Source organism: Schistocerca americana, chromosome X (assembly GCF_021461395.2).
Source record: "Schistocerca americana isolate TAMUIC-IGC-003095 chromosome X, iqSchAmer2.1, whole genome shotgun sequence".
Classification (NCBI taxonomy): domain Eukaryota; kingdom Metazoa; phylum Arthropoda; class Insecta; order Orthoptera; family Acrididae; genus Schistocerca; species Schistocerca americana.
In genome coordinates, this window is record NC_060130.1 from 882451590 (window position 1) to 882595768 (window position 144179).

Consider the following 144179-nt stretch of genomic DNA (forward strand, 5'->3'; position numbering starts at 1 on the left):
CAATGAAGACCCTGAGGCATGACTTTCTGTGGCTCGAGAACATCAGGCTTTAAACTGCTTTGGAAACTCCTTCTGAAATTGAGGCACAACATAACTCTGGTTGAGAGCATAAGGCATTTTTCGCTCCTCAAAACCCTTCACTCAGTGAGCTTATGTGATGCCATGACCATAAACAAAGCAAACGGCCAGATGCTGTGTGGTGTGGGCACAGGTCTTAGGGTCAGCCAGTTGCTGTTCGCATGGTCAGCTCTACATAGCTCTCTCCTCTGTCAGTGAAGCAAACAATTTCTTTGTTCGTGGCCCCACTCATACTACTCCAAATTTCATATACAAAGAAGCTTTACAAATCAAAAATAAATTCCATGCATTTGAAGTCTTGAGCACAGCTATAAATAAATACCTGGACAACACTGGGTTTCTCAGCTAGTTCACAAATAAGATTTGAAACTGAGCCTATAAATTTTAAATTTCTGACTCAAGGAAGATGGTCACATATGCACATTTCAACTGACTTTAAATCTCAGTTTATGAGCTATATGCCTTAACCACCATTGCAGTAAAATGAGTATCTGCAACAGCAGTATCCTGTTAGCCATGTGGTACAATGTTTTCTCCACATATGGTGGGTACTGTAATAGTCACTTCAAATATTGCTGCAGAACCAATATATTTAAGTCAGATATTTTCTCTTTCTGTAATCAAGCTGCAAAATGACCGAATGGAATTCGGTAACAAAATCATAGAAAAAAATCTTTTGTGTTATTATTGCTGCTGTTGCATAAACTGAATATCATCTTTTGGAAACCATCAACCTTTCACTTAACTGTAATGAAATTCATATATTGTTAGTATATTGTTCTTATTATAATTTCATTATTTTTTCCATATGCTGGAGCCACCTCACATTGGTTGTCTAACAGCAGAAATAGCTGCCAGTGAACTGCTAGACTGTTGCCAGTTTTACAAAAAGCTGTCAACAGAAATGAGCCTCCTCAATTTGTAGCCAACTTACCATTGCCTCTAGTGTTGGAAATTAAGTGTACATTATGGTATAAAAGGAATGTGTTCCACATAATGAGACATATTTGAGAAGCAGGGGCTATCAGCTTATATTTAAATACTGCCACCCCGGAACAAAGTAGAATGAATGCAGTGCTCTCTACCAACTGTTTACAATGTCACAGAAGTCATTGTTTAGATTCAATGGTTATTTGACACAGGGTGAAAGCAAAAAACAATGGCTTCAAAAATTGTTGTTCAAACAAGTTGTGAAATACGGGTGGCAATCTGATTTTTGCATGCAAAAGAAACTACAGACCAAATTCATCTGAAGTTCTGACTACTTTATAGGTCTACAATAATGAATGAAGAAAAGATAAGACATAGGAACTAAGACTTAAAAAGTGGTGGTAAAAATGTGGATCATGAATAGCAGAGTGACAGGTTCAGTATCTAGACCGATGAAATCATTCAACACGTGAGCCAAATACTGCAGTTTGATTGATGAGTCACAATTGGTGCTCTGCCTGATGAGTATCCTTGTGTTGCACACACTCCTGTTTATTTGACTGTCAAGGGACTGCCTCAGATATTGCAAATTGTGTGCAGGATTAGTACCAAAAATGTTTAACCGACACAAAGGTCAAAGCATATCATGAGGGCAGGTGTTTTTGGAACACTATTGACAAGATGGAGATGATTTGTTTTCCACACAGTTGTGGGTAACAATATATGGATATCCTAAACCATTGCATAGTTGAAACAACAGGCAATGGAGTGGTGCCATTAAGCTTCACCAAAGCCGAAAAACTTAAAGTAATCCGCATACTCAAGAAATTATGGATAGTGTTTTTGGGATGAAAAGGACACTTCTTTGGTTGATTTCATATAACATGGGTTAATAGTTGTTGACACATATTGCCAAGTGCTCACAAAGTTGAGATGTGCCATCAAAGATTGATGGTGTGAGAAACTGCCATCTGAGATAGGCCTTCTCCTTGATGTGTGTGCACACACTGTCCATATAATGGTAAAGATCCGGCATTTATGTTGGGGACTTTTCAAACAACCACTCTACAGTTCTGATCCACATCCAGCAATTACTAGCTCTTCTTGCACTTGGAACAATTGTTTGAAGATGATGAGGATCTCAAGATGGATATTGTCAACTGGTTCAATTTCCAGGCAAAGAACTTCTATGCAGAGGAGATGAAGAAGCTAGTAGAGCATTACAAAAAGTGCTTAGAAGTGGACAGTGTTTACATGGAGAAGTAGAGAAGATTTGTGGGAAATTAAAGCAAGCAACAAACACCAAACACTTTTTCTAATGAATACACATATTTTTATGAGCAAACAGCCCTTACTTCTGAATTTGCCTCATATTATTGTGGAAGATGTCAGACACAGTGGACTGTCAAAAGAAAGGAATGTGTGTCATAAGGAAAAATCAGGGAATCAAAATGGGAGTTGAACCTGCACTCCAATCAGCAGAAATTAATGATGTTATCCATTTAACTGAAAAGACCACCATCAGTAGCTATGCAGAGTATTTTTCGACAGTGACACTATATTCTGTTTACAGTTTTTTTTAAAGAATATACAGGTCTAGAATAGTGACAGGACCAGTTTTCCATAATATTCCAAGTAATTTTTCCTCTTTAGAGCGGCCTCAGAATAAACTGAAAATGAAATGAGGTGACTTTAACCTTTGGAGATGACTAGTGACCTTGATATCAAAATAAATTGTGCAATTCACAGTCTTGGAAACATTTTAATTTTACTATATTGGAACAGATGACAAGTTTTGGAATTCCAGCAACTTGCACATCCTTGATGTCCTCACCTTATAAGATATGCTTCTAAAATATGATCAGTTCTGTAATTTATAAAGTGAAAATGTGACATGCTTCATTTTGTTGTGGCAGTATCATACAGGACTTCACCTCTGGCCATAATTTCCTGTGGCGAGTTTTGGTGTTATTAAGTGTACATGGTCACTCAACCACAGATAGTCCATCTACAAAGGTTATGTTGGATTATGATTTTATTGCCATCTTTTAGTTGTTGTTGTTGTCTTCAGTCTGAATACTGGTTTGTTGCAGCTCTCCATGCTACCCTATACTGTCCGAGGTTCTTCATCCCCAATAACTACTGCAACATACATCCTTCTTAAACTGCTTACTGGGTCTCCCTCTACGATTTTTACTCCCCAAACTTTTGTCCAATTCTAAACTGGTGATCCCTTGATGTCACAGAATGTGTCCTATCAACCAATCCTATCCTTTGGTCATGTTGTGCTACAAATTTCTTTTCTCATCAACTCCATTCAGTACCTCCTTAGTTACATGATTGACCCATCTAATCTTCAACATTCATCTGCAGCACCACATTTCAAAAGCTTCTATCTCTTTTTGTCTAAAGTGTTTATCGAACATGTTTCATTTCCATACATGGATGCACTCCAGACAAATACCTTTGGAAAAGTCTTTCTAACACTTAAATCTATATTCAATGGTAACACATTTCTCTTCTTCAGGAATACTTTACGCGTCCCATTTCCTAATCTAATCCTATTAGCATCATCTGATTTAATTCAACTACTCTCCTTTATCCATTTCGCTTTTGTTGATGTTTACTGTATTTACTCGAATCAAAGCCGCACTCGAATCTAAGACGCACCTGAAAAATGAGACTCGAAATCAAGGGAAAAATAATTTCCAGAAACTAAGCTGCACCTGAAATTTGAGACTCGAAATTCAAGGGGAGAGAAATGTTTTAGACCGCACCTCCAAATTGAAACAAAGTTGGTCCATTGTAACATGATACACAACTGAAGTCGGAGGGATGAAGATACAGCTACAGTAGTTTGGCTCGAGTCATAAGTTTAACAGTTAAGCTTTACCGAGCAGCCATTGCTATGTGTCAGGCGCTCCGTCCGTATTTATACGGGCACCCTTCCTTTTTGACGTGCTTTGTCTGGTTAGAATCGGTTGCTTTTTTTGATCTGATAAGTGCCGTTTTCTTTGTTATAGGTTTTTACATCACTCTAAGCGGAAAATGCATTATTGTACTGTGTCATGCATTGTTTGTTTACGACCTGTTGCTGCTCGCGGCACGGCTTGCTTTTGTGCGTGCTACTGCGGCTTACAATTTAAAAAAAGAGGACTTGTCTAATAAGCGAAACAATGGCAAGAGACTGCTATTTGTTGATACCAACACTGCTGCTTTCTTTGATAATGAGCAACAAGCACCGAATAATAGACTGCGTATTATAGATGATGTTCTGAACGAGAGTTTAGAGAAAAATTTTCTCCATTTGAAAATCTTTGGAGACGCCTCTTTAGTACATTACATTCTGCACAGAAATCAGATTCATCTTAGATTTAAAAATCTAGTCAATTGCCATGCTCCATTTCTGACTGTATCACTATTCAGCATAAGAATAATATAAATATAAACATGACTTGATATGTATATTCTTCTGCTTTTGCTGTTGTCTCGCTCTAGTTTCGTAGTTTATTAGGCAGGCAGGATTTAAATGAGATAGCAGCAAACACAAAAGAATACATGGCATAATGTTTACATTCTTCTACCCTTTCTTTTAATTTATTTACTGACACAGAGGTTTGGTGTGTCAGTACTTATCTTTGTGCCTGGAAAGCATGCCTGTATAGTGCTACATATATTCGATGGCAGAAGTTAGTTGTAGTGGCACCTACCAACATTTTTCAGAACTTCCGCTTACTTTGCACTCGATTCTAAGCCACAGGCGGTTTTCTGCATTACAAAAACCAGAAAAAAAGTGCGGCTTAGATTCGAGTAAATACGTATTACATCCTCCTTTCACGGCACTATCCATTCCATTTAACTGCTTTCCCAAGTCCTTTGCTCTCCCTGAGAGAATTATAAAGTCAGCAGGAAACCTCAAAGTTTTTATTTCTTCTCCCTAAAATTTAATTGCTACTCCACATTTTTCTTTGGTTTCTTTTACTGTTTGTTCAATGTACAGATTGAAAACACTGAGGATAGGCTAAAACCCTTGTAGCGGTTCCACCTGCTTTTTTTTCTTTGTTTGTTGATTGTCCTTGGTGTTGACGTACTGTGTTGTTACACTGGCTGAAAAATGGGATCTGCAATTTGGATGCTGACTACGGTAAATAATGTAGCTGACAGATGCACAGTTCCTTTTCACTGACTTCTACTTTCACTTTGCACTATCCCCCAGTAACACACAGTTATATATGTATAGCCAGTGCATTACTGTTTAAACTTTCCATAAGCCTCATTAATAGTTTGCAGGCGAACCTCCACATACTGCTACAATAGTTTACTGTTGAACATCTACGAGCAGTAAAAACATAACCACATAATTCACACAGTTCTTGAAGAATAAATAGGTTCATATGGAAAGCAGACACTGTCATTGTTTTTACACACAGTCTAATTGTTTAACACTTATTCTACAGTTAACTTGAAGCATTGTTGTCATTCTAACCAACACAGGTTTCTCATCTGAAACTCAGCTGTGGACTGTCTCATGACCAAAAATGAGGCCCTTATATATCTTCACAATAATAGGTACTGAAACTACACATTGTTTAAAGTTAAATTTACAGAAATTGCAATTAAAAGTTAACTCATTAAATTAACTGAATACATCAAAAGATTCATTTCTTTTAACAGTCTCTCCTACTACAGGGGTTAAGCTGAACTGTTTAAATCATGAAGACAACAAATATAGTTACACAAACAATACTTTTGATAAAACTGTTAATTACTTTGGAATTAATTCAGGGCTGGATTTGCTAATATGTTTTTGAAGAGAGCCAAATAGATACTTTAAGATTACTCGCATTTTGTCTTCCAAATGTTACATTACATAATTGATATTTGTTTATACGTCAACAATAGAATTTAAGTCACAAAACAATTACTGATTTTTCCTATAATGAAAGATACTAACTAGGAATAGTCAAAATTAGATCTGGTGTTATATTCTTTAAGACTAAGGGCCAACATTTCTCTTTTATGAAAATGCAATTTTATTCACTTATGTTAATGGTAACTAGTTAAAAGTGGAAAAATGAATTTAAGTAGGCAGATGGCAAAAAAAGAGGGTAATTAAAATTATCCCAGCTTGCTTTGTCACAACCTGTCTCATTGTCTTCTCAACTACTGCTTCCCTTTCATGCCCCTTGACTATTATAACTGCAGTCTGGTTTCTGGACAAGCTGTAAACAGCCTTTTGCTCCCTGTATTTTATTCCTGTTACCTTCAGAATTTCAAAGAGAGCATTCCAGTCCAATTTTAGTATAAAAGGAAAAACTTGAACACTTACATGAACAATTACCAATAAAAGCATTAATGAAACAAATATACTGTGGTAATAAGAGAAATAATCCAGTGCTTGAATCTCGAAAACAGCAAAATGTGTGTCTCTACCTCTTTAAAAAAGAAGTAGCGTGATGTCAGTGATTCATGTTTTATGCTTGTTAACAAAAGAAAGCAAAATGAAATCTAGCTTAGCATTTGCCTAGGCAAGTTGGAAAAATCTCAAAATGATTAATGTCAAATTTACATGTGTTCAACTAGATGTGCGTACCAGTTTGACAATGAAACCATGTAACACCTTCGCAACGTCAAGAAAAGTTGATATATACGAACAAACTGAAAAGTGGATGGAGACACAACAGTCTATGACAGGTCACTCACATAACAGCCACAGTGAATAGTCCACGTGCTCCAGAGAATAATAAGAAAGATGATAAAAAAAAGAAAGAAATGCAACAACCTCGAGACTTTGACTAAGTGAAACCCCTCTTTTACACAATTCCAGGAACTTGCAAAAAAATTGTGTGAATTGTGGGAAAATGTAAAAGACGGAAATAATATTTTAAGTGGTAAAAGTCACATATAGGACCCCCCCCCCCCCATCCGCAGTACATTTCCGTAATTTATGTATATTATATGTACATAATATGCATGAAAATATTCATTGCAGATTTGTTTAATATCTAATAAATGTATTCTGAATTTGGTACTATGTTCAGCTGCTGATGTGACATTTCCCACCACTTTAACACAACAAGCTGCACTAAGAGTGACTCATTTTGGTGAGAAGCAGATGGCAGTAAACCATGAAACCACCATATTTAAGTGTTTGCAAAGCTAAAGCACTGTATTTGGCAATTTTCATATTTATATTTTCATACTACAAAAATATGCACTGCAAGTGTTACATTGGATTAAAGATCTCTCTAAAATGCATCCATTTGTCCTGCTACAATGTTGAGGAAAGTTACACCACTGGCTGTTTTAAATTTTATAATGGAAAGTGTGAAATATTGCAAAGAGCTTTAAATATGGTGTGCAAACATAGAGATTAGGCTGCACTACTGATCAGTCTGTCACCACATCCTTTAATTCATATTCACATTCATTGGCTTCACAAACTCACAACCAAATTGTCACGTTCAAAACTAAGATACACCTTGGGCTACATTACAGATCAGTCTGCCACCACTACCAAGATTCTGGAGGCTGTGGGTGGGTGGGTTACCAAATCTCTCTTTACCCTCTTACGTTGATGCTTTATAAAAGATAAATAAGCCATTTTGTTTATCACAGTGACTTTTAATTTGAATGGTCTGACATAAATGTGGCATAATGAAAAAACAGGTTCAGCAGTCCCTACTTTTTAAGGAAAAAAATCTGAAATTGTAGATTGCTTTAATTTTTTGGTAAATTGTTACAATTTTCAGTTCATAAACACAATGAACAGCTCTGACATCTACATCTGCAGCAAAAATCAATTTTTTATTGTCCTCACTGCCGCATTTACATTTCTGATAGAAGGATCCCTATCACAATTGCTGTCACTGTCACTTTTTGTACTATCATCCTTTTCCTCTATATGAAAGTCCATAATATGTTAAACAGACATACTTTCAACAGTGACAAGATTGTCATCAATGTGTTGGAAATCTTGCACTGGATACTCCAACTGCAGCTTTCCCATGATGAAGCACGTAGTGTTTCAGTGTCACATTTATTACTCACATCTGGTATGTCATATCCATTTCCTTCATCTCCTTGGATGAAACCTGCTTATCGAAAGCCATTAGAGATGGTGGACTACTTAACCTCTGTCCATGACTTGGCACTATAGTGTGAAACATCAAAAACTGACACTTTAAATGAGGCTGGGTCACAGTCGGTGAGGGGCGAGGGGAAGGTAGCGTCAGCTGCTTCCTGCAGTGCTGACATCATTACCAGCGACTATTTGTGGAGTTATACTCCGCGTCTATGGGTAAGCTACCGTTGGCAGCGCTTGCAGACAAATGAATATTAAAATACAAACGAAGAGGCTGGCTGTGTGAGCACGCACAGCCAACATGAAAATAAAATGCTTACCTTGTGAGTCTGGAACTGAAGCATGCGTGGAATCCACGCTTGAAAGATAATCGTTCATGTAGGAATGTTTATCTCGTACACATTATTGAAAAAATTACACTAAATGTCAATTTGAGGATTGTCCTAATTAAATTTTTTAAAAAATACACATATATATTTATGAATAAACATCAACGGATTTGGTGAATCTTCAGAGATTTCCGTTTAAAAACATAATTTGTTCCACCTTTTTCCCTGTCAGGCGATTTCTTCTGTCAGTTATAAGGTGTCCTGCCTTCGAGAACACTCTTTCACACGGCGTGGAGGTTGCGACAATACACAGTCGTATTTTTGCAAGTTCAAAGAGCGAGGGGTATACTGACAGTCGTTCAGACCACCACTGAAGTGGATTGCCTTGTCTCTGTAGCAGGGGCTCTTGTAAATATTTGTCCACTTCCACTATTGCAGCAGCTCTCGGGTGTGGATTACTCTGCAGCCTGGAAAACACTTCATCAAATTCGAGCCAGAGACTGGAAGTTGATTCAGTGGTTGGAACTGAGATTGTTGCAGTAGCAGTGGATGTGTTCGTCACAAATTTCTCACAGTGGCTGATCAGGTTTAATTTCACCTTCTCAGCAGAATTTTTATCAGAAAAACCATGTAATTTGAACCGGGGATCCAATGCAGTTGCTTCCGTGAAAATGGAATTTCCCTCTATATTTCTAAATCGTCGTTTTATGTCTTCAACTAACTTTTCGGCCATCTGTTGGATGTCTACATGAATTTCAGTGTTATTAACAAACCGGCAACACCATTTTTTCAACGAGCGACTAAGTAGCATAACTTTAGAAGCAGTGACAACATTTTCACTTGACATTTCCTCAGTGCAGTCTTTGAAAACTTTCAACAGGTCACAGGCTTGTGTTACACTTGCAATGTCCTCTGCAGTCAGATTTGGAAGATCTGGATAATTCAGAGTGATAACTGTCATTAGGGAATTCTTAACCTCGATTATTCTTAGCAGGATATCATAGGTTGAATTCCATCTTGTAACAGTGTCCTGTTTTAGTGTCAGAACTGGCTCTTTTAACTGTTCCTGCATCTTTTTCAGTTTCGTGCAGGCATGCGAACTTATTTTAAAAAATTCAACTTTTTTTTTTACTTTATTCAGAATGGGTTGAATGTGCGGATGCCCATTCTGAACAATTAAATTGAATGTGTGCGCAAAGCAGGGGATGTGTTTCCAGGCTGTGAGTCTTATAGCTGCCACAATGTTAGCAGCATTGTTGCTGACAACACAGACGACTTTTTCTTGAATGCCCCATTCCCTTGTGACACGTAGCAGTTCTTCCGAGAGTTTTTCTGACGTGTGCCTTTCGTCGTATTTAAAGCACTCTAGGAGGGAAGACGCCAGCTCTAGGTCTTTAACGTAGTGTGCTGTCACCGACAAATAACTCTCATTTGTAGTTGAGGTCCACCCATCCATTGTCAGCACAACCGCTTCCGCAGAATTAATTTTGGCTCTCACAATTTCTTTCATCATGGCGTACTTTTGCTGTAGCAGCGTATTGGAAATGGTCTTCCGAGATGGCATTCTATAAGCACCATTCAGTTTGCCTAAAAACTTTGGAAATGTTTACTTTCCACTATGTTGAAGGGCAAATAATCCTTTACAACAGTCTGCAGAAGTGCGAAATCTATCTCCTGATTTCTTTTGTTAGAAAGAGGTTTCGGAAAATACATGGGTAATGTTCCGTGATATGGAGGTCTGCTTTCTGATACTGAAGTGGTACTGTTATTTTCTGGCACCAACTGCTGTTCGCTTCTGGCATTTGCTGATGTTAGTTCCGGATTGTGCGGGTTTTTTATCCAAGAAATATCGGAAAATGCAAGAGCAGGGGGCGCTAAGCGTCTGACTGACAATGGCACTGTTGGATGCAGCACTCGAACATGACGCGCTAGATTAAATGTATTTCCTCCTTTATATGAAATACACTTAGAACAATAATTGCACTTTGCTTTCCCATCACCTAAATCGGCGAAGAAACCCCAAATTTCACTACTTTTACGCGATCGCGAGTTGCTAGCCATTGTATAAGAGTGAACAGACACAAAAACTGCTTTCCAAAGAAAATAAAGAGGGATTTTACCTGAAATCGTACCAATGACTACAGGTGACAGTTTACGTTTTGAATTTGGAGGGTTAATATTCTCAACAAAAATAAAATCTACAGGAAAACTTCTGAATAATTACTTAACGTAGGTATATAGACTTTGTAACAGTGGTAAACATACTCATTCTATTTTGGTTTAAATTTTAAAAGGAACAAAATTGGACTGCATTTCGTTGGTAGCCCTAGTTTTCAGTCCATGAATACAACAAATAAGGTTTCACTTGGCGGATAAAGTCTTTTTTGGGCGCTTCATGAGAAAATGTCGAGCAAGATTAAATGTAATCCCTTCTTTATATGTGACAGATTTCTCTGTTTATCTTTCCTTTGTCCCCTTCGACCATGCTCTATTTAACTCTCAGACACTGTAAGAGCGTAAAGACGACAATTCACTATCGTTTAAATTCAATATATGAGAGGATCTTTCATCCTCTCTCCAAAAATTGTTTTCCAAAGAGCTTTCCCAAACAAAACTGATGTGGCACACTGATGATGATCAATACAGAGGATCTGCCAGGTTCAAGGAGATGAGGGAGACCTGAAGAAGGGAGGGAGGGGAAGAGAAGGGGGACGGGAATGGGGGGCGCGCGGAAGAGGGCCAGGTAGGGAGGGATGTGGGAAGGAGAGAGGCAAGTATGGGGTGCTGGGTCTCAGGGGGGGGGGGGGATGGAAGAAAATCCGCTCTGGGAGATGGAGGAAAGAGGAGAAGGGGGCCTTGGGGAGGGGGGGGGGGGCGGAACAAGGCCGGGTTATAGTTGGAAGGAAGGGTATATGTCACGGCGAAGTTCGTCATCCGGGAGGGGGAGGCGTTGGGAATTGCCCTGATGAAGGAGATGGAGGGTGTGGAGGTGGAGAGAGGGAGGGATACAGCGATAGAGGCGCGGCAACGGGCGGGGGGTGGAGAGGAAGGAGGAAACCAGAGGGGGGGGGGGGATCAACCCTGCGAGTAATGTAAAGGATGCGGAGATGTTGGAGGAACAAGAGGAGGTGGGGGAAGGGGATCAGTTCATACAGGAGCCGTGTGGGGGAAGGAAGGCGGATACGGAAGGCAAGGCATGGCGCTCAAGGATTTGGAGGGCCTTGTAAAAGCGGGTGGGGGTGGAGATCCAGGCGACGCTGGCATAACAGAGGATAGGACGGATGAGGGATTTGTAGGTGTGGAGGATGGTAGAAGGATGCAATCCCCATGTCCGGCCGGACAGGAGTTTCAGCAGGCGGAGGCGGGAATGGGCTTTCTGCTGGATGGTCAGGAGATGAGGGGTCCAGGTGAGGTGTCGGTCAAGGGTGAGGCCAAGGTATTTCAGGGTGGGGGTGAGTTGGATAGGACGACCATAAAGGGTGAGGTAGAAATCATGGAGGTCGCTGCCTATGATGATTGCCTGGGTTTTGGAGGGGTTGAGACGGAGGAGCCACTGGTTACACCAAGTGGTGAACTGGTTAAGGTGGGTTTGGAGGGCACGGTGAGACCGTTGAAGGGTAGGATAGAGAGCCAGGAAGGCGGTGTCATCAGCATATTGGAGAAGGTGGACTGGTGGGGGTGGCTTGGGCATATCAGCTGTATACAAGAGATAAAGGAGAGGGGAGAGGACAGAACCCTGGGGGACGCCAGCCGTGGGATAAAAGATACGGGAGTTGGTGTTGCGGAGGGTGACATAGGAAGGACGGTGCGAGAGGAAGGAAGCGACCAGACGGACAAAATTGATAGGCAGGGCATAGGTTTGGAGTTTAAAGAGGAGACCGGGATGCCATACATGGTCATAGGCATTTTGGAGGTCAAGGGAAACAAAAATGGCGGAGCGACGGGAGTTGAGCTGGAGGGACAGAAGGTGAACAAGGTTGAGGAGTTGGTCGTCAGCAGAGAAGGAGGGTCAGAAGCCACACTGGGTAAGGGGGAGGAGGTGGTGTTGAGCAAGGTGCCGATGGATACGGTGGGAGAGGATGGATTCAAAGACCTTACTGAAGACGGAGGTGAGGCAGATGGGACGATAGGAAGAGGCGGCAGAGGGGGGTTTTTTGGGTTTGAGGAATAGGAGGACGCGGGAGGTCTTCCACAGGTCAGGGTAGAAGCCAGTAGAGGGGATGACATTATAGAGATGGGCGAGGACAGTTAGGAAGGAATAGGGGCTTTCTCGAAGGTGACGGTAGGTGACACAGTCGTGACCAGGGGCCGTGTTGCGTTTGGACTGGAGGAGAAGTTTAATGTCTTGTGCTGTGATGGGAGTGTTGACGTCAGAGGGGGGCAACTGCCCCAAGTACTGGAGTCTAGGAGCAAGTGGAGCGACTGAGGTACCAGCACGTTCCATGACGGTGGGGAAAAGAGAATAATCAAAGTGGGGATCATCGGGGATGGAGAAGACCTCGGAAAGGTGGGAAGCGAAGTGGTTGGCCTTACTGAGGTTGTCTGGAAGGGGGCGATCGTTATGCAGAAGGGGGTAGTGGGGAGCGGAAAGGGAACCAGTAGGACGATGGAAGGCGGACCAGTACTTGGAGGAGTTGATAGGGAGGGTGGCATTGAGTCATGTGCAGGTCTGGCGCCAGTCTCGGCGTTTCGTTGCTGTAATAAGGTTCCGTACGTGTCGCTGTATTTGCCGGTGGCGTTGGAGTGTATCCCTGTCACGAGTGCGGAGGAAGGAGCGATAGAGGCGGCGGGATTCACGGAGGAGGAGGACAGCCCGCGGAGGGAGAGTGTGGCAGTGTGGGTGGATGGTTTTAGTAGGAACATGGGCCTCCACGGCGTCAGTAATTACCGTCTGAAGGAAGGACGAGGCGCGGATGATGTCGTCAGGATGGCGATAGGTAAGAGGGTGGCTTTCGACCTGGGTGGAGATGGAGTCCCGGTAGGCATCCCAGTTGGCACGGCGATAGTCATGGACGACCTTGGGAGGGGGTGCAGGTTGCGGAGCCGGAGGGGGGCGGTTTGCAGACGTTATGGTGAAAAGGACAGGGAGGTGATCGCTACCGGTGGGGTCAAGGACGGCGACAGTGATACGCCCAAGGAGGTTGGCGGAGGCAATGACAACATCGGGGGTGGTGTTACTTTCGGGTCGGGTGTGCTGGGGAATGGGAACAAGGTCACCCTGGATTGTCGAGAGGAACTGACGCCACCGCCGAAGGGCAGCAGGAGTGCGGCTATGGATGTTGAGGTCGGCGGCAATCACATAGGTGGAGAAGGTGTGGTCAATGTGTGAGATGAAGTCATAAGGAAGAGGAGCAGTGGAGCGGACATAGATGGTGGCACAGGTAATGGTGTGAATCCGATTTTATTTTTATTTTTTTTTTTTACTTTATTGTTATTTTAAAACCTGTACAACTCTGGTAGGCTGGCAGCGGCACACTACGCTGCTCTTCAGCCATAGAGTTTTACAAAAGTATAAAAAGTGGTGATTGACAATGAACAAAGTGACGGGCAAAAGAGAGAGGTCACAGAGACACAAAAAACACGGAGTCATTCACATGTGACGATAACAACACTGAAAACACGTTGGCACGGCGCACAAAACACTGATGAGTCCGACGGCACAAGTGAACGTAGGAGTGGGACGGCGGACACCAAAAACACTATACGACGTCACACACACGAGACACAGAAGGCGACGATCTCCGGCGCGCAAATGTTCACTATGCGTGTGCGTGTCCGGGGACCTGCCAAGAGAGGAGGTGGAGCAAGGGGAGTGGGAGAGCGAGAGGGGAGAGCAGAGATGCCACGGGCAGGGGAGATAGGGGGAGGGAGGAAGGGGGAGGGGAGGCCCGGGGGGAAGAGTGGTGGAGGGAGGGGACAGGGAGATGGAAAAATGAAGGGAAGAGGAGAGAAGGGAGGGAGGGTGCCGAAAGGAAAGGACACGGGAAGTGGGTGGTGGGGCAGGGTCAAAGTTGATAGGAGGGGTAGATGGAGGGGAGGAGGACATCATCAGGGAGGGGGAGCTGGCGGAAGCCACCTTGGGAGAGAGTAAGGAGGGTGGAGGGATGGAGACCGGGCGGGACGTGGGAATACAGGCACGGCAGCGGGCGGGGATGGGAGAGGATCGGGGATACGAGCGGGTGAGGAGGATCAAGTTTACGGGAGGTTTACAGGATCCGTATCCTTTCAAGGAAAAGGAGGAGGTGGGGGAAGGGGATGAGATCATACAGGATCCGCGTGGGGGAGGGGAGACGGATGCGATAGGCGAGGCGGAGAGCATGGCGTTCAAGGATTTGGAGGGATTTATAAAAGGCAGGGAGGGGGCGCAGATCCAGGCTGGAGGGGCATAACAAAGGATAGGGCGGATGAGGGATTTATAGGTGTGGAGGACTGTGGAAGGGTCCAGACCCCACGTACGGCCGGAAAGGAACTTGAGGAGACGGAGTCGGGAATGTGCCTTGGCTTGGATTGTACGGAGATGGGGAGTCCAGGAGAGGCGACGGTCGAGGGTGACGCCAAGGTACTTAAGGGTGGGAGTGAGGGCGATGGGACGGCCATAGACGGTGAGATAGAAATCAAGGAGGCGGAAGGAAGGGGTGGTTTTGCCTACAATGATCGCCTGCTGAATCCGATTTTTTTTTTTTTTTCATTTATTGAATTTCAATTCCTCCCGAAGGGGGCGGGCTGGCAGCAGCTTAGTATGCCGCTCTTCAGCCGACAGATTTTGTGACAAAGATCAAGAGAACAAATAATAAAAAACAGGCGATAAAATCGGAGACAGAGAGTAACAAGGCGAAAAGAAATCGTGGAACTTAAAACAACAACACAGGGATGATGACGCTAATAAAAATACATACGAAGCAGACAGGGAAAACAATAGACAATTAAAAAAACACGGCGACAGTCTGGATTCTGTTCGCAAAGGACATAAAATTCACACCTAGCGACAGCATGGTTTCTGTTCGCAACACGAGAAAGACAAACAACACTGAATAGTCACTGGAACACTGCACTAAAAAGCTGGCAAATGTGACACCACAGTCGAGAGCAGGTGGGGGGAAACTGGACAGAAGATGGGAAAACAAAAAAGGGGGGAAAGGAGAGTAAAAGCGAAGAGGGGAGCCGGGAAAGGAGCTGAAGGAGGATGAGGACCCAGAAGAGGGGTGGGGGGCAGATGCGGCAGGGAGTGGGGTAGGCAGAGGAGGGGAATACAAAAGGAGTGGGGGGGAGAAGGGAGGTAGGGAGAGGTTTAGTGGGGAGAAAACAGGACGGAAGGGGGGGGAAGAGGGAGCCCAGGGAAAGGATAGAGGAAAGGAGGGGGATTGAGGATCAGAGTTGATAGGAAGGATAAATGGAGGGAGAGAGGGCATCATCCGGGAGGGGGAGTTGACGGAAGCCACCTTGGGAAAGGAGATGGAGGGTGTAGAGATGGAGGGTAGGGGGGACACAACGGTGAAGACGTGGCAGGGGGCAGGGATGGGAGAGGAGAGGAGCAACCAGGGGGTGAGGGGTTCAAGACGGCGGGAGGTGTAGAGGATGCTGATATGTTCGAGGAATAGGAGCAGATGGGGGAAAGGAATGAGATCATAGAGGATCCGCATGGGGGACGGGAGGCGGATACGGAAGGCGAGGCGGAGTGCATGACGCTCAAGGATCTGGTGGGACTGATAGAATTTGGGGGGGGGGGCAGATATCCAGGCAGGACTGGCATAACAGAGGATGGGACGGATGAAGGATTTGTAGGTGTGGAGGATGGTAGAGGGGTGCAACCCCCATGTCCGGCCAGAGAGGAGTTTGAGGAGTCGGAGGCGGTTGTGGGCTTTGGATTGGATGGAACGGAGAAGAGGTATCCGGGTGAGGTGACAGTCAATAGTGAGGCCAAGGTAGGTGAGGGTGGGGGTGAGGCGGACAGGACACGCGTAGACAGTAAGGGAGAAATCCAAGAGCCGGAAGGAGCGAGTGGTACGACCTACGATGATTGCCTGGGTCTTGGAAGGATTGAGTTTCAGGAGCCATTGGTTACACCATGCAGCAGAAAGGTCAAGGTGATTCTGGAGAAGGCGTTGGGACCGTTGGAGGGTAGGAGCGAGGGCGAGGAATGCGGTGTCATCAGCATATTGCAAGAGGTGTACTGGAGGGGGGGGTTGGGGCATATCTGCCGTGTACGGGAGGTAGAGGAGAGGGGAGAGGACAGAGCCCTGGGGCACACCGGCAGAGGGGTAGAAGGTGTGGGAATTGGCATGATGGACGGTAACATAGGAGGGGCGGTGGGAGAGGAAGGAGGCCACCAGACGGGTGTAGTTGATAGGAAGGGCGTAGGTTTGGAGTTTAAACAGGAGACCGGGATGCCAGACACGGTCGTAGGCCTTTTCGAGGTCAAGTGAGACAAAAATGGCGGAGCGACAGGAGTTAAGCTGGAGGGAGAGGAGATGACTGAGGCGGAGGAGTTGGTCATCAGCAGAGAAGGAAGGTCGAAAGCCACATTGGGTGTTTGGGAGGAGGTGGTTTTGGTGGAGGTGGAGATGGATGCGCCGGGAAAGGATGGATTCCAAGAGCTTGCTGAACACCGGTGTGAGACAGATAGGACGATAGGAAGAGGCATCAGATGGAGGCTTATTGGGTTTGGTGAACATCAGGATACGGGAGGTTTTCCACAGGTCGGGATAGAAGCCAGTGGCAAGGATGACATTGTAGAGGGTGGCAAGGAGGGAAAGGAAGGAGGGAGGGCAGTGTTTGAGGTGGCGGTAGGTAACGCAGTCGTGGCCGGGAGCAGTGTTGCGTTTAGTGCGGAGTGTGAGTCTGATGTCCTGTGTAGTGATGGGAGTGTTAAGTGCAGAAGGTGGGGTGTGGCCCAAGTACTGGAAACTAGGAGCAAGGGGAGGAACAGAGGTATTCGTATGGTCCATGACATCAGGGAAGAGGGAATAATCAAAGTGGGGATCATCTGGGATGGAAAAAACATCAGAGAGGTGGGAGGCAAAGTGGTTGGCCTTACTGAGGTTGTCAGGAAAGGGACGGTCATTAAGGAGGAGAGGGTACTGGGGGGTGGGGCGGTTCCTAGTAAGGCGGTGGAAAGCAGACCAATACTTGGAAGAGTTGATGGGGAGCGTGGTGTTGAGTTGCGTACATGTCTGGCGCCAGGCTCGGCATTTCTTCGCAACAACCAGGTTGCGGATGTGTCGCTGTAATTGCCGGTGGCGGGTAAGTGTATCCCGGTCACGAGTGCGGAGAAAAGAGCGGTAGAGGCGGCGGGACTCTCGAAGGAGAAGGACGGCCTGTGGAGGCAGGGCGGGGCGGTGAGGGTGGATGGCTTTGGTGGGGATATGGGTGGCGACGGCGTCAGACAATGTCTGGTGCAGGAAGGCAGCAGCACGAGCGATGTCATCAGGAGACTGGAGGGTAAGGTCGTGGCCGTCAACCTGGGTGTGAATGGAATCCCGGTAGGCATCCCAGTTGGCACGGGAGTAATCATGGACAAGTTTAGGAGGGACGTCAGGGCGAGGAGCATGGCGGGGATGGCGACCGGTAGAGATAGTGAGGAGGACAGGAGCATGGTCACTGCCAATGAGGTCAAGGACATCCGCGGTGATGCGCCCAAGGAGGTTAGGAGAGGCAAGGACCACATCAGGAGTGGTGTTGGATTTGGGCCGGGTGTGCTGAGGCAGGGGACCCAGGTCTCCCTGGAGAGTGGTGAGAAACTGTTGCCACCACTGGAGGTCGGCAGGATCACGGCTGTGGATATTGAGGTCGGCGGCAATCACGTAGGTGGAGAAGGTGCGGTCAATGTGGGCCAGGAAATCGTACGGGATGGGGGTGCGAGGGCGGACATAAATGGTGGCACAGGTGATGGTAAGGGTGGGGAAGAGGAGGCTGAGGGTGAGATGCTCGGCAGGATTGTTAAGGAGAGGTTGGGGCCGGACAGGGAGGTGCTTGAGGTGGCCTATAGCAACTCCGCCACGTGCGAGAGGGTATGGGTTATCGGTGCGGTGTAGAGTGTAAGGAGCCGTGGAGACGGAGAGATGGGGTTGAAGGAAGGTTTCATTTAGGACGAAGGCATCCACGCGGTGCTGACGTAGGGTGTGGAGGAAGAGGAGTTTGTGGGTGGGCAGGGAGCGAATGTTGTGGTACAGGATACGGTACGGTTGTTGTACCATGGGAGTGGAGAGTTAGACAAGGGTGGTGAGGGGGGTGAAGGTGAAGTGGGCCTGGTTGTGGGAGTATGTGGCATAGGTGGTAAGATGGAAGATGGAATGGGCAGCGAGGGCGATTTGGGAAAGAGTGTGTGAGCGCTGGAAGGGGTGGATGTTTTGGAGCACAATGGTGGTGAAACGGATGATGTCCTCAGCAGTAGGGGGGGGGGGGGGCGGAGCGAGTTGTTGGGGTGGATGGGGTCATCAACAGGACGGACAGGAACGGTGAGCTCAGGGGTTACTGGTGGAGGTTTTGCTTTACACTTCGAGGAGTAGGTAGGATGTGGTTCGTTGCAAGTGTTGCAGGAGGGGGGAGAGGTGAGGTTGGGGCAATGCTTGAGGAAGTGGGAAGCTTTGCAGTGGGGACAAGTAGGGGGGTTCCTGCAGGCAGAGGTAATGTGGTCATTGTAGGTGAGACAGCGTTGGCAGCGGTAGGATTGGACGGGAGAACGGGAGGGGTCCACCATATGGCGCTGATTGTAGATGAGGGCTCCATCGGTGAGGAGGCGCTCAATGTAGGAGGAGGATTCGGTGAATATCCGCATGAGAAAAGTCGGCCCGGCATCATTGAAGACGCGACGGGCCGAGCGGAGTTCAATGTCGGGCAGGGAGTTGAGTTCCGCCAACACCTCAGCCTCCGTGATCACGGGGCTAAGCTTCGTGATCACAGCGGTGAAGGTTGGCGGACGCCGGGGAGGTTGAGGCTGACGGGGAGAGGACGTGTTGTGGTAGGGGGTAAGGGTTGCACGTTGGCCAAATTGGATACGGGGGATGCGGGAGAGGAGATCGGTGTGGAGGGAAGCACTGGGGGATTTGATGAGGACCGAGTCCTTGCGAGGAATCAGTTGGGAGATGGGAGCATTGGGGTAATATTTCCGGATGGCAAGGGTGAGGGAGCGGGCATCAAGGAATTGAGGGTCAGGATTAGAGAGGACAAAGGTGTGGGTGGCAGGCGGGGCGGGGGCGGGGGTCGGAGCCGCGTCCATGGGGGTGGGTGGGTCACGGGGGTTGGGGATTTTTTTGGAGGAGACTGCGGGGGAAGGGCCAACATTCGGGCGCTTTGAAGGTTTCGTGGGCACGACCGGGTGGAGAGGGGGCAGGGTTACGGGTTGCAGGGGGAGATGGCGGGGGGCAGGACCACCCTGAGCAGCGGATGACGCAGACGGAGGGGGCGTGGGTGTCACTGAGACTGTGGAACGTCGAGCAGAGATCCGTGCTGGCTTGGAGCCTGTCGGAGGCGGTGCGGGGAGCGGCGGAAAGTCAGTAGCTGTCGATGGGGCGACAGTGATAGGGGAGGAGGAGTTGGGGGTGGTTACAGCCGAAAGTGGTGCAGGGGTGGGGTGGACAGGGAGAGAAGGAAGGACGGGAAGTGGGGTGGAGGAGGAGCTCCATGAGATGGTGGTTGGAGCAGCGGAGGGAGAGGTGAAAATGATAGTGGTGGTGGTGGTGGGTTGGGTCATGGCGGCGGCGCGCGAGAAGGGCGGCGGCGGCGACCAGACGGCGGCGGCGGCGACCGGCAGGCGGCGGCGGCGGCGGCGGCGGCGGCGAGCACCGGCAGGCGGCAGGCGGCAGGCGACGGCGGCGAGCACCGGCAGGCGACGGCGGCGGCGAGCCCCGGCAGGCGGCGACGGCGGCGGCGGTGGCGGCGGTGGCGGCGAGGGCCGGAAGGCGGTGACCAAATGGCGGCGCAGACGGCGGCGGCGGCGGCGGCGGCGAGCACCGGCAGGCGGCGACCAGGCGGCGGCGACCAGGCGGCGGCGAGGAGGGCCGGACGGCGAGCAGTATGGACGGCAAGCGGACGACACGGCAAGGAAACGGCGGGAAGCTTCCACGTCGAAGGTGCACCCTGAGAGTAGCCCAGGCAGTGAAACTCTTCGATGAAGAAGAGAGGGAATCCAACCCTCGAATGTTGCTGAATACGATTTTTTTTTTCTTTATTGTGATTTCATGCCCCTGCCCCATATGGGCAGGGGAGGGCTGTCAGCAGCACAATCCGCCGCTCTTCAGCCGAGTGACATGACAACAAAAACAAGAATAAAATAATACATACATAAGGAGGTAAAAAAAAAGGGGAACATAAAACAGAGTAAGGGGAGAAAATGGTGGTGTCTCTGCGCTCCCTCCTGCCCTGTCTTCCCTTTTCCTCTCCCGCCCCATGTGTCTCCTGCCCCTTCGTGAACCCACGGTTGCCCCTCCTATCTTCATCCCGCCGCTTCCCCAGCTGCCCCATGCTCTCCCCTCCTTTTCCATCCTCTCTGACGTTTCCCTCGGCAGGTCCCGCCTGGTAATTTTATTCTTCGTCGTGAGTGCTCCCAGTGGGTTTTAAGTGTGTTGTTTCGGAGTGTTTTTAATACTGTGGCCAACTTTAACCTGTGCATGTGCATCCAGTGTCTTCTATGTGTTTTATGAATCGCCAACTGTGTTTTTTTTAACTTTCTGGTGACTTTTTTAACTGTCCCCAATGAAGGTCTACATGTCAGTGTATTTTTACCTCCATTTTCTCCCCTTACACTGTTTTATGTTCCCCTTTTTTACCTCCTTATGTATGTATTATTTTATTCTTGTTTTAGTTGTCATGTCACTCGGCTGAAGAGCGGCGAATTGTGCTGCTGACAGCCCTCCCCTGCCCATATGGGGCAGGGGCATGAAATCACAATAAAGAAAGAAAAAAATTGAAACTACGATACGTTTCTGTTACTTCATTTTACTGATTCACGGTGTTCTACATCATCGACGACAATTCACTAACGTTTAAATTCCATATATGAGAGGATCTTTTGTCCTCACACTCAGACTTATTTTACTATGTACTCAGCAAATTATTATAAACTGCATTACAGAGCAGGGGTAGAAGAGTGTGTCGGGGAGAAACCGTTGTGTGTTTTAATACTGATGCAACCCTCGAGTTCGCAAGTGCAATAAAATGTTGCTTCGGCATTGAAACTACAATACGTTTCTGTTACTTCGTTTTACTGATACACGGTGTTCTACACCATCGACTAGTGGTGGGGAGCTCGTGAATGAGTCGTTCAAATGAACACTTCACTCCAGTAAAGTGTAGTTTAAACCACTCAATTTCAATGAACTGGTACTTCAAACTCTTCACAGATAGCACACTCCACACTTTTTTCTAGTTCACTCACTCTCTTCCCCTCTCCCTCCCCCAGTACATCGGCGCTACGTCACTCATTCTACCTTGGTCCCTTCACTTCAGTCCTCCCTCTACTGTCGACTTCGACGAATCGCGCGGTGTTTCTGGGGAACGATAGGGTTAGGAGGGGTACAGTCGATGAGGGGCGAGGGGAAGGTAGCGTCAGCTGCTTCCTGCAGTGCTGACATCATTACCAGCGACTATTTGTGGAGTTATACTTCGCGTCTACGGGTAAGCTACCGTTGGCAGCACTTGCAGACAAATGAATATTAAAATACAAACGAAGAGGCTGGCTGTGTGAGCACGCACAGCCAACATGAAAATAAAATGCTTACCTTTGAGTCTGGAACTGAAGCATGCGTGGAATCCACGCTTGAAAGATAATCGTTCATGTAGGAATGTTTATCTCGTACACATTACACTAAATGTCAATCTGAGGATTGTCCTAATTAAATTTTTTAAAAAATACACATATATATTTATGAATAAACATCAACGGATTTGGTGAATCTTCAGAGATTTCCGTTTTAAAACATAATTTGTTCCACATTTTTCCCTGTCAGGCGATTTCTTCTGTCAGTTATAAGGTGTCCTGCCTTCGAGAACAATCTTTCACATGGCGTGGAGGTTGCGACAATACACAGTCGTATTTTTGCAAGTTCAAAGAGCGAGGGGTATACTGACAGTCGTTCAGACCACCACTGAAGTGGATTGCCTTGTCTCTGTAGCAGGGCCTCTTGTAAATATTTGTCCACTTCCACTATTGCAGCAGCTCTCGGGTGTGGATTACTCTGCAGCCTGGAAAACACTTCATCAAATTCGAGCCAGAGACTGGAAGTTGATTCAGTGGTTGGAACTGAGATTGTTGCAGTAGCAGTGGATGTGTTCGTCACAAATTTCTCACAGTGCCTGATCAGGTTTAATTTCACCTTCTCAGCAGAATTTTTATCAGAAAAACCATGTAATTTGAACCGGGGATCCAATGCAGTTGCTTCCGTGAAAATGGAATTTTCCTCTATATTTCTAAATCGTCGTTTTATGTCTTCAACTAACTTTTCGGCCATCTGTTGCATGTCTACATGAATTTCAGTGTTATTAACAAACCGGCAACACCATTTTTTCAACGAGCGACTAAGTAGCGTAACTTTAGAAGCAGTGACAACATTTTCACTTGACATTTCCTCAGTGCAGTCTTTGAAAACTTTCAACAGGTCACAGGCTTGTGTTACACTTGCAATGTCCTCTGCAGTCAGATTTGGAAGATCTGGATAATTCAGAGTGATAACTGTCATTAGGGAATTCTTAACCTCGATTATTCTTAGCAGGATATCATAGGTTGAATTCCATCTTGTAACAGTGTCCTGTTTTAGTGTCAGAACTGGCTCTTTTAACTGTTCCTGCATCTTTTTCAGTTTCGTGCAGGCATGCGAACTTCTTTTAAAAAATTCAACATTTTTTTTTACTTTATTCAGAATGGGTTGAATGTGCGGAAGCCCATACTGAACAATTAAATTGAGTGTGTGCGCAAAGCAGGGGATGTGTTTCCAGGCTGTGAGTCTTATAGCTGCCACAATGTTAGCAGCATTGTTGCTGACAACACAGACGACTTTTTCTTGAATGCCCCATTCCCTTGTGACACGTAGCAGTTCTTCCGAGAGTTTTTCTGATGTGTGCCTTTCGTCGTATTTAAAGCACTCTAGGAGGGAAGACGCCAGCTCCAGGTCTTTAACGTAGTGTGCTGTCACCGACAAATAACTTTCATTTGTAGTTGAGGTCCACCCATCCATTGTCAGCACAACCGCATACGCTGAATTAATTTTGGCTCTCACAATTTCTTTCATCATGGCGTACTTTTGCTGTAGCAGCGTATTGGAAATGGTCTTCCGAGATGGCATTCTATAAGCACCATTCAGTTTGCCTAAAAACTTTGGAAATGTTTACTTTCCACTATGTTGAAGGGCAAATAATCCTTTACAACAGTCTGCAGAAGTGCGAAATCTATCTCCTGATTTCTTTTGTTAGAAAGAGGTTTCGGAAAATACATGGGTAATGTTCCGTGATATGGAGGTCTGCTTTCTGATACTGAAGTGGTACTGTTATTTTCTGGCACCAACTGCTGTTCGCTTCTGGCATTTGCTGATGTTAGTTCCGGATTGTGCGGGTTTTTTATCCAAGAAATATCGGAAAATGCAAGAGCAGGGGGCGCTAAGCGTCTGACTGACAATGGCACTGTTGGATGCAGCACTCGAACATGACGCGCTAGATTAAATGTATTTCTTCCTTTATATGAAATACACTTAGAACAATAATTGCACTTTGCTTTCCCATCACCTAAATCGGCGAAGAAACCCCAAATTTCACTACTTTTACGCGATCGCGAGTTGCTAGCCATTGTATAAGAGTGAACAGACACAAAAACTGCTTTCCAAAGAAAATAAAGAGGGATTTTACCTGAAATCGTACCAATGACTACAGGTGACAGTTTACGTTTTGAATTTGGAGGGTTAATATTCTCAACAAAAATAAAATCTACAGGAAAACTTCTGAATAATTACTTAACGTAGGTATATAGACTTTGTAACAGTGGTAAACATACTCATTCTATTTTGGTTTAAATTTTAAAAGGAACAAAATTGGACTGCATTTCGTTGGTAGCCCTAGTTTTCAGTCCATGAATACAACAAATAAGGTTTCACTTGGCGGATAAAGTCTTTTTTGGGCGCTTCATGAGAAAATGTCGAGCAAGATTAAATGTAATCCCTTCTTTATATGTGACAGATTTCTCTGTTTATCTTTCCTTTGTCCCCTTCGACCATGCTCTATTTAACTCTCAGACACTGTAAGAGCGACGACAATTCACTATCGTTTAAATTCAATATATGAGAGGATCTTTCATCCTCTCTCCGAAAATTGTTTTCCAAAGAGCTTACTCAAACAAAACGTTCGGGTTTAGCTGAATGCCACATTTACGTCCCATTCAACTGCTGAATCCTATTTGACGAAAGTGGTACTTGAATGGCGTATTTGTACGTACCCATTGTGAGAACACTTATATTTTTGCCAATTTTGAGGAAAATCATCTACTTTTACGTGTTACGGGTGTAACTTTAAGTAAATTTAATTTGTTTTTAACAGTATAACAATCCTTCGTTTCTGAAATTGATATCCAGAAGTCAAATAGCGCAGTTCAGGGTGACAGCTGTCGGCAGGTAAGTTAACCGCCAACCTACTCTACCACATGATCGGCAGACGTTTGAAGCTGACATCTGTCGGCAGCTAAGTGTACCGCCAACATGTTTTACCTCATAATCAGCAGATGGCAGTGTGAACACTTGTTGCATGATGTCTGCTGCTTTAAACGTGTTCCATTGCGATCAGTGCCGGACAAAGTATCACATTCAGACTTATTTTAATATGTACGCATCAAATTATTATAAATTGCATTACAGAGCAGGAGGAGAAGAGTGTGTCGGAGAGAAACCGTTGTGTGTTTTAATACTGATGCAACCCTCGAGTTTGCAAGTGCAATAAAATGTTGCATCGGCATTGAAACTACAATACGTTTCTGTTACTTCGTTTCACTGATTCACGGTGTTCTACACCATCGACTAGTGATGGGGAGCTCGTGAATGAGTCGTTCAAATGAACGCTTCACTCCAGTGAAGTGTGAATTAACCACTCAATTTCAATGAACTGGTACTTCAAACTCTTCACAGATAGCACACTCCACACTTGCTGACGTTGCTCCTGCTTTGTTATTGTTAGAAAGTAGCGTTTTAATTACAATTTTACCCGTCGATAGTACAAGGGAAGTAGAAGATTTAACAGTCGTCGCATGTGCAGCATTCATTTTACTACAAAAAGCTGGTCATCAGAAAAGAAGAAGAAATGACGCCGATGGACGACCTCTCTTTTAAAAAGTAGGGAGCAGTGTGGTGGGTCAGAGTAATGTCTACCTTAAAGCTGAATTGGAATATGGACTACTTCATATATATATATATATATATATATATATATATATATATATATATATATATATTTTCCAAATGAAGGCTATAGATTTCTAGTTGTTATTGAATTGTGTATGCCCTGAAATTCCCAGAGATAACGCTTCCTTTAGGGAAGCTCTACCTGCAGCAGAAAGATAATAGTCACTCCCAATGTTGCTTATTTCCACAGTCTAACGTAACAGTCGCGATACTCATTGCTGTAAAAGTTGTAAAAGTTGTTATCGTTTGACAGATGAAGCGACACTAGCGCTCCAAGCGGCGAATAAGGTGAACATCAGACGCGTCTTAAGAATAATGTTTGTTTTGCTTCCATTTCCTCCGTAATTGACGAAATTAGTAGTATCAGAAGGCATATGTATTTCTAAAAATGATTTTAAAATAAGCGCAAGTATGGAGAAAAACCATGAATCGTGTGGCTAGCTACAACACATTCGTGAAGAAACATTCCCGCTTCGTCTCGTATAGTTTCATTGACTTCAGACAGGTGGCAGCGCTGTACGGAGCTGTTAAAATGGCGTCTGTAACGGATGTGCGTTGCAAACAATGGGCAGTGATCGAGATTCTTTTGGCGGAAAACCAAGGCATCTCAGATATTCATAGGCGCTTGCAGAATGTCTACGGTGATCTGGCAGTGGACAAAAGCACGGTGAGTCGTTGGGCAAAGCATGTGTCATCATCGCCGCAAGGTCAAGCAAGACTGTCTGATCTCGTGCCGGCCGTGCACAGCTGTGACTCCTGCAATGGCGGAGCGTGCGAACACACTCGTTCGAGATGATCGACGGATCACCATCAAACAACTCGGTGCTCAACTTGACATCTCTGTTGGTAGTGCTCTCACAATTGTTCACCAGTTGGAATATTCAAAGGTTTGTTCCCACTGGGTCCCTCGTTGTCTAACCGAACACCATAAAGAGCAAAGGAGAACCATCTGTGCGGAACTGCTTGCTCGTCATGTGGCTGAGGGTGACAATTTCTTGTCAAAGATTGTTACAGGCGATGAAACATGGGTTCATCACTTCGAACCTGAAACAAAACGGCAATCAATGGAGTGGCGCCACACCCACTCCCCTACCAAGAAAAAGTTTAAAGCCATACCCTCAGCCGGTAAAGTCATGGTTACAGTCTTCTGGGACGCTGAAGGGGTTATTCTGTTCAATGTCCTTCCCCATGGTCAAACGATCAACTCTGAAGTGTTTTGTGCTACTCTTCAGAAATTGAAGAAACGACTTCAGCGTGTTCGTAGGCACAAAAATCTGAACGAACTTCTCCTTCTTCATGACAACGCAAGACCTCACACAAGTCTTCGCACCCGAGAGGAGCTCACAAAACTTCAGTGGATTGGTCTTCCTCATGCACCCTACAGCCCCGATCTCGCACCGTCAGATTTCCATATGTTTGGCCCAATGAAGGACGCAATCCGCGGGAGGCACTACGCGGATGATGAAGAAGTTATTGATGCAGTACGACGTTGGCTCCGACATCGACCAGTGGAATGGTACCGTGCAGGCATACAGGCCCTCATTTCAAGGTGGCGTAAGGCCGTAGCATTGAATGGAGATTACGTTGAAAAATAGTGTTGTGTAGCTAAAAGATTGGGGAATAACCTGGTGTATTACAATGCTGAATAAAACAACCCCTGTTTCAGAAAAAAAAGTGTTGCATTACTTATTGAACTGCCCTCGTACCTTTCAGGATCCTTAGGAAACGTAAAAAAAGACAGTTATGGTGTCTTCTTCCTGTTGTTGCTGCAATTTATTGTGCTACAAACTGTCCCGCTTGTAAAAACCATTGTAGAAAGCAAAATAAACAACCACTATTCGCTTTCACGAACGCACCGAACTCACAGTTTAATTTACTGGCCGTCTGGCGCGCTGCTGGCGCGGTAGGCAACAAAATCGAGGCGAAGTGTCGCGACTGTTATGTTAGACTGTGTTTATTTCTGCTTATCGTCAATAAAGACAGCTCTTTCTTTTTCACTTTCTAATAGCTGTGTTATGTCCGTCCAAGCGTCTCGCCTTTTCAGTTTGTTCTTATAATCGCAGTTCGTAGGGGGCCATAAACATTCCCGTTCACGATAAAACTTTAGCTTTAATGCTCTCTACATATTCCACTCTATGCTCCAGTATATTCCTTTCAATCCTTGCCACCCTCTACAATGTCATCCTTGCCACTGGCTTCTATCCCGACCTGTGGAAAACCTCCCGTATCCTGATGTTCTCCAAACCCAACAGGCCTCCATCTGATGCCTCTTCCTATCGTCCTATCTGTCTCACATCTGTGTTCAGCAAGCTCTTGGAATCCATCCTTTCCCGGCGCATCCATCACCACCTCCACCGCAACCACTTCCTCCCAAACACCTAATGAGGCTTTCGACCTTCCTTCTCTGCTGATGACCAACTCCTCCCCCTCACTCATCTCCTCTCCCACCAGCTTAACTCCCGTCGCTCCGCCATTTTTGTCTCCCTTGACCTCGAAAAGGCCTACGACCGTGTCTGGCATCCCGGTCTCCCGTTTAAACTCCAAACCTACGCCCTTCCTATCAACTACATCCGTCTGGTGGCCTCCTTCCTCTCCCACTGCCCCTCCTATGTTACCATCCATAATGCCAATTCCCACACCTTCTACCCCTCTGCAGGTGTGCCCCAGGGCTCTGTCCTCTCCCCTCTCCTCTACCTCCTGTACACGGCAGATATGCCCCAACCCCCCCTCCTCCAGTATACCTCTTGCAATATGCTGATGACACTGCATTCCTCGCCCTCGCTCCTACCCTCCACCGGTCCCAACGCCTTCTCCAGAATCACCTTGACCTTTTTGCTGCATGGTGTAACCAGTGGCTCCTGAAACTCAACCCTTCCAAAACCCAGGCCATCATCGTAGGTCGTACCACTCGCTCCTTCCGGCTCCTGGATTTCTCCCTTACTGTCTGCGCCCGTCCTGTCCACCTTACCCCCACCCTCACCTACCTTGGCCTCACCATTGACCGTCTCCTCACCTGGATTCCTCATCTCCGCTCCATCCAATCCAAAGCCCACAACCGCCTCCGACTCCTCAAACTCCTCTCTGGCCAGACATGGGGGTTGCACCCCTCTACAATCCTCCACACCTACAAATCCTTAATCTGTCCCATTCTATGTTATGCCAGTCCTGCCTGGATATTTGCCCCCCTCCCCAAATTCTATAAGTCCCTCCAGATCCTTGAGCGTCATGCACTCCGCCTCGCCTTCCGTATATGCCTCCCATCCCCCATGCAGATCCTCTATGATCTCATTCCTTTCCCCCATCTGCTCCTATTCCTCGAACATATCAGCATCCTCTACACCTCCTGCCGACTTGAACCCCCTCACCCCCTGGTTGCTCCTCTCCTCTCCGATCCCCGCCCCCTGTCACGTCTTCACCGTTGTGTCCCCCCTACCCTCCATCTCTACACCCTACATCTCCTTTCCCAAGGTGGCTTCCATCAACTCCCCCTCCCGGATGATGCCCTCTCTCCCTCCATTTATCCCTCCTATCAACTCTGATCCTCACTCCCCCTCCTTTCCTCTGTCCTTTTCCCAGGCTCCCTCTCTCCCCCTTCCATCCTCTTTCTTCCCCCCCTCCCCCCTCTCTGCCCACTTCTCTCCCTCGAGTCCTTTTACATTTCCCTCCTCTGCCTCCTCTCATTCCCTCTCGCGTCTGCCCTTCTCCCCCTTTATTAGTCCTCTCCCTCCTTGGTTCCCCCCCCCCCCTCTTTTCGTTTTTTCCTCTCCTCCCTCCTTGTTTTTCCCCCTTCTCCGAGTCCCCCCCCCCCCCATCTGCCTTTTGATTGGGAGTGCCATATTTGTGCAGTGTTTTACGGTGTGTTTTTCCAGTGAGTGTTCCGTGTTGTGTCTTTTGGGAAGTGTAGCGAACAGCCATCATACTGTCGCTGGGTGTGATTTTTTATCTCTTGCGAACAGAAACCAGACTGTCGCCATGTTTTTTTAATTGTGTGTCTACTATGTTACTTGTCTAATTCCTGTGTATTTTATCAACATTGCCTACCCCTTTTGCTTTCTGTTTTAATTTTCCGCATTTTTACGCCATTTTACACTTTAAATCACCATTTTATCGCCTGTTTTTCCTTGTTTCTTTCTTCTTCCTTTTTTTAAACAAAAGTCTGTAGGCTGTAGAGCAGCGTAGTAAGCTGCTGCCAGCCCGCCCCCTTTGGGGGGAATTGAAAATCAATAAAGAAAAAAAAAAAAAACTCCAATATACACAATACATGCACACCCTTAGCGAGAGCACGCATTGCCTGCAGGGGAGACAGCGACTGTTGAAATTCAGTTTTTCTGGATAGCCACAAGTCGCGCTCAGTATGTTTTATTGAATGGTTGCGCTCTTTGATTTAATTAGTGTAATTTAATCAGTAAATTCCAGAATTTCTGGTGATGCTCGTGTTAAATTAAAGAACGAAATCGGTCAATAAAACATACCAAGTGCGACTTGTGTGTGCCCTGAAAAATTTAAGTACACACCTGTTGCAAGGACACGACTAATCGCCTACGAACATTCGACCGGGCGTCCACACCAGGAAGGAGTCCCAACGGCAACCAACCGTCAACGCATTGATGTTACCGCCATTAGATCGAAACGCAAACAAGGCCAACAGCGGCTCCAATTTGCCGCCCGTACACACTAACTAGGGAAACTCTCCATCACACTTATCTCAGATTTAGTGGTAACATGACCCAGCGGAAAACCCGTCAAAAACTAAACACAGATCAAGCACGAAAAACAAGTAGAAGGCATACTGAACTGTGAAAAAAGAAGCAAAATCGAAACACTGAACGGCCCAAGCATTTTCCATAAAAATGTGTAGCATTGAACATATTATACACTCCTGGAAATTGAAATAAGAACACCATGAATTCATTGTCCCAGGAAGGGGAAACTTTATTGACACATTCCTGGGGTCAGATACATCACATGATCACACTGACAGAACCACAGGCACAAAGACACAGGCAACAGAGCATGCACAATGTCGGCACTAGTACAGTGTATATCCACCTTTCGCAGCAATGCAGGCTGCTATTCTCCCATGGAGACGATCGTAGAGATGCTGGATGTAGTCCTGTGGAACGGCTTGCCATGCCATTTCCACCTGGCGCCTCAGTTGGACCAGCGTTCGTGCTGGACGTGCAGACCGCGTGAGACGACGCTTCATCCAGTCCCAAACATGCTCAATGGGGGACAGATCCGGAGATCTTGCTGGCCAGGGTAGTTGACTTACACCTTCTAGAGCACGTTGGGTGGCACGGGATACATGCGGACGTGCATTGTCCTGTTGGAACAGCAGGTTCCCTTGCCGGTCTAGGAATGGTAGAACGATGGGTTCGATGACGGTTTGGATGTACTGTGCACTATTCAGTGTCCCCTCGACGATCACCAGTGGTGTACGGCCAGTGTAGGAGATCGCTTCCCACACCATGATGCTGGGTGTTGGCCCTATGTGCCTCGGTCGTATGCAGTCCTGATTGTGGCGCTCACCTGCACGGCGCCAAACACGCATACGGCCATCATTGGCACCAAGGCAGAAGCGACTCTCATCGCTGAAGACGACACATCTCCATTCGTCCCTCCATTCACGCCTGTCGCGACGCCACTGGAGGTGGGCTGCAAGATGTTGGGGCGTGAGCGGAAAACGGCCTAACGGTGTGTGGGACCGTAACCCAGCTTCATGGAGACGGTTGCGAATGGTCCTCGCCGATACCCCAGGAGCAACAGTGTCCCTAATTTGCTGGGAAGTGGCGGTGCGGTCCCCTACGGCACTGCGTAGGATCCTACGGTCTTGGCGTGCATCCGTGCTTCGCTGCGGTCCGGTCCCAGGTCGACGGGCACCTGCACCTTCCGCCGACCACTGGCGACAACATCGATGTACTGTGGAGACCTCATGCCCCACGTGTTGAGCAATTCGGCGGTACGTCCACCCTGCCTCCCGCATGCCCACTATACGCCCTTGCTCAAAGTCTGTCAACTGCACATACGGTTCACGTCCACGCTGTCGCGGCATGCTACCAGTGTTAAATACTGCGATGGAGCTCCATATGCCACGGCAAACTGGCTGACACTGACGGCGGCGGTGCACAAATGCTGGGCTGCTAGCGCCATTCGACGGCCAACACCGCGGTTGCTGGTGTGTCCGCTGTGCCGTGCGTGTGATCATTGCTTGTACAGCCCTCTCGCAGTGTCCGGAGTAAGTATGGTGGGTCTGACACACCGGTGTCAATGTGTTCATTTTTCCATTTCCGGGAGTGTATTTTATAGCCATGGCATGTGGACACGGTGTTGGATTGCGAAGGTGGAGAGCCATGTTTCAATCTACCTCGTGCCCTTTTTTTCACAAAATTATGAAATGTGCGTCTGGTCACTGATGTGTCTGTTCTCTGTATCCAAATCTGTGTCGTGGTGTAACGTCCGTTTGCAACAGCGGGATGTAAGGGAGTTACCTCCAAATGTACGTACCTCCTATTTGTTCTACAGAAGTACCATGCGTTATGACTCTTGCGTTCCGTTTTGGAAGTTTTTGGTCTTGAACTCCTTTTTTGCTACTTAGTTCACACCCGTTTATTTGTTGTTTCCATTCCTGAGAGAGATCTATGCGGCGTATCGCCTGCTCTCATTATTCATCGCATTTACTTGCGATGGTATGTATTCTTACTACATGACTTATATTCTACACTGAAGAGCCTAACTGGTACACCTGCCTAATATCGTGTAGGGCCCCCGCGAGCACGCAGAAGTGCCGCAACACGACGTGGCATAGACTCCACTAACATCTGAAGAAGTGCCGGAGGGAACTGACACCATGAATCCTGCAGGACTGCCCATCAATCCGTAAGAGTACGAGGGGTGGAGATATCTTCAGAACAGCGCGTTGCAAGGCGACCCAGATATGGTCAACAATGTTCATGTCTGGGGAGTTTGGTGGCCAGCGGAAGAGTTTAAACTCAGAAGAGTGTTCCTGGAGACATGCTGTAGCAATTCTGGACGTGTGGGGTGTCGCATTGTCCTGCTGGAATTGTCCAAGTCCGTCGGAATGCACAATGGACATGAATGGAAGCGGGTGATCAGACAGGGTGCTTACGTACATGTCGCCTGCCAGAGTCGTATCCAGACGTATCAGAGGTCCCACATCACTCCATCTGCACACGCCCCTCGCCATTACAGAGCCTCCACCAGCTTGAACAGTCCCCTGCTGACATGCAGAGTTCATGGGTTCGTGAGGTTGTCTCCACACCCGTATACGTCCATTCGCTCGATACAATTTGAAACGAGACTAGTCCGACCAGGCAACATGATTCCAGTCGTCAACAGTCCAACGTCGGAGATGATGGGCCCAGTCGAGACGTCAGGCTTTGTGTCATGCAGTCATCAAGAGTATGCAAGTGGGCATTCGGCTCCGAAAGCCCATATCGGCGATGTTCCGTAAATGGTTCGCACACTGACACTTGCTGATGGCTCAGCATTGAAATCTGCAGCAATTTGCGGAAGGGTTGCACTTCTGTCACATTGAACGATTCTCTTCAGTAGTCGTTGGTCCTGTTCTTGCAGAATCTTTATCCGGCTGCAGCAATGTCAGAGATTTGATATTTTACTGGGATTCCTGATATTCACGGTACGCATTTGAAAAGGTCGTACGGGAAAATCTCCACTTCATCGCTACCTCGGAGATGCTGTGTCTCATCGCTCGTGCTCCAACTATAGCACAACGTTGAAACTCACTTAAATCTTGATAACCTGTCATTGTAGCAGCGGTAACCGATTTAACAATTGCGCCAGACACTTGTCTTATGTATAGGCGTTGCCGACCGCAGCGCCGTATTCTGTCTGTTTACACATCTCTGTACTTGAATACGCATGGCTATACCAGTTTCTTTGGCCTTTTAGTGTATATTCTTACCACATGAATCATATTGTATAACCAATGTATAGTATGATAACTGACAAAACTACAGAAGGAGAACAGAGCCTGACTGGGAGGAAAGTTGATAATTTTGTGGAAAAAAATGGGGCACAAGGGAGATTTGAGCACAGATCTCCAGTATCACAGTCCAACGGTGACCAACAACCACGACGCCATGATACTTGCTATTCGCTTGATGCTGCACATCTTGAGCTTGGATCGATCATTGTTTCGATTTTGCTTCTTTTTCACAGGTCGGTAGACCTTCTTCCTGTTTTCATGCTTGATGTTTGTTCAGTTTTTGACGGGCTATCCTCTGAGCCATTTGACCATTAAATCTGAGCGGGTACAATGGGCAGTGTTCCTTGTAAGCAAATCTCGCGCAAGGAAGCAGTTGGCAATCGTTGGCAGTGTTCCGAGCTTCGGCAGCCCTGGAGGAAAGTAGTGGAAAGAGGAGAAATCGAACCAGCCGGACGCCTTGGGAGGACGACGTGGATCAGTTGAGAGGAGCAGCGAACAGCCTCGGCGCTGCAGTTGCGCAGTATAGCGCCATACCTAGTGGCGTGCGAAGAGGGGCATAGGAAGCATAGATTCAGAAGGGCATAGCATGCCACAGATTATTTTTCCAGGTAGCTTAATATCTTCATCACATTTCACTCGAAAATAGAATTGTTCAATCCAGTATTCATCATCATTTGGAAACTGCAATGAAAGTACTCCTGCAAATTTTTAAATGTGTCGAAAGTAAATGTCAACCGAGTAATGTTAACAAAACTTTGCGTTTTACTGATGTAAAGGACCATTTGCAAAAATTGTCAGCTCGGTATAGTCACTTGAAACTGGCATTTGAGAAAAAAGCTGTTTGGTCGCATATTTTTAGTAGAAATTCTGCACCTGGCACACAGAAAGGAAATCTCGAAACTGTTCAAATGGTTCAAATGGCTCTGAGCACTATGCGACTTAACTTCTGAGGTCATCAGTCGCCTAGAACTTAGAACTAATTAAACCTAACTAACCTAAGGACATCACACACATCCATGCCCGAGGCAGGATTCGAACCTGTGACCGTAGCGGTCACGTGGTTCCAGACTGCAGCGCCTAGAACCGCACGGCCACTCTGGCCGGCCTCGAAACTGTGTTTATAGGTCAGATTCAATAATCCTTACTAATAAACTAAAGGTATTGGGACAACTTCAGACACACTGATGCAGTTCTTCAATTATATTTGTGATTGGTTGAGAACATGGTGGATACTATGTATTCAATCATTAATTTTAACAACTGAATTTCTGAAGGTAATTCCCTACTTACGTCGAGTTTAACGTGGACTCCGTACGACGTTGCTACTAGGCGTCAATTTTCGCATTTAAAAAGAAATATACTCTCAGTAGTTTCGAACATAGTACCTGTGTCCCCAAGGAACATCATTCAACTGAGCCACTGTGACGTGGTTCCGAGCGCGTCCAAATTTACTGTTGACAGTGCAGATTGTGAGCTCTTTTTTTCTAAAAGTTGGCAGGTTCGCATTTTCAAAGAAAATAAAGACATCAATAGCTTCCAAAATAGCAGTGAATATACCAATTGAGGATATAATGAGCTGTTCCTTTAATTTATCTGCAAAAACGACTACTGCAGTTTAGCGTCTCGAACGATTACAAAAGTCGATTCGCCGCCAATGTCGTCTTCGATATAGGGTGTACACGTCATAACGACGTCACGCGTGACTTCGCGTGCAATAAGACTCATCAGTGCGAGAAGGTAAGTAAATTGCCAAATTGACAGTGTAGCAATGGTGGCGTGTTCCGTGTGTGTGGCTCCCATAGTAACCGGTAGTGTCTCCCTGCGCATAAAGTTTTCAGTGAAAAGATGTGCTACTAAATACACGAAATGGCTGGTGTTTCTTTCTTGAATATCCTTCCAGCAATACTGAGTTTTTCAAATCCTTTCATGTTGTCAAATCTTGTCTTAAATGTTTGCTTAATATGCAACTATTACACTAAGTAAGGGTGCTTGGAAAGCACCAGACTAATGCCTTTGCACATAAACAGAAATACTTTACTGCTAGTGTGAACTGTTTCTGATGTTTGCTAATTTCATCAGTATCTGCTTTTGAATTTTTATATATGTGTTTAATGTGTTTTTAAAACAATATTCCAAGAGATTTGGAAATGGACTGAATCTAAATACGATTGTAAAATTTATGGTATTTCTTAAAGAGTTTATGTACTTTATGTCATGTATAAACAAACAGTGTAAGAATTATCAGTTGGTAGGGGTTGATGCGATGTGTGTGCTCTTGCAAGATATTGTCTGTAATTCAAACGACTGATATGAAAACGAGGTGGCTGTTGCAATCCATTATTATATTTCTATTTCTGGAATATTTCCATTACGTTGCCGGACAATTCTGTTGTTTTCTTCTTCTTTTCATTAAGGTGGAGGATTCTCCTTATATTTCCGAAAATCCTTAATTCTTGCAGATTTCGGAAACATGTAGTGAGAAGATGTAAGGGTGCAGATATCGATACTATCCTGAACTAATGGTATCTACCTTTATGCATCTTTGAGCCAGCGAGTTAGAGTCACTGTCAGGAAGCACCATCTTATTAGAAGAGTACAGCTTGGCGCCCACCGTCCGGTTTGGCGCTAAAGTAGTGAGGCAGTCAGTCGAGCCTGAGTAAGCCTGCAGGGTAGGTGGAAGGTGCTCACGTTACGCGCGTAAATGTGAATTAGCTTTGTGAACAGATTAATTGGTGACATGATATCGCTTCAGGGTTAAGTGAGTTATTTGGAGTCCCGCCTGAGCCTTCTTAAAGAGACAATCGCGAGACTTCGCCGATTTCAGTTTTAACCATCTCAAAACGTATGGAATATTAGTACAACAGAAACCAGCCAATGTTGCAAATGTTACTTTTTTATTTACTTGATGATGAGTTCCGGCGCGGGACCCATTTTCAAATCATCCAGGTAGTCAAACTTGATTTTCCAAAAATACAATGCATGCAGATAACAATTATCTGTATGCACTGTGACTGTTCATATGCACTTCGTGGCAATAAGGAAGCGTCCGATTCCACGCGTCTGCTTTGCCCCTTGACGTCACCAATATGGCGGAAATTACCATTCTCAACGTTTGCAAAATGGCACCTACGACGTCATTACATAAACGACAACAAACACGAAAATGCATATAAAACCAAGACAATCATCTCTCTCCAAAAATACAATCAGACTAACGAGACCAGCGCGGGAAATTGGGAGTTTTTGGGTGGCGACAAACTAAATATAAACACATACAGACACACCACGATCACAAACCACACAAAACGACGACATAAAAACACCACAACATTCCCAAGGTCTGCTACACTTACAATATCGGCAGGAATCGGTCACTTCCCTTCACCTACATAGCTCAACCGCAATTGTCGATACCACAAAATAAAAACCAATACCTAAAGCAACCTATATAGGTCAACAGCAACTGACGATACCAAAACACGTCAGCAGCAACTCACGATACCAAAACACACAAGGCTACGACCACACATTGGAATCGAACACTTTCCTTGATCTATATAGGTCAACAACAGCTCACAATACCAAAATACACATAGCTACGACAACAAATTGCAGTCGGTCACTTCCCATGACGTATGCAGCTCAAATCCAACTGATGATACCAAAAAAATTGGAATCCAGTACTTCCCTTTAAGATACATAAATCAAACACAAGTGCCGATACCAAAACATCAACCACCAACAGATGCAGTAAATAACACCGACCCAACAACACATAAAAACCCCATCGAACATCATAGCACGCGAACAATAGACCCAAAAAACGACTACTTACCATAAAAAAGTTCCGGCGCCACACACTACACCCAACTCGCATATTCTGCTTGCATACGCCGCATTTCACTATCTCCGTCACAAGCTCAAAAAGTTACAGAAACTTAATGTCGGACAACATGTCGTGCCCCATTTCAGCCCGCAGACGCGCACTATTAATCTTAGAAGCCATATCCATATCTAACAAAAGAAGCCACAAATTGAATTAAACGACTTACCGTGTGACAAACAGCAAACCAGTAACATCAAACGACACCGCAATAACATAAACGCAACGGAAACTTAATTCTTAACTCACTGAAACTAATTTCCGTTCTTCTATAACAGTCACGACCGATAAATGTACACTGCAAGCTGCTACACCTAAATGAACAAAATACACCACCAGAGGACACCACCAACAGCAAGAAGACGACATCTACAAACATAGCACACTCATAAACTAAACTCCGCACCGTCATGACGTCACACAACACAACACCCTTACGTCACGGCCCAAAGCCGACGGGTAGTATCGGACGCCTCCGTTGACCCCACTTTGAAAATGGATCTCATCTCGAAACTAGTCATCAAGTAAATAAATAAAAAAAGTGAAATTTACGACTTTGGCTGGTTTCAGTTGTACTGATTAATGGAAGTTGCTGACCTGCAATTATTCCAGCATGCTGGAAGTTCGTAAATATGGAATATTGTACTATCGCTTTCACCGGCGGACCACAAGCCATCCACAAAATCCTTTACCGAGAGAATAACAAGAAAGGAATTGTTGTAATTCCTTCCTGAGAAGATTCAGGTAACAGTTATAAGGGCTTCTATCTGTTCCATTTATGTATGCAGCATGGAAGAATGACTGACTGAATGCGTCCGTGCGTGACGCAGTTAATCTAGTCTTTTCATCACGATCCCTATGGGAGCAATAGGTAGGGGCTTGTGATGTATTCCCAGAGAAATATTTTATAGCCTGTTCTTGAAACTTTGTAAGTAGGCTTTCGCGGAATAGTTTGCATCTGTTTTCAAGTGTCTGCCAGGTCAGTTACTTCAGAGTTTCTGTGACACTCTCCCAAGAGTCAAATAAACCTGTGACCATTGATGCTGCCCTTTTCTGTATAAATTCAGTATCCACTGTTAGTCCCGTTTGTTACAGGTCCCATTCTTTTGAGCAATATTCTGGACTGGGTCGCATGAGTGATTTGTAAGGTATATCCTTTGTAGACTGATTGCATTTCCCTGGTATTCTACAATTAAAGCGAAGTCTGCCACTTGCTTTATCTGCGGGTGAGCTATATTTGATGATTTCGTTTTATATTGCTTCAAATTATTACGTCGAGGTATTTGTATGAGTTGACTGATCCAACCATAACTTGTTGATACCGCAGTCATAGAATACTATGTCTTTTCATTTTGTGAAGAGCACAATTTTACATTTTTGAATACTTAAAGCAAGTTGTTAGTATTTGCATCACTTTGGAATATCATTATAATCTGACTGACTATTTGTGCAGTTTTTTTTCAGACGGTACTTCATTATAGATAACTGCATCATCTGTGAAAAGACTGAGGTTAGTAGTAATATTGTCTGCAAGATCGTTATTACACGACATGAATGGAAAGGGCCCCAATGCAATGTCCTGGACGACGCTCGAATTTACTGCTGCATCTGTTGTTGACTCTCCACCCAACATGACGCACTGTGCCCTCCCTACAAATAAATCATCAAGCCAGTCACAAATTTAGCTTGATACCCCTTACAATCTTACATTTGATAAATAAGCATGAATAGAAAAAATGAGCATGGTACAATATGCTTTAAACAAGCACGTTCCAAGCACGGTCTTAAGGGATGGGAAAGACCTACCATATATTGTCTGTAAGATCGTTAATACACAACATGAAAAGCAATGGCCCCAATGCAATCCCCTGGGGCGCATTCGAAGTTATTGTTACATCCGTCGTTGACTCTCCATCCAACATAACATGCTCCCTACCAAGAAACCAATTCACTAACAATGGAACCTCCCCATCGCACCCCCCTCAGATTTAGTTATAACTTGGCACAGTGGATAGGCCTTGATAAACCGAACACAGATCAATTGAGAAAACAGGAAGAAGTTGTGTGAAACTGTGAAAAAATAAGCAAAATATACAAACTGAGTAGTCCATGGGCTACATAGGCAACATCAAGGAGCACGCGAGCTCAGGGACGCCGTGGTCTCGTGGTAGCGTGAGCAGCTGCAGAGGGAGAGGTCCTTGGTTCAAGTCTTCGCACAAGCGAAGATTTTACTTTCATTATTTTTGAATAGTTATATCTGTCCGTTCGTTCATTGACGTCTCTGTTCACTGTAATAAGTTTAGTATCTGTGTTTTGCGACCGCATCGCAAAACCGTGCGATTAGTACACGAAAGGACGTGCTTCTGCAATCGGAACCGAAAACATTTGATCGAAAGGTCATAGGTCAACCGATTCCTCCACAGGAAAACACATCTGATATATTCTATAGGACATTGGTGACGGCATGTGCGTCACATGACAGGAATATGTTGTCGACCCCTAGATCAGTACGATTCTGGTGCCTTGTCAGCTCATACATTTGAGCGGCCAGCTACTTGTCAGGTTGAGTTCCTTGCTTGTGATCGCCCCATTACGCACCGACAGCGTGCGTTAGCCGTGCCAACTAAACAACGTTCCACGCCGCATAAGGAGTTTGCTAAACAGACAGCTATACAGGGTAACAAAATTAAGTCTTGCCCTAGGTGTTACGGCACAAACGCCAAGACTGCCCCTCCTGATAAGCTTAGTGTTACGCTTGTGGTAGGAAAGGACATGTACAATCCGTATTTGCAATGGAACAAACATAAGAATTCAGACTACTCACAAAACTCTTGCCACAAGGCCTATGTCATTAATGCAGTATACTCCAAGACTGCAACTAGCAAGCATGCATTTCGTTAGTGATACGCCAGTCAAAAAATGGTTCAAATGGCTCTGAGCACTATGGGACTTAACTTCTGAGGTCATCAGCCCCCTAGAACTTAGAACTACTTAAACCTAACTAACCTAAGGACATCACACACATCCATGCCCGAGGCAGGATTCGAACCTGCGACCGTGATACGCCAGTCAAACGAACTTTTTGTTCATTTACTCATTTGTGGCAAATTTCAATTGGACATGGGTGCCTCTGTCACATTGCTAAATCGTCACACATATGAACTGTTAGGCTCCCCAGGCCTGTCTAAAACCAGCTCGCAACTGACGGCTTGTAATGGACAAAACCTTCCCGTTCTCAGAACATGTAATTTGCCTGCTATGTATCGCTCGCATACGCAAACAGTGCCTTTTACAGAGCTAAAATCACGCAAGTGTGAGAACATATTTGGTCTTGATTCATTTAATTTGTTTGGCTTTAACATTCAGGACAATGTTTAGTCAGTATCCACATGCGGTGCAAAAGACAGTGTAGCTAGCTTGCTAAAAGGATTCCCAGAACTCTTTTCTGAAGGTTTAGGCAGAGCTAACAATTTTGTTGTCCATATTACTATGAAACACAATGATCAGCCGAAATTTTGCCGGGCCAGAACTGTTCCCATCGCATTACGGGACAAAGTCGCTGCTGAACTGAAAAGAATAGCAAGATTGTGGGGTTATTGCGCTCATACAAGCTAGTCAATGGGCAAGTCCACTGGGTTTGCTCCCCAAACCTTCAGGTCGCATTCACCTCTGTGTTGACTTCAAGTCTACAGTCAACCCACAAACTGTTATTGATACTTATCCATTGCCACACCCAGAAGATCTCATGGACAAATTAGGCGCTGGACGCTACTTTTCAAAAACTGATTTGCGTGACGCATATCTTCAGATACCACTCGATGAAGAATCTCAAAAAGTGTGTCTAGTAAATACTCATTTGGACTTGTTTAAATATTTGCATTTGCCTTTTGGCAGTGCTTGCACACCCGCCATTTTCCCAATGATATTTGGAACAGCTGACTGCACAAGTGCCAAACTGTTCAAACTTGGACGATATTGTAGTAGCAGGTCGGACACCTGAAGAACATATTGCAAATTTATGTGCTTTGTTTCGTGTGTTATCTGATGCCTGACTGAAGTGTAGACTGGACAAGTGCGATTTTTCTAAACCTAAGTTGCAGTATCTTGCTCATGTCATAAACAGTCAAAGTATACATCCTTTTCAGTTGCATTGTTAGCCATACAAGACTTGCCAGTTCCTTGCAATGTCACAGAATTGCAGTCAGTCTTAGGGAAAATGAACAATTATATTCGGTTCATACCAAATGCTGCACAAATCATAGCTCCACGCTTGCGCGACAAGAATGTCCCCTTTGTTTGGACAGATGAGTGCCAAGTAGCTTTTCAAAAACTTAAAGATACATTGTTCAGTGATCGATGCTTAGTTCACTTTGATCCTGACAAACCCGTTGTATTGCAAGCTGACGCTTCCTCTTAAGGAATCGGTGCAGTGCTTTCGCACAGAATTGGTGATAAAAACATGCCTATTGCTTTCCCATCAAAAGTGTTGTCCAAAGCTCGACGTAACTATTCACAAATTGAAAAAGAGGCTTTGGCTATTGTGTATGGTGTCATCAAATTCCACCACTATTTGTACGGCAGAAAATTCTAGTTAGTAACGGATCACAAGGCTTTGCAGTCCTTGTTTCATCCAACGAAACCGGTTCCTGTACAAACTGTCCAAAAAGTGCAAAGACGGGCTTTCTTCTTGTCTCAATACCAGTGTGATATTGTGTATCGTCCGACAGCTCAACATACTAATGCGGGCGCACTTTCACATCTTTTGATTGGCCCTGTCTTTGACGCTTCTGCTGCATCTTGATGTCACATCGATGCTCAGGATTCTGAATTGCTTCGGTCGTTTCCGCTGAAGTATAAGAAAATTGCACGGGCCACGGACGCTGATTCAGATTTGAACATTTTGCTCAATTATAATCGCACATCTTGGCCTCACTCGTTGAATAGCATAAAAAGCTCTGTGGTGCGACGATACTTTGTACGTCAGCACAGCCTCGCTGAACAGAAAGGTATGAATCTTGTTCAAAATGATAGTGGACAGTCATGTGTGTTGATCCCTAAAGCTTTGCAAAAAGAAGTGTTGCAGTTACTCCACCAAGGACACTGGGGGATTGTTTGTAAGAAACAGTTGGTGCGTCGACACTGTACTTGGGAGGGTATGGACGTCCAAATAGAACAGATTACGTCACAGTGTCACGCATGTGCGGAAAATCAGTCCGCTCTGCCACAAAAATTCTCTGCTTCACCTAAGTGGCAATCGCCATGGTAACATGTGCACACAGACTTTGTGGGACCTTTTTGGAACACACGCTGGTTGACTGTGGTTGACTCATATAGCAAGTTTCCTTTTTCTGTCTCAACGAACTCGACAACGTCACGTAGCACAGTTCAGGTGTTATCATCGATTTTTTTTTTTTTTTTTTTTTTTTTTTGCCTAGAACGTTTACCTGAAGTAATAGTGACAGGCAACGGCCCTCAGATCAGGTGCAATGAATTTGAAACATCCTGTGAACGCAATGGCATACAGCATCTCACTAATGCACCATTCCATCCACAGTGAAACGGTGATGCGGATCGTTTTGTTAGATCCTTCAAGCAGCAGATGACCAAACTTCGCTCCGCTCACACTAGGGATCAAGCATTGCAACTGTTTCTTGCCTCATATGGTTCGTACCCACGAGATGGACCATCGCCAGTGGAATTGCTTCACGGCCGCCACCATCGGATACTGCTCCACCCTCCTCAGCATCTGAAGGAAGGTCGCAAGTATTGCTTCGCGCCGCATGATATTGTCTTTCACAGGGTTTTTAGCGGTAGCAGACGGTGGGCGCGAGGTGATATCGTCCGTCGACTTGGTGCTTACAAGTATCTTCTTTCAGGTCCCGATGGCTTGCAGTGCTGCCATCAAAATAAACTTCGCCTCTGTCGTATACATGATGGTCTTTCAGTCCATCTTCCTCCAGATTCACAGGTCCAGAGGACAGCGCGGCCACAGCAGGTGCCAGAGGGTGTCATCACGACACCGAGGGACGACCACATTGAGATGGGGTATTCTCCTCCTCTGCGTCCTCTCGTCCTACCAATGGAGCCGGACCCACCCACACCGCAGCAGTTGCCGCCATCTTCATCTGCTTCATGGCAGCAGAAGGTGAACGCGTACCCTTCTGGTCGTTTTCCGGGGGACATTTCCGCCAGAGCACAGGACAGATGGCGGGGTATGGCCGGAAGCTTGACCCCTGAGCCACAGCTTCTGGCCCAACGATGTGTCCACACTCCTGCCTCCCCCACCGTGGTCGCACTCCCTACACAACGATGGACCATCGCTTTGGGGGGAAAGAATGTTCTGGCGTAACCACAAGCGCCGGAACGAAGAGGAAGAATGCAAGACCATAGAAGGTGGTGAGGCGACGTCAGCCAATTGCCCACTCACAAAGACCGGCCGTGCCAGGGCCGACCTCTGCGAGAAGCAAATATAAGCGCTGCTCCTGCCAGCCTCAGGCTGACATTAGTGGAGTATTAGCTTCGCCTCGCAGAGAGTGCTATGAGAACAGTTATCAGTGATCCACAAACTGTGTGTCAAACTTGCAGGAACATTGCATATAGCCAGGGACTCTGAATTATATTGCCTGTCGCCCATCGCTTGTGACAACATGTAGTACATTCAAGTTAAGTATTGTCAAATCTGCTGTTTAGAAAAAAAAACTACTAATGTTATTTGCTTGAATTGTGGTATAGCATTCCGAGAATGCAGCATCCCTTAGGCACCCGATACGAGATGAGTGGGCAAGACCCAACGGTTTTGGTCTTATGTAAAAACAGTAAGCGGTTGAAAACCATCTATTCAGTCACTTAGTGACAATACTGGCGACGAAACGTAATATAACAGACAGAAGGCTGAAATACTTAATTTGGTCTTTCAAAATTTTCACAGTGGGAGATTGTAATACGGGCCATCATACTAAGGCCTATATTGCTGACGTCAGTCTTTGGTTGAATTATGGAACATGTTTTATGCCCAAGAATTATGAAGTTTTTGCAGAACAAAAATCTCCTATATAGGAATCAAGAGAAGTGTGCAAACAAAGATTTTGTGAAACTCAGTTCGCTCTGTTCCTCCACGAGATACATAGTGCTGCGACATTTGCGACTGGTTTCAAGACTTCCTTGCAGATAGATCTCGACACGTCACTCTTAACGGAAAAAATCGACAGATGTACAAGCATTTTTGGTAGTACCCCAAGGACGTGTGATAGGACCGTTATTATTTACGATGCGTGTAAATGATCTATTAAAAAGTGTTTGAAGCTTTTTAAGACCGTTCACAGGTGATGCAGTTGTCGACAAGAATTTAGCAACGCCAGTAGACAGTACCGATTTGTAGAATGACCTATAGATGATTGACAAATGACTCTGAATGTAAATAAATGTAACATATTTTGCATATATAGGAAAATAAATCCACTGCTGTAAAACTACACTATTGATGACAACTTGCTGGAAAAAGTATCTACAGTAACATATCTAGGGGTAAATATCCAGGGCAACTTTAAGTGGAATGACCACATAAAACAAATAGTAGGATCCTGATGCCAGAGTGATATTCATAGGAAGAATCTATGTAACTCATCCACGAAGGGATGCGCTAGTTTGACTGATTGTAGAGTACTGTTTATCAGTTTGGGATACTTTTCAGATAGGAATGATAGAAGTGATAGAGAAGCTCCAACGAAGACTGGTGGGTTTATCATGGGATTGTCTAGTCGGCGGATGCTCAACAAACTCCAGTGCAGACATTAAAAGAGAGGTGGTGTGCATCATGGAGAGGTTTACGAGTGAAATTTCGAGACAATACTCTCTGAGAAGAGTCGGACAACATACAATGAGGTGACGAAAGTCATGGACACCTCCTAATATCGTTTTGGGCCTCCCTTTGCCCAGCGTAGGACAGCAACTCGACATGGCATGGACTCAACACGTCGTTGATAGTCCCCTGTAGAAATACTGAGCCATCCTGCCTCTATTGTCATCCACAATGCGATAGCGTTGCCGGTGAGAGATTTAGTGCACAAATTGATCTCTCGATTATGTCACAAAAATGTTCGATGGGATTCATGTCAGGCGATCTGGGTGGCCAAACCATTCACTTAAAATTGTCCAGCATGATGTTCAAACCAATTGCAAACAACTGTGGGCTGGTGACATGGTGGATTGTCATCCATAAAAATTCCCACCATTGTTTGGGAACACGACGTCCATGAATGGCTGCAAATGGTATCCAAGTAGTTGAACAGAACCATTTCCAGTCAATAGTCAGTTCATCTGGATCAGAGGACGCAGTCGATTCCATGTAAACACAGCCCACACCATTATGGAGCCACTACCAGCTTGCGCAGTGCCTTGCTGACAACTTGGGTCCATGGCTTTGTGGGGTCTGTGCCACACTCGAACTCTACAATGAGTTCTTACCAACTGAAATCAGGACTTATCTGACCAGGCCAGGGTTTTCCAGTCGAATAGGGTCCAACATATATATAGTCACAAGCCTAGGAGAGGCGCTACAGCCGATGTCGTGCTATTACCAAAGGCACTCACATCAATCAACTGCTGCCATACCCCATTAACGCCAAATTTCGCTGCACTGTCCTAAAGGATGCGATCGTCATTTGCCCCATGTTGATTTTTGTTGTTATTGGCGCAGTGTTGATTGTCTGTTTACACTGACAACTCTAGGCAAATGCCGCTACTCTGTCATTAAGTGAAGGCTGTCGGCCACTGCATTGTCTGTGGTGAAGGGCAATACCTGAAATTTGGTATTCTTGATTCATTCTTGAAACTGTGTATCTCAGAATATTGAATTTGTTAATGAATGTCCCATGTGTCTAGCTCCAACCACCATTTCACGTTCAGAGTCTATTTGTTCCTGTCGTGTGGTCATAGTCATGTCGATAACAATTCACTTGAAGCACTTGAGTACAAATGACAGCTCTGTCAATGCACTACCCTTTAATGCTTCCTGTACACGATACTACTGCCATCTCCATGCAGCTGTCCCATGACTTTAGTCACCTCAGAGTATTACTTCCACTCACATACATGTCACAAATGACCACGAGGAGAAAATTTGAAAAACTAGAGCTAATAATACAGGGGCTTACTGACAATCATTCTTCCCACATGCCATTTGCAAGTGAAATAGGGAAGGAGGCATCACAAGTACCCTCCACCACACACTGTTTTGTGCTGGAGTATGATGTAGATGTGCTATGGAGTCAAATACGTTTCTGAAATATACTGCATTTACTTGACTGCTTTGATAAGTGGGTTTCAGCATGTCATGTTGGAAAAGTGCGAGTTGGGTTTCACATGATTGATGTTTTCGGAATCTATGCTGGTTGGCATGGAGGCAGCCATTCTGTTTGAGGTACCTCACTATGTTCTAAGAATCTAAAGCAAATGGATGATAAGGATACTAGATGGTACCATCACTTTAACTACTACTCTTGTAGACAGGTGTGACCTGCGCTATCTTCCAACTACTGGGCAGAGTTTTTTTGTTCGAGGGACCTATACTAGATTATAGTTAAAAGAGGAGCTAGATCAGGCACAAATTTGATAGAGGATCCGATAGGGATTCCATTGGGGCCTGGAGCTTTGTTCAATTTTAGCGATTTCAGCTGTTTATCAACACTACTGATACTAACATCTATATCATTTATCTTTGCAGATGAGCGAGAACTAAATTAGGGCAGTACCTATTGATTTTCATTTGCGAAGGAGCATTTGAAATGTGAGTTTCTGCTTTTGCTTTGCTAACCTCTATTTCAATCCCCGTTTCATCCATGAGTATCTAGACATTAACTTTCATACTACTAACAGCATTTACACATGACCAAAATTTCGTGGGGTTTTGTGACAGATAATAATAAGCTACAGTAGTTGTTCAAGGTTTCACACATTGCCTCTAGAGTGCCAAACATGTATCATTCAGCATCTCCTTATCTCTAACCCTATGGTCGGTTTTATATCTATTGTATAGTAGTCTGTTTCTTTACAGAGACTGTATGCCATGGAGGGTCTCTCACATCGTGAACTATTCTGCTGGGTGCATATCTATCAAATGTACAGTGAACTACTCTTGTAAACCTGTACCATGTTCCTCTTACATGCTCCTCTCTGGAGCTAAATGTTTCAAGTTATTACTGAGGTACTACATTACTGCATGCCCCTTTTATCTAGTTTATTGAAAATATAACCCTTCTACTTGTGTTAGTTGCCCTGTGTACTTTAGTAATTATTGTAGCTACAGTTGCCTCATGGCCACTAGTACCAGTTTCTATGTAGACATCCTCAAAGGGTTCAGGTCTATTTGTTGCTGTTAGATATTTCCATCATAAGTGGACTTTCGAGAAATCTGTTCTAGGTAGTTCTCAGAGAATCCATTTTATAGTGTTTTGCAGGATGTCTTGTCACAGCCACAATTGAAGTCTCCTCAATAACAATATGATTGGGAAACTTATGTACTACTGAAATTTGTTTTTTTTTCTAAAGTTTTTGGATACATTTGGAGGTGCATCTGGAGGTCATTAGAAGGATCCAATTATGAGTTTATGCCCACTTGAGTGTAAACAAATCATCAGATGCTTTCCGTACTGTTTCTATGGTCAAAAGTATGTTTTTGAAATTATTTATTGTCTGGGAAAAGAAATACAGTCATTGTCAAAATTACACTTCTTTGTCTTTGGCTATCTACCCACTGCAGCCACATATCTATTATTAATGCAACATGGCACTCTTTTTGTAGTAGGCCTCTTGCAAGACGAGTTTTTAGGTTTCTTGTTTTTTCATTGCTTCTTTTTTATCTTGGCGATGTTTACTATGTGACTCGATAGTTACCTATATTACTCAACTGGAAAGCAGATTTCCATGAATAATTACAGTTATTACAGGCAGTTTTTCCATTAATATCACTTCCGTGAACTGACATATATCCTATGTACCAGTGTAAGTCATATTCCTCCATCAAAAAAAATGGCTCTGAGCACTATGGGACTCAACTGCTGAGGTCATTAGTCCCCTAGAACTTAGAGCCAGTTAAACCTAACTAATCTAAGGACATCACAAACATCCATGCCCGAGGCAGGATTCGAACCTGCGACCGTAGCCGTCTTGCGGTTCCAGACTGCAGCGCCTTTAACCGCACAGCCACTTCGGCCGGCTTCCTCCATCAACTTTGTTCCCTCATTGCCACTACTCCCACATACTGCGAGAGAGAACCTACGGTAGTAGTGTTCTGAAACTAAGAGTGGAATCAACAGTATCAATGAAAATTTGAAAAGCAGCAAATCTGGCTCTGAGTCTCTTCGGACACAAATTTTCATTAGTAATAACATATGCAGTTCTTTTTAGCTTTATCCATTATTAGTGGTAGCAGCTGTGTATGAGGTTAATGGCAATTTTAATATTCAATACAACCAAACCTTTGAGCTACAAAAATATTAAAAATGATGTCTCTCATCTTCAGGTTTACAGTTCAGTACAACTAAGACTCCATGACTACGTTACCCTGCATACTGTTGTGGGGCAGATACATAAGTCTCACACCTGAACATTGCAGATGTAAACCAATTGAATGATGTCACAATCATATTTGGTGACCTCATGAGCAGGTCTTATGTGCTATTCTGCCAAGCCATAGTGCATCATACCACTCTATCAGTTCTGGCTCAAAGCAGACACAGGGACTGGGTGATTTATACTGTCCTGGCATTCAGCTTGCACACAGGGATCATATCAGTGTTAAGAGAATTTTAGCAATGGAGTGGTCGCAGCATTAAATTTTATTCATGAAAATGGATTTTATACACCCTAACCACATAAAGTGTATGTTTTATTTATTTATTTTCTGATTGAAACAGACATTTGTATTCAATATATGAAACTTTTTTGATGAAGTGAATCTTGATATGGAATCTGATTCAGTCTAATCAGGTGAACGTTCTTGTCTTGTTCCCAGCTTTTGTGAAGGACTGGGACTTTAAAAAAAATAACCCCAAGTTTTATGCTCCATGAAATGCACATTGATATTTCAAAGCTTGTTACCACTTGCAGAGAGTGGCTGCAGGGTGTATATGGGGACAAGGAAAAAAAATTCCCGGATTTCTCCCGGATATCCCGTTTAAAAAATATGCTTTTTCTCGGGCGAAAATACACTTTTTCTGTCCTAAGTGACAGAAGGTTTTCCATAGATTTTCCCTCGGAACTGTAAAACTTACCAATCCTTTGAATGGTTAACGTGTTATACAATAGCTTAGAACTTCCCGCAAAAAAAGGAAAAGACGGGGCAAAGAAGTCTTGGAGAGACTTAAAAAAAAAAAAGAAGGAGAGAAATTTTGGAAAGACCTTTGATTTGCAGCAACATATACGCTGCATATTTTCGTATTACGAAACTATAAATTCGAATTGCATCAAACACTGCGCGTTAGTTTCCGGAGCGTTGAAACCGAGGTTGCGATGTCCTTTTGTAAGCGAGTCATATCTCAAGCCACGAGATCTCGTCAGCCGATGACAGCAGCTATTCAGAGCATAGGACACGTGTTATAGTCAGCCAATAGCAAGATCACTGGTTACATAGCACGAACACGCAAGAGGAAAAGTTAACGGTTTACATTAATGTACACAGTACCGTATATCTACAAGAAAAGCTAAGCTTTCACATACATTAGTCTCTAAGATTAACACGCTATAACAGACGCTACGCTTTCACATGTAATATTGCAAATTGGCTTTTTCCAGATTCACAATGAAGTCGGTCCCATCTGATATTAAGCTTTTCAGTGTGGTTTTTGGGATGAATATTTTCTTGGAGTACCAGTACTCTAGGATCTCATTTTTGGTTCTTTATTATGGCATAATGCCATATATGGCAGAAGATGATAACGTGCACTTGAAATTCAGCGAACAGTTGGAACTAGCCAATGCTGTTGAATGAAACACTTCGTTTCAAATAAAATGATTGCCTCGGCGGAAAGATTAATAAAGCCAAATTTCTTTAGCAAACTTGAAAAAATAACTTCACTGTTCTGCAAGGCGATTAATGCTTGACTGCTACTAACTTGGAAATAAAATAAAATCAGAAAACTGAAATTAATAATATATTTTTGCCCTCCGTACTTATGTGGATTTATTTTAATTCACTTGACAGCTCCCGGCCACAGAAATCCGTTTTGTTTTCATTTGACGTGGGAGCTGCACACGAAGAGAAGCAGCGAAGTCACTGAACGTAAAATCGGGTCACGTGGAGGTTAGCCCCCTCCCCACTACAACTCAGACAACTCTGTGCAAGCGTGAATCTGCCAGCTAGGGCGCGAGAAAAATTTTTCTCGTTTGCATCTGGCTGCTTGCTGCTACTACCGATACAGCCAAACTTCAAGTAGCAGGAGAAGGTACTGCTCATACGTGAGTCAAATGCGCATGCGCAACAGACCGCTGGTAATTGGTCAAACGAACCTTATGTGAACAGTTGTGACGTCATGCTCATAGCAAGCAGTTTATTGTTACAAAGAATTACAGTCTGCGCCCTAAGACCATTGACATATTTTTGCTATTTGCAGACGCTTGTGCGTGCACGGTTTTTTGTTGTTGTAAATTGCATATTTCCTTTGCCACTAAGGTTTTATTTTTTTCCCTCTTATGCATGTTTTATTGCTGCAGTATCATTCTCCACTAGCAGAATACAATAACATTCTTTGCTAGAGAATCAATTCTGCAGTCAAAATTACAAACATTTAACTGAAAGCTAAAACAATGAAAAATTCCCGGAATTCCGAAAAATTCCCGGGTTTTTCCCGGTTTTCTCCCGGATGAAAAAATTCCCGGTTGTCCTGGGTCGTATGCACCCTGGGCTGTGGCAGTTTCAGATTTCCCCATAATACACAATATATGATATGCTAGAACTGAAGGAAAAATGGTAGGCTTCAGCCTGTATAAAGGCAGAACTACCACAGCATCATCAAGGTCCACGAACACTGGTCCCAGTAAGTCTACCTAGGTCATTAGCCTCAGGTTACTGACACAAGGCAAAGAGATAAAATATCAAATTCTACAGGGCAACTAGTTTTTGTATGTAGTACGTTTAATATTCATCCCAGAATTTCACAAATAAGACTATGTTGTTATTTGAAATGTATGCCACCAGAAATTCTATCAATGTAACATCAAAATGTTAAATAAATATCTTTTACTAAGTGATTTCCTGTGAGTATTCAATTTCTCAAATGCCTGTTGCTGCAAATATGTGATATACCTGATTATATCTGAGAGGTACAACACATCTTACATTTGACCTTATGTACTCTGTAATATTTCATTACTGATTACAAAATATGATTTTTGATTTTTCTTTCTGGTAGCAATTTATTCAGGTATTAATGGGCTGTTTCCAGAACTCAGGAAAAACACTTGTGGTCAAGGAGTGTTTGAAGATATCTGTTATAGTGGACAGTCATGGGTCAATAATAATATTCATCATTTCTACTGTGATGCCATCACGTCCTGTAGATGCTGGTCTGACATGCATGACAGTATTGCAAGAAACATGCTTCAGATAGAATTTCTAATGTGGTTCAATTGTGACTGTAGGTAACATGAAGTACTGCTTCAGTTCAACTGCGACAGTGGGATCAGCTGCAGCTTTTACTTTGCCTGTACCAAGACCATGCAGGTTTTTCCACAGGACAGCTGGGCTATTTCTGTTCTTGATTAATGTATGGGAATACACTATTGCTTGTAAGCAATATGATTTTCAGATGCGGGACTTAGTTTGTATGACCAATATGCAGGACCTCTGAGAATCAAAAGCTGGTTTAGTTATTCAGTTAACCAAGGTGCATGTTTCTTTCTTATTTTTCTGTTCGTCAGGGGAGCCTACTTGTCACATAGTTGAGTAAGTTTGTAAGTAGACCCATGGATTTTTTTTTTATGACTGAGAAAGGAATAGAGGATGTCCCCCAAACTATTTATTGTACCTTACTTGCAAGAACAGACGAATTAATGAGTCTGAAATCTCTAAAACTAAATTCCTCCCAAACAGGCCATGAAGGCCCAAGGTACTGACCAGCCCCCAAGTCATCCTCAGCTCATAGGCATCACTGGATGCGGATATGGATGATGATGATGATGATGATTGGTTTGTAGGGCACTCACCTGCTAAATTATCAGAGCCCATACAAATTCCCAACCTTTGCTCAGTCCAATCTTACCACTTTCATGAATGATAAGGACAACACGAACATCCAGTCATCTCGAGGCAGGTGAAAATCCCTGACTCTGGCGAGAATTGAACCCCAGACCCACGCTGCTCTCCCAGCAGTATGTCAGTTTGAGAGACTGGAACCGCTACTGCTCAATCAAGTAGCTCCTCTGTTTGCCTCACAGTCTGAATTCTTGGTAAGTAGTAAATTGCAGTTTCTTTCTGGACATTCTAGAGAGTATGTCATGGCTGGACATGCCAGGTGCAGATATTTGAGACATATAAATTACTCAGCTTGGGGATTTCATTGCAAATGTATCTATGAGAGCATGACTACTGTTCGTATGATGGATAGGAACAGGCTGAAGTAGCGACACATTTTAAGAAGCAAGCATTGGCTTAAATTTCATACTGAAAGGACTATTGTATAGAAAATTTGTTAGTGCCAACAGGTATAATTCTATGCTCATGCTTCAGTTTGAGACTTGAAAGACCAGTTTTGAACTTTAGGAAGTTTGTAGAGGACATGCATTAGGCACTTTCTATTAAGGGATTTGATCTCTATGAACATATATTCCACTTGCTTATTTTCATTATTGTTGGATGTGTAACACAGTACGTGATAAATCAAGGCATATGTAAACCCCTACTCCACCTCCTCATCTTTCGTGCCTAACAAAGATGTAACCATCTAGATTTATTGAACTTGTGGGAATACTTGGTTTGAGCCAGGTGTCCGACAGAAGTATTAGATGGCTGTCTATGTCTTGAAATATGTAATGGAACTTGTCAAGATGATTTGCCAGAGACTGGACATTTGGGTGTGTAATATGGAGCTTAGTGTGCTCACTTGCAAAGCTTGCAAGGATGCCACTGTAGGGCTGGGCTGGGCTAGTGAGGGTGCGGGGACACTGCATCGCGGGGCACTCTGCAAAAGGGGAACAGAGGTTCCCAGAAGTGAAAGGAGCATGTCTATTAAGGGAGAGGGGAGGCCAAGGTCAGTAGACTTTGGCAGTGGTCATTAAACAGCTGACTGGTATCAGGAACAGAACCTCACTAAACAGAGCAAGAATAATCTGTATGCAACAGTATGGTAAAGACGATAAACAAAATAAAAACAAAGTGTACACTTTGAATGGTTCGAGTGATGAGTAACAACAGTGATATGATAATAAGCTGCTAAATAGAACAGAAATAAGACAGTAAAATTAATCAGCTGAGTTAGAGCCCTGTCAGAAAAGTGAAGTAATGGTGAAATGATGAATTATATTGCTATAGGAAGTATGAAAATTGAACAGAAACTTTATAATTAGTAGTAAAAGTGAACCTAAACAGTCAATGATAACTGTTTAGGGAAAGTATTACAAAAAAATTTTCTTTACAAAATACACAAAAGTAAACACACACACTTTAGGCATGTCTTTTAGCCTCTAAGGCACAGGCATTCAAGAGTTCATTGGCAATGCAGACTGAGCTTTATATACTAATTATTATGTTAACATCTGGTTTCCTTGTCAGTGAAAACGTAGACAAAACTACGTGTTTTTATTAGCAGAAAAAACTTAGAGCAAAAATAGTTACAAAAAGTATATAAAACAACAATGAATCAAAAATTGAAGTTTCCAGTATGTTATATCTATGTAATTTTATTTACATATTATGATTTTGTATCAAATAAAAATGTTTTTGGTGAAGTTAACATTTTCATAAAAGAAAGATGATTTACCTAATGAATAATAAATTACAGTTTGCAACAATGCAAATAGAATTTCAAGATTTTGTAAGTACACATGGTATTTGTTGTTACTTGAGCAACTTAAATTATCAAGCTTACATTATTTTTGGCAACAATTTCTCTTCAAAACTATGTTCCCATTTACCATTCTCTATTTTTAAAGTGAAACTTACAGGATGACTATTTTTCTGGGATTTTATTTCACAAGTTGTAGCTTACAAAAATGTTCTCATTAGTTTCAAATAAGAAAAATATAATAGCTGAAAATGCTCCAGTGTATCAAATTCTTCCACAAAACCCATACATTGCATATTGTAAAATTAAGATGGCAACAAATACTTCACTAGTAAAAGTGAGATCAAACAGTCCACTTTTTCTAACTGGTCGAAATCTTGGTTCCTTACAAACTCTGATCGTACAGCTTCAGCTTTACCTCTGCCAGTACCTCTCCTCTACTTCCCAAACTTCACAGAAGCTCTCCTGCATACCATTTTGAATGAGCACTTAAGGAAGTAAGAGTTTCAAAAGTTGGGGGGAGGGACTGGAAGTAGTGAAGCTTTGAAGGACAGACTGTGAGTCATGCTCAGATAACTCAACTGGTAAGAACACTGCCTGTAAAAGGAGAGTTTTTGGATTGAGTTCCAGTCTCGTACAGGACTTGAATCTGCCTGGAAGTTACAAAAGGCTCTGAGCACTATGGGACTTAACTTCTGAGGTCATCAGTCCTGGAAGTTACAGGTCTAGTCTTACCATCAGACTGCTTTCGTTAGTTAGATACACGTGTATGTCTAGTAGCAGTGTTCCCCTTCATACCATCACTCTCTCCAATCTTTCACACTTCCTAAATGTAATATGGATCCACATCCACTTTTCTGACCGAAGCTGGTATGAGGGCACCTACACTCCTTGTCAGCAGATTTTCATGTCAATATCATTGTTAACAATGGCAGTACATACCTGAATGAAAACTGAATGACTGTGTCATTAACTTCTTCATAATCTACCCCAAGTGAATCATTAATATAATGATCTTGCCTTCTGCTACCATTTACTCATTAACAGTATGCCTTGGAATTTGCGTATATAACAATCTCCAACAGTGATAAAAAATGTACACAGTATCTATGTCAATACAGTTAAATGCACTGCTGTTTTCCAGATGTCAATACTCTCAGTCTACGATTTGAAAAAAAGTCTCTTCCAAAAGAAATGTAGTCACATCACCACTATGTTAAACAGAAAGAAGTGTACAATGAGTGCAGCGAAATACCTGTAATGTTATGACTAGGTCACTTATACTTCCAAGTTACAACAGAGCAGATTGAAACATTCTCAGGTGAATCATTGCGGCAAACTTTTAAAATATTTGGACTTCAGACCGATTTGTTATCATCAGGTAAGTTGTGGACTGATGCCAGCAGGCTAGCGCAGTTACGAACCAGCATTCTGTCGAAGGTTCATATTCCAGCTCTTGGATCCTAACTGTTTCTATATATGTATTGTTGGTTGAAATTTGCTTTTTTACTCTCATTTTCTGGTATTAAGTTTATTTTTAATTTTTTTTTTTTAAGGAGACCGTGGTCAGCATCACAATCTTTACTGATACTGTCTGTAAATCCTAAACTTATGTGCTGCTCATGTCCAGTGCAATGTTTTTCCACAATTCAGACAGTTTACCATGTGTATGACAGACTGCATTGGCAAGAGATGTAGTAAAATTCTGACTTGCAGAAGCCCAAATCAGTTTTTACATTGCCCTCAAACAATCTAAAGCAGAATATGAGTTCACTGTATCATTTTCCTTAATACAGTCGATCCTAACAGGACACCAGTATATGGAAGAAAGGCTGTTGTTTCTCTGCAAAGGTTAAACAAAGAAATGAACATATTATGCTGGGGGTGTTGGATGGAGTTGTAATGGGCACAGTATTGTCCGCAGGCAGTGAATCTAGGTATGTAGATATTGCAGGTTTGTTGTGCAATACGAATATCTCCCCCCCTGAGATGTTTATTAAGAGCTGGGTGTTCTTTGTTACCAGAATTAATAAAGAGGTTATTCATTTCATCGTGTGTGATACTGGTCATATCATATGCAGTTCTGTTAGTATTACCAAGATGATTTGATAATGTTCCAAGCAGCCTTGCATTTGTTTTGTGATTGCTGCATACAATTATCATTTTCCATCTGTCTCTGTTTTATAATTTCTGATCTGTACGTCTTCTATAGTTGAAAGTACTGAAGTACATCTTCTTCACTGTTCTTTGATCTGTTATAAAGATTAGTGACGTGTTCTTAATTTTTTGAGGTCAGGTGTGTACCATTGATGTAAACTTCTATGATCACTTTTGATTGGTTTCCCCTTGTATCTTTTTAATATTTTGAATGCACTTATTACATGTAGTGGAAACAAGATTGACAAAGGACATTTTTTAGCTTTAATTAATCCTGCCTAGTCCACCTTTTCCATCAAACACAACATCTGGAGGAGAATGCAAACACTCATATTGGTCATCCCCCAATAGTACTTCTCTGAAAGAGCTGCCTGGTGCCATGACTTCTTGTAGCATGGTACCTGGCCTGGGAGACTACCTAAAGCAAATAGAGAGTCAAGGGAAATTCCGTAACCCCAAATGAATGTAGTAGGCACAACTTAAGTATGTCCTGTGTAACTCCCCTACAGTCCTCTTTATGCAGATTAGGAAATCCCAACACATCAGGTGCAAGACTCAAAGTAAGCAACTCTATCTGACAAGGCTCTGGGAAACTCAAATGCCGGATTTTGCATTGCAGGACTGTCTATCAGGTAAGACTCAAAAAGCAAATAAAACTCCTGCCCCTACTAAAATGTGAATCTCATAACTATTCCTCTGAACCTTCATCGTAACATGTTCAGAAAAGATATGCTATGAACATTCAAATATTTACTGAAACAAAAAGCAAATTAACTTACAGTATGGTGGTATGACCACCTCTTGCACTTAACACTAAACATTATTTTCAACTGACTCTTCTTGATTAATTTAATATCTTGTTCACAAGCAGTGATATTCATATAAATTTCTGAATAATTGAAAACAGTATCACTCAACATATTTCATCATACAGACTCCTAAGTCACTTGTACAACTTATTATTGAAATTTAATCAGTTTGACACAACAAATTAAGTAAGGTAAACTGTTTACAGAAGTATTTAGGTAATTACAACCAAACAGTGCACATTAAATTTAAGTAGAATCCAACAATTAATAAACAAGTTTTAATTAGAGCTTTTCTTGTACTTCCTGCTATAAGTACGACACCATTTTTCTTTGGAATATTTTGAGTGTACACTTAATTTTAAATTTCTCACTATTTCTGCATGTTACATAAATTACATGACTTTCAAGTGATGGTGGCTCTACCAAACAAACTCAAGTTCAAATTACAGTTATACCTAATTAACAAATGAAAATAAAACAAAATAATGTACTGGACAATATGTCATTTCATTGCCTGAAAGCACATCAGTTTTGTTTGACAAAAATTATCAGTAGATGACTTCTAAATGTGACACTTTACAATGTGAGCATTGTCCAAACCACTAATATTTTTGGAATTAGATTTTTTTCTTTTTCTTAAAAGCTGATGTCCAATGACAAAACAGTGGAAATATATCACAGAACTGCTGCTAAATTCTCATGTTTCTTCCCTACAACAGAAATGAACCATAAAGATTAAAAAAATTTACGTAAAAAGCATACAAAGTACTAAAAATTCTAAATGCAATGCAGCAAAACAGGTCAACTATCAAAAACCTGAGATGTTGAGAGGCATAAATGTTTCCCTTATCATTTGTAAAATATAACAATGAAACAGAAGACAAATATGTCGAATAATAGTTTAAACATTGAAAAGCTACAGAGAACATAAAACATTCATGGAACTAGGAAGACTATATAATGTAATACTGAACATAATAAACATGGCCCCACACACACTTGTATTTATAAAACCATGTTCACTGTGCAAGAGCTACTATTTCAGTTTATCTCAAATAGTGATAAACTCACATACGGTACACAATCCTACTTGCTGTCTCATTTGGGGATCCAGAGGGTAAATGCCTGTCCACAGAACTCTAAAGTTTGATCTCTGGTCATTTCTAGAAACACCTCCCAACAATATGAAGGCTAATACAATGTGGCATTAAGAGCAACAATTCACTTCATGCTTATTTTACTTTGAGTTGCTGTCTAAAGCTACATACAACATAGAAAAATAGTAGGGAATCTGCTAGTATTATTGTGTGGTTGTAGAAGGATGATTTGCTAGTATTTACTATGTGCTATAAAAACAGAGATGAAGTCACATAAATCATTTACTCACTTATGATATTTAACTAACTAATGTATAAAATTTCCTTGCCCAACATTTAAAACACAACATATGCTAAAATAAAAATGTAAATAAAGACCATAAAATATTCTGCTTTATGTATTTACATAAGTACAGTTTTCCTAAAAGACTAAAGAGGTCCACATTAAGTAAACTTAACGCCTGGTATACTTTGCCAGCCACACCAGCATGCACATTTTTTGAAATATAATGACAGCAACACAAAAATCAAACACATTTGACATGAGAGGGAAAAATTTATTTGGATAAGGAACTATTGAAAATTCTGGTTTGTTTTGCAGAAAGGAAAGGAAAGGAAACGCTGAAAAATAAAAATAACAGCAGAAATAGACAAATAATGAACTTCTGATATGTGTAGTTTTTCTCGGCTCACAAGGGGTATTTTTTCCTCTAGGCACAATAATAACATAGATGAGAAAAACATGGGGAGATGTGCTGATATAGAAGCATTTAGAGACATAATATACCGTATAAGAATATTTGGAATAGCACTTATAAGAGCTTTAATTTAAAAAACAGAGAATACATAAATGACAACTTTCAGTACAATCAACCCTATTTTGGACTTGGTTACCAGCTTTATGACATTACAGAATTCCACAATTACATGAACATGTAAATTCCTGAACATAATTATGACTCTTATTCCATATTTCATTATCTCTGCATTTATACGATGCAGAACTGGGCTTGTTCATGTCTCTTGTTGGACTTAAGAGGCTCAAAACAGCCATTTATTTCAAATTTTGTGCCACTGACAGTAAATTAAGTCATACTCACAGAATTTCATCATACAGTCCCAGGAAAGCTTCTGTGAAGTTTGGAAGTTAGGAGACGAGGTACTGGTGGAATTAAAGCTGTGAGGATGGGGTGTGAGTCGTGCTTGGGTAGCTCAGTCGGTAGAGCACTTGCCCGCGAAAGGCAAAGGTCCCGAGTTCGAGTCTCGGTCCGGCACACAGTTTTAATTTGCCAGGAAGTTTCATATCAGCGCACACTGCACTGTAGAGTGAAAATTTCATTCTAGAAACATCCCCAGGCTGTGGCTAAGCCGTGTCTCCGCAATATCCTTTCTTCCAGGAGTGCTAGTTCTGCAAGGTTCGCAGGAGAGCTTCTGTCAAGTTTGGAAGGTAGGAGATGAGGTACTGGCAGAATTAAAGCTGTGAGGACGGGGTGTAAGTCATGCTTGGGTAGCTCAGTCAGTAGAGCACTTGCCCGCGTAAGGCAAAGGTCCCGAGTTCGAGTCTCGGTCCGGTACACAGTTTTAATCTGCCAGGAAGCTTCAAAACAAGACTTGTTCAGGCAACATCTGGTAAGCAAACAAAATGACTTTTGCATAAAAAATTTAAGCAATTTATCCAGCAATTTATTATGCAGAAACAGGCCCCTTGTCAGTAATGGCTGATGCAGTGCGCCTCAATTGTCCTACTCACCAATAATGCTGGATGTTACTGAAAAACTCTTCATGCTTTTGTGAAAGACCAATGAGAAAAAGTGTATGGCACTGTCAATTACAAGTACTTCAAATGAATAAGAGCACTACTCCCAGAGTAAAAAAACAGCTGTGTGTGCAGTTGGCATCACACTCACCAACTGCCCAAACAGCAGTAAATAGACTCAGAAACAAACTGGGTGATAAGTAGTGAAAATTTGTTAGTAAATCAAGTAAATATTATGCTGAAAGAGAAAATTATTAATACATCCTCAAAGTATTCTTTATTACAACAACAATTTACTATCCATTATGGAACACTGCAAGACAAAGTCAAAGAAAAAACCCTAACACTGGAGCACGAACTGAGCTCTTTCACCAAACATATCATATGGCTAATCAGCTGTAAGGGGGAGGGGCGGAGGGGGAAGCTTTACACATGTCCAAATCAAATATCCCAGTAGGTTCCTTGACCACTGAACTGTTTAGTACATCTGGAAATCACTTGTCAATATTCAAAGAAAAGATAAGTTCACAATGAATCAGGTAGCTAACGATTACCAAACGTAACAAAACTAAATCAGGTATCTCTTCTGTCCTACTCTCTGCAAGTGCAACACAGTTTAAGATAACACACTGATGGTAACATGGAGGTCGTCACAACAAAAATGACTGTTCCAGAAACAAATGACAGCAGAGATCGCGAAGTACATCCAGAGTGTAGCAAAGTCCTCTTAAGTGTATACAACAATCCAGAGAGCAATCCAAATCATGAATGTATATCAGCCAAGGTAAAAAGTCTACTATTCCATGGCACATGACTATAGGTTTCAGTGACTAAGTGAGAGACAGGTCAGCAATAGCCAGGCTGCAGTGTGTGCTGGTTAACACTTGTCAGAGGGTGGCAGCATCTTACATGCTTGCCATTCATGTGGGTGAAATTCATGGCTGCTTTCTGGAGCCCAAGTATATGTGACATGTTCTTCCTATCGATACTCAGGCCAGGTGGGGTATCTGAATCACACCGGATACTAAAGTATCAAATTCTGAAAATGAAAATTGTCTATGAGGATTATAGTGCAAATATTACAGTCTGTTGCAGATAATAATATATTATTGTAAGAGATTAATAATACAATCCAGAGGAGAAGGATTTTTTTATAAATCCTTTTTATGAATTTAAGTTGGAGTGAACAAAATGAACAGTGAGAGGAAAAGTTTAGTGACACAAAGAACAGTATCAATTCCACAATTTTAGTTAGTTTTATAAACACAAAGTCTTTGGAAATCCGTTTTGAAAACATGTAGAGATTTTACGCAAATCCCTAAACTGATACATACAGACCCGGCAATGCACATATGCATATGAAGTATGCACCACATTACTGCATTGCTCAACATATAAAGCTTGAAAATCACTGTACTATGCATACCATAGAGTACTTTTTATTGTATGTGTATTCAGGTTTCTTTTTGTCCCATTCCTAAGTGGGGGATGGAAAGACTGACTTTTTGTAAACCAGTCTCTACATGACAGAAACATAAGAGGGCAGAATGATATTAACACATCTTAAACAGGTTTTGGTATGCTCCTTCTAAGTGTTGACCAGCACAGATTATTAGCACACACATGAAATTTATCAATTGAAGACATGAAGTTTATAAATGAGGCCACAATCATGTTTGGCACTTTATTCATAAATTATTTACTGGCGATGGTAACTGGTTTTGATCCAAATGTGACCATCTTCAGACCATGTTACACCATTATGGCCTGCGTTGGTGAATGGAGCAGGTATCGTGGATCCACAATACCTGCTACGTGCACCACCTGCCTTCATGGCGTAATATGAATTATTCATAAATGTTCATCTTGATTGCACATTATTATAGAGCCTACAATGACCAGTTTCAGGTTGCTGACATCATCAGATCATTAAAATTATACTGTCATGAGTATCAGTGTCACATAATTTGCACATGCAGGTACGTGAGCACTTGCAACTCATAAATAATGTTGTTTCATGTTCTATGATAAAGATAAATTTACATTCTTTGACATTTAGAGCTAGAGTCAATTTCTGCAATAGAGTGATCTTTTCGGGGTGGGGTGGGGGTGGGGTGGGGGAAGGGGTTTTGTAAGCGGGATGTTTAGATGGCACTTCCAAATGCAACGATGAGCCAAAACATTCTGACCACTTGCTTAATAGCATGTTGATCTACTTTTGGATGCAATACAGCAGTGATTATGCATGGTATGGATTTGAAAAGTCCTTGGTAGGTTTTTGGAGGTATGCAGCACTTGATGTCTACACACATCATGCAATTCCAGTAAATTACAGACCAGTGGTTTGTGTACAAGGATCTGGTACTCGATAGTATCCGGGATATGTTCCATAGGGTTCAAGTCAGGTGAAATTGGTGGACAAAACCTCAATGCGTGTTCACTATCTTGCTCCTCAAACCAATGTAGCATATGTCTGGCCTTGTGATATCAACAATTATACTGATGGAAGACGTCATTGCCATTGGAGAAGCCATCATGCATGAAGGGATGTAGATGGTCCACAATAATGTCTACATAGTCTACAGCCTTCATGATGAAACCAATTAGTACTGCAGGTTCCATGGGAGCCCAAATGAATGTCCCCCATAGTGAAATATTGCCACCTTTGGCCTCTATACATGGCTCTGTATATTGCCAGCACTCGTTCACACAGATGACAGTGTATCCATACACAACTGTCAACCTGGAGAAACAATAATGTGATTCATCTTATCAAGCGACACATTTCCACTGATTCATGGTCTCATCTTGATGCTCTCATGCCTACTGTAATCTTAACTGGCAATACCAATGGGTCAACATGGGAAAATGTAGGGGGTCATCTGCTGTGGAGCCCCATGTTCAAGAATGTGCACTGAATGGTGTGCTCGTGTGCTCTAAAACATTTGCGCTTGCACCAGCATTGTATTCTGTCTTCAGATTTGCAACAGAGCACCATATACCCTGTTTTACAGAGTGGGCAAGCCCCTGATCTCCATGCCTCAGCACAGAACGAGGTGGTCAGAGGCCTGCACATCCTGTGATGAGGTGTGGACGACCAACATCTCGTTACATAATTGTAGTTTCACTATCAACAACTTCCTGTGCATGTTCGCAACAGTAGCAAACTAACAGCTGACAAGCTTTGCCATTACTGAGATGCTCATTCAAAGCTGTTGGGCCATAAAAATTTAGTCTTTGTCAAAGTCGCTTATGTCAGAGGATTTCACCATTTGTCACCATATCATCACAACAAAGATTGCCCATTCATCTCTGCTCCACTTACATAATTTTCTTACCACGTTATGTGCTCGAAACACCAACAGGTGGCATTCACTCTCCCGTTGCGCAGCGGTCACAATAGACTGACTCACCACAGCATCTAATCAAAATAAGTAATAAGAGCTCTTGGAATCTATTCATTTGCAATAAAAGTCAAGGTCAAGGTCACTGGGAAAGAAATTGGCATGCCATTTCAAAGGAAACATGTTGGCATTTACTTGGGGCAATTTGGGGAAATCACCAAAAACCTAAATCTGAATGGCTGGAAACAGATTTGAACCATCATCCTCCCAAATGCAAGTTGTGTGTGCTAACCATTGCGCCACTTCACTCAGTCTTTTCTGAAAGTATTTGTCTGGAGGATAGCCTTGCACTGAAGAGAATAATGGACAATCAACATTTCAGACAAGAGAACAGAAGCTTTTGAAATGTGATGCTACAGAAAGATGCTGAAGAATAACTGGTAAATCAAATAACGAACGAGAATAGAGAGAAACTGGACCAACCACAGTATAATTTAAATTTACTGCAGGATCCTTCAATTGTCTTCTTATAGAAGCTGAGATTGAATGAGAAGCTACATCAGACTGATGATACAACAGTGGAAGTAGTATATAAGACAATTGTGAGAGCTACTCATGATGCTGCCTTTGAAAGTCTTGGAGTACCTGAGAACATGTCTGGCAAATTTGAAATGATTGGTGGGATGATTACACCGCTGCAAAAGTGAAGGAGTATATGGAGGCCTATAACAGATGGCTTACAAGCAATAAGACTGATTATAGAAGCAGGCATGTAACACTGACATGAGGGGCAAAGAAAGCAGTAATCAGACAAAAAAATGCTGTGTGGGACTTTAAATGTATAGAAATTAATAACTGCACAGGAAGTTAAAAGTACAAATAAGTAAAGAAGATGATAAGACAGCTATGAATAAAGGACAGAACTAGTATAAACTTACAGCTGATGAGTATAGATAGAGGGAAGACATACTACAAAGAACTGTTTAAGAAGATTGATCCAAATTTCATGATATATGCGCCTTTGCAGGCAATGTACATGACACAGAAATCCAGGAGATAACAACACTGGAAGTACAGGATACAGTTAAACAATTCAAAAATGACAAAGCACCAGGTTCTGGAGCTGTATATATGGAGTTATTGAAGACTAGGCCGAACATGTTGTTTGAACATCTTGCAAAGCTATTTAATCTCTGTCTTAGTGGAGAGGAAATCCCTATCAAGTTTAAAGAAGGGTTCATCACAAATGTATTTAAAAAGGGAAGCATCAATGATTGCTTTACTGAGGCATCACAGTTCTCAATTCTATACAGACTCTATATGGTAATACCCTTAAACCTAGAAGTAAGAAAGAAACTGTGGAAGTAGAAGAAAAGAGTGGCTTTCAGGCATGAAGGTTTTGTATCAATAATATCTGTGCCATTAGACAGGTGACTGGCGAGCAACTGGCCCGTGACTTGGAGAGAGATGGTTTTTACAGACTTGCAGAAGGCCTACAACAACGTACCATTTTGTAGAATGTGGGAAGCAAGGAACAACCAGAACATTCATAAATGTTATGTACAATGCTTTAGAAAGCTTACTTGTTGTGTTAAGGTTGGGAAGTTACTCTCACAGAAACTTAAGGTTAGCAAGAGTTGCTGCTTAGTTCCTACCCTCTTTAAAATACAGGGTGTACATAAAGTCCAGGAACACTTTCAATTATTTTTTGCACAAGAAATAAACATTGTACAGATGTCATACAGATTGCATTTTGAAAAGAAACTCTGAAAGTTTTTTTTACAAACATTCGATATGCAAACCATGAGTGATTCGGCACACGTCAATAAGATAACCGAATTCATGCCATAGCCATGCCGGCATGGCATCGTCGACTGTGACAGTCGCTTCCTGTATTCTCCCCTGGAGCTCTGCTACATCACGTGGTAGAGGCAGTACATACACCAGATCTTTAATGTGTCCCCACAGAAAAAAGTCACACAGAGTGAGATCTGGTGATCGGGGAGGCCATTTCGTGAAACAGCTGTCCCCTTCTGTAGCATGGCCGATACATTGATGCGGCAGCTCCATGTTCAGGTACCCATGAACTTCACATGCAGGACTTTCACAGTGTCACTGGAACCATTTCGAGTTCACAGGATGCACAACACACCGATTTCTTTGGACTCCTTATGAATGTCCCTCCACATTCACTTCACTCACACTGGGACGTCCACTTCTCTTTGCCGGGCACAAGCAACCTGACGTAATGAATTTGTTGTGCCAGTGGTAAATGGCCTTCCTTGTTGGTGGCTTCTTACCATACTTGGTTCTCAATATCTGATGAACAGCTGTAGCATACTTTTTTTTGTCGAACTCCAACACACAGAAAGCTCGATCCACACCTGAACTCGCCATGTTTCCGCCAACAGTAAAATTTGGAGGCAATGGTGTTATGGTGTAGTCGCTCATTATTGGCAAATTACCAAACTAGTCTGTGGCAGTATACATGAAAAAAAAAAACCTTTCAGGGTTTCTTTTCAAAATGACATATGTATGCTATATGTATAATGTTTGGTTCTTGTGCAATAGATAATTGAAAGTGTTCCCGGTCTTTATGTACTCCCTGTATTTTTGAAAATTGGATAAGAAAGTGCAAAAACATGGGAATTGAGTAGGTGATGACATCCTTTTCTCCCCATATTTCGCCGACAATCATGTCACTTTTGCTAAGGAAGATGAGGATGTGTCATACATGTTAAGAAAGCTTAAAGAAGAATATGAGCAGTGCGGCATGAAAATTAAATTTACAAAGACAGAATACTTCGTTGTCGGAGGTACAGGAAGGTATCTTGTTATGGATGATGGATCCACAGTAAAGTTTAGTCAATCATATAAATAATTATGGACAATCATTTTGGATAAAGGTGGAATCAATAAAGAAATAAAGCATAGAATAGGAAAGGGAAAGGTGTGAATTAAGCTGCTAAACTCTATTATTTGGAATCAAATTTTTTTTTACTTTATTGTTATTTTAAAGCCAGTACAATAGGCAGGCTGTCAGCAGCACACTACGCTGCTCTTCAGCCATAGAATAAACAAGCAGCAAAAACAGGAGAAGACACAGAAGTTACAGAAAGGTGGGCAATAAAACAGGAGACACATAGAGACAAACACGGAGCCGTTCACACTCGTCGATAATCCACACTGCTAACTGATGAGACGACGCACAAACACTGAAGATGACAATGGCACTGGTGAACGAGGGAGTGTGACGATGAACATTGAACACTAAACACGACGGCACACACGAAACACTGATGGCGGTGATCTCTGGCGCGCGAATGTCCACGTAGCGTGTGCGAGTCCGGGGACCTGCCAAGGGGGGAAACAGGGGTGAGGTGGGGGAGAGGGGAGAAAAGGGATGCCAATGGTGGAGGAGATGGGGGCAGGAGGAGAGGGACAGCGGAGGGGAGGCCCGGGGGAGGAGGGGGGGAAAAGGGGGAGGGAGGGAAAAATGGAGAGAAGGGAGGGAGGGTGCCCAGAGGAGCAAGCACAGGAGGAGGGCGGGAGGATCAAAGTTGGTAAGAGGGGTAGATGGAGGGGAGGAGGGCATCATCAGGGAGGGGGAGCTGGCGGAAGCCACCTTGGGAGAGGGTAAGGAGGGTGGAGAGATGGAGACCGGGCGGGACGTGGGAATACAGGCGCGGCAGCGGGCGGGGATGGGAGAGGATCGAGGATACGAGCGGGTGAGGAGGATCAAGTTTACGGGAGGTGTACAGGATCCGTATCCTTTCAAGGAAAAGGAGGAGGTGGGGGAAGGGGATGAGATCATACAGGATCCGCGTGGGGGAGGGGAGACGGATGCGATAGGCGAGGCGGAGAGCATGGCGTTCAAGGATTTGGAGGGATTTATAAAAGGTAGGGGGAGCGGAGATCCATGCTGGATGGGCATAACAAAGGATAGGGCGGATGAGGGATTTATAGGTGTGGAGGATGGTAGAGGGGTCCAGACCCCACGTACGGCCGGAAAGGAGCTTGAGGAGATGGAGGCGGGAACGTGCCTTGGCTTGGATTGTCTGGAGATGGGGAGTCCAGGAGAGGCGACAGTCAAGGGTGACGCCAAGGTAATTAAGGGTGGGAGTGAGGGCAATGGGACGGCCATAGACGGTGAGATAGAAATCAAGGAGGCGGAAGGAAGGGGTGGTTTTGCCTACAATGATCGCCTGGGTTTTGGAAGGATTGACCTTGAGCAGCCACTGGTTGCACCAAGCGGTGAACCGGTCAAGATGGGATTGGAGAAGGCGTTGGGAGCGTTGCAGGGTGGGGGCAAGGGCAAGGAAGGCGGTGTCATCGGCAAACTGGAGAAGGTGGACGGGCGGGGGGGGACGGCGGTGGCATGTCCGCCGTGTACAACAGATACAGAAGGGGGGAGAGGACGGAGCCTTGGGGCACACCGGCGGAGGGGAAAATGGTGTAGTAATCGGTGTTATGGATGGTGACATAGGAAGGACGGCGGGAGAGAAAGGACGGACGTAGTTAATGGGAAGGGCGAAGGTTTGGAGCTTGAAGAGGAGACCGGAATGCCATACACGGTCATAAGCACGTTCGAGGTCAAGGGAGAGGAAGATTGCGGAGCGACGGGAATTAAGCTGTTCGGAAAGGAGATGAGTGAGGTGAAGGAGAAGATCGTCGGAAGAGAAGGATGGCCGAAAGCCACACTGGGTGACGGGAAGGAGGCAGTGCTGGCGGAGATGCTGGTGGATGCGGCGGGTGAGGATAGATTCCAGGATCTTGCTGAAGACCGAGGTAAGGCTGATGGGACGGTAGGAGGAGACGGCGGATGGCGGTTTGCCAGGTTTAAGGAACATGAGGATACGGGAGGTTTACCACAGTTCGGGGTAGTAACCGCTGGATGGGACTACATTGTAGAGCCTGGCCAGGGTGGAGAGGAAAGAGACAGGAGCTTCACGAAGGTGACAGTAGATGGCACGATCGTGACCAAGAGCGGTGTTGCGTTTTGTGCGGAGTGTATCAATGAGATCCTGTGTAGTGATAGGGGCACTGAGTTCCGTGTGTGTAACGTTGTCCAAGTACTGGAAAGCAGGAGCGAGGGGAGGGACAGAGGTGTCAGTTCGATCGCGGATATCCGGGAAGATGGAGTAATCGAACTGGGGATCGTCGGGGATGGAGAAAACATTGGAGAGGTAGGAGGCAAAGTGATTGGCCTTACTAAGGGTGTCGGGGAAGGGGTGCTCATCGTGGAGAAGAGGATAGTAGGGGGAGGGTTTAGTTCCGGTAAGGCGACGGAAGGCCGACCAGAACTTGGACGAGTTGATTGGTAGGGTTGCATTTAAACGGGTGCATGTCTGTCACCAATCCCGGCATTTCTTAGCCGTGAGCAAATTATGAATGTGTCGCTGGAGTTGCCGGTGGCGTCGTAGTGTGTCCGGGTCACGCGTGCGGAGGAAAGCACGGTAGAGACGACGGGATTCACGGAGGAGAAGAACGGGCTGTGGGGGTAGGGTGGACGGTGGGGGTGGATGGCGACAGTAGGGTCGTGGGCCTCCACGGCCTCAGACAAGGTCTGCTGGAGAAAGGAGGCGGCTTGGGTGACATCGTCTGGGTGGTGGTAGGTGAAGTGGTGGCTATCGACCTGGGTGGAAAGGGTATCCCGGTAGGCATTCCAGTCGGCACGGGAGTAGTCGTGGACATACTTAGGGGGAGGGTCAGTACGAGGGTCGGGGCGAGGGCGACGACCGTCTGAAACGGTGAGGAGGACAGGGAGATGGTCGCTACCAATAGCCTCCAGGACATCCACCGTTATGCGGCCAAGGAGGTTGGGGGAGGAGAGGATAACATCAGGAGTGGAGTTGGATTCGGGACGGGTGTGCTGGGGGATGGGGATGAGGTCGCCTTGAAGGGAGGAGAGGAACCGATGCCACCGCCGTAACTGGGCGGCGGAATGACTATGGATGTTGAGGTCGGCGGCGATCACGTACGAGGAGAAGGTATGGTCAATGTGGGAGAGGAAGTCGAAGGGAATAGGGGCGTTAGGGCGGACATAGATGGTGGCGCAGGTAACGGTAAGGCCGGGCAAGCAGAGACTAAGGATCAGGTGTTCGGTGGGGTCAGGAAGGAGAGGTTGGAGCCGAACGGGGATCCAACGGTGGTGACCAATGGCAACTCCGCCACGCGCAACCTGGAGGGGATTATCGGAGCGGTGGAGGAGATAGGGGGAGGTGTGGATAGAGTGGTGGGGTTGGAGGAAGGTTTCATTAAGGAGGAAGGCATCCACACGGTGGGTAGCAAGGGTGTGCATGAAGAGGTGGTTGTTGGCGGGAAGGGAGCGGATGTTGTTGAAAAGGATACGTTGCTGTCGCGCCATGATAGGGATTTAAATGAGGGTGTCAAGACGGGAGAAGGTGAAATGGGCCTGGTTGTTGGAGTAGGTGGCGTACATTTTGAGGTGGAAAACGGATCGGGCGGCGAGGGAGATCTGTTGGAGGGTGTGGGGGCGCTGAAAGGGATGAACATTCTGGAGGACGATGGTGAGGAACCTGATGATGTCCTCAGCAGTGGGGGGGGGACGAAGGGAATTGCCAGGAGGGGTGGGGGCGTCCAGAGGACGGACAGGTACGGTGAGTTCAGGAGTGGTTGGAGGGGGTCGGGCTTTACACTTTTGGGAGTAGGTGGGATGGGGGAGATTGCAGGTATTACAGGAGGGAGGGGATTGGAGGTTAGGGCACTGTCGGAGGAAGTGCGCTTGCCGACAATGCGGGCAGGTGGGGGCCTCGTGGCACTCAGCTGTGGGGTGCGCATTATAGCGCAGACACCTCTGGCAGCGCAGGGATTGAGGAGGGGAACGGGAGGGGTCGACCTTGTACCGCTGGTGGAAGAGGAGGGCACCCTCCTTCAGGAGACGGTCAATGGAGGGGGCGTCCTCAGAGAAAACCCGCATGAGGCGGGTGGGGCCGGCCGAGTTGAAAATGCGGCGGACCGCCCGCACCTCCAGCGTGGGATGGGCCTTGAGCTCCACCAACACCTCCTCCTCCGTGGTCGACGGACTGAGCCGCATGATCACGGCGGTGAGGGTTGGCGGGCGTCGCGGGGGTTGGGGTTGGCGTGTAGGAGATGGAGAAGGAGCAGGGGTAAGTGAGGCGTTGGGACCAAAACGGGAGATGGGGAGACGGCAGAGGATGTCAGTATGGAGGGTTGGGCTGGGGGAGGAGATGAGAACAGAATCCCGTCTGGGAGTAAGAACAGAGATGGGGGCACCAGGGAAATGTTGGCGGAGTAGGAGGGAGAGGTTCCGGGCCTCGAGAAAGGAAGGATCGGGATGGGACACGAGATACTTGTATAAACCGGGGGGGGGGGGGAGGAGGAGGAGGAGGAGGAGGAGGCGGGAGCAGGGCCAGGCTGCGAGACATCCATGGCACCCTGGGGGGGGGAAGGAGGTCGGGGCGGGGCCTTTTTGGGAGCGGAGGAGGTGGGGGTGCCACTAGGGCGTTTGACGGCGGCAGAAGGGCAGGTGGTGACATGAGGGACGGGAGCGATTGGGAGGTGGCGGGAAGGGACAGGTCCCGGCGTGGACGCAGCAGTCGGCGCCGGAGATGGTGACGGTGACGGTGAAGGCGGCGGTGACTGCGACGATGATGACGGTGGTGGCGGTGATGGCGAAGGCGACGGGGAGATCTGGGCGTGGACAGTGGCCCGACGGGCCACCACCCTAGCCAGAGCTGCAGGGACAGGCTGGGGGAGTGGGGGGAAAGGATCAGAACGAGATGAAGAAGGGGGAGAGGGGGCGACAAACAGCGAGGGCGAAGGGAGAGTGAGGAGAGGTGGGATGGAAGGAGGGGGGTGGGATTGGGCACACCAAGTTATAGTAGTGGAAGCGGCGGAAGGTGAAGTATAGACGATGGCGGTGGTGGTAGTGGTGGCGGTGGTGGTGGTGGCGGAAATGACGACAGGAAGAAAAAACGCACAGCACTAAAAGGAAAAGACACAAACCGGGAACAGGCGAAGACGCAGACGGACGAAGACCAGGGTCGGACGACCAGGGCGGACGGCGACGGCGGCGGCGAGCACCGGCTGGCGGCGACGGCGGTGGCGAGCACCGGCTGGCGGCGACGGCGACGGCGACGGCGGCGGCGACGGCGGCGGCGACGGCGGCGGCGACGGCGGCGGCGACGGCGAGCACCGGCTGGCGGCGACAGCGGCGGGCGGCGGCGATCACCGGCGGGCGGCGGCGGCGGCGAACAGACGGACGGACAGCAGGCAGTAGCGGAGACGGACAGCGAGCAGGCAGGCGGACGGACGGACGGACGGACGGACGGACGGACGAACGGACGAACAGCTACAACAGTAAGCGGCGGGCAGACAGACAGAAGGACAGACACAACCGTCGAAGACGGAGATTACAACCTGAGAGTAGACCAGGCGTTGCAACCTGACGTCGTCGACTGAGGGGATCCAACCCTCTGATGTTGGAATCAAACACCACCAAATAATTTGAAAAGCGGGATATACAAAACTATAGTTGAGAACATTGCTTTCTATGGTGCTCAACTGTGGAAAGTTTCCAGGATAAATGAGAAGAAATTACAAGAAATGGAAGTGGAGTTTTGGTGATGAAGTTGTGAAGCACACTATGTGATCAAAAGTATCCGGACACCCACAAAAACATAAGTTTTTCATATTAGGTGCATTGTGCTGCCACCTACTGCCAGGTACTCCATATCAGTGATGTCAGTAGTCATTAGACTTAATGAGAGAGCTGAATGGGGCGCTCCGCGGAACTCACAGACTTCGAACGTCGTCACGCGTGATTGGGTGTCACTTGTGTCATACATCTGTATGTGAGATTTCCACACCCCTAAGCATCCCTAGGTCGTTTCCAATGTGATATTGAAGTGGAAATGAGAAGGGACATGTACAGCACAAAAGCGTACAGGCTGACATCATCTGTTGACTGACAGAGACCGCCGACAGTTGAAAGCGGTCACAATGTGTAATAGGCAGACATCTATCCAGACCATTCACACAGGAATTTCTAACTGAATCAGGATCCTATGACAGTTAGGCAGGAGATGAGAAAACTTGGATTTCATGGTTGAGTGGCTGGTCATAAGGCACACATCATGCTGGCAAATGCCAAACAACACCTCACTTGGCGTAAGGAGCATAAACATTGGATGACTGAACAGTGGAAAAGCATTGTGTGGAGTGACAAATGACAGTACACAATGTGGCGATCTGACAGCAGGGTGTGGGTTGGCGAATGCTCGGTGAATGTCATCTGCCAGTGTGTGTAGTGCCAACAGTAAAATTTGGAGGCAGTGGTGTTATGATGTAGTTGCATTTTCCATGGAGGGGGCTTCCACCCCTTGTTGTTTTGTGTGGCACTATCACAGCACAGGCCTACATTGATGTTGTAAGTACCTTCCTGCTTCCCACTGTTGAAGAGCAATTCGAGGATGGCAATTGCACCTTTCAACACGATCGAGTACCTGTTCATAATGCACGGCCTGTGGGGGAGTGGTTACACGACCATAGCATCCCTGTAATGGACTGGCCTGCACAGAGTCCAGACCTGAATCCTATTGAACACCATTGGGATGTTTTAGAATGCCGACTTTGTGCCAAGCCTCACTGACCAACATTGACACCCTCTCCTCAGTGCAGAATTCCATGAAGAATGGGCTGTCATTCCCCAAGAAACCTTCCAGCACCTGATTGAATGTATGCCTGCGACAGTGGAAGCTGTCATCAAGGCTAAGGGTGGGCCAACAGCATATTGAATTCCAGAATTACCGATGGAGGGTGCCATGAACTTTTAAGTCATTTTCAGACAGGTGTCCGGATACTTCTGCTCACATAGTGTAACAAGAAGTGGCAAAATAAGAAATGAAGTGTTACCAGAACAGATCAGAGTTACAACGGATATTGTAGAGACAAGTGAAAATAAATGGTTAACATGGTATGGACATCTTAGAAGGATGCCCAAGGAATGATGGCCATCTAAAATATGGCACTGGAGACCTCCATGACGAAAGTAATGCCCACTTTACTCTTTACTCTCAGTCTGCATTTGGCTCTGTCTGGTTCTGTCTCAGGTTTGTTTTTCTGGCAGTGTTAGTTATACGTGAACAGTGATTCACAGCAGTAGGGGTATGGTTACTGAACTTTGTGAATGGGTTCACTGAACAAAATAAAAGAGTGCACGCAGATACTGTGCTCAGCTGTTCCTGCAGTGATGGTAACCAAATTTTAAAGTTTTTGCATCTTCATGTAGATGCCTATGAGAAACTTGAGTTTTGTATTGTACATTTTAGTGAATACATACTGTAGGCTTTTTTAATCTTATGAAGTTATTTCTGCAGAAACAAAAGTAAATGGTGTGACAAACAAAGTACATCATAATTACATTATTACTCAGTAATGAGCTATCAAACATTGTGGGTCCCTTATGAAAAAATGCTCAGAAAATATCCCTTAACAACTTACAAAATTTTGTTAGTAAAGTTGGGTTCATCATGTACAATTACAATGCTGAGCAATATAGGGTGTAGTTCCACGGGAGTGGTATTTAGTGTTTCCAGTCTCTGCCCAATGGAATTGTGGGTAATCATGGTTAAGGGCAAAGCTAATAACACACACAAATTTGGTATAGTACAAACTGCTAAGAACACATACAAATCTGGTACAGTACGAACTTACAGATAGTTGTGAGTGATAACAGGCTGCTGGTTCTGTGGATTTGTTCTGTTGTCTCTATACAATTATTATTATTTCTTTTTCCTGTCTCAGACGTTATGTCTGGTTAAAAATGGAAAGTGACGCAGACTTTGATCAAGTGTGACTTCCTTTTAACTGTACGGTATATGTTACATTGTATTTAGGAACTTTCGGGTTATTGAACACGTATCAATAATTACGGATTTCTGTAGTTGTATGTATACGTTTGGATGTAGCTGTATTGCGTTGATGTACTGGTGGATACTGTGTGGTATGACTCCTGTAGTTGATAGTATAATTGGTATAATGTCAACTTTATCCTGATGCCACATGTCCTTGACTTCCTCAGCCAGTTGGATGTATTTTTCAATTTTTTCTCCTGTTTTCTTCTGTATGTTTGTTGTATCGGATATGGATATTTCGATTAGTTGTGTTAATTTCTTCTTTTTATTGGTGAGTATGATGTCAGGTTTGTTGTGTGGTGTTGTTTTATCTGTTATAATGGTTCTGTTCCAGTATAATTTGTATTCATCATTCTCCAGTACATTTTGTGGTGCATACTTGTATGTGGGAACGTGTTGTTTTATTAGTTTATGTTTTATGGCAAGTTGTTGATGTATTATTTTTGCTACATTGTCATGTCTTCTGGGGTATTCTGTATTTGCTAGTATTGTACATCCACTTGTGATGTGATCTACTGTTTCTATTTGTTGTTTGCAAAGTCTGCATTTATCTGTTGTGGTATTGGGATCTTTAATAATATGCTTGCTGTAATATCTGGTGTTTATTGTTTGATCCTGTATTGCAATCATGAATCCTTCCGTCTCACTGTATATATTGCCTTTTCTTAGCCATGTGTTGGATGCGTCTTGATCAATGTCTGGCTGTGTTAGATGATACTGGTGCTTGCCATGTAGTGTTTTCTTTTTCCAATTTACTTTCTTCGTATCTGTTGATGTTATGTGATCCAAAGGGTTGTAGAAGTGGTTATGAAATTGCAGTGGTGTAGCTGATGTATTTATATGAGTGATTGCTTTGTGTATTTTGCTAGTTTCTGCTCGTTCTATAAAGAATTTTCTTAAATTGTCTACCTGTCCATAATGTAGGTTTTTTATGTCGATGAATCCCCTTCCTCCTTCCTTTCTGCTTAATGTGAATCTTTCTGTTGCTGAATGTATGTGATGTATTCTATATTTGTGGCATTGTGAACGTGCAAGCGTATTGAGTGCTTCTAGGTCTGTGTTACTCCATTTCACTACTCCAAATGAGTAGGTCAATATTGGTACAGCATAGGTATTTATAGTTTTTGTCTTGTTTCTTGCTGTAAATTCTGTTTTCAGTATTTTTGTTAGTCTTTGTCTATATTTTTCTTTTAGTTCTCGTTTAATATTTCTATTATCTATTCCTATTTTTTGTCTGTATCCTATATATTTATAGCAATGATCACACGCACGGCACAGCGGACACACCAGGAACCGCGGTGTTGGCCGTCGAATGGCGCTAGCTGCGCAGCATTTGTGCACCGCCGCCGTCTGTGTCAGCCAGTTTGCCGTGGCATACGGAGCTCCATCGCAGTCTTTAACGCTGGTAGCATGCCGTGACAGCGTGGACGTGAACCGTATGTGCAGTTGACGGACTTTGAGCGAGGGCGTATAGTGGGCATGCGGGAGGCCGGATGGACGTACCGTCGAATTGCTCAACACGTGGGGCGTGAGGTCTCCACAGTACATCGATGTTGTCGCCAGTGGTCGGCGGAAGGTGCACGTGCCCGTCGACCTGGGACCGGGCCGCAGCGACGCACGGATGCACGCCAAGACCGTAGGATCCTACGCAGTGCCGTAGGGGACCGCACCGCCACTTCCCAGCAAATTAGGGACACTGTTGCTCCTGGGGTATCGGCGAGGACCATTCGCAACCGTCTCCATGAAGCTGGGCTACGGTCCCACACACCGTTAGGCCGTCTTCCACTCACGCCCCAACATCGTGCAGCCCACCTCCAGTGGTGTCGCGACAGGCATGAATGGAGGGACGAATGGAGACGTGTCGTCTTCAGCGATGAGAGTCACTTCTGCCTTGGTGCCAATGATGGTCGTATGCGTGTTTGGCGCCGTGCAGGTGAGCGCCACAATCAGGACTGCATACGACCGAGGCAGACAGGGCCAACACCCGGCATCATGGTGTGGGGAGCGATCTCCTACACTGGCCGTACACCACTGGTGATCGTTGAGGGGACACTGAATAGTGCACGGTATATCCAAACCGTCATCGAACCCATCGTTCTACCATTCCTAGACCGGCAAGGGAACTTGCTGTTCCAACAGGGCAATGCACGTCCGCATGTATCCCGTGCCACCCAACGTGCTCTAGAAGGTGTAAGTCAACTACCCTGGCCAGCAGCAAGATCTCTGGATCTGTCCCCCATTGAGCATGTTTGGGACTGGATGAAGCGTCGTCTCACGCGGTCTGCACGTCCAGCACGAACGCTGGTCCAACTGAGGCGCCAGGTGGAAATGGCATGGCAAGCCGTTCCACAGGACTACATCCAGCATCTCTACGATCGTCTCCATGGGAGAATAGCAGCCTGCATTGCTGCGAAAGGTGGATATACACTGTACTAGTGCCGACATTGTGCATGCTCTGTTGCCTGTGTCTATGTGCCTGTGGTTCTGTCAGTGTGATCATGTGATGTATCTGACCCCAGGAATGTGTCAATAAAGTTTCCCCTTCCTGGGACAATGAATTCACGGTGTTCTTATTTCAATTTCCAGGAGTGTATTTCTATTATCTATTCCTATTTTTTGTCTGTATCCTATATATTTATAGGCATATGTAATCTTCTTGTTTAATGTGTTTTCCCTTGACTTTGCTATTTTTCTTACATTTGTCTGTTCCAAAAGCCATATTTATATCATTGCTGAATACTTCTGTTATCTTTAGTAATTGGTTGAGTTGTTGATTTGTTGCTGCCAGTAGTTTTAGATCATCCATGTATAGCAAATGTGTGATTTTGTGTGGGTATGTTCCAGTAATATTATAGCCATAATTTGTATTATTTAGCATGTTGGATAGTGGGTTCAGACAAGACAGAAAGAGAAAGGCCTTAATGAGTCTCCTTGGTATATTCCACGCTTAATCTGTATTGGCTGTGATGTGATATTATCTGAATTTGTTTGGATATTAAGTGTGTTTTTCCAGTTTTTCATTACTATGTTTAGGAACTGTATCAATTTAGGATCTACTTTGTATATTTCCAATATCTGTAGTAACCATGACTGGGGTACACTATCAAAAGCTTTTTGGTAATCAATGTATGCATAGTGTAGCGACCTTTGTTTAGTTTTAGCTTGATATGTCACCTCTTTATCTATTATCAGTTGCTCTTTACATCCTCGTGCTCCTTTGCAGCAGCCTTTTTGTTCTTCATTTATAATTTTGTTCTGTGTTGTATGTGTCATTAATTTCTGTGTAATGACTGAAGTTAATATTTTGTAGATTGTTGGTAGGCATGTTATGGGGCGATATTTAGCTGGGTTTGCTGTGTCTGCTTGATCTTTTGGTTTCAGATAGGTTATTCCATGTGTAAATGTATCAGGGAATGTGTATGGGTCTGCAATGTAACTGTTAAATAATTTAGTTAGATGTGAATGTGTTGAGGTGAACTTCTTTAGCCAGAAATTTGCTATTTTATCATTTCCAGGGGCTTTCCAATTGTGCGTAGAATTAATTGCTCGGGTGACTTCATGTTGCAAAATTATCACTTCAGGCATTTGTGGTATCATCTTGTATGAGTCTGTTTCTGCTTGTATCCACCGTGCATGTCTGTTATGTTGTACCGGGTTTGACCATATGTTGCTCCAGAAGTGTTCCATGTCTGTTATGTTTGATGGATTGTCTATTTTAATGTGTGTGTTATCTACTGTTTCGTAAAATCTCTTTTGGTTTGTGTTGAATGTTTGGTTTTGTTTCATTCTATTTTCACTTTTTTTGTATCTTCTAAGTCGTTTGGCCAATGCTTGTAATTTCTGCTTCTTTTCATCTAATTGCTCAATCACTTCTTGTTGTGAGGTTTAACCTAACCTTTTTCGTTTTTTTTTCTGACATTTCATTTCTTATAAATTGTGTTAGCTGTCCGATGTCTTTCCTCAGTTTTTCTATTCTGATCTGTAGACTGTGTTGCCATGCTGGTTTTGTGGGTTTCTTCTGTGTGTTGGTTGGTTCTGATCTCTGCCTAGTGTGTATATTTAGTGTAGTGAGTGCTCCTATATAAACCAGTAGTTGTAACTCTTCCATAGTTGTTTTTTCATTTATTTTGTTGTGTATGATTGTGTTGATAGTTTTTATTGTTGTTTCGACTTGTGGGTTATTGGGTGGTCTATGCAAGAATGGTCTAATGTCTGTATTTGTGTCTTTATATTCTATATATGTCAGCTGAAATTTTTTCTTCTATATCTAACATGAGTGTCACTTCGTGCTCTATTTGTGCTTGTTCTGGTGGCTGTCTTTAGATTTTGTTTTCCTCTGGTTGTTTAATTGACGTGTTTTGTTCTTTGTTTGTTTTCTCTGGGATGTTTGAGTCCACTACTGTATTTTCTTCTTCTTCTAATTGCACATTATTTTGTTCCAGTATTTGTTGTACTTGTTATTTGATGTTTTCTAATTCTGACTGGGGTATCCTGTTATTTTTTATTATTACACGGATCTGATCAGCTAGTCATTGTTCTGTTAAAAATTATTATTCCGGGTATCTGGTAATAAATGTTGTGTGTACTTGTGATCTGTATCCAGTTGTGTTGGTTCCTAGGTTTGTTGCTTGGTAATAACAGAACATGAGGTGTTGATTAACTTCATCTGACAATCTCATCCTCTGTCTTTGTTTTCCTTCTAGGGTGGTTGCAGGAAGCATATCCTGCAAAACACCTCTATTTGGATTTAAATCATTTTCCAGTTGGCTAGCAGTGTCGTTACCATCGTGGGCTGGCATAGGGTTCAAGCGTCGTCCCCGACCATGACGGCGCTTGTCCGAGGCTTCTTTAGTTCTGTCCTGAACCAAGTAATCACACTAAAAGGGGGGTTAGCCCTATTAGTGGTTTGTTCTTTTCGTCGCCTTTTACAACTGGCAGAACATACCGGAGGCCTATTCTTTTCCCAGGCCTCCACGGGAATTATTATTATTATTATTACTTCTTTAAGTCAGGGTAACACGTCCTTTCTATCAGTCAATGAAAATTACACACAGTATTTGACTTGGATTTGTCTGACTTGAAGACCCTGTCAAGTTTAACCAGAAGCAGAATTCTGTTTTCAACTAATATTTATCTGGTGTCAGTTTTGGACAAGTGTTAAAATATTAGATTTTATAATATAGTCAGACTTAAAAATGCTTTATGGTTTTGTGAGAGATTTGACAATAGAAGTCTGAAGACTAGACATTGCCCTTCTGGTAGCCATTTTTAGATCTGTCTGCAGTTGTACATTTTACTTTACATGGCTTGTGCAAAAGGCATTATTTTATGGTATATCTTCATAATACTGTTTGTATACCTGTGGGATGGGGGATCTACTTAACTGTTTTGCTAGGTGTATATTTCTGTAGAGTCTCATCAAATTTTACTTCATCCCAAGTTCCTTTACATTACTGACATGGTTAAAATCTCTTCTGATAGTAATATCTCGCCTGTGGAAACTATACATTATTGTACTGAGGTTTTCCTTCAAGTTATCCATTACTTGTGAAGGTGTGTCTTGTGACTGGTTGAAATATTCAATTAAAACTACTAGTTTTTTTTATTAAAGTTAATTTTGCTCCATTATTATTATTATTATTATTATTATTATTATTAAACAGTGGCATGTGATTCATATGAAAAGGTTCCGATGTGATTATAGCCACATGACAAGACTTAACAGACGCTGAATGTGGAATGGTAGTTGGAGTTAGGTGCATGGGACATTCCATTTTGGAAATCGTTAGAGACTTCAATAGTCTGAAATCCGCAGAATCAAGACTGTGTCAAGACTTCCAAATTTCATGCATTACCTATCACCACAGACAACGCAGTGGCCGATGGGCTTCACTTCACGACCATGAGCAGCAAGATATGTGTAGAGCTGTCAGTGTCAACAGATGAGCCACACTGTGTGAAATAAACACAGAAATCAATGTGGGATGCATGAAGAATGTATCCGTTAGGGCAGAACGGCCAAATTTGGCGTTAATGGGCTACGGCAGCAGACTGCCTTTGCTAAGGCAGCAGACTGATGCAAGTGCCTTTGCTAACAGCACATCGCCTGCAGTGCCTCTCCTGGGCTCATTACCATATTGGTTGGACCCAAGATGACTGGAAAGCCATAGCCTGGTCAGATGAGTCCCGAGTGCAGTTGGTACGAACTGATGGCAGGGTTCAAGTGTGGTGCAGACCCCATGAAGCTGTTGTTGTTGTTGTTGTGGTCTTCAGTCCTGAGACTGGTTTGATGCAGCTCTCCATGCTACTCTATCCTGTACAAGCTTCTTCATCTCCCAGTACCTACTGCAACCTACATCCTTCTGAATCTGCTTAGTGTATTGATCTCTTGGTCTCCCTCTACGATTTTTACCCTCCACGCTGCCCTCCAATGCTAAATTTGTGATCCCTTGATGCCTCAAAACCTGTCCTACCAACCGATCCCTTCTTCTAGTCAAGTTGTGCCACAAACGTCTCTTCTCCCCAATCCTATTCAATACCTCCTCATTAGTTACGTGATCTACCCACCTTATCTTCAGCATTCTTCTGTAGCACCACATTTCGAAAGCTTCTATTCTCTTCTTGTCTAAACTATTTATCGTCCATGTTTCACTTCCATACACGGCTACACTCCATACAAATACTTTCAGAAATGACTTCCTCACACTTAAATCTATACTCGAAGCTATGGACCCAATTTGTCAGCCAGACACTGTGCAAGCTGGTGGTGGCTCCATAATTGGCTATGTTTACATGGAATGAACCAATCATTGACTGGAAATGGTTATTTTCATCTACTTGGAGACCATTTGCAGCCATTCAGAGACTTCATGTTCCCAAACAATGATGGAATTTTTATGGATGACAATGCGCCATGTCACCGGCCCACAACTGTGTGCGATTGGTTTGAAGAAAATTCTGAACAATCTGAGAAAATGGTTTGGTCACCCAGATCACCCGATTTAAATCCCATCAAACATTTATGGGACATCATCGAGGGATCAGTTCTGTGCACAAAATCCTGCACTAGCTGCACTTTGGCTACAAAGGCAGGATGGCTCAATATTACTGCAGCGGACTTCCAGTAACTTTGTGAGTCCAGGCGATGTTGAGTTGCTGCACTACATTGGGCAAAAGGACGACCAACACAATATTTGGGTGTACCCCATGACTTTTATCACCTCAGTGTATGCTATTGTGTATGTCAGTGATCTAGCAGTAAATGGAATGTAGTATTAAACTTTCAAACCCAGTTTTTGAGACTGTTCATTCTTTAATGTTTTTGTGATGCAGTAGATCTGTTTGGAGTATCTCAATAAAGCAAGGATATAATTTACTTAACTTTTCGGCATGCTAACACTTCTGTCCAAAAACATTTTTGCAGCAAAGGAAATAACTAGCTATCCATCTCGAGACAAGTTATGCACTAGAGCTGTTTGGAACATCCATCGACAATTTCATGCTCTTTGCATCACAGTAAATGCCTCTGATTCCTGCGTTTCTGTTGAGTGATTGTCTATGGAAAATCTGTACTATAAACAGAATGAAGACTGTGTGTAGTGGAACACATGCAATAGAAATGATAATACATCATTAACGTTTGAGGTGTATGATTGAGTCCTTAAAGAAGTGGTATACCAGTGTTTCAAAAGTGGTATACCAGTATTTTCCCAGAACTGGAAATTACCTCATGTGGAAATATCCAAGAACTTAGTGGCTGCTAATACCACCAATGTGACAACTTCCTATACAGGGCATGGCAGGAGAGATCTTAAAGTATAAAATCAGTTGTCAGATTCAACTTTACCTGAAATTCTAATGAATTACAGATTAACCATTATTAGCTTATATTGTAAATAACTGCGAAAGAAGCTTACCGCAAATGTCACAATGCAGTGAGATGTTGTGCAATTTTTATGTTGAAACAGACTGTGTTCAAGTGCAATTTTGCATCATATATGAGTACCAGTTTAGATCATCTGTGCCAGTGAGGAAACATGGTGGCAGGAGAAAATGTATATTTCAACCTAATTAAAAATTATCTGATGCCACACCGTAATCAATCAAAATGCACATTAAAAAAGAAACAAACAAAGAGACAGGTAATTACATCAATTGTTGCAGATATGAGCTAATTTCCACATTTTTTACTGCTTAATCTACTGAAAAGAAGTGATATAAATCAGCCTATTAATTGCTTTTGTAATTTTTTATCACACCTTGTTTGTAATTGTCAAAGGAAATCAAAATTCTTGTCACTGATGTTATCGTAAGACTTTATTTTAGCAAACTAGTTTTTACACATGAATCTTCATCTATACTCCACACAATCACTTTGAAGCACATGGCAGTAGGTACTTTTCATTGTATTGTACATTAAGGTTTCTTCCTGTTTCATTCGTAGATAGAGCATGGGAGGAATGCCTGCTTGTAAACTTCTGTACGAGCTGATAGTTATTTAATTTCGTCTGCATAATATCTTAGGGAAGTTTCAGAACATTCATAATTTCTACTCTGAAAGATGGTAGGTGAAGTTTTCTATGCATGGTTAGTAAGAGACCTTTCTTTTTCAAGCGTTTGTCAGTTATGATTTTTCAACAATTGTGTTACACACTCTTCCCAGTCAAATGAGTTGACACAAGGTATAGCAATGTGCAATCAGATAAAAATACGTATTTTAGATTAAAGAAACACACTTGGTTTTGGCAAAGCAGATACCTATGACTATGCCTAGCAGATACTGAATTGAGGTAGCCAGAAGACTTATGAATCATACTGGAAATTGAATGTTACAGTAGGAAAATACTTAGTATAGCACTTAGCTATTCTACTAGTTACTGTACCCAGTAACATGCAGCTAAGAAGAGTCCTCAAACTATAAAAACGAAGAACTTTTCATCTGTCTGCATTATTTCAACAGTTAAATTGACACAACAGTTGATGAAATCCACAGGACACTCAACATTCACAGTAGTTAGGAATTTATTCAGTATGTCATTAGTGGACTAACTGAAATTAATATTAGCATTCCCAATCTAAATCTACATCTACACTCCACAAGCCTCCTTAAGATGTGTGGCTGAGGGTACTTTGTGTACCAGTGTCACTTCCCCCTTTTCCTGTTTCTGTTGCGTACAGTTTGTGGGAAGATAAATTGGTGGTATGCCTCCGTGTGGACTTGAATCTCTCCAATTTTATCTTGATGGATTTTTCACGATATATACATAGGAGACAGCAATATGCTGACTGACTCTTCTAAGAATATATGCTCTCAGTACTTTAACAGCAGACAATACTGTGATGCAAAAAGCCTCACTTGCAGCATCTGCCACTGAAGTTGGCTGAGCATCTCCATGATGTTTCCACACTTGCTAAATGAATATGTAATGAAACATACTGCTCTTCTTTGATTGTGGTAATGGTCATGATGATGATGATGATGATGATGATGAATGGTTTTTGGGGCGCTCAACTGCGCGGTCATTAGTCCCCGTACAAAGTCCCAATTTTTACACAGTCTGATCTAGCCACTGTCATGAAAGATGATGATGATGATGAAATGATGAGGACAACACAAGGACCCAGTTCCTGGGCAGAGAAAATCCCCAACCCAGCTGGGAATCGAACCCGGGACCCCGTGATTCAGAGGCAGCAACACTAGCCGCTAGACCACAAACTGCAGGTGCCCTTCTTTGGGTCTCCTCTGTTTCCTCTATCAGTCCAATCTGGTACGGGTTGCATATTGATGCTACTTCCTTTGTTGATGGACATTTCCTGAGGATTTTTCCAGTGACTCTCATTCTGGCATCTACCCTATGTGTGATTAATTTTATCGTCACTTCCACTTCAAATTGCTCTGTAGCACTCTCCTAGGCTTTTAATGGAACTAATTGCTTCCAGTCACTGTTCTCCAGTTTTGTAATCACACAATAAAGGATCTTTCTGTCTATGTATTCACAATATGTTACATTTGTTGATGTCAAGGACCAATTTTCTACCATCGTGACTTTTTACACAAGAGTGTCATCTGTGAAAAGCCTCATGGAACTTCCAATTATATACTAGGTCATTTATATATATTGTGAAAAGCAGTGGTCCTATAACACTGCTTTAGGGCACATCCAAAGTGCTTTTAGGTCTGAAGACTTCTCTCATTCGGAATGACATGATGTGTTCTGTTAGTTAAAACCCCTTCAACCCAATAACACACCAGGTCTGATATTCCATATGCTCGTATTTTGTTCATTTGGCAACAGTGTGGAACAGTATTAAATGCCTTCCAGAAGTTGAGGAACACGGCATCTACCTGGACATCTGTGTCTACTGTTTTCTGGGTCTCTTGGATGAACAAAGCAACTTGGGTTTCACTCGATCATTTTTGGAACCCATGTTGGTTCCTATAGAGGAGACTTTGGTTCCCAGAAATTTCACTTGTAGATGGAGTATGTTAGCAGTCAGTTCTAAGAATTACACCTCCTTGATAATTCTATGTAAATGTTCTGATAATCTACAAGACATTATTAATGTGAAACTATCAGAAACTAAATTAAGAATAAACTGAGCCTGCTGTGGGTAGCTGTATAGAAACCACAGGCCTTGTTCAGTTTGGTAAACCACCACCTCTTAGTTTATGATGTAGGTTGCCATCAATGCATCTGAACATTATGTCTAGCCAGCTTTAGCCTCTTTTGTTATTTTGACACTCTTTCTTTTTTATGTTTGACTATCCCTCATCTCTGAGGACTGGACAACAATGGGCTATTCTTAGCAGCACAAGACTTCTGGATCTGCTCAATTAAAATAGGTTGGCTATGGGAAGACATTCTCCCTGTTGTCAATGTAGTCAAGATATGGCAACATCCCACAAAAATTTAGAAACCCAATTGTCATTTCCTGTAGCGAACCTGATTTACCCAGACAAATTCATTTGAAATTTTGTTTGTTAACAATCTGTACTAATAATAAAACTGTAAAACAGTCATGTCTAACTGTCTGAACACACTTGTTTCCAAAACTATTAACTATACAAATTTTCATGGGGTAACTTGAATGTAGCTTCGGGCACTTAGGCTTTAGTTCTATCAAAATCAGATCACAGAAAAAAAAGATATTGTAATTTAAAATTTTATCCAAAACCATCACATCTGTCCATTTGAACATGCCAATTTCTGAAACTACTCGTCAAATTTTCATGAGTTTTTCACAGGTGACTTGAGCATAGCTTGGGCAACATATAGGCTTTCTTTCATCAAAATCAGATCACAGAAAAACAAAAGATATCATAATTTAACATTTTACATACAATTGTTGACTCAGCTTAGTAGTACAGATGTTTAATCATCATTGATGGCACTGTTAGTTTTTTTTAACTTAGTGACAGACGCATTGTTGGAAGTTTATGTCAGTGATAGACTTAAGCACTGCAATCTGATCTTTATGAATAAAAACTAACAGAGAATTTACTCTGTTAGGATATATAGATTTACTGATTTGGCTTTGTGAATTAAAAACTCAATGATATTGCCTTGTTTTCTTTGGTAGTTTTATTTGTATTTGACATCTTTCTTAGAGAGGGCTTTTTACTGCCCCGGGTAGCTGAGTGGTCAGTGTGACAGACTGTCAATGCTCACGGCCCGGGTTCGATTCCCGGCTGGGTGTTGTGTTGTCCTAATCATCATCATTTTATCCCCATCGATGCGCAAGTCGCCAAAGCGGCATCAAATCGAAAGACTTGCACCTGGAGAACGGTCTACCCAACGGGAGGCCCTAGTCACATGACATTTACATTTACCACAGTGGTAGAAGCATTTTCCGAAGTTTACGTCAGTGGCAGAATTAAGCACTGCAGTCTTATCTTTATGAATACAAACAAATATTGAATTTACTTGTCTAGGATGTACGGATTTACTGATTTCACTTTATATATTAAAAACTTGATGACACTGCTTTGTTTTGTTTGATAGGTTTTATTTATATTTTTTGCTAGAAAAAAATGAATTTATTAACTTTGCTCTGTGATTTGGGTGCCTACTCATTACATTTTCATTGCTACAAAAAAATGCCTAGAAAACAGTCAAGTCTCTCTGAATGCCTCAGAACAGCTAAAAGACTGAGGACTATTTGGTCTCAAGAACTCAATGAAGACCCTGAGGCATGACTTTCTGTGGCTCGAGAACATCAGGCTTTAAACTGCTTTGGAAACTCCTTCTGAAATTGAGGCACAACATAACTCTGGTTGAGAGCATAAGGCATTTTTCGCTCCTCAAAACCCTTCACTCAGTGAGCTTATGTGATGCCATGACCATAAACAAAGCAAACGGCCAGATGCTGTGTGGTGTGGGCACAGGTTTTAGGGTCAGCCAGTTGCTGTTCGCAAGGTCAGCTCTACATAGCTCTCTCCTCTGTCAGTGAAGCAAACAATTTCTTTGTTCGTGGCCCCACTCATACTACTCCAAATTTCATATACAAAGAAGCTTTACAAATCAAAAATAAATTCCATGCATTTGAAGTCTTGAGCACAGCTATAAATAAATACCTGGACAACACTGGGTTTCTCAGCTAGTTCACAAATAAGATTTGAAACTGAGCCTATAAATTTTAAATTCCTGACTCAAGGAAGATGGTCACATATGCACATTTCAACTGACTTTAAATCTCAGTTTATGAGCTATCTGCCTTAACCACCATTACAGTAAAATGAGTATCTGCAACAGCAGTATCCTGTTAGCCATGTGGTACAATGTTTTCTCCACATATGGTGGGTACTGTAATAGTCACTTCAAATATTGCTGCAGAACCAATATATTTAAGTCAGATATTTTCTCTTTCTGTAATCAAGCTGCAAAACGACCGAATGGAATTCAGTAACGAAATCATAGAAAAAAATCTTTTGTGTTATTATTGCTGCTGTTGCATAAACTGAATATCATCTTTTGGAAACCATCAACCTTTCACTTAACTGTAATGAAATTCATATATTGTTAGTATATTGTTCTTATTATAATTTCATTATTTTTTCCATATGCTGGAGCCACCTCACATTGGTTGTCTAACAGCAGAAATAGCTGCCAGTGAACTGCTAGACTGTTGCCAGTTTTACAAAAAGCTGTCAACAGAAATGAGCCTCCTCAATTTGTAGCCAACTTACCATTGCCTCTAGTGTTGGAAATTAAGTGTACATTATGGTATAAAAGGAATGTGTTCCACATAATGAGACATATTTGAGAAGCAGGGGCTATCAGCTTATATTTAAATACTGCCACCCCGGAACAAAGTAGAATGAATGCAGTGCTCTCTACCAACTGTTTACAATGTCACAGAAGTCATTGTTTAGATTCAATGGTTATTTGACACAGGGTGAAAGCAAAAAACAACGGCTTCAAAAATTGTTGTTCAAACAAGTTGTGAAATACGGGTGGCAATCTGATTTTTGCATGCAAAAGAAACTACAGACCAAATTCATCCAAAGTTCTGACCACTTTATAGGTCTACAATAATGAATGAAGAAAAGATAAGACAAAGGAACTAAGACTTAAAAAGTGGTGGTAAAAATGTGGATCATGAATAGCAGAGTGACAGGTTCAGTATCTAGACCGATGAAATCATTCAACACGTGAGCCAAATACTGCAGTTTGATTGATGAGTCACAATTGGTGCTCTGCCTGATGAGTATCCTTGTGTTGCACACACTCCTGTTTACGAGACTATCAAGGGACTGCCTCAGATATTGCAAATTGTGTGCAGGATTAGTACCAAAAATGTTTAACCGACACAAAGGTCAAAGCATATCATGAGGGCAGGTGTTTTTGGAACACTATTGACAAGATGGAGATGATTTGTTTTCCACACAGTTGTGGGTAACAATATATGGATATCCTAAACCATTGCATAGTTGAAACAACAGGCAATGGAGTGGTGCCATTAAGCTTCACCAAAGCCAAAAAACTTAAAGTAATCCGCATACTCAAGAAATTATGGATAGTGTTTTTGGGATGAAAAGGACACTTCTTTGGTTGATTTCATATAACATGGGTTAATAGTTGTTGACACATATTGCCAAGTGCTCACAAAGTTGAGATGTGCCATCAAAGATTGATGGTGTGGGAAACTGCCATCTGAGATAGGCCTTCTCCTTGATGTGTGTGCACACACTGTCCATATAATGGTAAAAATCCGGCATTTATGTTGGGGACTTTTCAAACAACCACTCTACAGTTCTGATCCACATCCAGCAATTACTAGCTCTTCTTGCACTTGGAACAATTGTTTGAAGATGATGAGGATCTCAAGATGGATATTGTCAACTGGTTCAATTTCCACGCAAAGAACTTCTATGCAGAGGAGATGAAGAAGCTAGTAGAGCATTACAAAAAGTGCTTAGAAGTGGACAGTGTTTACATGGAGAAGTAGAGAAGATTTGTGGGAAATTAAAGCAAGCAACAAACACCAAACACTTTTTCTAATGAATACACATATTTTTATGAGCAAACAGCCCTTACTTCTGAATTTGCCTCATATTATTGTGGAAGATGTCAGACACAGTGGACTGTCAAAAGAAAGGAATGTGTGTCATAAGGAAAAATCAGGGAATCAAAATGGGAGTTGAAGCTGCACTCCAATCAGCAGAAATTAATGATGTTATCCATTTAACTGAAAAGACCGCCATCAGTAGCTATGCAGAGTATTTTTCGACAGTGACACTATATTCTGTTTACAGTTTTTTTTTAAAGAATATACAGGTCTAGAATAGTGACAGGACCAGTTTTCCATAATATTCCAAGTAATTTTTCCTCTTTAGAGTGGCCTCAGAATAAACTGAAAATGAAATGAGGTGACTTTAACCTTTGGAGATGACTAGTGACCTTGATATCAAAATAAATTGTGCAATTCACAGTCTTGGAAACATTTTAATTTTACTATATTTGAACAGATGACAAGTTTTGGAATTCCAGCAACTTGCACATCCTTGATGTCCTCACCTTATAAGATATGCTTCTAAAATATGATCAGTTCTATAATTTATAAAGTGAAAATGTGACATGCTTCATTTTGTTGTGGCAGTATCATACAGGACTTCACCTCTGGCCATAATTTCCTGTGGCGAGTTTTGGTGTTATTAAGTGTACATGGTCACTCAACCACAGATAGTACATCTATAAAGGTTATGTTGGATTATGATTTTATTGCCATCTTTTAGTTGTTGTTGTTGTCTTCAGTCTGAATACTGGTTTGTTGCAGCTCTCCATGCTACCCTATACTGTCCGAGGTTCTTCATCCCCAATAACTACTGCAACATACATCCTTCTTAAACTGCTTACTGGGTCTCCCTCTACGATTTTTACTTCCCCAACTTTTGTCCAATTCTAAACTGGTGATCCCTTGATGTCACAGAATGTGTCCTATCAACCAATCCTATCCTTTGGTCAAGTTGTGCTACAAATTTCTTTTCTCATCAACTCCATTCAGTACCTCCTTAGTTACATGATTGACCCATCTAATCTTCAACATTCATCTGCAGCACCACATTTCAAAAGCTTCTATCTCTTTTTGTCTAAAGTGTTTATCGAACATGTTTCATTTCCATACATGGATGCACTCCAGACAAATACCTTTGGAAAAGTCTTTCTAACACTTAAATCTATATTCAATGTTAACACATTTCTCTTCTTCAGGACTGCTTTTCTCACCACTGCCAGTCTATCTTTTATATCCTCTCTACTTCTGACATCATCAGTTACTTTGCTGCACAGGTAGCAAAACTCATCTACTACTTTAAGCGTCCCATTTCCTAATCTAATCCTATTAGCATCATCTGATTTAATTCAACTACTCTCCTTTATCCATTTCGCTTTTGTTGATGTTTACCGTATTTACTCGAATCAAAGCCGCACTCGAATCTAAGACGCACCTGAAAAATGAGACTCGAAATCAAGGGAAAAATAATTTCCAGAAACTAAGCTGCACCTGAAATTTGAGACTCGAAATTCAAGGGGAGAGAAATGTTTTAGACCGCACCTCCAAACTGAAACAAAGTTGGTCCATTGTAACATGATACACAACTGAAGTCGGAGGGATGAAGATACAGCTACAGTAGTTTGGCTCGAGTCATAAGTTTAACAGTTAAGCTTTACCAAGCAGCCATTGCTATGTGTCAGGCGCTCCGTCCATATTTATACGGGTACCCTTCCTTTTTGACGTGCTTCGTCTGGTTGGAATCGGTTGCTTATTTTGATCTGATAAGTGCCGTTTTCTTTGTTATAGGTTTTTACATCACTCTAAGCGGAAAATGCATTATTGTACTGTGTCATGCATTGTTTGTTTACGACCTGTCGCTGCTCGCGGTACGGCTTGCTTTTGTGCGTGCTACTGCGGCTTACAATTAAAAAAAAAGAGGACTTGTCTAATAAGCGAAACAATGGCAAGAGACTGCTATTTGTTGATACCAACACTGCTGCTTTCTTTGATAATGAGCAACAAGCACCGAATAATAGACTGCGTATTATAGATGATGTTCTGAACGAGAGTTTAGAGAAAATTTTTCTCCATTTGAAAATCTATGGAGACGCCTCTTTAGTACATTACATTCTGCACAGAAATCAGATTCATCTTAGATTTAAAAATCTAGTCCATTGCCATGCTTCATTTCTGACTGTATCACTATTCAGCATAAGAATAATATAAATATAAACATGACTTGATATGTATATTCTTCTGCTTTTGCTGTTGTCTCGCTCTAGTTTCGTAGTTTATTAGGCAGGCAGGATTTAAATGAGATAGCAGCAAACACAAAAGAATACATTGCATAATGTTTACATTCTTCTACCCTTTCTTTTAATTTATTTACTGACACAGAGGTTTGGTGTGTCAGTACTTATCTTTGTGCCTGGAAAGCATGCCTGTATAGTGCTACATATATTCGATGGCAGAAGTTAGTTGTAGTGGCACCTACCAACATTTTTCAGAACTTCCGCTTACTTTGCACTCGATTCTAAGCCACAGGCGGTTTTCTGCATTACAAAAACCAGAAAAAAAGTGCGGCTTAGATTCGAGTAAATACATATTACATCCTCCTTTCACGGCACTATCCATTCCATTTAACTGCTTTCCCAAGTCCTTTGCTCTCCCTAAGAGAATTATAAAGTCAGCAGGAAACCTCAAAGTTTTTATTTCTTCTCTCTAAAATTTAATTGCTACTCCACATTTTTCTTTGGTTTCTTTTACTGTTTGATCAATGTACAGATTGAAAACACTGAGGATAGGCTAAAACCCTTGTAGCGGTTCCACCTGCTTTTTTTCTTTGTTTGTTGATTGTCCTTGGTGTTGACGTACTATGTTGTTACACTGGCTGAAAAATGGGATCTGCAATTTGGATGCTGACTACGGTAAATAATGTAGCTGACAGATGCACAGTTCCTTTTCACTGACTTTTACTTTCACTTTGCACTATCCCCCAGTAACACACAGTTATATATGTATAGCCAGTGCATTACTGTTTAAACTTTCCATAAGCCTCATTAATAGTTTGCAGGCGAACCTCCACATACTGCTACAATAGTTTACTGTTGAACATCTACGAGCAGTAAAAACATAACCACACAATTCACACAGTTCTTGAAGAATAAATAGGTTCATATGGAAAGCAGACACTGTCATTGTTTTTACACACAGTCTAATTGTTTAACACTTATTCTACAGTTAACTTGAAGCATTGTTGTCATTCTAACCAACACAGGTTTCTCATCTGAAACTCAGCTGTGGACTGGCTTATGACCAAAAATGAGGCCCTTATATATCATCACAATAATAGGTACTGAAACTACACATTGTTTAAAGTTAAATTTACAGAAATTGCAATTAAAACTTAACTCATTAAATTAACTGAATACATCAAAAGATTCATTTCTTTTAACAGTTTCTCCTACTACAGGGGTTAAGCTGAACTGTTTAAATCATGAAGACAACAAATATAGTTACACAATCAATACTTTTGATAAAACTGTTAATTACTTTGGAATTAATTCAGGGCTGGATTTGCTAATATGTTTTTGAAGAGAGCCAAATAGATACTTTAAGATTACTCGCATTTTGTCTTCCAAATGTTACATTACATAATTGATATTTGTTTATACGTCAACAATAGAATTTAAGTCACAAAACAATTACTGATTTTTCCTATAATGAAAGATACTAACTAGGAATAGTCAAAATTAGATCTGGGGTTATATTCTTTAAGACTAAGGGCCAACATTTCTCTTTTATGAAAATGCAATTTTATTCGCTTATGTTAATGGTAACTAGTTAAAAGTGGAAAAATGAATTTAAGTGGGCAGATGGCAAAAAAAGAGGGTAATTAAAATTATCCCAGCTTGCTTTGTCACAACCTGACTCATTGTCTTCTCAACTACTGCTTCCCTTTCATGCCCCTTGACTATTATAACTGCAGTCTGGTTTCTGGACAAGCTGTAAACAGCCTTTTGCTCCCTGTATTTTATTCCTGTTACCTTCAGAATTTCAAAGAGAGCATTCCAGTCCAATTTTAGTATAAAAGGAAAAACTTGAACACTTACATGAACAATTACCAATAAAAGCATTAATGAAACAAATATACTGTGGTAATAAGAGAAATAATCCAGTGCTTGAATCTCGAAAACAGCAAAATGTGTGTCTCTACCTCTTTAAAAAAGAAGTAGCGTGATGTCAGTGATTCATGTTTTATGCTTGTTAACAAAAGAAAGCAAAATGAAATCTAGCTTAGCATTTGCCTAGGCAAGTTGGAAAAATCTCAAAATGATTAATGTCAAATTTACATGTGTTCAACTAGATGTGCGTACCAGTTTGACAATGAAACCATGTAACACCTTCGCAACGTAAAGAAAAGTTGATATATACGAAAAAACTGAAAAAGGGATGGAGACACAACAGTCTATGACAGGTCACTCACATAACAGCCACAGTGAATAGTCCACGTGCTCCAGAGGATAATAAGAAAGATGATAAAAAAAAGAAAGAAATGCAACAACCTCGAGACTTTGACTAAGTGAAACCCCTCTTTTACACAATTCCAGGAACTTGCAAAAAAATTGTGTGAATTGTGGGAAAATGTAAAAGACGGAAATAATATTTTAAGTGGTAAAAGTCACATATAGGACCCCCCCCCCCCCCCCATCCGCAGTACATTTCCGTAGTTTATGTATATTATATGTACATAATATGCATGAAAATATTCATTGCAGATTTGTTTAATATCTAATAAATGTATTCTGAATTTGGTACTATGTTCAGCTGCTGATGTGACATTTCCCACCACTTCAACACAACAAGCTGTACTAAGAGTGACTCATTTTGCTGAGAAGCAGATGGCAGTAAACCATGAAACCACCATATTTAAGTGTTTGCAAAGCTAAAGCACTGTATTTGGCAATTTTCATATTTATATTTTCATACTACAAAAATATGCACTGCAAGTGTTACATTGGATTAAAGATCTCTCTAAAATGCATCCATTTGTCCTGCTACAATGTTGAGGAAAGTGACACCACTGGCTGTTTTAAATTTTATAATGGAAAGTGTGAAATATTGCAAAGAGCTTTAAATATGGTGTGCAAACATAGAGATTAGGCTGCACTACTGATCAGTCTGTCACCACAACCTTTAATTCATATTCACATTCATTGGCTTCACAAACTCACAACCAAATTGTCACGTTCAAAACTAAGATACACCTTGGGCTACATTACAGATCAGTCTGCCACCACTACCAAGATTCTGGGGGCTGTGGGTGGGTGGGTTACCAAATCTCTCTTTACCCTCTTACGTTGATGCTTTATAAAAGATAAATAAGCCATTTTGTTTATCACACTGACTTTTAATTTGAATGGTCTTACATAAATGTGGCATAATGAAAAAACAGGTTCAGCAGTCCCTACCTTTTAAGGAAAAAAATCTGAAATTGTAGATTGCTTTAATTTTTTGGTAAATTGTTACAATTTTCAGTTCATAAACACAATGAACAGCTCTGACATCTACATCTGCAGCAAAAATCAATTTTTTATTGTCCTCACTGCCGCATTTACATTTCTGATAGAAGGATCCCTATCACAATCGCTGTCACTGTCACTTTTTGCACTATCATCCTTTTCCTCTATACCGTTGGCAGCGCTTGCAGACAAATGAATATTAAAATACAAACGAAGAGGCTGGCTGTGTGAGCACGCACAGCCAACATGAAAATAAAATGCTTACCTTGTGAGTCTGGAACTGAAGCATGCGTGGAATCCACGCTTGAAAGATAATCGTTCATGTAGGAATGTTTATCTCGTACACATTATTGAAAAAATTACACTAAATGTCAATCTGAGGATTGTCCTAATTAAATTTTTTAAAAAATACACATATATATTTATGAATAAACATCAACGGATTTGGTGAATCTTCAGAGATTTCCGTTTAAAAACATAATTTGTTCCACCTTTTTCCCTGTCAGGCGATTTCTTCTGTCAGTTATAAGGTGTCCTGCCTTCGAGAACACTCTTTCACACGGCGTGGAGGTTGCGACAATACACAGTCGTATTTTTGCAAGTTCAAAGAGCGAGGGGTATACTGACAGTCGTTCAGACCACCACTGAAGTGGATTGCCTTGTCTCTGTAGCAGGGGCTCTTGTAAATATTTGTCCACTTCCACTATTGCAGCAGCTCTCGGGTGTGGATTACTCTGCAGCCTGGAAAACACTTCATCAAATTCGAGCCAGAGACTGGAAGTTGATTCAGTGGTTGGAACTGAGATTGTTGCAGTAGCAGTGGATGTGTTCGTCACAAATTTCTCACAGTGCCTGTTCAGGTTTAATTTCACCTTCTCAGCAGAATTTTTATCAGAAAAACCATGTAATTTGAACCGGGGATCCAATGCAGTTGCTTCCGCGAAAATAGAATTTTCCTCTATATTTCTAAATCGTCGTTTTATGTCTTCAACTAACTTTTCGGCCATCTGTTGCACGTCTACATGAATTTCAGTGTTATTAACAAACCTGCAACACCATTTTTTCAACGAGCGACTAAGTAGCATAACATTAGAAGCAGTGACAACATTTTCACTTGACATTTCCTCAGTGCAGTCTTTGAAAACTTTCAACAGGTCACAGGCTTGTGTTACACTTGCAATGTCCTCTGCAGTCAGATTTGGAAGATCTGGATAATTCAGAGTGATAACTGTCATTAGGGAATTCTTAACCTCGATTATTCTTAGCAGGATATCATAGGTTGAATTCCATCTTGTAACAGTGTCCTGTTTTAGTGTCAGAACTGGCTCTTTTAACTGTTCCTGCATCTTTTTCAGTTTCGTGCAGGCATGCGAACTTCTTTTAAAAAATTCAACATTTTTTCTACTTTATTCAGAATGGGTTGAATGGGCGGAAGCCCATTCTGAACAATTAAATTGAGTGTGTGCGCAAAGCAGGGGATGTGTTTCCAGGCTGTGAGTCTTATAGCTGCCACAATGTTAGCAGCATTGGTGCTGACAACACAGACGACTTTTTCTTGAATGCCCCATTACCTTGTGACACGTAGCAGTTCTTCCGAGAGTTTTTCTGACGTGTGCCTTTCGTCGTATTTAAAGCACTCTAGGAGGGAAGACGCCAGCTCCAGGTCTTTAACGTAGTGTGCTGTCACCGACAAATAACTCTCATTTGTAGTTGAGGTCCACCCATCCATTGTCAGCACAACCGCTTCCGCAGAATTAATTTTGGCTCTCACAATTTCTTTCATCATGGCGTACTTTTGCTGTAGCAGCGTATTGGAAATGGTCTTCCGAGATGGCATTCTACAAGCACCATTCAGTTTGCCTAAAAACTTTGGAAATGTTTACTTTCCACTATGTTGAAGGGCAAATAATCCTTTACAACAGTCTGCAGAAGTGTGAAATCTATCTCCTGATTTCTTTTGTTAGAAAGAGGTTTCGGAAAATACATGGGTAATGTTCCGTGATATGGAGGTCTGCTTTCTGATACTGAAGTGGTACTGTTATTTTCTGGCACCAACTGCTGTTCGCTTCTGGCATTTGCTGATGTTAGTTCCGGATTGTGCGGGTTTTTTATCCAAGAAATATCGGAAAATGCAAGAGCAGGGGGCGCTAAGCGTCTGACTGACAATGGCACTGTTGGATGCAGCACTCGAACATGACGCGCTAGATTAAATGTATTTCCTCCTTTATATGAAATACACTTAGAACAATAATTGCACTTTGCTTTCCCATCACCTAAATCGGCGAAGAAACCCCAAATTTCACTACTTTTACGCGATCGCGAGTTGCTAGCCATTGTATAAGAGTGAACAGACACAAAAACTGCTTTCCAAAGAAAATAAAGAGGGATTTTACCTGAAATCGTACCAATGACTACAGGTGACAGTTTACGTTTTGAATTTGGAGGGTTATTATTCTCAACAAAAATAAAATCTACAGGAAAACTTCTGAATAATTACTTAACGTAGGTATATAGACTTTGTAACAGTGGTAAACATACTCATTCTATTTTGGTTTAAATTTTAAAAGGAACAAAATTGGACTGCATTTCGTTGGCAGCCCTAGTTTTCAGTCCATGAATACAACAAATAAGGTTTCACTTGGCGGATAAAGACTTTTTTGGGCGCTTCATGAGAAAATGTCGAGCAAGATTAAATGTAATCCCTTCTTTATATGTGACAGATTTCTCTGTTTATCTTTCCTTTGTCCCCTTCGACCATGCTCTATTTAACTCTCAGACACTGTAAGAGCGTAAAGACGACAATTCACTATCGTTTAAATTCAATATATGAGAGGATCTTTCATCCTCTCTCCAAAAATTGTTTTCCAAATAGCTTTCCCAAACAAAACGTTCGGGTTTAGCTGAAAGCCACCAGTAGGTCCCATTCAACCGCTGAATCCGATTTGACGAAAGTGGTACTTGATAGGCGTATTTGTACGTACCCATTGTGAGAACACTCATATTTTTGCCAATTTTGAGGAAAATCATCTACTTTTACGTGTTACGGGTGTAACTTTAAGTAAATTTAATTTGTTTTTAACAGTATAACAATCCTTCGTTTCTGAAATTGATATCCAGAAGTCAAATAGCGCAGTTCAGGGTGACAGCTGTCGGCAGGTAAGTTAACTGCCAACCTACTCTACCACATGATCGGCAGACGTTTGAAGCTGACATCTGTCGGCAGCTAAGTGTACCGCCAACCTGTTTTACCGCATAATCAGCAGATGGCAGTGTGAACACTTGTTGCATGATGTCTGCTGCTTTAAATGTGTTCCATTGCGATCAGTGCCGGACAAAGTATCACATTCAGACTTATTTTAATATGTACTCATCAAATTATTATAAATTGCATTACAGAGCAGGGGAAGAAGAGTGTGTCGGAGAGAAACCGTTGTGTGTTTTAATACTGATGCAACCCTCGAGTTCGCAAGTGCAATAAAATGTTGCTTCGGCATTGAAACTACAATACGTTTCTGTTACTTCGTTTTACTGATTCACGGTGTTCTACACCATCGACTAGTGATGGGGAGCTCGTGAATGAGTCGTTCAAATGAACGCTTCACTCCAGTGAAGTGTGAATTAACCACTCAATTTCAATGAACTGGTACTTCAAACACTTCACAGATAGCACACTCCACACTTGCCGACGTTGCTCCTGCTTTGTTATTGTTACAAAGTAGCGTTTTAATTACAATTTTACCCGTCGATAGTACAAGGGAAGTAGAAGATTTAACAGTCGTCGCATGTGCAGCATTTATTTTACTACAAAAAGCTGGTCATCAGAAAAGAAGAAGAAATGACGCCGATGGACGACCTCTCTTTTAAAAAGTAGGGAGCAGTGTGGTGGGACAGAGTAATGTCTACCTTAAAGCTGAATTGGAATATGGACTACTTCATATATATATTTTTTTTTTCCAAATGAAGGCTATAGATTTCTAGTCGTTATTGAATTGTGTATGCCCTGAAATTCCCAGAGATAACGCTTCCTTTAGGGAAGCTCTACCTGCAGCAGAAAGATAATAGTCACTCCCAATGTTGCTTATTTCCACAGTCTAACGTAACAGTCGCGATACTCATTGCTGTAAAAGTTGTTACCGTTTGACAGATGAGGCGACACTAGCGCTCCAAGCGGCGAATAAGGTGAACATCAGACGCGTCTTAAGAATAATGTTTGTTTTGCTTCCATTTCCTACGTAATTGACGAAATTAGTAGTATCAGAAGGCATATGTATTTCTAAAAATGATTTTAAAATAAGCGCAAGTATGGAGAAAAACCATGAATCGTGTGGCTAGCTACAACACATTCGTGAAGAAACACTTGTGATGTTGGATAGAATTGCAGCTTACCTCGTTGCTATCAAAAGAATATAAACACACATATTCACATGTAAGAAGCACAGACATGTACCTCTACATGCAAAAGCGATTGACAACTCATTTATCGTTCGGTAGGCCTTCTGTGTTTGTCATTGTCGCCTGTTACCACAAGTACGACCTTCATCTTGGGGACTAGCAACTACCAAATAGCGGATGAAATATGTTGAAAACATTATAATGAGGTGATTACATTACATTTCACGCAAAACCAAATATTTGAATAATTTTCAAACAATCTGTCAGTGAACAAGGTGCTGACAAAATAATGTCATCACACGAAGGAAGCAAAGAAAATTAAGTGACTAACAACAGAAGTGAATGAAATACATACCAAACATTACACTTTTGTAATACACGAATAACTGCACATAATCTAACCACTTCATCGTCAAAGCAGGTCCTTGTTGACTGATACACGGAGAGCTGAACTGGCTGCTTCTGTGTCAAAGGACTGTTTTACAGCTTTAGAGATGGATTGTCGAATCTTTGTGGCAGTTTCCTCTTCATCGTCAGCTGAGGCGGCTTATTGGCGATGTCAAACAGTGTGGGCACTGCATTCCACACGAGTTTATTATTGTCTGCGTTCATGAACTGGTTTTGTTCGAAATGTAACGAACAGAACCTAATATTATTATACAGGTAAACTGGGTCTTTTTTCATAAGGTCTTCTCATCTGCTATTAACTATCCATTTTCTGCTCCTAAAACGAAACATTAATCATTAATACACATGTAGTTTGCAAGTGAATCCTGGCGATACAGTTTAGTAACATGATGGTATATACGACCTTTCAGGATCCTTAGGAAACGTAAAAAAAGACAGTTATGGTGTCTTCTTCCTGTTGTTGCTGCAATTTATTGTGCTACAAACTGTCCCGCTTGTAAAAACCATTGTAGAAAGCAAAATAAACAACCACTATTCGCTTTCACGAATGCACCGAACTCACAGTTTAATTTACTGGCCGTCTGGCGCGCTGCTGGCGCGGTAGGCAACAAAATCGAGGCGAAGTGTCGCGACTGTTATGTTAGTCTGTGTTTATTTCTGCTTATCGTCAATAAAGACAGCTCTTTCTTTTTCACTTTCTAATAGCTGTGTTATGTCCGTCCAAGCATCTCGCCTTTTCAGTTTGTTCTTATAATCGCAGTTCGTAGGGGGCCATAAACATTCCCGTTCACGACAAAACTTTAGCTTTAATGCTCTCTACATATTCCACTCTATGCTCCAGTATATTCCTTTCAATCCTTGCCACCCTCTACAATGTCATCCTTGCCACTGGCTTCTATCCCGATCTGTGGAAAACCTCCCGTATCCTGATGTTCTCCAAACCCAACAAGCCTCCATCTGATGCCTCTTCCTATCGTCCTATCTGTCTCACATCTGTGTTCAGCAAGCTCTTGGAATCCATCCTTTCCCGGCGCATCCATCACCACCTCCACCGCAACCACTTCCTCCCAAACACCTAATGAGGCTTTCGACCTTCCTTCTCTGCTGATGACCAACTCCTCCCCCTCACTCATCTCCTCTCCCTCCAGCTTAACTCCCGTCGCTCCGCCATTTTTGTCTCCCTTGACCTCGAAAAGGCCTACAACCGTGTCTGGCATCCCGGTCTCCCGTTTAAACTCCAAACCTACGCCCTTCCTATCAACTACATCTGTCTGGTGGCCTCCTTCCTCTCCCACTGCCCCACCTATGTTACCATCCATAATGCCAATTCCCACACCTTCTACCCCTCTGCAGGTGTGCCCCAGGGCTCTGTCCTCTCCCCTCTCCTCTACCACCTGTACACGGCAGATATGCCCCAACCCCCCCTCCTCCAGTACACCTCTTGCAATATGCTGATGACACCGCATTCCTCGCCCTCGCTCCTACCCTCCACCGGTCCCAACGCCTTCTCCAGAATCACCTTGACCTTTTTGCTGCATGGTGTAACCAGTGGCTCCTGAAACTCAACCCTTCCAAGACCCAGGCCATCATCGTAGGTCGTACCACTCGCTCCTTCCGGCTCCTGGATTTCTCCCTTACTGTCTGCGCCCGTCCTGTCCACCTTACCCCCACCCTCACCTACCTTGGCCTCACCATTGACCGTCACCTCACCTGGATTCCTCATCTCCGTTCCATCCAATCCAAAGCCCACAACCGCCTCCGACTCCTCAAACTCCTCTCTGGCCAGACATGGGGGTTGCACCCCTCTACCATCCTCCACACCTACAAATCCTTAATCTGTCCCATCCTATGTTATGCCAGTCCTGCCTGGATATCTGCCCCCCTCCCCAAATTCTATAAGTCCCTCCAGATCCTTGAGCGTCATGCACTCCGCCTCGCCTTCCGTATATGCCTCCCGTCCCCCATGCAGATCCTCTATGATCTCATTCCTTTCCCCCATCTGCTACTATTCCTCGAACATATCAGCATCCTCTACACCTCCTGCCGACTTGAACCCCCTCACCCCCTGGTTGCTCCTCTCCTCTCCGATCCCCGCCCCCTGTCACGTCTTCACCGTTGTGTCCCCCTACCCTCCATCTCTACACCCTACATCTCCTTTCCCAAGGTGGCTTCCATCAACTCCCCCTCCCGGATGATGCCCTCTCTCCCTCCATTTATCCCTCCTATCAACTCTGATCCTCACTCCCCCTCCTTTCCTCTGTCCTTTTCCCGGGCTCCCTCTCCCCCCCCTTCAATCCTCTTTCTTCCCCCCCTACCCTCTCTCTGCCCCCTTCTCTCCCTCAAGTCCTTTTACATTTCCCTCCTCTGCCTCCTCTCATTCCCTCTCGCGTCTGCCCTTCTCCCCCTTTATTAGTCCTCTCCCTCCTTGGTTCCCCCCCCTCTTTTCGTTTTTTCCTCTCCTCCCTCCTTGTTTTTGCCCCTTCTCCGAGTCCCCCCCCCCCCCCATCTGCCTTTTGATTGGGAGTGCCATATTTGTGCAGTGTTTTACGGTGTGTTTTTCCAGTGAGTGTTCCGTGTTGTGTCTTTTGGGAAGTGTAGCGAACAGCCATCATACTGTCGCTGGGTGTGATTTTTTATCTCTTGCGAACAGAAACCAGACTGTCGCCATGTTTTTTTTAATTGTGTGTCTACTATGTTACTTGTCTAATTCCTGTGTATTTTATCAACATTGCCAAGCCCTTTTGCTTTCTGTTTTAATTTTCCGCATTTTTACGCCATTTTACACTTTAAATCACCATTTTATCGCCTGTTTTTCCTTGTTTCTTTCTTCTTCCTTTTTTTAAACAAAAGTCTGTAGGCTGTAGAGCAGCGTAGTAAGCTGCTGCCAGCCCGCCCCCTTTGGAGGGAATTGAAAATCAATAAGGAAAAAAAAAAAAAACTCCAATATACACAATACATGCACACCCTTAGCGAGAGCACGCATTGCCTGCAGGGGAGACAGCGACTGTTGAAATTCAGTTTTTCTGGATAGCCACAAGTCACGCTCAGTATGTTTTATTGAATGGTTGCGCTCTTTGATTTAATTAGTGTAATTTAATCAGTAAATTCCAGAATTTCTGGTGATGCTCGTGTTAAATTAAAGAACGAAATCGGTCAATAAAACATACTAAGTGCGACTTGTGTGTGCCCTGAAAAATTTAAGTACACACCTATTGCAAAGACACGACTAATCGCCTACGAACATTCGACCGGGCGTCCACACCAGGAAGGAGTCCCAACGGCAACCAACCGTCAACGCATTGATGTTACCGCCATTAGATCGAAACGCAAACAAGGCCAACAGCGGCTCCAATTTGCCGCCCGTACACACTAACTAGGGAAACTCTCCATCACACTTATCTCAGATTTAGTGGTAACATGCCCCAGCGGATAACCCGTCAAAAACTAAACGCAGATCAAGCACGAAAAACAAGTAGAAGGCATACTGAACTGTGAAAAAAGAAGCAAAATCGAAACACTGAACGGCCCAAGCATTTTCCATAAAAATGTGTAGCATTGAACATATTATATTTTATAGCCATGGCATGTGGACACGGTGTTGGACTGCGAAGGTGGAGAGCCATGTTCCAATCTACCTCGTGCCCTTTTTTTCACAAAATTATGAAATGTGCGTCTGGCCACTGATGTGTCTGTTCTCTGTATCCAAATCTGTGTCGTGGTGTAACGTCCGTTTGCAACAGCGGGATGTAAGGAAGTTACCTCCAAATGTACGTACCTCCTATTTGTTCTACAGAAGTACCATGCGTTATGACTCTTGCGTTCCGTTTTGGAAGTTTTTGGTCTTGAACTCCTTTTTTGCTACTTAGTTCACACCCGTTTATTTGTTGTTTCCATTCCTGAGAGAGATCTATGCGGCGTATCGCCTGCTCTCATTATTCATCGCATTTACTTGCGATGGTAATGTATTCTTACTACATGACTTATATTCTACACTGAAGAGCCTAACTGGTACACCTGCCTAATATCGTGTAGGGCCCCCGCGAGCACGCAGAAGTGCCGCAACACGACGTGGCATAGAGTACACTAACATCTGAAGAAGTGCTGGAGGGAACTGACACCATGAATCCTGCAGGACTGCCCATCAATCCGTAAGAGTATGAGGGGTGGAGATATCTTCTGAACAGCGCGTTGCAAGGCGACCCAGATATGGTCAACAATGTTCATGTCTGGGGAGTTTGGTGGCCAGCGGAAGAGTTTAAACTCAGAAGAGTGTTCCTGGAGACATGCTGAAGCAATTCTGGACGTGTGGGGTGTCGCATTGTCCTGCTGGAATTGTCCAAGTCCGTCTGAATGCACAATGGACATGAATGGAAGCGGGTGATCAGACAGGGTGCTTACGTACGTGTCGCCCGCCAGAATCGTATCCAGACGTATCAGAGGTCCCACATCACTCCATCTGCACACGCCCCTCACCATTACAGAGCCTCCACCAGCTTGAACAGTCCCCTGCTGACATGCAGAGTTCATGGATTCGTGAGGTTGTCTCCACACCCGTATACGTCCATTCGCTTGATACAATTTGAAACGAGACTAGTCCGACCAGGCAACATGATTCCAGTCGTCAACAGTCCAACGTCAGAGATGATGGGCCCAGTCGAGACGTCAGGCTTTGTGTCATGCAGTCATCAAGAGTACGCAAGTGGGCATTCGGCTCCGAAAGCCCATATCGGCGATGTTCCGTAAATGGTTCGCACACTGACACTTGCTGATGGCTCAGCATTGAAATCTGCAGCAATTTGCGGAAGGGTTGCACTTCTGTCACATTGAACGATTCTCTTCAGTCGTCGTTGGTCCTGTTCTTGCAGAATCTTTATCCGGCTGCAGCAATGTCAGAGATTTGATATTTTACTGGGATTCCTGATATTCACGGTACGCATTTGAAAAGGTCGTACGGGAAAATCTCCACTTCATCGCTACCTCGGAGATGCTGTGTCTCATCGCTCGTGCTCCAACTATAGCACAACGTTGAAACTCACTTAAATCTTGATAACCTGCCATTGTAGCAGCGGTAACCGATCTAACAATTGCGCCAGACACTTGTCTTATATAGGCGTTGCCGACCGCAGCGCCGTATTCTGTCTGTTTACACATCTCTGTACTTGAATACGCATGGCTATACCAGTTTCTTTGGCCTTTCAGTGTATATTCTTACCCATGAATCATATTGTATAACCAATGTATAGTATGATAACTGACAAAACTACAGAAGGAGAACAGAGCCTGACTGGGAGGAAAGTTGATAATTTTGTGGAAAAAAATGGGACACAAGGGGGATTTGAGCACAGATCTCCAGTATCACAGTCCAACGGTGACCGACAACCACGACGCCATGATACTTGCTATTCGCTTGATGCTGCACATCTTGAGCTTGGATCGATCATTGTTTCGATTTTGCTTCTTTTTCACAGGTCGGTAGACCTTCTTCCTGTTTTCATGCTTGATGTTTGTTCAGTTTTTGACGGGCTATCCTCTGAGCCATTTGACCATTAAATCTGAGCGGGTACAATGGGCAGTTTTCCTTGTAAGCAAATCTCGCCCAAGGAAGCGGTTGGAAATCGTTGGCAGTGTTCCGAGCTTCGGCAGCCCTGGAGGAAAGTAGTGGAAAGAGGAGAAATCGAACCAGCCGGACGCCTTGGGAGGACGACGTGGATCAGTTGAGCGGAGCAGCGAACAGCCTTGGCGCTGCAGTTGCGCAATATAGCGCCATACCTAGTGGCGTGCGAAGAGGGGCATAGGAAGCATAGATTCAGAAGGGCATACCATGCCACAGATTATTTTTCCAGGTAGCTTAATATCTTCATCACATTTCACTCGAAAATAGAATTGTTCAATCCAGTATTCATCATCATTTGGAAACTGCAATGAAAGTACTCCTGCAAATTTTTAAATGTGTCGAAAGTAAATGTCAACCGAGTAATGTTAACAAAACTTTTCGTTTTACTGATGTAAAGGACCATTTGCACAGATTGTCAGCTCGGTATAGTCACTTGAAACTGGCATTTGAGATAAAAGCTGTTTGGTCGCGTATTTTTAGTAGAAATTCTGCGCCTGGCACACAGAAAGGAAATCTCGAAATGTTCAAATGGTTCAAATGGCTCTGAGCACTATGCGACTTAACTTCTGAGGTCATCAGTCGTCTAGAACTTAGAACTAATTAAACCTAACTAACCTAAGGACATCACACACATCCATGCCCGAGGCTGGATTCGAACCTGCGACCGTAGCGGTCACGCGGTTCCAGACTGCAGTGCCTATAACCGCACGGCCACTCTGACCGGCCTCGAAACTGTGTTTATAGGTCAGATTCAATAACCCTTACTAATAAACTAAAGGTATTGGGACAACTTCAGACACACTGATGCAGTTCTCCAATTATATTTGTGATTGGTTGAGAACATGGTGGATACTATGTATTCAATCATTAATTTTAACAACTGAATTTCTGAAGGTAATTCCCTACTTACGTCGAGTTTAACGTGGACTCCGTACGACGTTGCTGCTAGGCATCAATTTCCGCATTTGAAAAGAAATATACTCTGAGTAGTTTCGAACATAGTACCTGTGTCCCCAAGGAACATCATTCAACTGAGCCACTGTGACGTGGTTCCGAGCGCGTCCAAATTTACTGTTGACAGTGCAGATTGTGAGCTCTTTTTTTCTAAAAGTTGGCAGTTTTGCATTTTCAAAGAAAATAAAGACATCAATAGCTTCCAAAATAGCAGTGAATATACCAATTGAGGATATAATGAGCTGTTCCTTTAATTCATCTGCAAAAACGACTACTGCAGTTTAGCGTCTCGAACGATTACAAAAGTCGATTCGCCGCCAATGTCGTCTTCAATATAGGGTGTACACGTCATAACGACGTCACGCGTGACTTCGCGTGCAATAAGACTCATCAGTGCGAGAAGGTAAGTAAATTGCCAAATTGACAGTGCAGCAATGGTGGCGTGTTCCGTGTGTGTGGCTCCCATAGTAGCCGGTAGTGTCTCCCTGCGCATAAAGTTTTCAGTGAAAAGATGTGCTACTAAATACACGAAATGGCTGGTGTTTCTTTCTTGAATATCCTTCCAGCAATACTGAGTTTTTCAAATCCTTTCATGTTGTCAAATCTTGTCTTAAATGTTTGCTTAATATGCAACTATTACACTAAGTAAGGGTGCTTGGAAAGCACCAGACTAATGCCTTTGCACATAAACAGAAATACTTTACTGCTAGTGTGAACTGTTTCTGATGTTTGCTAATTTCATCAGTATCTGCTTTTGAATTTTTATATATGTGTTTAATGTGTTTTTAAAACAATATTCCAAGAGATTTCGAAATGGACTGAATCTAAATACGATTGTAAAATTTATGGTATTTCTTAACGAGTTTATGTAGATTATGTCATGTATAAACAAACAGTGTAAGAATTATCAGTTGGTAGGGGTTGATGCGATGTGTGTGCTCTTGCAAGATATTCTCTGTAATTCAAACGACTGATATGAAAACGAGGTGGCCGTTGCAATCCATTATTATATTTCTATTTCTGGAATATTTCCATTACGTTGCCGGACAATTCTGTTGTTTTCTTCTTCTTTTCATTAAGGTGGAGGATTCTCCTTATATTTCCGAAAATCCTTAATTCTTGCAGATTTCGGAAACATGTAGTGAGAAGATGTAAGGGTGCAGATATCGATACTATCCTGAACTAATGGTATCTACCTTTATGCATCTTTGAGCCAGCGAGTTAGAGTCACTGACAGGAAGCACCATCTTATTAGAAGAGTACAGCTTGGCGCCCACCGTCCGGTTTGGCGCTAAAGTAGTGAGGCAGTCAGTCGAGCCTGAGTAAGCCTGCAGGGTAGGTGGAACGTGCTCACGTTACGCGCGTAAATGTGAATTAGCTTTGTGAACAGATTAATTGGTGACATGATTTCGCTTCAGGGTTAAGTGAGTTATTTGGAGTCCCGCCTGAGCCTTCTTAAAGAGACAATCGCGAGACTTCGCCGATTTCAGTTTTAACCATCTCAAAACGTATGGAATATTAGTACAACAGAAACCAGCCAATGTTGCAAATGTTACTTTTTTATTTACTTGATGATGAGTTCCGAGGCGGGATCCATTTTCAAATCATCTAGGTAGCCAAACTTGATTTTCCAAAAATACAATGCATGCAGATAACAGTTATCTGTATGCACTGTGACTGTTCATATGCACTTCGTGGCAATAAGGAAGCGTCCGATTCCACGCGTCTGCTTTGACCCATGACGTCACCAATATGGCGGAAACTACCATTCTCAACGTTTGCAAAATGGCGCCTATGACGTCATTACATAAACGACAACAAACACGAAAATGCATATAAAACCAAGACAATCATCTCTCTCCAAAAATACAATCAGACTAACGAGACCAGCGCGGGAAATTGGGAGTTTTTGGGTGGCGACAAACTAAATATAAACACATACAGACACACCACGATCACAAACCACACAAAACGACGACATAAAAACACCACAACATTCCCAAGGTCTGCTACACTTACAATATCGACAGGAATCGGTCACTTCCCTTCACCTACATAGCTCAACCGCAATTGTCGATACCACAAAATAAAAACCAACACCTAAAGCAACCTATATAGGTCAACAGCAACTGACGATACCAAAACACGTCAACAGCAACTCACGATACCAAAACACACAAGGCTACGACCACACATTGGAATCGAACACTTTCCTTGATCTATATAGGTCAACAACAGCTCACAATACCAAAACACACATAGCTACGACAACAAATTGCAGTCGGTCACTTCCCATGACGTATGCAGCTCAAATCCAACTGACGATACCAAAAAAATTGGAATCCAGTACTTCCCTTTAAGATACATAAATCAAACACAAGTGCCGATACCAAAACATCAACCACCAACACATGCAGTAAATAACACCGACCCAACAACACATAAAAACCCCATCGAACATCATAGCACGCGAACAATAGACCCAAAAAACGACTACTTACCATAAAAAAGTTCCGGCGCCACACGCTACCCCCAACTCGCATATTCTGCTTGCATACGCCGCATTTCACTATCTCCGTCACAAGCTCAAAAAGTTACAGAAACTTAATGTCGGACAACATGTCGTGCTCCATTTCAGCCTGCAGACGCGCACTATTAAACTTAGAAGCCATATCCATATCCAACAAAAGAAGCCACAAATTGAATTAAACGACTTACCGCGTGACAAACAGCAAACCAGTAACATCAAACGACACCGCAATAACATAAACGCAACGGAAACTTAATTCTTAACTCACTGAAACTAATTTCCGTTCTTCTATAACAGTCACGACCGATAAATGTACACTGCAAGCTGCTACACCCAAATGAACAAAATACACCACCAGAGGACACCACCAACCGCAAGAAGACGACATCTACAAACATAGCACACTCATAAACTAAACTCCGCACCGTCATGACGTCACACAACACAACGCCCTTACGTCACGGCCCAAAGCCGACGGGTAGTATCGGACGCCTCCGTTGACCCCACTTTGAAAATGGATCTCATCTCGAAACTAGTCATCAAGTAAATAAATAAAAAAAGTGAAATTTACGACTTTGGCTGGTTTCAGTTGTACTGATTAATGGAAGTTGCTGACCTGCAACTATTCCAGCATGCTGGAAGTTCGTAAATATGGAATATTGTACTATCGCTTTCACCGGCGTACCACAAGCCACCCTCAAAATCCTTTACCGAGAGAATAACAAGAAAGGAATTGTTGTAATTCCTTCCTGAGAAGATTCAGGTAACAGTTATAAGGGCTTCTATCTGTTCCATTTATGTATGCAGCATGGAAGAATGACTGACTGAATGCGTCCGTGCGTGACGCAATTAATCTAGTCTTTTCATCACGATCCCTATGGGAGCAATAGGTAGGGGCTTGTGATATATTCCCAGAGAAATATTTTATAGCCTGTTCTTGAAACTTTGTAAGTAGGCTTTCGCGGAATAGTTTGCATCTGTTTTCAAGTGTCTGCCAGGTCAGTTACTTCAGAGTTTCTGTGACACTCTCCCAAGAGTCAAATAAACCTGTGACCATTGATGCTGCCCTTTTCTGTATAAATTCAGTATCCACTGTTAGTCCCGTTTGTTACAGGTCTCATTCTTTTGAGCAATATTCTGGACTGGGTCGCATGAGTGATTTGTAAGGTATATCCTTTGTAGACTGATTGCATTTCCCTGGTATTCTACAATTAAAGCGAAGTCTGCCACTTGCTTTATCTGCGGGTGAGCTATATTTGACGATTTCGTTTTATATTGCTTAAAATTATTACGTCAAGGTATTTGTATGAGTTGACTGATCCAACCATAACTTGTTGATACCGCAGTCATAGAATACTATGTCTTTTCATTTTGTGAAGAGCACAATTTTACATTTTTGAATACTTAAAGCAAGTTGTTAGTATTTGCATCACTTTGGAATATCATTATAATCTGACTGACTATTTGTGCAGTTTTTTTTCAGACGGTACTTCATTATAGATAACTGCATCATCTGTGAAAAGAGTGAGGTTAGTAGTAATATTGTCTGCAAGATCGTTATTACACGACATGAATGGAAAGGGCCCCAATGCAATGTCCTGGACGACGCTCGAATTTACTGCTGCATCTGTTGTTGACTCTCCACCCAAAATGACGCACTGTGCCCTCCCTACAAATAAATCATCAAGCCAGTCACAAATTTCGCTTGATACCCCTTACAATCTTACATTTGATAAATAAGCATGAATAGAAAAAATGAGAAGCATGGTACAATATGCTTTAAACAAGCACATTCCAAGCACGGTCTTAAGGGATGGGAAAGACCTACCATATATTGTCTGTAAGATCGTTAATACACAACATGAAAAGCAATGGCCCCAATGCAATCCCCTGGGGCGCATTCGAAGTTTTTGTTATATCCGTCGTTGACTCTCCATCCAACATAACATGCTCATTACCAAGAAACCAATACACTAACAAGGGAACCTCCCCATCGCACCCCCGTCAGATTTAGTTATAACTTGGCACAGTGGATAGGCCTTGATAAACCGAACACAGATCAATTGAGAAAACAGGAAGAAGTTGTGTGAAACTGTGAAAAAATAAGCAAAATATACAAACTGAGTAGTCCATGGGCTACATAGGCAACATCTAGGAGCACGGGAGCTCAGGAACGCTTTGGTCTCGTGGAAGCGTAAGCAGCTGCAGAGGGAGAGGTCCTTGGTTCAAGTCTTTGCACAAGCGAAAATTTTACTTTCATTATTTTTGCATAGTTATATCTGTCCGTTCGTTCATCGACGTCTCTGTTCACTGTAATAAGTTTAGTGTCTGTGTTTTGCGACCGCATCGCAAAACCGTGCGATTAGTAGACGAAAGGACGTGCTTCTCCAATCGGAACCGAAAACATTTGATCGAAAGGTCATAGGTCAACCGATTCCTCCACAGGAAAACACATCTGATATATTCTATAGGACACTGGTGACGGCATGTGCGTCACATGACAGGAATATGTTGTCGACCCACCTAACTTGTACACTTGGCGAATGGGTAAAAAAGATTCTTCTACCTTGCCCGATTTAGGTTTTCTTGTGGATGTGATAATCACTCCCAAAAAAGTAATGAAAACGTAAGAGTTTGTCACATAAACTGAAAATAAAAAATTTAAGTTTTCACTCGGTTGATGATTTGAACCAAGAACCTTTCGTTCCGCAGCTACTCACGTTACCACGAGACCACGGCGCTCCTGCAATCCCTGTGTCCTCGATGTTGCCTATCATGCCATAAACTACTCAGTTTGTATATTTTCCTTATTTTTTCACAGTTCCACACAACTTCTTCCTGTTTTCTCAATTGATCTGTGTTCAGTTTTTCAAGGCCTATCCAATGTGCCAACTTATAACTAAATCTGAGGGGGGTGCGATGGGGAGGTTCCCTTGTAAGCAGATTCAGAAGAATGCAGTTTGCAGTTAAGTACTGGGAAATGAGGAAGCTTGCAGAGGATAGGGTAGCATGGAGAGCTGCATCAAACCAGTCTCAGGACTGAAGACCACAACAACAACAACAACCAAGAAACCCTCAAACCAGTCACAAATTTCGCTTGATACCCCCTCACAATCTTACGTTTGATAAATAAGCATAAACAGAAAAAATTCAGAAACATCGTTCAATATGCCCTAGACAAGCACGTTTCAAGCAAGGTCTTAATGGATGCGAAAGACCCACAATGCTATAATATCCATGTTACAAAACTGCTACGTAAACAAACAGATTCAAGAGAATTCAAAACCTAGCTGACAAACAAAAGCTGAACGAAGTGAAAATGAGCATAATGAGGGCAATGAGAGAAGCATTCGATGACTCTTATTGTAAAATATTGTCAACCAATCTGACTAAAAACCCTAAGAGGTTTTCAAAAATGGTTCAAATGGCTCTGAGCACTATGCGACTTAACTTCTGAGGTCATCAGTCGCCTAGAACTTGGAACTAATTAAACCTAATGAACCTAAGGACATCACACACATCCATGCCCAAGGCAGCATTCGATTCTGCGACCGTAGCGGTCGCTCGGTTCCAGACTGTAGCGCCTAGAACCGCACGGCCACTCTGGCCGGCCCTAAGAGGTTTTTGTTCTGCCATAACCACAAGTGCGACAACGAAGAGGAGGAACGCAAGACCAGAGAAGGCGGTGAGGCGATGTCAGCCAATAGCCTGCTGATAAGGACCGTGCTGCACTATGAGCGACCTGGAATTTAAGTGCCGCTCGTGCCAGGCTCGGCCGGACATTAGTGGAGTATTAGCTCGGCTTAGCCGAGAGTGCTATGAGAACAGTTATCAGTGCTCCACAAACAGTGTGTCAAACTTGCAGGAACACTGCATATAGCCAAGGATTCTGAACTACATTGCCTGTCGCCCATCGTTTGCGACAACATGTAGTACATTCAAGTTAAGTAGTGTCAAATCTGCTTTATAGAAATAAAGCTACTAATGTTATTTGCTTGAAATGTTGTATAGCTTTTCAAGAATGCAGCATCCCTTAGGCACCCTACATGAGACGAAAGGGCAAACCCAACAACTGGCGACGAGTATCCTCCAAACCCAGTGCCCAACGCCCACGGCACTTTCTTTTATTTTTTTTTTTTACACTACTGGCCATTAAAATTGCTACACCAAGAAGAAATACAGATGATAAACGGGTATTCATTGGCCAAATATATTATACTAGAACTGACATGTGATTACATTTTCACGCAATTTGGGTGCATAGATCCTGAGAAATCAGTACCCAGAACAGCCACCTCTGGCCGTAATAACGGCCTTGATACGCCTGGGCATTGAGTCGAACAGAGCTTGGATGGCATGTACAGGTACAGCTGCCCATGCAGCTTCAACACGATACCACAGTTCATCAAGAGAAGTGAGTGGCGGATTGTGACGAGCCAGTTGCTTGGCAACCATTGACCAGACGTTTTCAATTGGTGAGAGATCTGGAGAATGTGCTGGCCAGGGCAGCAGTCGAACATTTTCTGTATCCAGAAAGGCCCGTACAGGACCTGCAACATGCGGTCGTGCATTATCCTGCAGAAATGTAGGGTTTTGCAAGTATCGAATGAAGGGTAGAGCCACGGGTCGTAACACATCTGAAATGTAACGTCCACTGTTCAGAGTGCCGTCAATGCGAACAAGAGGTGACCGAGACGTGTAACCAATGGCACCCCATACCATCACGCCGGGTGACGAATACACGCTTACAATGTGCGTTCACCGTGATGTCGCCAAACACGGATGCGACAATCATGATGCTGTCAACAGAACCTGGATTCATCCGAAAAAATGACGTTTTGCTATTCGTGCACCCAGGTTCGTCGTTGAGTACACCATCGCAGGCGCTCCTGTCTGTGATGCAGCGTCCAGGGTAACCACAGCCATGGTCTCCGAGCTGATAGTCCATGCTGTTGCAAACGTCGTCGAACTGTTCGTGCAGATGGTTGTTGTCTTGGAAACGTCCCCACCTGTTACTCAGGGATCGAGACGTGGCTGCACGATCCGTTACAGCCATGCGGATAAGATGCCTGTCATCTAGACTGCTAGTGATGCGAGGCCGTTGGGATCCAGCAAGGCGTTCCGTATTACCCTCCTGAACCCACCGATTCCATATTCTGCTAACAGTCACTGGATCTCGACCAACGCGAGCAGCAATGTCGCGATACGATAAACCGCAATCGCGATAGGCTACAATCCGACCTTTATCAATGTCGGAAACGTGATGGTACGCATTTCTCCTCCTTACACGAGGCATCACAACTACGTTTCACCAGGCAACGTCGGTCAACTGCTGTTTGTGTATGAGAAATCGGTTGGAAACTTTCCTCATGTCAGCACGTTGTAGGTGTCGCCACCGGCGCCAACCTTGAGTGAATGCTCTGAAAAGCTAATCATTTGCATATCACAGCATCTTCTTCCTGTCGGTCAAACTTCGCTTCTGTAGCACGTCATCTTCGTGGTGTAGCTATTTTAATGGCCAACAGTGTATGTGCTGACGCCTTAATTCCCTCTTGTCTTTACTTTGCAGGGGCGCTTAATTTCTTTCACAGTTTCTTGTCGTTTTTGCTACTGACGCGCCATAGCTGCAAGCATTAGATGCCACATAGCTAACGCAGATGTTTCAGTTTCAGACGCAGCAGCTCTGAGCACTACTCAACACGGTGCACCAACTACTCACCAACTCTGCGCGCCCGATGGAACAAGCGCCACCTACTACAGCTGCTATATCAAATGTTCAAATGCGTGTGAAATCTTATGGGACTGCTAAGGTCATCAGTCCCTAAGCTTACACACTACTTAACCTAAATTATCGTAAGGACAAAGACACACACACCCATGCCCGAAGTAGGACTGGAACCTCCGCCGGGACGCTGCTATATCACCTTTTCGACAGTTTAGTGACCAAGACGAGGAATGGCCCGAGTAGCTGCGCCAGTTCGACGCCCATATGCTAGCCCAAAACATCCCAGGTACTGTAAAACTTCCATATCTATTATCCACGGTAGGAAGTGTAGTGTTCAGATTAATTCAAAATCTCTTTCCTAACGCCACTCTACGTGAACTTGCGTATGACATTGTTATCACTTCACTGACTAGCTATTATGACCAACAACTGAATGTGGTAGCAGCTAGGTATCAATTCTTTAATTGCAAAAAATGTTTTTTTTTTATGGAGGTGGAGCCCTTCCACGCCCACACCGGCATGATGGCCAACACAAAAGGTCTACTGCCATCTCTGCATAAGGGTTAGTATTCACTAAAGTGAGGTGTCGCAGGATGTGGGTACTGCGATGTTTGCGTACGTCTGGTTAGTATTAACCATTAATACGCGCTCATCTGGAGATAGATTGGTCGAAATCTGACGAAGGGTAGTGGTTTGAAGGGCAGAGGAAAAAAAGTGCCAAGGCAAGGGCCAAGGGAAAAAAACCTCTGCGAAAGTTAGGTCGGGCGGCAAGAGCAGTAGCAGTTGTCTTGCTGCCTGCGATAGGTTGTGTAAGGATAGGCTTTGTTAGTAGTGGGTATCATGCATGTCGATACTTTGACGTTGTGCGTTTGTGCTGCTCGGCGGCTTGCGCTGGGTGCTGGCACAGGGTCCTCGTTCAGCGTCAGCATCCTGCAACAGTTAGGTTTGTTATCGATCTTGTGTACGATAGGTCATATACCGGAGGCACAGTGTGAGGGAATGTTGGCAGATTGTTTGTGCGTCTGTGGGCGAGCTCGTCGGTGTCCCTGCTGTGGCCTGTTGGTCGGCACTAATAGCAGCTGGTAGTTGCCAGTCAGTGTTGCTGATATGCAGGGGCTTGCCGACGTTTGTCGCTGTTTGCGTATGTTAGTTAACCATAGGTGGCTATGCCCTAGCTAGCAGTGTCTTTGGCCGCTTGTGTTTCCACCTGTGGTTGTGATCGTAGTTTCCCAGAGTGAAGATGAAAGGATTGTTCGAGTGTCTCGAGTTCCTGTATAGTCGTGTGGCATGTTTTTTGAATACTTCCTTGAGGGTATCAAGGCGGTATTCATGGTGAAGATCCACGGTGCGTGTGTAGCGTGGAGCATTGCTAATGATTCGTAGCACCTTGTTCTGTATGATCTGCAGGCGGCGCAGTCGTGTGGGAGCTGCATATCCACAGACGGGAGCTGCGTATGTCATCAGAGGTCTAATCAGTGTCATGTATAAGGACCTCGACACCCTCCTATTCAGTGTGCTTTCCCTGTTGAGCATTGGGTAGAGCTGTTTGACCCTCGCGTGCGCTCGGTTGGCGACGTATTCGATGTGGTCCCCCCATGTAAGTTTCCGGTCCAGCCAGACACCAAGGTACCTGACTTTCTCTCGGAAACGTATTGGGCGTGTATGTAGTGTTACTGGTCTACAGTGTTGGTGTTTGCGCAGTAGTTTCGGTCTGCGTGTGAACAGAACTGCTTCGCACTTGTCGACGTTTACTTTAATACGCCATCGCTCCAACCAAGGCTCAGCTATTCTGAGTGCTGTCTGTATTCGTGAATTGATGTTCGACGCTTTCCAGTCTTGCGCGAGGATGGCTGTGTATCCGCGTAGACGGCTAACGTCGTGTTTTGTGTCGCTGGGAAGTCATTAATGTACAGGTTAAACAAGATGGGCCCTAGGATGCTCCCTTGGGGTACTCCAGCTTGGATACCGTGTTGTGTTGATTGTTTATCCTGCACGTTAGTGTTGAAACATCTGTTCGTGAGATATGAGTGTATGATACGTACGAGTCCGTCTGGGAATCCAGCTTTGCTTAGTTTGCGTATGAGTCCGTTGTGCCAGAGACGATCGAAAGCCTTTTCGATGTCTAGGAACACGGCCCCTGTGGCTTTGCTCATGTCGTAGCCGTGTGTTATATGTTCGACTACGCGGAGGAGTTGTTGTGTTGTCGAGTGGTGATTCCTAAAGCCGAATTGCTCCGGTCTTAGGGTGTCGTTGGCGATGCAATGCCTAGTGATACATTTCAGTATTACCTTCTCAACTGATGGGTCGGTAATTTTGTGGGAGGGAGTGGTCTTTCCCTGGCTTCCTGAACATCAGGACCTTGGCCGCCTTCCAAAAGTCAGGGAAGTGTTGGTGTGTCAGGATGGCATTCGTTAAGTGTGTGTGCAAAAAATGGTCAGAACAAATTTATCACGAGTGGGTAACTGATTTGCAGGGTATGAAAAGGAAATGCAAATTCAAATGTGCTTGCGGTGATATATATTCAGACGTTATGTTGCGTGATGCGATCATGTACAATGTGCCTGACGTCAAAATCAGAGAACGGATTTTGAAACAGTCAGGTCCATCATTTCAGCAGGTAGTGCAAGTACTAGATCGGTACGATTCTGGTGCCTTGTCAGCTCATACGTTTGAGCGGCCAGCTACTTGTCAGGTTGAGTTCCTTGCTTGTGATCGCCCCATTACGCACCGACAGCGTGCGTTAGCCGTGCCAACTAAACAACGTTCCACGCCGCATAAGGAGTTTGCTAAACAGACAGCTATACAAGGTAACAAAATTAAGTCTTGCCCTAGGTGTTACGGCACAAACGCCAAGACTGCCCCTCCTGACAAGCTTAGTGTTACGCTTGTGGTAGGAAAGGACATGTACAATCCGTATTTGCAATGGAACAAACATAAGAATTCAGACTACTCACAAAACTCTTGCCACAAGGCCTATGTCATTAATGCAGTATACTCCAAGACTGCAACTAGCAAGCATGCATTTCGTTAGTCATACGCCAGTCAAAAAATGGTTCAAATGGCTCTGAGCACTATGGGACTTAACTTCTGAGGTCATCAGTCCCCTAGAACTTAGAACTACTTAAACCTAACTAACCTAAGGACATCACACACATCCATGCCCGAGGCAGGATTCGAACCTGCGACCGTGATACGCCAGTCAAACGAACTTTTTGTTCATTTACTCATTTGTGGCAAATTTCAATTGGACATGGGTGCCTCTGTCACATTGCTAAATCGTCACACATATGAACTGTTAGGCTCCCCAGGCCTGTCTAAAACCAGCACGCAACTGACGGCTTGTAATGGACAAAACCTTCCCGTTCTCAGAACATGTAATTTGCCTGCTATGTATCGCTCGCATACGCAAATAGTGCCTTTTACAGAGCTAAAATCACGCAAGTGTGAGAACATATTTGGTCTTGATTCATTTAATTTGTTTGGCTTTAACATTCAGGACAATGTTTTGTCAGTATCCACATGCAGTGCAAAAGACAGTGTAGCTAGCTTGCTAAAAGGATTCCCAGAACTCTTTTCTGAAGGTTTAGGCAGAGCTAACAATTTTTGTTGCCCATATTACTATGAAACACAATGATCAGCCGAAATTTTGCCGGGCCAGAACTGTTCCCATCGCATTACGGGACAAAGTCGCTGCTGAACTGAAAAGAATAGCAAGATTGTGGGGTTATTGCGCTCATACAAGCTAGTCAATGGGCAAGTCCACTGGGTTTGCTCCCCAAACCTTCAGGTCGCGTTCACCTCTGTGTTGACTTCAAGTCTACAGTCAACCCACAAACTGTTTTTGATACTTATCCATTGCCACACCCAGAAGATCTCATGGACAAATTAGGCGCTGGACGCTACTTTTCAAAAAATGATTTGCGTGACGCATATCTTCAGATACCACTCGATGAAGAATCTCAAAAAGTGTGTCTAGTAAATACTCATTTGGACTTGTTTAAATATTTGCATTTGCCTTTTGGCAGTGCTTGCACACCCGCCATTTTCCCAATGATATTTGGAACAGCTGACTGCACAAGTGCCAAACTGTTCAAATTGGACGATATTGTAGTAGCAGGTCGGACACCTGAAGAACATATTGCAAATTTATGTGCTTTGTTTCGTGTGTTATCTGATGCCTGACTGAAGTGTAGACTGGACAAGTGCGATTTTTGTAAACCTAAGTTGCAGCATCTTGCTCATGTCATAAACAGTCAAAGTATACATCCTTTTCAGTTGCATTGTTAGCCATACAAGACTTGCCAGTTCCTTGCAATGTCACAGAATTGCAGTCAGTCTTAGGGAAAATGAACAATTATATTCGGTTCATACCGAATGCTGCACAAATCATAGCTCCTCGCTTGCGCGACAAGAATGTCCCCTTTGTATGGACAGCCGGCCGAAGTGGCCGCGCGGTTAAAGGCGCTGCAGTCTAGAACCGCAAGTCCGCTACGGTCGCAGGTTCGAATCCTGCCTCGGGCATGGTTGTTTGTGATGTCCTTAGGTTAGTTAGGTTTAACTAGTTCTAAGTTCTAGGGGACTAATGACCTCAGCAGTTGAGTCCCATAGTGCTCAGAGCCATTTGAACCATTTATTTTGTTTGGACAGATGAGTGCCAAGTAGCTTTTCAAAAACTTAAAGATACATTGTTCAGTGATCGATGCTTAGTTCACTTTGATCCTGACAAACCCGTTGTGTTGCAAGCTGACGCTTCCTCTTAAGGAATCGGTGCAGTGCTTTCACACAGAATTGGTGATAAAAACATGCCTATTGCTTTCCCATCAAAAGTGTTGTCCAAAGCTCGATGTAACTATTCAAAAATTGAAAAAGAGGCTTTGGCTATTGTGTATGGTGTCATCAAATTCCACCACTATTTGTACGGCAGAAAATTCTAGTTAGTAACGGATCACAAGGCTTTGCAGTCCTTGTTTCATCCAACGAAACCGGTTCCTGTACAAACTGTCCAAAAAGTGCAACGACGGGCTTTCTTCTTGTCTCAATACCAGTGTGATATTGTGTATCGTCCGACAGCTCAACATACTAATGCGGGCGCACTTTCACATCTTTTGATTGGCCCTGTCCTTGACGCTTCTGCTGCATCTTGATGTCACATCGATGCTCAGGATTCTGAATTGCTTCGGTCGTTTCCGCTGAACTATAAGAAAATTGCACAGGCCACGGACGCTGATTCAGATTTGAACATTTTGCTCAATTATAATCGCACATCTTGGCCTCACTCGTTGAATAGCATAAAAAGCTCTGTAGTGCGACGATACTTTGTACGTCAGCACAGCCTCGCTGAACAGAAAGGTGTGAATCTTGTTCAAAATGATAGTGGACAGTCATGTGTGTTGATCCCTAAAGCTTTGCAAAAAGAAGTGTTGCAGTTACTCCACCAAGGACACTGGGGGATTGTTTGTACGAAACAGTTGGTGCGTCGGTACTGTACTTGGCAGGGTATGGACGTCCAAATAGAACAGATTACGTCACAGTGTCACGCATGTGCGGAAAATCAGTCTGCTCTGCCACAAAAATTCTCTGCTTCACCTAAGTGGCAATCGCCATGGTAACATGTGCACACAGACTTTGTGGGACCTTTTTGGAACACTCGCTGGTTGACTGTGGTTGACTCATATAGCAAGTTTCCTTTTTCTGTCTCAACGAACTCGACAACGTCACGTAGCACAGTTCAGGTGTTATCATCGATTTTTTTTTTTTTTTTTTTTTTTTGCCTAGAACGTTTACCTGAAGTAGTAGTGTCAGGCAACGGCCCTCAGATCAGGTGCAATGAATTTGAAACATCCTGTGAACGCAATGGCATACAGCATCTCACTAATGCACCATTCCATCCACAGTGAAACGGTGATGCGGATCGTTTTGTTAGAACCTTCAAGCAGCAGATGACCAAACTTCGCTCCGCTCACACTAGGGATCAAGCATTGCAACTGTTTCTTGCCTCATATCGTTCGTACCCACGAGATGGACCATCGCCAGTGGAATTGCTTCACGGCCGCCACCATCGGATACTGCTTCACCCTCCTCAGCATCTGAAGGAAGGTCGCAAGTATTGCTTCGCGCCGCATGATATTGTCTTTCACAGGGTTTTTAGCGGTAGCAGACGGTGGGCGTGAGGCGATATCGTCCGTCGACTTGGCGCTTGCATGTATCTTCTTTCAGGTTCCGATGGCTTGCAGTGCTACCATCAAAATCAACTTCGCCTCTGTCGTATACATGATGGTCTTTCAGTCCATCTTCCTCCAGATTCACAGGTCCAGAGGACAGCGCGGCCACAGCAGGTGCCAGAGGGTGTCATCACGACACCGAGGGACGACCACATTGAGATGGGGTATTCTCCTCCTCTGCGTCCTCTCGTCCTACCAATGGAGCCGGACCCACCCACACCGCAGCAGTTGCCGCCATCTTCAACTGCTTCATGGCAGCAGAAGGTGGACGCGTACCCTTCTGGTCGTTTTCCGGGGGACATTTCCGCCAGAGCGCAGGACAGATGGCGGGGTATGGCTGGAAGCTTGACCCCTGAGCCACAGCTTCTGGCCCAACGATGTGTCCACACTCCTGCCTCCCCCACCGTGGTCGCACTCCCTACACAACGATGGGCCATCGCTTTGGGGGGAAAGAACGTTCTGGCGTAACCACAAGCGCCGAAACGAAGAGGAAGAATGCAAGACCATAGAAGGCGGTGAGGCGACGTCAGCCAATTGCCCACTCACAAAGACCGGCCGTGCCAGGGCCGACCTCTGCAAGAAGTAAATATAAGCGCTGCTCCTGCCAGCCTCAGGCTGACATTAGTGGAGTATTAGCTTCGCCTCGCAGAGAGTGCTATGAGAACAGTTATCAGTGATCCACAAACTGTGTGTCAAACTTGCAGGAATATTGCATATAGCCAGGGACTGAATTATATTGCCTGTCGCCCATCGCTTGTGACAACATGTAGTACATTCAAGTTAAGTATTGTCAAATCTGCTGTTTAGAAAAAAAACTACTAATGTTATTTGCTTGAATTGTGGTATAGCATTCCGAGAATGCAGCATCCCTTAGGCACCCGATACGAGATGAGTGGGCAAGAGCCAACGGTTTTGGTCTTATGTAAAAACAGTAAGCGGTTCAAAACCATCTATTCAGTCACTTAGTGACAACACTGGCGACGAAACGTAATATAACAGACAGAAGGCTGAAATACTTAATTTGGTCTTTCAAAATTTTCACAGTGGGAGATTGTAATACGGGCCATCATACTAAGGCCTATATTGCTGACGTCAGTCTTTGGTTGAATTATGGAACATGTTTTATGCCCAAGAATTATGAAGTTTTTGCAGAACAAAAATCTCCTATATAGGAATCAAGAGAATTGTGCAAACAAAGATTATGTGAAACTCAGTTCGCTCTGTTCCTCCACGAGATACATAGTGCTGCGACATTTGCGACTGGTTTCAAGACTTCCTTGCAGATAGATCTCGACACGTCACTCTTAACGGAAAAAATCGACAGATGTACAAGCATTTTTGGTAGTACCCCAAGGACGTGTGATAGGACCGTTACTATTTACGATGCATGTAAATGATCTATTAAAAAGTGTTTGAAGCTTTTTAAGACCGTTCACAGGTGATGCGGTTCTCAACAAGAATTTAGCAACGCCAGTAGACAGTACCGATTTGTAGAACGACCTATAGATGATTGACAAATGACTCTGAATGTAAATAAATGTAACATATTTTGCATACATAGGAAAATAAATCCACTGCTGTAAAACTACACTATTGATGACAACTTGCTGGAAAAAGTATCTACAGTAACATATCTAGGGGTAAATATCCAGGGCAACTTTAAGTGGAATGACCACATAAAACAAATAGTAGGATCCTGATGCTAGAGTGAGATTCATAGGAAGAATCTATGTAACTCATCCACGAAGGGAGTGGCTAACAATGCGCTAGTTTGACTGATTGTAGAGTACTGTTTATCAGTTTGGGATACTTTTCAGATAGGAATGATAGAAGAGATAGAGAAGATCCAACGAAGACTGGTGGGTTTATCATGGGATTGTCTAGTCGGCGGATGTTCAACAAACTCCAGTGCAGACATTAAAAGAGAGGTGGTGTGCATCATGGAGAGGTTTACGAGTGAAATTTCGAGACAATACTCTCTGAGAAGAGTCGGACAACATACAATGAGGTGATGAAAGTCATGGACACCTCCTAATATAGTTTTGGGCCTCCCCTTGCCCAGCGTAGGACAGCAACTCGACATGGCATGGACTCAACACGTCGTTGATAGTCCCCTGTAGAAATACTGAGCCATCCTGCCTCTATTGTCATCCACAATGCGATAGCGTTGCCGGTGAGAGATTTAGTGCACAAATTGATCTCTCGATTATGTCACAAAAATGTTCGATGGAATTCATGTCAGGCGATCTGGGTGGCCAAACCATTCACTTAAAATTGTCCAGCATGTTGTTCAAAGCAATTGCAAACAACTGTGGGCTGGTGACACGGTGGATTGTCATCCATAAAATTCCCACCATTGTTTGGGAACACGACGTCCATGAATGGCTGCAAATGGTATCCAAGTAGTTGAACAGAACCATTTCCAGTCAACAGTCAGTTCATCTGGATCAGAGGACGCAGCCGATTCCATGTAAACACAGCCCGCACCATTATGGAGCCACTACCAGCCTGCGCAGTGCCTTGCTGACAACTTGGGTCCATGGCTTTGTGGGGTCTGTGCCACACTCGAACTCTACAATGAGTTCTTACCAACTGAAATCAGGACTTATCTGACCAGGCCAGGGTTTTCCAGTCGCCTAGGGTCCAACATATATATAGTCACAAGCCTAGGAGAGGCGCTACAGCCGATGTCGTGCTATTACCAAAGGCACTCACATCAATCACCTGCTGCCATACCCCATTAACGCCAAATTTCGCTGCACTGTCCTAAAGGATGCGATCGTCATATGCCCCATGTTGATTTTTGCTGTTATTGGCGCAGTGTTGATTGTCTGTTTACACTGACAACTCTAGGCAAATGCCGCTACTCTGTCATTAAGTGAAGGCTGTCGGCCACTGCATTGTCTGTGGTGAAGGGTAATACCTGAAATTTGGTATTCTTGATTCATTCTTGAAACTGTGTATCTCAGAATATTGAATTTGTTAATGAATGTCCCATGTGTCTAGCTCCAACTACCATTTCACGTTCAGAGTCTGTTTGTTCCTGTCGTGTGGTCATAGTCATGTCGATAACAATTCACTTGAAGCACTTGAGTACAAATGACAGCTCTGTCAATGCACTACCCTTTAATGCTTCCTGTACACGATACTACTGCCATCTCCATGCAGCTGTCCCATGACTTTAGTCACCTCAGAGTATTACTTCCACTCACATACATGTCACAAATGACCACGAGGAGAAAATTTGAAAAACTAGAGCTAATAATACAGGGGCTTACTGACAATCATTCTTCCCACATGCCATTTGCAAGTGAAATAGGGAAGGAGGCATCACAAGTACCCTCCACCACACACTGTTTTGTGCTGGAGTATGATGTAGATGTGCTATGGAGTCAAATACGTTTCTGAAATATACTGCATTTACTTGACTGCGTTGATAAGTGGGTTTCAGCACGTCATGTTGGAAAAGTGCGAGTTGGGTTTCACATGATTGATGTTTTCGGAATCTATGCTGGTTGGCATGGAGGCAGCCATTCTGTTTGAGGTACCTCATTATGTTCTAAGAATCTAAAGCAAATGGATGATAAGGATACTAGATGGTACCATCACTTTAACTACTACTCTTGTAGACAGGTGTGACCTGCGCTATCTTCCAACTACTGGGCAGAGTTTTTTTGTTCGAGGGACCTATACTAGATTATAGTTAAAAGAGGAGCTAGATCAGGCACATATTTGATAGAGGATCCGATAGGGATTCCATTGTGGCCTGGAGCTTTGTTCAATTTTAGCGATTTCAGCTGTTTATCAACACTACTGATACTAACATCTATATCATTTATCTTTGCAGATGAGCGAGAACTAAATTAGGGCAGTACCTATTGATTTTCATTTGCGAAGGAGCATTTGAAATGTGAGTTTCTGCTTTTGCTTTGCTAACCTCTATTTCAATTCCCGTTTCATCCATGAGTATCTAGACATTAACTTTCATACTACTAACAGCCTTTACACATGACCAAAATTTCGTGGGGTTTTGTGACAGATAATAATAAGCTACAGTAGTTGTTCAAGGTTTCACACATTGCCTCTAGAGTGCCAAACATGTATCATTCAGCATCTCCTTATCTCTAACCCTATGGTCTGTTTTATATCTATTGTATAGTAGTCTGTTTCTTTACAGAGACTGTATGCCATGGAGGGTCTCTCACATCGTGAACTATTCTGCTGGGTGCATATCTATCAAATGTACAGTGAACTACTCTTGTGAACCTGTACCATGTTCCTCTTACATGGTCATCTCTGGAGCTAAATGTTTCAAGTTATTACTAAGGTACTACATTACTGCATGCCCCTTTTACCTAGTTTGTTGAAAATATAACCCTTCTACTTGTGTTAGTTGCCCTGTGTACTTTAGTAATTATTGTAGCTACAGTTGCCTCATGGCCACTAGTACCAGTTTCTATGTAGACATCCTCAAAGGGTTCAGGTCCATTTGTTGCTGTTAGATATTTCCATCGTAAGTGGACTTCTGAGAAATCTGTTCTAGGTAGTTCTCAGAGAATCCATTTTATAGTGTTTTGCAGGATGTCTTGTCACAGCCACAATTGAAGTCTCCTCAATAACAATATGATTGGGAAACTTATGTACTACTGAAATTTGTTTTTTTTCCTAAGGTTTTTGGATACATTTGGAGGTGCATCTGGAGGTCATTAGAAGGATCCAATTATGAGTTTATGCCCACTTGAGTGTAAACAAATCATCAGATGCTTTCCGTACTGTTTCTATGGTCAAAAGTATGTTTTTGAAATTATTTATTGTCTGGGAAAAGAAATACAGTCATTGTCAAAATTACACTTCTTTGTCTTTGGCTATCTACCCACTGCAGCCACATATCTATTATTAATGCAACATGGCACTCTTTTTGTAGTAGGCCTCTTGTAAGACGAGTTTTTAGTTTTCTTGTTTTTTCATTGCTTCTTTTTTATCTTGGCGATGTTTACTATGTGACTCGATAGTTACCTATATTACTCACCTGGAAAGCAGATTTCCATGAATAATTACAGTTATTACAGGCAGTTTTTCCATTAATATCATTTCCGTGAACTGACATATATCCTATGTACCAGTGTAAGTCATATTCCTCCATCAAAAAAAATGGCTCTGAGCACTATGGGACTCAACTGCTGAGGTCATTAGTCCCCTAGAACTTAGAGCCAGTTAAACCTAACTAATCTAAGGACATCACAAACATCCATGCCCGAGGCAGGATTCGAACCTGCGACCGTAGCCGTCTTGCGGTTCCAGACTGCAGCGCCTTTAACCGCACAGCCACTTCGGCCGGCTTCCTCCATCAACTTTGTTCCCTCATTGCCACTACTCCCACATACTGCGAGAGAGAACCTACGGTAGTAGTGTTCTGAAACTAAGAGTGGAATCAACAGTATCAATGAAAATTTGAAAAGCAGCAAATCTGGCTCTGAGTCTCTTCGGACACAAATTTTCATTAGTAATAACATATGCAGTTCTTTTTAGCTTTATCCATTATTAGTGGTAGCAGCTGTGTATGAGGTTAATGGCAATTTTAATATTCAATACAACCAAACCTTTGAGCTACAAAAATATTAAAAATGATGTCTCTCATCTTCAGGTTTACAGTTCAGTACAACTAAGACTCCATGACTACGTTACCCTGCATACTGTTGTGGGGCAGATACATAAGTCTCACACCTGAACATTGCAGATGTAAACCAATTGAATGATGTCACAATCATATTTGGTGACCTCATGAGCAGGTCTTATGTGCTATTCTGCCAAGCCATAGTGCATCATACCACTCTATCAGTTCTGGCTCAAAGCAGACACAGGGACTGGGTGATTTATACTGTCCTGGCATTCCGCTTGCACACAGGGATCATATCAGTGTTAAAAGAATTTTAGCAATGGAGTGGTTGCAGCATTAAATTTTATTCATGAAAATGGATTTTATACACCCTAACCACATAAAGTGTATGTTTTATTTATTTATTTTCTGATTGAAACAGACATTTGTCTTCAATATATGAAACTTTTTTGATGAAGTGAATCTTGATATGGAATCTGATTCAGTCTAATCAGGTGAACGTTCTTGTCTTGTTCCCAGCTTTTGTGAAGGACTGAGACTTTAAAAAAAAATAAACACTGTTTTGACTCGTAACATTTCACTTTTAAGGTGATGTGGAAATTCTAATGAATTGCTAATACCCTGAGGCTTTTATTTTCTTATCGAAGGACCCCCAAGGTTTTATGCTCCATGAAATGCACATTGATATTTCAAAGCTTGTTACCACTTGCAGAGAGTGGCTGCAGGGTGTATACGGGGACAAGGAAAAAAAATTCACGGATTTCTCCCGGATATCCCGTTTAAAAAATATGCTTTTTCTCGGGCGAAAATACACTTTTTCTGTCCTAAGTGACAGTAGGTTTTCCGTAGATTTTCCCTCGGAACTGTAAAACTTATCAATCCTTTGAATGGTTAACGTGTTATACAATAGCTTAGAACTTCCCGCAAAAAAAGGAAAAGACGGGGCAAAGAAGTTTTGGAGAGACTTAAAAAAAAAAAAAGAAGGAGAGAAATTTTGGAAAGACCTTTGATTTGCAGCAACATATACGCTGCATATTTTCGTATTACGAAACTATAAATTCGAATTGCACCAAACACTGCGCGTTAGTTTCCGGAGCATTGAAACCGAGGTTCCGATGTCCTTTTGTAAGCGAGACATATCTCAAGCCACAAGATCTCGTCAGCCGATGACAGCAGCTATTCAGAGCATAGGACACGTGTTATAGTCAGCCAATAGCAAGATCACTGGTTACATAGCACGAACACGCAAGAGGAAAAGTTAACGGTTTACATTAATGTACACAGTACCGTATATCTACAAGAAAAGCTAAGCTTTCACATACGTTAGTCTCTAAGATTAACACGCTACAACAGACGCTACGCTTTCACATGTAATATTTATCTTTTTTGCGTGTGTTATACCTTAAGACACATCACACAAATGTGCCAGTAAATTTAAAATTATGACATAAATGTCTCGGCTCGAAATTCTTGTAAGTGGCTGGTCCTCAAACTGTTCAGTTTCGAAAGCTCTGTGATTTAGTTATCCATCCCACTTTCTCACTCGTAACATAACTCATCTTGCGTAAAAAGAAATTTACTTTGAAAGTAACGCTTTTCTAACCACCGTTCGCAATACTATCCGGAGACTGTTAGAAATAGGTTCAATTTACCGGTTGCCAGAGAGAGACAGAAAACATTCATTATTGTGCGTGTGCAACTGCAGTGGCGTAGGAAGCCCATATGTTCGTGTGTATAAAGCACTAAGAAAGCTTACATTACACAATAAAAGAAACAGTGCATCAGAGGATATTCCAAAGAGGATCGGAATTTCGTAAACCATACTAAAATGCATAATTCGGCTTGAAGTGCAAATTGGCTTTTTCCAGATTCACAATGAAGTCGGTCCCATCTGATATTAAGCTTTTCAGTGTGGTTTTTGGGATGGACATTTTCTTGGAGTACCAGTACTCTAGGATCTCATTTTTGGTTCTTTATTATGGCATAATGCCATATATGGCAGAAGACGATAACGTGCACTTGAAATTCAGCGAACAGTTGGAACAAGCCAATGCTGTTGAATGAAACACTGCGTTTCAAATAAAGTGATTGCCTCGGCGGAAAGATTAATAAAGCCAAATTTCTTTAGCAAACTTGCAAAAATAACTTCACTGTTCTGCAAGGCGATTAATGCTTGACTGCTACTAACTTGGAAATCAAATAAAATCAGAAAACTGAAATTAATAATATATTTTTGCCCTCCGTACTTATGTGGATGTATTTTAATTCACTTGACAGCTCCCGGCCACAGAAATCCATTTTGTTTTCATTTGACGTAAAAACGGGTCACGTGGAGGTTAACCCCCTCCCCACTACAACTCAGACAACTCTGTGCAAGCGTGAATCTGCCAGCTAGGGCGCGAGAAAAATTTTTCTCGTTTGCATCTGGCTGCTTGCTGCTACTACCGATACAGCCAAACTTCAAGTAGCGGGAGAAGGTACTGCTCATACGCGAGTCAAATGCGCATGCGCAACAGACCGCTGGTAATTGGTCAAACGAACCTTATGTGAACAGTTGTGACGTCATGCTCATAGCAAGCAGTTTATTGTTACGAAGAATTACAGTCTGCGCCCTAAGACCTTTGACATATTTTTGCTATTTGCAGACGCTTGTGCGTGCACGGTTTTTTGTTGTTGTAAATTGCGTATTTACTAACCAAAACTAAGGTTTTATTTTTTCCCCTCTTATGTATGTTTTATTGCTTCAGTATCATTCTCCACTAGCAGAATACAATAACATTCTTTGCTAGAGAATCAATTCTGCAGTCAAAATTACAAACATTTAACTGAAAGCTAAAACAATGAAAAATTCCCGGAATTCCGAAAAATTCCCGGGTTTTTCCCGGTTTTCTCCCGGATGAAAAAATTCCCGGTTGTCCTGGGTCGTATGCACCCTGGGCTGTGACAGTTTCAGATTTCCCCATAATACACAATATATGATATGCTAGAACTGAAGGAAAAATGGTAGGCTTCAGCCTGCATAAAGGCAGAACTACCACAGCATCATCAAGGTCCACGAAAACTGGTCCCAGTAAGTCTACCTAGGTCATTAGCCTCAGGTTACTGACACAAGGCAAAGAGATAAAATATCAAATTCTACAGGGCAACTAGTTTTTGTATGTAGTACGTTTAATATTCATCCCAGAATTTCACAAATAAGACTATGTTGTTATTTGAAATGTATGCCACCAGAAATTCTATCAATGTAACATCAAAATGTTAAATAAATATCTTTTACTAAGTGATTTCCTGTGAGTATTCAATTTCTCAAATGCCTGTTGCTGCAAATATGTGATATACCTGATTATATCTGAGAGGTACAACACATCTTACATTTGACCTTATGTACTCTGTAATATTTCATTACTGATTACAAAATATGATTTTTGATTTTTCTTTCTGGTAGCAATTTATTCAGGTATTAAGGGGCTGTTTCCAGAACTCAGGAAAAACACTTGTGGTCAAGGAGTGTTTGAAGATATCTGTTATAGTGGACAGTCATGGGTCAATAATAATATTCATCATTTCTACTGTGATGCCATCACGTCCTGTAGATGCTGGTCTGACATGCATGACAGTATTGCAAGAAACACGCTTCAGATAGAATTTCGTATGTGGTTCAATTGTGACTGTAGGTAACATGAAGTACTGCTTCAGTTCAACTGCAACAATGGGATCAGCTGCAGCTTTTACTTTGCCTGTACCAAGACCATGCAGGTTTTTCCACAGGACAGCTGGGCTATTTCTGTTCTTGATTAATGTATGGGAATACACTATTGCTTGTAAGCAATATGATTTTCAGATGCGGGACTTAGTTTGTATGACCAATAAGCAGGACCTCTGAGAATCAAAAGCTGGTTTAGTTATTCAGTTAACAAAGGTACATGTTTCTTTCTTATTTTTCTGCTCGTCAGGGGAGCCTACTTGTCATATAGTTGAGTAAGTTTGTAAGTAGACCCATGGAGTTTTTTTTATGACTGAGAAAGGAATAGAGGATGTCCCCCAAACTATTTATTGTACCTTACTTGCAAGAACAGACGAATTAATGAGTCTGAAATCTCTAAAACTAAATTCCTCCCAAACAGGCCATGAAGGCCCAAGGTACTGACCAGCCGCCAAGTCATCCTCAGCTCATAGGCATCACTGGATGCGGATATGGATGATGATGATGATGATGATGATTGGTTTGTAGGGCACTCAACTGCTAAGTTATCAGAGCCCATACAAATTCCCAACCTTTGCTCAGTCCAGTCTTACCACTTTCATGAATGATAAGGACAACACGAACATCCAGTCATCTCGAGGCAGGTGAAAATCCCTGACTCCGCCGAGAATTGAACCCCAGACCCACACTGCTCTCCCAGCAGTATGTCAGTTTGAGAGACTGGAACCGCTACTGCTCAATCAAGTAGCTCCTCTGTTTGCCTCACAGTCTGAAATCTTGGTAAGTAGTAAATTGGAGTCTCTTTCTGGACATTCTAGAGAGTATGTCATGGCTGGACATGCCAGGTGCAGATATTTGAGACGTATAAATTACTCAGCTTGGGGATTTCATTGCAAATGTATCTATGAGAGCATGACTACTGTTCGTATGATGGATAGGAACAGGCTGAAGTAGCGACACATTTTAAGAAGCAAGCATTGGCTTAAATTTCATACTGAAAGGACTATTGTATAGAAAATTTGTTAGTGTCAACAGGTATAATTCTATGCTCATGCTTCAGTTTGAGACTTGAAAGACCAGTTTTGAACTTTAGGAAGTTTGTAGAGGACACGCATTAGGCACTTTCTATTAAGGGATTTGATCTCTATGAACATATATTCCACTTGCTTATTTTCATTATTGTTGGATGTGTAACACAGTACGTGATAAATCAAGGCATATGTAAACCCCTACTCCACCTCCTCATCTTTCGTGCCTAACAAAGATGTAACCGTCTAGATTTATTGAACTTGTGGGAATACTTGGTTTGAGCCAGGTGTCCCACAGAAGTATTAGATGGCTGTCTATGTCTTGAAATATGTAATGGAACTTGTCAAGATGATTTGCCAGAGACTGGACATTTGGGTGTGTAATATGGAGCTTAGTGTGCTCACTTGCAAAGCTTGCAAGGATGCCACTGTAGGGCTGGGCTGGGCTAGTGAGGGTGGGGGACACTGCATCGCGGGGCACTCTGCAAAAGGGGAACAGAGGTTACCAGAAGTGAAAGGAGCATGTCTATTAAGGGAGAGGGGAGGCCAAGGCCAGTAGACTTTGGCAGTGGTCATTAAACAGCTGACTGGTATCAGGAACAGAACCTCACTAAACAGAGCTAGAATAATCTGTATGCAACAGTATGGTAAAGACGATAAACAAAATAAAAACAAAGTGTACACTTTGAATGGTTCGAGTGATGAGTAACAACAGTGATATGATAATAAGCTGCTAAATAGAACAGAAATAAGACAGTAAAATTAATCAGCTGAGTTAGAGCCCTGTCAGAAAAGTGAAGTAATGGTGAAATGATGAATTATATTGCTATAGGAAGTATGAAAATTGAACAGAAACTTTATAATTAGTAGTAAAAGTGAACCTAAACAGTCAATGATAACTGTTTAGGGAAAGTATTACAAAAAAATTTTCTTTACAAAATACACAAAAATAAACACACACACTTTAGGCATGTCTTTTAGCCTCTAAGGCACAGGCATTCAAGAGTTCATTGGCAATGCAGACTGAGCTTTATATACTAATTATTATGTTAACATCTGGTTTCCTTATCAGTGAAAACGTAGACAAAACTACGTGTTTTTATTAGCAGAAAAAACTTAGAGCAAAAATAGTTACAAAAAGTATATAAAACAACAATGAATCAAAAATTGAAGTTTCCAGTATGTTATATCTATGTAATTTTATTTACATATTATGATTTTGTATCAAATAAAAATGTTTTTGGTGAAGTTAACATTTTCATAAAAGAAAGATGATTTACCTAATGAATAATAAATTACAGTTTGCAACAATTCAAATAGAATTTCAAGATTTTGTAAGTACACATGTTATTTGTTGTTACTTGAGCAACTTAAATTATCAAGCTTACATTATTTTTGGCAACATTTTCTCTTCAAAACTATGTTCCCATTTACCATTCTCTATTTTTAAAGTGAAACTGACAGGATGACTATTTTTCTGGGATTTTATTTCACAAGTTGTAGCTTACAAAAATGTTCTCATTAGTTTCAAATAAGAAAAATATAATAGCTGAAAATGCTCCAGTGTATCAAATTCTTCCACAAAACCCATACATTGCATATTGTAAAATTAAGATGGCAACAAATACTTCACTAGTAAAAGTGAGATCAAACAGTCCACTTTTTCTAACTGATCGAAATCTTGGTTCCTTACAAACTCTTGATCGTACAGCTTCAGCTTTACCTCTGCCAGTACCTCTCCTCTACTTCCCAAACTTCACAGAAGCTCTCCTGCATACCATTTTGAATGAGCACTTAAGGAAGTAAGAGTTTCAAAAGTTGGGGGGAGGGACTGGAAGTAGTGAAGCTTTGAAGGACAGACTGTGAGTCATGCTCAGATAACTCAACTGGTAAGAACACTGTCTGTAAAAGCAGAGTTTTTGGATTGAGTTCCAGTCTCGTACAGGACTTGAATCTGCCTGGAAGTTACAAAAGGCTCTGAGCACTATGGGACTTAACTTCTGAGGTCATCAGTCCTGGAAGTTACAGGTCTAGTCTTACCATCAGACTGCTTTCGTTAGTTAGATACACGTGTATGTCTAGTAGCAGTGTTCCCCTTCATACCACCACTCTCTCCAATCTTTCACACTTCCTAAATGTAATATGGATCCACATCCACTCTTCTGACCGAAGCAGGTATGAGGGCACCTACACTCCTTGTCAGCAGATTTTCATGTCAATATCATTGTTAACAATGGCAGTAGATACCTGAATGAAAACTGAATGACTGTGTCATTAACTTCTTCATAATCTACCCCAAGTGAATCATTAATATAATGATCTTGCCTTCTGCTACCATTTACTCATGAACAGTATGCCTTGGAATTTGCGTATATAACAATCTCCAACAGTGATAAAAAATGTACACAGTATCTACGTCAATACAGTTAAATGCACTGCTGTTTTCCAGATGTCAATACTCTCAGTCTACGATTTGAAAAAAATTCTCTTCCAAAAGAAATGTAGTCACATCACCACTATGTTAAACAGAAAGAAGTGTACAATGAGTGCAGCGAAATACCTGTAATGTTATGACTAGGTCACTTATACTTCCAAGTTACAACAGAGCAGATTGAAACATTCTCAGGTGAATCATTGCGGCAAACTTTTAAAATATTTGGACTTCAGACCGATTTGTTATCATCAGGTAAGTTGTGGACTGATGCCAGCAGGCTAGCGCAGTTACGAACCAGCATTCTGTCGAAGGTTCATATTCCAGCTCTTGGATCCTAACTGTTTCTATATATCTATTGTTGGTTGAAATTTGCTTTTTTTACTCTCATTTTCTGGTATTAAGTTTATTTTTAATTTTTTTTTTTTTTAAGGAGACTGTGGTCAGAATCACAATCTTTACTGATACTGTCTGTAAATCCTAAACTTACGTGCTGCTCATGTCCAGTGCAATGTTTTTCCACAATTCAGACAGTTTACCATGTGTATGACAGACTGCTTTGGCAAGAGATGTAGTAAAATTCTGACTTGCAGAAGCCCAAATCAGTTTTTACATTGCCCTCAAACAATCTAAAGCAGAATATGAGTTCACTGTATCATTTTCCTTAATACAGTCGATCCTAACAGGACACCAGTATATGGAAGAAAGGCTGTTGTTTCTCTGCAAAGGTTAAACAAAGAAATGAACATATTATGCTGGGGGTGTTGGATGGAGTTGTAATGGGCACAGTATTGTCCGCAGGCAGTGAATCTAGGTATGTAGATATTGCAGGTTTGTTGTGCAATACGAATATCTCCCCAGCATCCCCCCCCCCCCCCCCCCCACCCCCCGATTGTTTATTAAGAGCTGGGTGTTCACCATTTTTCTTTGGAATATTTTGAGTGTACACTTAATTTTAAATTTCTCACTATTTCTGCATGTTACATAAATTACATGACTTTCAAGTGATGGTGGCTCTACCAAACAAACTCAAGTTCAAATTACAGTTATACCTAATTAACAAATGAAAATAAAACAAAATAATGTACTGGACAATATGTCATTTCATTGCCTGAAAGTACATCAGTTTTGTTTGACAAAAATTATCAGTAGATGACTTCTAAATGTGACACTTTACAATGTGAGCATTGTCCAAACCACTAATATTTTTGGAATTAGATTTTTTTCTTTTTCTTAAAAACTGATGTCCAATGACAAAACAGTGGAAATATATCACAGAACTGCTGCTAAATTCTCATGTTTCTTCCCTACAACAGAAATGAACCATAAAGATTAAAAAAATTTACGTAAAAAGCATACAAAGTACTAAAAATTCTAAATGCAATGCAGCAAAACAGGTCAACTATAAAAAACCTGAGATGTTGAGAGGCATAAATGTTTCCCTTATCATTTGTAAAATATAACAATGAAACAGAAGACAAATATGTCGAATAATAGTTTAAACATTGAAAAGCTACAGAGAACATAAAACATTCATGGAACTAGGAAGACTATATAATGTAATACTGAACATAATAAACATGGCCCCACACACACTTGTATTTATAAAACCATGTTCACTGTGCAAGAGCTACTATTTCAGTTTATCTCAAATAGTGATAAACTCACATACGGTACACAATCCTACTTGCTGTCTCATTTGGGGATCCAGAGGGTAAATGCCTGTCCACAGAACTTCAAAGTTTGATCTCTGGTCATTTCTAGAAACACCTCCCAACAATATGAAGGCTAATACAATGTGGCATTAAGAGCAGCAATTCACTTCATGCCTATTTTACTTTGAGTTGCTGTCTAAAGCTACATACAACATAGAAAAATAGTAGGGAATCTGCTAGTATTATTGTGTGGTTGTAGAAGGATGATTTGCTAGTATTTACTATGTGCTATAAAAACAGAGATGAGGTCACATAAATCATTTACTCACTTATGATATTTAACTAACTAATGTATAAAATTTCCTTGCCCAACACTTAAAACACAACATATGCTAAAATAAAAATGTAAATAAAGACCATAAAATATTCTGCTTTATGTATTTACATAAGTACAGTTTTCCTAAAAGACTAAAGAGGTCCACCTGAAGTAAACTTAACGCCTGGTATACTTTGCCAGCTACACCAGCATGCACATTTTTTGAAATATAATGACACAGCAACACCAAAATCAAACACATTCGACATGAGAGGGAAAAATTTATTTGGATAAGGAACTATTGAAAATTCGGGTTTGTTTTGCACAAAGGAAAGGAAAGGAAAGGAAAGGAAAGGAAAGGCTGAAAAATAAAAATAACAGCAGAAATAGACAAATAATGAACTTCTGATATGTGTAGTTTTTCTCGGCTCACAAGGGGTATTTTTTCCTCTAGGCACAATAATAACATAGATGAGAAAAACATGGGGAGATGTGCTGATATAGAAGCATTTAGAGACATAATATACCGTATAAGAATATTTGGAATAGCACTTATAAGAGCTTTAATTAAAAAAACAGAGAATACATAAATGACAACTTTCAGTACCATCAATCCTATTTTGGATTATGATTACCAGCTTTATGACATTACAGAATTCCACAATTACATGACCATGTAAATTCCTGAACATAATTATGACTCTTATTCCATATTTCATTATCTCTGCATTTATACGATGCAGAACTGGGCTTGTTCATGTCTCTTGTTGGACTTAGAGGCTCAAAACAGCCATTTATTTCAAATTTTGTGCCACTGACAGTAAATTAAGTCATACTCACAGAATTTCATCATACAGTCCCAGGAAAGCTTCTGTGAAGTTTGGAAGTTAGGAGACGAGGTACTGGTGGAATTAAAGCTGTGAGGATGGGGCGTGAGTCGTGCTTGGGTAGCTCAGTCGGTAGAGCACTTGCCCGCGAAAGGCAAAGGTCCCGAGTTCGAGTCTCGGTCCGGCACACAGTTTTAATCTGCCAGGAAGTTTCATATCAGCGCACACTGCACTGTAGAGTGAAAATTTCATTCTAGAAACATCCCCAGGCTGTGGCTAAGCCATGTCTCCGCAATATCCTTTCTTCCAGGAGTGCTAGTTCTGCAAGGTTCGCAGGAGAGCTTCTGTCAAGTTTGGAAGGTAGGAGATGAGGTACTGGCAGAATTAAAGCTGTGAGGACGAGGTGTAAGTCATGCTTGGGTAGCTCAGTCAGTAGAGCACTTGCCCGCGTAAGGCAAAGGTCCCGAGTTCGAGTCTCGGTCCGGTACACAGTTTTAATCTGCCAGGAAGCTTCAAAACAAGACTTGTTCAGGCAACATCTGGTAAGCAAACAAAATGACTTTTGCATAAAAAATTTAAGCAATTTATCCAGCAATTTATTATGCAGAAACAGGACCCTTGTCAGTAATGGCTGATGCAGTGCACCTCAATTGTCCTACTCACCAATAATGCTGGATGTTACTGAAATACTCTTCATGCTTTTGTGAAAGACCAATGAGAAAAAGTGTATGGCACTGTCAATTACAAGTACTTCAAATGAATAAGAGCACTACTCCCAGAGTAAAAAAACAGCTGTGTGTGCAGTTGGCATCACACTCACCAACTGCCCAAACAGCAGTGAATAGACACAGAAACAAACTGGGTGATAAGTAGTGAAAATTTGCTAGTAAATCAAGTAAATATTATGCTGAAAGAGAAAATTATTAATACATCCTCAAAGTATTCTTTATTACAACAACAATTTACTATCCATTACAGCAAGATCGTACTATGGAACACTGCAAGATAAAGTCAAAGAAAAAACCCTAACACTGGAGCACAAACTGAGCTCTTTCACCAAACATATCATATGGCTAATCAGCTGTAGGGGGGAGGGGCGGAGGGGGAAGCTTTACGCATGTCCAAATCAAATATCCCAGTAGGTTCCTTGACCACTGAACTGTTTAGCACAACTGGAAATCACTTGTCAATATTCAAAGAAAAGATAAGTTCACAACGAATCAGGTAGCTAACGATTACCAAACGTAACAAAACAAAATCAGGTATCTCTTCTGTCCTACTCTCTGCAAGTGCAACACAGTTTAAGATAACACACTGATGGTAACATGGAGGTCGTCACAACAAAAATGACTGTTCCAGAAACTAATGACAGCAGAGATCGCGAAGTACATCCAGAGTGTAGCAAAGTCCTCTTAAGTGTATACAACAATCCAGAGAGCAATCCAAATCATGAATGTATATCAGCCAAGGTTAAAAGTCTACTATTCCATGGCACATGACTATAGGTTTCAGTGACTAAGTGAGAGACAGGTCAGCAATAGCCAGGCTGCAGTGTGTGCTGGTTAACACTTGTCAGAGGGTGGCAGCATCTTACATGCTTGCCATTCATGTGGGTGAAATTCATGGCTGCTTTCTGGAGCCCAAGTATATGTGACATGTTCTTCCTATCGATACTCAGGCCAGGTGGGGTATCTGAATCACACCGGATACTAAAGTATCAAATTCTGAAAATGAAAATTGTCTATGAGGATTATAGTGCAAATATTACAGTCTGTTGCAGATAATAATATATTATTGTAAGAGATTAATAATACAATCCAGAGGAGAAGGATTTTTTTATAAATCCTTTTTATGAATTTAAGTTGGAGTGAACAAAATGAACAGTGAGAGGAAAAGTTTAGTGACACAAAGAACAGTATCAATTCCACAATTTTAGTTAGTTTTATAAACACAAAGTCTTTGGAAATCCGTTTCGAAAACATGTAGAGATTTTATGCAAATCCCTAAACTGATACATACAGACCCGGCAATGCACATATGCATATGAAGTATGCACCACATTACTGCATTGCTCAACATATAAAGCTTGAAAATCACTGTACTATGCATACCATAGAGTACTTTTTATTGTATGTGTATTCAGGTTTCTTTTTGTCCCATTCCTAAGTGGGGGATGGAAAGACTGACTTTTTGTAAACCAGTCTCTACATGACAGAAACATAAGAGGGCAGAATGATATTAACACATCTTAAACAGGTTTTGGTATGCTCCTTCTAAGTGTTGACCAGCACAGATTATTAGCACACACATGAAATTTATCAATTGAAGACATGAAGTTTATAAATGAGGCCACAATCATGTTTGGCACTTTATTCATAAATTATTTACTGGCGATGGTAACTGGTTTTGATCCAAATGTCACCATCTTCAGACCATGTTACACCATTATGGCCTGCGTTGGTGAATGGAGCAGGTATCGTGGATCCACAATACCTGCTACGTGCACCACCTGCCATCATGGCGTAATATGAATTATTCATAAATGTTCATCTTGATTGCACATTATTATAGAGTCTACAATGACCAGTTTCAGCTTGCTGACATCATCAGATCATTAAAAGTATACTGTCATGAGTATCAGTGTCACATAATTTGCACATGCAGGTACATGAGCACTTGCAACTCATAAATAATGTTGTTTCATGTTCTATGATAAAGATAAATTTACATTATTTGACATTTAGAGCTAGAGTCAATTTCTGCAATAGAGTGATCTTTTCGGGGTGGGGTGGGGGTGGGGTGGGGGAAGGGGTTTTGTAAGCGGGATGTTTAGATGGCACTTCCAAATGCAACGATGAGCCAAAACATTCTGACCACTTGCTTAATAGCATGTTGATCTACTTTTGGATGCAATACAGCAGTGATTATGCATGGTATGGATTTGAAAAGTCCTTGGTAGGTTTTTGGAGGTATGCAACACTTGATGTCTACACACATCATGCAATTCCAATAAATTACAGACCAGTGGTTTGTGTACAAGGATCTGGTACTCGATAGTATCCGGGATATGTTCCATAGGGTTCAAGTCAGGTGAAATTGGTGGACAAATCCTCAATGGGTGTTCACTATCTTGCTCCTCAAACCAATGTAGCATAATTCTGGCCTTGTGATATCAACAATTATACTGATGGAAGACGTCATTGCCATTGGAGAAGACATCATGCATGAAGGGATGTAGATGGTCCACAATAATGTCTACATAGTCTACCGCCTTCATGATGAAACCAATTAGTACTGCAGGTTCCATGGGAGCCCAAATGAATGTCCCCCATAGTGAAATATTGCCACCTTTGGCCTTTATACATGGCTCTGTATATTGTGAGCACTTATTCACACAGATGACAGTGTATCCAGACACAACTGTCAACCTGGAGAAACAATAATGTGATTCATCTTATCAAGCGACACATTTCCACTGATTCATGGTCTCATCTTGATGCTCTCATGCCTACTGTAATCTTAACTGGCAATACCAATGGGTCAACATGGGAAAATGTAGGGGGTCATCTGCTGTGGAGCCCCATGTTCAAGAATGTGCACTGAATGGTGTGCTCGTGTGCTCTAAAACATTTGCGCTTGCACCAGCATTGTATTCTGTCTTCAGATTTGCAACAGAGCACCATACACCCTGTTTTACAGAGTGGGCAAGCCCCTGATCTCCATGCCTCAGCACAGAACGAGGTGGTCAGAGGCCTGCACATCCTGTGATGAGGTGTGGACGACCAACATCTCGTTACATTATTGTAGTTTCACTATCAACAACTTCCTGTGCATGATCGCAACAGTAGCAAACTAACAGCTGACAAGCTTTGTCATTACCGAGATGCTCATTCCAAGCTGTTGGGCCATAAAAATTTAGTCTTTGTCAAAGTCGCTTATGTCAGAGGATTTCACCATTTGTCACCATATCATCACAACAAAGATTGCCCATTCATCTCCGCTCCACTTACATAATTTTCTTACCACGTTATGTGCTCGAAACACCAACAGGTGGCATTCACTCTCCCGTTGCGCAGCGGTCACAATAGACTGACTCACCACAGCATCTAATCAAAATAAGTAATAACAGCTCTTGGAATCTATTCATGTGCAATAAAAGAGGTCATCGGGCACAATACAGTTCCTAAGATATCACTTCAGAAAATGTTCTAGATTCTACTATGGGCAGCAACATAACTGATGATGGCCAAGGTAGGGAGAATATAAAATGCAGACTGGCAATAGCAAGAAGAGCATTTCTGAGAAAGAGAAATCTGTTATTAAAATAAAATAGAAACAGTCTAGACTCATAAAATATTTTATTTTAAAAACAGAGCAGTTGTTCTTCACACTAGACAAGAGCAGTTAGTGTTCCACGCCACCAGCTCCAGCAGTCAGTATGGAGTATGTAATGGTCTGAGTATGGTCAGATATTAGTTGAAACTGGTCACCCTTTTTTTAAAATAAAATGTTTTACGTAGTATAGACTGTGTTATGTTTTTAATCATTTTTATGACCACCGACATTTCCTAAAAACATGTTTCATGAAATTTGCTACCATCAAACTTAAATCTAAGTGTTTGGAAGTCTTTTCTGAAGGAAGAAAGGAGGAAAGATTAGAGTTTAACACACTGTCAAGGTCAAGGTCACTGGGAAAGAAATTGGCCATGCCATTTCAAAGGAACCATGTTGGCATTTACTTGGGGCAATTTGGGGAAATCACCAAAAACCTAAATCTGAATGGCTGGAAACAGATTTGAACCATCATCCTCCCAAATGCAAGTTGTGTGTGCTAACCATTGTGCCACTTCACTCAGTCTTTTCTGAAAGTATTTGTCTGGAGGATAGCCTTGCATTGAAGAGAATTATGGACAGTCAACATTTCAGACAAGAGAACACAAGCTTTTGAAATGTGATGCTACAGAAAGATGCTGAAGAATAACTGGTAAATCAAATAACGAACGAGAATAGAGAGAAACTGGACCAACCACAGTATAATTTAAATTTACTGCAGGATCCTTCAATTGTCTTCTTATAGAAGCTGAGATTGAATGAGAAGCTACATCAGACTGATGATACAACAGTGGAAGTAGTGTATAAGACAATTGTGAGAGCTACTCATGATGCTGCCTTTGAAAGTCTTGGAGTACCTGAGAACATGTCTGGCAAATTTGAAATGATTGGTGGGATGATTATACCGCTGCAAAAGTGAAGGAGTATATGGAGGCCTATAACAGATGGTTTACAAGCAATAAGACTGATTATAGAAGCAGGTATGTAACACTGACATGAGGGGCAAAGAAAGCAGTAATCAGACAAAAAAATGCTGTGTGGGACTTTAAATGTATAGAAATTAATAACTGCACAGGAAGTTAAAAGTACAAATAAGTAAAGAAGATGATAAGACAGCTATGAATAAAGGACAGAAGTAGTATAAACTTACAGCTGATGAGTATAGATAGAGGGAAGACATACTACAAAGAACTGTTTAAGAAGATTGATCCAAATTTCATGATATATGCGCCTTTGCAGGCAATGTACATGACACAGAAATCCAGGAGATAACAACACTGGAAGTACAGGATACAGTTAAACAATTCAAAAATGACAAAGCACCAGGTTCTGGAGCTGTATATATGGAGTTATTGAAGACTAGGCCGAACATGTTGTTTGAACATCTTGCAAAGATATTTAATCTCTGTCTTAGTGGAGAGGAAATCCCTATCAAGTTTAAAGAAGGGTTCATCACAAATGTATTTAAAAAGGGAAGCATCAATGATTGCTTTACTGAGGCATCACAGTTCTCAATTCTATACAGACTCTATATGGTAATACCCTTAAACCTAGAAGTAAGAAAGAAACTGTGGAAGTAGAAGAAAAGAGTGGCTCTCAGGCATGAAGGTTTTGTATCAATAATATCTGCGCCATTAGACAGGTGACTGGCGAGCAACTGGCCCGTGACTTGGAGAGAGATGGTTTTTACAGACTTGCAGAAGGCCTACAACAATGTACCATTTTGTAGAATGTGGGAAGCAAGGAACAACCAGAACATTCATAAATGTTATGTACAATGCTTTAGAAAGCTTACTTGTTGTGTTAAGGTTGGGAAGTTACTCTCACAGAAACTTAAGGTTAGCAAGTGATGCTGCTTAGTGCCTACCCTCTTTAAAATACAGGGTGTACATAAAGTCCAGGAACACTTTCAATTATTTTTTGCACAAGAAATAAACATTGTACAGATGTCATACAGATTGCATTTTGAAAAGAAACTCTGAAAGTTTTTTTTACAAACATTCGATATGCAAACCATGAGTGATTCGGCACACGTCAATAAGATAACCGAATTCTTGCCATAGCCATGCCGGCATGGCATCGTCGACTGTGACAGTCACTTCCTGTATTCTCTCCTGGAGCTCTGCTACATCACGTGGTAGAGGCAGTACATACACCAGATCTTTAATGTGTCCCCACAGAAAAAAGTCACACAGAGTGAGATCTGGTGATCGGGGAGGCCATTTCATGAAACAGCTGTCCCCTTCTGTAGCATGGCCGATCCATCGATGCGGCAGCTCCGTGTTCAGGTACCCATGAACCTCACATGCAGGACTTTCACAGTGTCACTGGAACCATTTCGAGTTCACAGGATGCACAACACACCGATTTCTTTGGACTTCTTATGAATGTCCCTCCACATTCACTTCACTCACACTGGGACGTCCACTTCTCTTTGCCGGGCACAAGCAACCTGACGTAATGAATTTGTTGTGCCAGTGGTAAATGGCCTTCCTTGTTGGTGGCTTCTTACCATACTTGGTTCTCAATATCTGATGAACAGCTGTAGCATACTTTTTTTTGTCGAACTCCAACACACAGAAAGCTCGATCCACACCTGAACTCGCCATGTTTCCGCCAACAGTAAAATTTGGAGGCAGTGGTGTTATGGTGTAGTCGCTCATTATTGGCAAATTACCAAACTAGTCTGTGGCAGTATACATGAAAAAAAAAAACCTTTCAGGGTTTCTTTTCAAAATGACATATGTATGCTATATGTATAATTTTTGGTTCTTGTGCAATAGATAATTGAAAGTGTTGCCGGTCTTTATGTACTCCCTGTATTTTTGAAAATTGGATAAGAAAGTGCAAAAACATGGGAATTGAGTAGGTGATGACATCCTTTTCTCCCCATATTTCGCCGACAATCATGTCACTTTTGCTACGGAAGATGAGGATGTGTCATACATGTTAAGAAAGCTTAAAGAAGAATATGAGCAGTGGGGCATGAAAATTAAATTTACAAAGACAGAATACTTCGTTGTTGGAGGTACAGGAAGGGATCTTGTTATGGATGATGGATCCACAGTAAAGTGTAGTCAATCATATAAATAATTATGGACAATCATTTTGGATAAAGGTGGAATCAATAAAGAAATAAAGCATAGAATAGGAAAGGGAAAGGTGTGAATTAAGCTGCTAAACTCTATTATTTGGAATCAAATTTTTTTTTTTTTTTTTTTTTCTTTATTGTAATTTGGACACCCCATACAAGGTGGGCTGGCAGCGGAACAGTGTACTCCGCTCTTCAGCCATAAGCAGTACAATAAAAAAGAAAGGGAGACAGACAAGTAACAGAATGGCGGTTTAAAAAACAGGAGATACAATAGTTAAAAAAACATGAAGCCGTTCACACTTGACGAAACAAACAAGAAAAACCGTCGGCACTGGGCACAAACACTGACGAGGTAGATGACACACGTGAACGAAGGAGCGTGGACGGCGAAAAACACTGAGGCACAGACACGACGGCACAGACACTAAACCGAGAGCGATGATCTCCGGCGCGCGAAAGTTCACGATGCGTGTGCGAGTCCGGGGACCTGCCAAGAGAGGAGAAGGAGGAGGAGGAGGAGGGGGAGTGGGAAAGCGAGAGGGGAGAGCAGGGACGCCACGGGCAGGGGAAAGAGGGGGGAGAGAGGAAGGGGGAGGGGAAGCCCGGAAGAAGAGGGGTGGAGG